Genomic DNA, 143,481 nt, shown 5'->3' on the forward strand with positions numbered 1-143,481 from the left:
TCATCTTCTAACATACCCCCCTTGCTAATTCAGCTCCAGCCACAAGGGGTTCCTTCCTGTCCCTGATTATGCCAACCACTTTACCTGATTAGCATTACCCCACTGTCACTCGTCACCAGCCCTGCTTTATTTTCTAAACAGCGCCTACCATTACCTGACATTTGTTGTCTTATCCCACTAGAAACTCCTTGACAGCTGAATATTCTGTTCACTGCTTTTCCTCAACACCTAGAACAGTGCTCCTGTATGCAGCAGTAATAATTTCTAGGTATGAAATTCAAAGGGCTTTTCACTTCATTAAAAACAAGCAAGCAAACAAAAGCCTATTTTGGTTGCTCAGACAATCTTAAAATAATCAAAATGCTTCTAGAATGAAGCTAGATTCCACAGCATCCATCAGGAATTACAACTATAGGAAATGGTGAATGACAATATTCACACATGCAATCCTTTCAGATGCATCAGAATCATAAGCACATGGCAAGGATCATGTGCCCAATTAAATGAATATTCTTGTTACATATTCACCAGCTAGTAAACAGATGTTGACCCAGAGCAGACTGTCTTGATGACTCTGCTAGGAAGAAAGAGGTGACATCACTGGAGAACTCAAGGCATATGCTCAGGCAGGTGACACACATACGCACAGCCTAGACTGTGATTGCTGAACTCCGTGCTGACTGCCAAAGAAATTTGTCTCATGACCAACTCTCAGGGGAATTCTCTCAGCCTGACAGTCACCTCTAAGTCCTCTGTAGTTAAGGTTAAGGGGTCTCTTTGTGATCAGTGAGATGTTATGCTCCTCAAATGCCTATTTGTGATACATTTGCTTACATATTTAGTCAAACGTTTATTTATTCATGAAAAAAGGAAGGAAATAGGGTTTTGTTTAAATTCCATTTCTAGGTCCAAGGCCACCTATTTTGGCTGTCTCCAATACTGAACCCCCGGCTTGTCATCAGAACTTCTCCCCACACAGGCCCCTCAAATTAGCCACACCCTCCAACCTGTTACCACTCCAAACAATACTCCCCAAACTGTCAATGCGCTAAACAGATCTCCCCCACCCCGCCATTATCGACCATCAGAGAGACCCCTCGTCTGTCACTCATGCTCCAAAATTCCCGACACCGAGACTTCCCTCATGAAAAGCCCTCTGAGAGCCCTATCCTATCAGCCAGACCCCCAAACTCCTCTTCCCGTTACCAACGTCCGCCGAGACCCCGTTCCTGTTAGCAGTTCCCGACAGCATCCCCTTCCCCGTCACCGAAACCCCTCCAGGACTGCCGGGTGGCCAACGTCATCAGCCCCACTTCCCCGTAGCCCCGCCCCGCCCCGCCGCCCGCCCCGCCCCTTTGAGTGTGGCCACGCCCCCCTGGCGCGGCGTCCCGGCGAACTGCGCCGGAAGCCCCGCCCCCTGCCGGTTGCTAGGCTCCGGCAGCCGGAAGTCCCGCCTGCCGTGTAGTCGCCGCCGCCGCTGCTGCCGTCGTTGTTGTTGTGGTTGGTTCGCTGAGCTCCGCGGCTCCGAGAGCCGGCTGCATCCCTTCCCCGCCGTCGCCATGAAGTGGATGTTCAAAGAGGACCACTCGCTGGGTAAGGGCTCCGTCAAGAGGCCGGGTGGTGGGGGTCGCGGCGGCGGGTGGGCCCCCTCCCCCACTCGGGCCGCCCTGGGCTGGGCCGGGCGGGGCGGATGCCGAGCTGTGGCCTCGGGTCGCGGAGGCCCCGGCGCCCCCGCCGGCTGCCCACGGACGCTGTGCCGCCTTCTGCCCTCCTGCCGGGAGCCGGGGGCCGAGGACCGAGGCCGCCGAGACGCCGTAACAAGCACCCGGGGCGTGCGCAGGTCGCTGGGGGAGGTGGGTCGGGGGCGCGGGAAGCGGCGGACGAGCAGGCGCGACGGTCAGCCCCGTCTGTTTCCCCCAGAACACAGATGCGTGGAATCCGCGAAGATCCGAGCGAAATACCCCGACCGCGTTCCGGTGAGTGCACTCCCCGCCCCCTCACCTCGTCGTCACCCCGTCGTCTAGGACTCGCGATAGGGCCCCGGGCCACTCAACAGTTGATAAGTTGAGGTTCCAGTCCCAGTTATAGGAGCAGACAAGCCAGACGGGGCTCGGGGCCTTCGGGGCCGTGGCGTGAGGGGCTTGAGCAGGTGCTGTTCAGGGTGCCTCAGTGCTGAATCTCCCGATCTAGGCCAGCGAGCTGTCTGCAGCCTCTGGGCTCCCTCGCCAATTATGTAAGGAACGATGTTCTAGGACAGGGCAACAGGTCACTGCCACTTTTGGGAACACTGGTGGAGGGAGACTGTCACTTTGGTCTTAGAAGTGGTACTTTAGTCTCAGGACACTCATCTTTAACTTTGAGCCTCTGTCTTTACTTGATTTCTAGCTCCCTTTCCTCACTCTGACCCTATCATCCTTTGCTGACCAAAAAAAATCTGAGAAGCCTCTGAGAACTCCCTTCTTTCGTGGTTCCTCCTTAATCAGTAATAAAGATCCTGTTTCTTCCGTGGTAGGGGTAAAGTTTCTATAATTCTTACTGATTTTTAGAGGACATCTGTGTCTGTTATTGTAGCTCTTTGTTTGAACAAGCAAAACTCTGAGGAGGGGTTAGGAGGGACACATTTGAAACCTAGTTCAGGGAGAAGCAACAGGCCAAATGAGGAGCTTGGTTTACTCATTCCCATTAGTCCATCCACTCCTCTCCCCTTTGTTCCTTGGGATCTTACTTCCTCTGTAGTGTGAAGGCAGATTCATTCTGGAGTCTTGGAGTAACTGGCTGTAGATGAAACCAGGTATCTCAGGTCTGCCCAGACAAAATGTCGAAGAGCTTTGTAGTAAGGGCGTGTGTTTCTCTTATGCTCACTGAGATGCAGGATGATAAACATAATTGACCACAGAAAAGCACTTTCTGTTTCCGTATCATACATTTATGTCAGTTCTTAACCTCCAGAGTTAAGAGTTTGTGGTTATTAAATCAGGGGCATATTTTCCAGTGTTGTGCAGTTTCCCACCCACCTCCTTGCCCACATAGTATTCATCAGCTCCCTGGCAATGCAAGGCCATAGCCTCACTTTAGAAACCCAGTCCTGATCTCTCTTTGCTTTCCCAGGTGATTGTGGAAAAAGTCTCAGGCTCTCAGATTGTCGACATTGACAAACGGAAGTATTTGGTTCCATCTGACATCACTGTGGCTCAGTTCATGTGGATCATCAGGAAAAGGATCCAGCTTCCTTCTGAAAAGGCAATCTTCCTGTTTGTGGATAAGACAGTCCCACAGTCCAGGTGAGAAGTGTTTACTGGCATTGGCCACCTTCTTGGCTGCTTACAGAACTCTAAACTTTGGAGGTGAGAAAACTCTTAGAGGTCCTGACTGGAAATCTGGACGTTGTGCTCCCTGACATGAGGAGCTCAAGGAAAATAAGAAAGGGCTACAGTATCTGGGAATATACTTTGGGTTAAGAAAATAGAACAAGATTGGACTTAAAAAAAAAAAATCTAGCCTCAGACCCTGATGAATACTTTAAAACAGTTCAGGATTTACTTAGGCTTAAGCCATCACTAGAACCTAAATGAGCCTAAAATTAGGTTTTCTTTAAATGACCCATGAAATAAGTCCTGTAGTTCTCCACTAGGGGCTTGTGGGCCCTGCTGAGGCTCAGCTTCAGTTAATCACCCTCCTGCTTGCTCTCCAAACTTAGTTCTGTGCCACTGTGAGTGTGTAGCCGTCTGATCCTCAGGTATGCTGGAATGGCTGCTGTCCAGCAAAAGGCTCTGAGGTCTCTTTACAGACTTACACCCCCCCTCGTAGCACCTGCTCCGACTGTCAGAGTAACCGCCCCCCTTGCTCTAGCTGTTGTGCTGCCTAGAAGCATTCTTTGGCATAACTTGGGGCCCGAGTCTTATGGGGCATTATAATTCTCTTCTTCTGTGTAATTGACAGCCCAGCTTTAGTCCCTGGTGGAAAAAAGAAAATGGACTGGCTCCTTCAAAATTCCTGGTCAGTCCTTTGCCATTACTGGTTGAGTACTAGCCCTTGAGCCAGATGCTAGTCCCTCTCCCCTGAGTGTGAGTTCCTGGCTACATCTCATCTTGGAGACTCCAAGTAAGTCTCATTGGTTACTCCCCTAAAGGTAGTACTTCTACAAGCTTAGGCTTTCAGAATCCCTGGAACTATCCCAGTTTGGCCAAAATATGTTCCCTTTGAAAATCCTTGAAAGCTCCAGAAAAGGCCTAAGCCAAAATCTAGTCCCTTTCCTATGACAGATAGCTCTTGCTATTTTTTTTATCTGATTTTGCTTTCCTAATCACCACCACCTCCATTTCCTGTGTTTGGCAGAGAGGTTGGGGAACAATGAAAGGTTCTTCAGTAAGGTCAGTGTCCAGCCTGAGGAGATCCGCCTGGCCTGCCTGCTAGGTGCTGTTGGTCTCCTATAGCTGTTGTTCAGGAAGCTGTAGTGTTGGCAGAGGTGGACTTGACACCTGGTGGGGCTCTTCCAGCCTTCCTTCCCCGGCCTCTAGGCAGCATGGTGCTGGGTGCACTTTTCATCAGGTTAGGAAGCCCTGGGCATCTGTAGTCGTAACTCAGTTTCTCTTAAGGTGGTGGAGAGGTGAATCTTCAGTCATCACACCTGCAGCTTCTGCAGAGTCTGGGTAACTCTGTGTTTCCTCCTTCTTGGCAGTGGCTTCTTAGGGAAGGAAGCAGGTGACTAAGACCTGTGGCTTTGAATTTATTTGATCAATTCTTCTGATTTTTCTATTCTTTTTTTTTTTAAGATTTTATTGATTTATTTATGAGACACACAGAGAAGGTGGAGACATAGGCAGAGGGAGAAGCAGGCTCCTCACAGGGAGCCTGGTGTGGGACTCCATCCCAGAACTCTGGGATCATGGCCTCAGCCGAAGGCAGACGCTCAACCACTGAGCCACCTAGGCATCCCACTTTTGATGTTTCTTAAAGGAAATGTGCAGGCTTCTGGAGACACTGTTACTCTGATGGCCTCATGTTAATCTAGCAATTAAAATGGCTGCAGATTAGCAACTGCCTCCTCCCTCCATTATCCCTGAGATATAAATAGAATTGGAAATCAAAAGTAATTCTCAGGGCAGCAGAGGCTGCTTCCTTTTCTCTCCCAGTCCCATTTGCCTTTCCAGCCTGGTAAGAATCTGCCCTAAAGCAGATGACACCAGTGACCCCCATCAGGATTTTAGAGAATCGCTAACCAGGCTTCCTCTGCCCGGGCCTTCGGCCCCAGTTAATGACTTTCTGTCCCCACACTTAATGCAGCAGTTTGTTTTTTTTTAAGAAAATTTGTTTCTAAACAAAAGTGGTATATGACATCACTGGGCCTTATGCAAATACTGATCACTTGACAGTAGCACACACAGAACTGCCACAGGGTCTCCTGCTAAAGCTAATGTGTGACTCAGTCCTGCCATCTCCTCCCCAAGGCATGTTAACAGTAGCCTCTTCCTCAGCTCCTTCCAGCCTCCTTAGGAAGTGCGGGGCCTCAACCTTCCACCAGTGCTTGCAGCCTTCAGAAAGTGGCTGGGGAAATCAGAGTTGGAACGGATGAGTCCAGGCCTAAGGAGCCTTCTCCCATCCTATGACAGATTTGCGTGAGGATCACTTGAGAGGTGGGAGGTGGAGCTGAAGTAACTTCAGTTATTCTTGCCTTGCAGTGGGACTTTCGGAGTATTCTGGAACACAAGCGATCATGTAAAATGTGGTTATTGTTTAGACTAGTGAGTATTAAATACTGATTCTAGAAATAGAGACCAAGGCAAGTCCCGGAGTTTTACTTCCTAAATTCTAAGTTCTGTTTTTGTTTTTAAAGCAGGGCAGAGGGGGTAGGATCTCAACTCCCCTTTCCCATTTAGCATTGGAAAGTTGAATTCTCAGCCTAGGATCCTGCATCCAGAATCAGGCCAAAAATAAAAGAATTGTCTCTTGGTGCAGACAGAACTCAAGAAAAAAATACCAGTGTACAGACTTCCAGTCATGGCATTAGCAGGGAACCCAGACCTGGCCATGGTATCTACCTTTTGATCTTTGTTTAGAACACAGAAGAATCTTGTTAATCCCTGCTTAAAATAGAAACAGTAATATATTTTTAAAGTACCTCTAAGGTGTGATAATTTGGGAATGTTACACTTGGAAACGTTTTTTAAGATTGTGGTGCTTAGTTGCTCCTTTGATTTTGAAGAGAAACTAAGTAAAAGGAAGTTGTGAGATCTTACAGTCCCTTTATCCTTTATTTAGAAATGTACTTAAACACTTTTGATCATTTCTAGGTAAATACCTCTCCAAGGGTTTATTCCAGCAGTAATGCAATAGGGTTTTATTTATATCAGAGAAAAAAATCCGACAAAAGGGATAGCCAGTAGTTAATTTTTATTTTTTAGAACATCGAGAGCCTTCATTAAGTTGACTTTCACTCTGAGGTGGTTGCCTTTCCAGGGTCCACGCAGTGGCCCCCGCCCACAGCCCTGCTGGGCAAGAGAGAAATCCAGGTCCAGGGGAAGCATGTGGGCTCTGAAGCAGATGGGTGACCAGGTGTGCCTGTCGGTCCAGCCAATTCGTGAGTCAGGCTGGAGCCCACAGCCTTCAGGACCTGACCTTGGTCGAGAGCCATGGGAAGGTTCTGCAGGGATTAGGTGCCTGCTCAATGCTCAGTTCTAGGCCGGCCTCCCCCAGCACATGTGCTCTCAAGGAGCTTCAGGCTCATGTCACCCTTGGCAGCACTGCTGTTCCCAAATTTGGGCCCTTTTTGAAAGGTGCTGTTATTATTGGCTAGTTTGTCTGGATCTGTGTGACCCTGAATGGAGGGGTGAGTAACAGAGTTTTAGGGGTCACTTTAGGTTCATGAGAGTCAGTACATCGGGGTCCCACCAACACCTTAGATGGGCTCTGTGGCTTGAATCTGCCTGCCCTTGGCTTTTCCCATTTCTTTCCTTGTCAGGCTCAAGCATTTGGAAGGCGGCAGGGCTCCTGGTGCTTAGCAGCACCCTTCTGGGGTGAGCGCATGTAATAGTTGATGCCACCGCCATGTGTCTTAGTTCTAGGGGCCGGAGGTCGTCTCTGAGTGTCTTCCTTAGCAGTACCTGCAGCAGGAAGGCTTAGAATTACAGCGCTGTTCGCAGGTTGTCAGGCCATCCAGCGAGCCTGTGCAGCTCAGCCTGACAGGCACCTCCGAGCCACCTGTGTGTGTGAGGATCCTTGGGCATTTTGGCTGTGGCCTGCCCAGTGCTGTGTGGCTCAGGTAACCTCTTGAGAGGGAAACTTATCTTCTCAGAGGCTTGTGGAACATGTCCTAAACTGACATGCCAGCTTCCTCCTGGAGACTGCCCACTGACTAGGGTCGCCTTTTAACTCATTTCTTTTTTTTAATGGGAGTTAATAAATTTAAGCTGTGATTGGGGCCCAGCTCTTTTTGGCTCCAGACCAAATCATTCTGGCTTTGAATGTGTGTGGCCTGATCCTATAAGTCCTATTTTGAAATCATACTGTACAGATGTTTCAGTCTTGTTTCATGGCACTCAGTGTCACATCAGAATTGGGCATTCGGTCACAGGCTGCTGAATGGAGTGTTCTCCCAGTGTTGAATATCATCAGTTTCCAAGTTCGCCCAAGGGGTGTCCTGAGTTTAAGGACCCAGTGTGGCTGCCAACTGAGTAAAGTTTCCACACGAGGCTGTGTGACGGAAAAGAACAGCAAGAGGACTCTTAGAGTCACAGGCACAACCATCCAGTTGTTACATTGCAGGATCTGAAGAGAGAGCTCTGTGTGACACAGAGGCTGGCAGTGGTGGCCTTACTTAGGCACCTGTTACAAATATAGAATCTCAGGCCCCACTCTGACCTACTGAATCCAGAGAGACTCAAACTAGGCAGGCATGTGTGTGATTTCGGACGCACATGCGTATGTGTGACAAGCGCTAGTCTTGGGAGATGTGTGCAGAAGGCACAAGATGCTGACATTAGGGCAGTAGAACAGATCTGTGTATTCACTTGGAGGGAGCACAGCTTAGTGCTAAGGATGTGTCTTAGCTTTGTGATGTGTCTCACTTTATTATTGCCTTACTTTTATTATCTATAAACTGGATTGTGATCCTTTTGAGGATTATTCTGCCTCCGAAGATTGCTCTGAGGATAAAAATATGAACACACTTAGAATAGTGCTTGGCACATAAGTGCTTTTGTAATTAGGATTTTTATGATCACGCTCTATAGCTGCTGGGGGCATGGATTAAACAGATTTATAAACCCAAGTTTTACTTAAAAGATAATACAATCAGAAGGAACGAGAGCCACATGATTATGGGTCTCTGCTTACAGTCTCAGAGCCTGCCTCAGGCAGCAGGGGCTCCAGTGGTCATTGTTTACTATAGGCAGAGTCTGGAGTGGGCCACCAGTATTTATGTAGCTCCTCAAGTATTTTTTTTTCAAAGATACTATTTATTTATTAGAGAGAGAGATAGTGACTGGCGAGAGAGAAGGAGAGAGACTTTAAAGCAGACTCCCCACTGAATCAGAGCCTGATGCAGGGCTCAATTCCATGACTGAGATCACACCTGAGCCAAAACCAAGAGTCGGGTGCCCAACCCAGGTCCCCCTCCTCAAGTATTTCTAATTCAGCAGTGGGATTTGGAGTCATTGAACTAGGGCTTCATATTTGCTAGGAACAGAGTGCACTTAGCCTGTCAGATGGAACCAGACTTGACAGTGGCTGCCTTTGAAATATACAGTGTCTTTTACTTCTGCCTCTAAATCCCTCTAGTAATGGTCATGGGGAGATGGTAGGCCAGGTGCTCACCAAGGTGCTCACCTGGATTTTTGGAAGAAGTGGGACTAAGAGAGTTGTGACAATAGCTGTAGCTATTTTCCCTGTCGCTCCTTTGGAGGTGTGTCAGAGAAAAGCAAGGTTCCTTGGGGCATTCCCGTCCACCAGGGTAAAAGTCTTCTTGAGAGAGACAGTTACGTGTCAAGCTTTTGGCTGGTTGCTGGCTCCTCACTCCACTTCCTAATCATATGGTTCTTAAAGATAAGCATCTCAAACAAACAAAGAAGACAGATGGGATGCGTGGCTCAGTTGGTAAGAGCATGCAACTCTTGATCTCAGGGTCCTGAATTGAGGACAACCACCTCCTGTTGCCTTCTTAAAATAAGAAAAGACACTAAAAAAAAAAAACATAAGTACCTCTCTCCCTCTGGCAGAGAGACTGTTTCTCCACTCAGCTGCACCTGGAATCATCTTGGGCATTTGAAACATACTGATGCCTGGATCCTACCTCCTGAGATTCTGATTTAATTGGTCTGGGGTGGGGCTTGGGCATGGAGATGTTTTAAAGCTCACCTGTGATTCTGTTGTATAGTGGAGGTTGAGGCTTACTGCTCTAGGGGGCTTTACTACGGGGTTTCTCCCTCTGCCCATGTCCCTCAAGTCCCTCCATGTTCCAGGGCAGTACAGTTGAGAAATGGCATGTGAGCCACATTTGTAATTTAAAATGTTCTAGTACGTTAAAAAAGAAACAAGTGAAATTAATTTTAATACATTTTAAGTATCCAAAATGTCTTTTCAACATGTAATAAAAATGGAGATTTTTACATCCTTTTTTTCATACCAGGTCTTGAAATCTTGTATATGTTTGACACTTACAGCATGTCTCAATTCAGATGAGCCGCATTTCGAGTGCTGCACGTAGGCAGTGGCTACTGTATTGGACAGCAGGAATACAGGACATTTCTATCATAGCAGAAATGGCCTAGTAGTGGACAGTGCTCTTCCAGGGAGTCCTTATTTTACAGATTTCAGGTTAAGAGATCGGGAGCGCTGTGTTATTTACCAGATGCTGATGACCGGTCATTTGTATTCCTACTCATCCACCCCCATGTTGTTACTTAAGAATTCTCATCTGCCCACACAGCCAACTGGGCTAAGCTGGCAGTTGGGCAGGAAGAATAGGAAAGGAAAAACTCCCCTTGTAGATGCGGCCTGTACCCCTGTTTATGTGGAGGTCCCACGCAGCCCTCCAGGAGCACACCAGCAGAGGGGCGCAGGCCCTGTTTCAGCAGCCTGCGGCCCCAGACTCCCATAGAAACCCAAACCCTGGCCCTTGTTTTACTGAGTCCTGCATGTAGGCATCTAAGTGGCCTGTCCGCTGTAGTCCGAGCTGGCTCTCAGACTACTGTCTGACGGCTGGTTCTGGTTGACCCCACGTGTGGTCACCCTGATGTTTAGCACGTGTCTGTGCCTGCTGTGTCTCTCTCATAGTACAGTCACGTGGCCAGAGCTCGCCCAGGGTTCCCTGTGTTACTAGTCTTACTCTGGAGCCGCTTCAGCTCAGTTCCATGGCAGGGAGCTAGATTAGGTCTCCTGTACTGCAGTCTGTTTTATGGCTTAGGGAAAAGCAGCTTTCCCGCCCACACATGTTTAGTTTGAGCAACATCTATTTCTGGAGGGTTCTTAGGAGGGTTGGGCAGGGTTTCTTTGGATCCCAGATACAATCTTATTCTGCCTTACATGTGAGGAAAATAACTTCTCTTTGATGGCACTGATGCCAGTCACTGGAGCATGGGTTTTTTTTGGTGGGGGAGTTTCCACAAGAATGAACCCACTTATACTTATCATGTTAGGTACAAATTATAAACCTTCACAAAAGCCTGAAGGAGAAGCAAGTCCCATGTAGTCATCTTTACCTTGGTTCTCCACCCACATGGGGATGGGCCTCTTAGGCCCTTAATTTTGCTTAGGTTTTTTTCCTCTTGCCCTTGGCATCCAGAAAGCATTCAGGTATTAACCAGGCAAGCCCACTCAAGGAGCTAGCGCTGGCCTCTGCACTGGCCTCTGAAGGGATAATTTAGTGTGAAGGTGCAGCAAATGGCCTTGCCTCGAGGCAAGAGGATGGAAATTTGATTCTAGTCTAATTTACTGATTGTCCAGGCAGCCCTGGAATTACTTTTATTGTCTACCAAAGTATGGTAGAGTAGCTGGTTTACACAGTCAAGTCCCTTTTCCTCAAACCAACTTTCTTCAAACACCTAGACTCAGGGCACCTGGGTGGCTCAGTTGGTTAAGTGTCTGCCTTCGGGTCAGGTCATGATCCCGGGGTGCTGGGATCAAGCCCTGTGTTGGGCTCCCTGCTCAGTGGAGGAGACTGCTCTCACATAAATAAGTAAAATCTTTATAAAAACAAAAAAGCAAAAACCTAGACTCAGTGACCAAAATCAGTTTCTCACTGTTTCTTTCTTTCTTTTCTCTTTCAAGCCTAACTATGGGACAGCTTTATGAGAAGGAAAAAGATGAAGATGGATTCTTGTATGTGGCCTACAGTGGAGAGAACACTTTTGGCTTCTGAGGGCCAGCGCTGGGCTAGGTGCACCGTTCCTGCTTGTGTATCTTGTAAATAGCCGGCCATTTTCAGTTTCCAGACCTCTTCACATAGACCTATTAGTGCATTTGTAACTGGATTTATTTCTTAATATATTGGAAGGTTTTGTTTCCTTAGATTAGTAAATTATCATACAGAGTTTTATTTTCAGTTTTCCTTTTGTGCACTGTCCTCATGGCTGTACTCTCCAGGGGACATGTTCCTCTGGGGATCATATTTAATGAAGATATTTCCATATTAAAGTGAGGTAGGTGGGGTATTAAAGTGAAAGGGAGGGAGATGATGCATTTCTTCTGGATTATGTTTGAAGTGTTAAAGATGGCTAAGTATTAAAAGCACCAAAATTAAATCCTTAGCAATCAGAACACTTGCTTCACTAGATTTTGCCAACTGCCAATCATGTTGGACTGAGCTAATCTGTTCCTCTTTCTGAAACTATTAAGGTAAATAATTAACAATAAAACTTCCTCTTATAAAGGCATTGCAGTGTGACCATGTCCTTTATTTACTTTCTTCCAGACAGGCCTGACAGGTAGCTCTGCGTCTGCTAGGTCAAGCAAGACGGTTTGTGGGGCCCATGGCAGTGTGGCCTGGGATAGGAAGCAGTGGTCTGTGTCATAAGAGGGGTGCTTTATTAATTTTTTTAAATGGTTAATATATCCACATGGTTCAGATATAAAGACTATAAAAAAGTAGACATTGAGAAGTCAGGCTCCCACTACTGGTTCCTGATTCCCTGACCTCCCACCTTATAGGAAACTACTTTTTAATTTTTTTTTTTTTTTTTTTATGATAGTCACAGACAGAGAGAGGCAGAGACATAGGCAGAGGGAGAAGCAGGCTCCATGCACCGGGAGCCCGATGTGGGATTCGATCCCGGGTCTCCAGGATCGTGCCCTGGGGCCAAAGGCAGGCGCCAAACCGCTGCGCCACCCAGGGATCCTATAGGAAACTACTTTAATTTTGTTTCTTTCCAGTAAGTATATGTCCTTATTTTCTTCTTTCTCTTCCACAGAAGAAAACATTATATATATTTACATACACATTGCTCTTTTCCATTTAATAGTATATCCTGGTGATCTTTCCATATCAATTCATAGGGAGACTTTCCTTTTTTTCTTTTTTTTTAAATTTTTTTTTTTAAAGATTTATTTATTTATTCAGAGAGAGCGAGAGAGAGGCAGAGACACAGGCAGAGGGAGAAGCAGGCCCCATGCAGGAAGCCCGATGTGGGACTCGATCCCAGGTCTCCAGGATCACACCCCGGGCCACAGGCAGTGCTAAACCACTGCGCCACTGGGGCTGCCCCATAGGGAGCCTTTTCATTCATTTTTACAGTCATATTCATCACACTGTGAATATGTCATTATTATGTACCTGATACCTAGGCCCCTGTTAATGGCATTTGGGTTGTTTGCAAGTCTTTCACTATTACACTGTGGTGGGATGATAACTGAATACACAATGGCCTCTTAAAAGTATCTGTATGCTTCCTGGTGCTACTTTTCAAGCCCCCTTCCTAAAAATCACAGATTTTCCCATGCACACGTGTTTCATTATTTCTCACAAATTGGTATAAATGTGTAGGCTTGCCAAAACACAAATGCATCTAAGAGGAAAGCTTACTTTCCCAGATCCTCCTCAGACAGTCTGTGTTGGAGGCTAGAGCCCTACAGAGATAATGAGGGTAAAGAAACCTAGGAACATGCAGTTAAAATGACTGCCTTGCACTTTCTACTGGGGAAGAAACACAGATCCTTATCTTTATCTTTACCAGGTTGTATAAGCAGCTCGTCACAGCTGTCTACTGAGGTCAGCCTCCCAGCTGGGATCAGAGGAAATGCTTATCATTTTTTTTTTAATTTTTTTAAATTTATTTATGATAGTCACAGAGAGAGAGAGAGAGAGGCAGAGACATAGGCAGAGGGAGAAGCAGGCTCCATGCACCAGGAGCCCAACGTGGGATTCGATTCCGGATCTCCAGGATCGCGCCCTGGGCCAAAGGCAGGTGCCAAACCGCTGCGCCACCCAGGGATCCCAGAAATGCTTATCATTAAGTATCATGGTGGTCTTTCCTCAACCTGACCCCATAAAATCTGCGGTCTCTGCTGGTTGTTTCAAACTGGAAATAGGTACAAACTGACCTCTGAGTGAGCAAGGGAGAGGGAAGGAACAATTTCTGTGTTGAAGGAAATCTTGTTTGCAGTGACAGCCACCTAATTCAAACTGGCTTAAACTCTAAAAAGGATGCTTGAACTAGAGATGGAATGATACCATCAAAGCCCTTTGCTCCTGGTTTTGTTTCCCTCTGTCTTGATTTCATTCTCAGGCAGATTCCTTTCCTGCGAAGGCAACATGGCCCCATCAGCTTGGCAAGTCCAGTGGAGCATTTCTTCTGAGGGCAATGTTAAAAGTCTCCAGGAAGACTGTGGCCTCACTTGAGACAGGGACTGGCGGGAAGGAATGCTAAAACCCTCCTTAACCTTATGAACAGAACAGGATTATAGAGAAATGGGAGAGGGATAGCTTTCAAAAGGAATTTTGATCTGTTTCTTTTTTACAACCACAAATCCACAAAGGTAACTGAACAAAAATAGAGGGAAGAAGAAAACCAAAAAGCAAGGGCCACCAAAACGAGCTGTGTTTTTCTTTCTCTTAAAAATAATTTATAGAGGTTCCTGAGGGGCTTAGTTGGTTAAGTGTCTGCCTTCAGCTCAGGTCATGAAATCAGGGTTCTGGGATTGAGCCCCGAGATGAGCTCCTTGCTTCTCCCTCTGCTCGTGTGCTCTTGCTCACTCTCTCAAATAAATAGAATAATAAAAAAAAAATTTAGAAGGGTGCCTGGCTGGTTCAGTTGGTAGAACATGTGACTTTTTTTTTTTTTTAAGATTGTATTTATTTATTCATGACAGATATAGAGAGAGGCAGAGACACAGCTGCCTGTGGGAGAAGTAGGCTCCTTGCAGGGAACCCAATGTGGGACTCAATCCCAGGACCCCAGGATCACAACCTGAATCAAAGGCAGATACTCAACCACTGAGCCACTCAGGTGTCCCGAACACGTGGCTCTTGATCTTGGAGTTGTGAGTTTGAGCCCCATGTTGGGTGGTGAGATTAAAACTTTTTTTTTAAGTAAAAAATAAAAAAAAAGTAACACTGGCTGGATACCAGATGATTTATATATATTATCACGACTCATCTTCAAAAGGAACTCATGAGATAGGTAGTATAATTCTTACAGCTATACTGCTACCAAGTGACCACTGAGAGACACCGCGCTTGAGATTTAAGAGGAAAGACAAGAGTTGCAGTGTGAAATCATGTCATGATGTTTGTTTTTTTTTCTATTTACAATGTGCTTCACATTGCTGGACGCTGAGGCACAGACAGGAATATAACATTACCCCATCTTCCAGGCACTTAGGGGTGAACTACACAGAAACACATAATTACAAAGCAATATTTTAGAAAGTATTCTTGGAACAGAGGAGGGAGTAGTTGTTATCTATAAAAACAAATGGCTGAGGAAAGTAGCCTAATTTGTAATACCAATAAAAATGGATTTCTCAATTTTGCCTTTAAAATGTAGCTTCTGAATGAAAGTTTGAAAAGTTAAAAAAAGAGAAAGTAGTATCTAGTTTCCCCCAGCTCTGGTCCTTAAAAGATACTAGCATGTCCTCCTTGTGCAGGAGCCATGCTAATCTTCTCTGTATCGTTCCAATTTTAGTATATGTGCTTCTGAAGCGAGCACTAAAAGATACTAGCAAGATGAATTTTACTACATTATGTAAGGAATCCTTAACCCTGTCTTAAACTTTCAGAGATTAGAAAAAAGGTTAATTACAAATTCATTTTGATACCTAAAATGTCAATGCCAAAACTTTATGAGAGAAAATTTTCAGATTATTTATTATTATTATTATTATTATTAATCGACAGAAAAATCCTGAATAAAATACTAGTAAATAAAATTTAGTAGTAAACTAAAACAATCATGACCAGGTAGAGCTTAGCTCAGCAGCGAGTCATTTAGTCCATCATTATGTTTATTAGTAAAATATACCAAGCTAATAAGGGAGAAAAACTATATAATTACCTCATAGATGAAGAAAAAACACCTAAAATAATTCAAGATCCATTCATAATTTTTAAAAACCCTCTTAGCAAATTAAGAGTAGAAGGGCACTCCTTTAACTTGATAAAGGGAATTCATAAAAAAATCTAGAGCAAATATTTAAAGCTGTGGTAAATAAAGCACAGTGATGCTGATACTGGGAATAGACAAATACAAATAATGGAACAGAACCCAGAATGAGATGTGTATAAAAAACGTATGTCTGAGGTAACATGACAAATCAGTAGGAAAATGAAAAGCCAAGCAACAAATATAAATGGTACTGTAAGGTCTGAAGTGTGAGCTTTGTGATTTGTGAACTATATCTCAATATTCTCAAAGCTGTTAAAAAAAATGTCTATCCTTGCTTCTACTCAACAGGGTCCTGGCATAAAACTGGTACAGTAAGAGAGGAAAAGTAAATGAGAGGCATAAAAATGAGACAGGAGGATTAAACTGTTCTTTTATGTAGATAGCGATAGTCTACACAGAAAAATCCAAGAGGATCTGTAAAATTCAAAATAAGAAAGTTCAGCACGGTTGTGGATACGAGGGGAGTTACAAATATGGATGTTGTTTCTACATACCAGCTGTATGCAATTAGAGGATGAAAAAAGATCTCATTCTCAAAAGGAGCAAAAATCTGTAAGTGCATAGGAATAAATTTAATATGATATGCAAGATCTTCATGGAGAAAAGGACAAAACATTCAAAGAAATGGAAGAAGACCTAAATAAAAGGAGAGATACACTAATATACCATATTTCAGGATGAGAACATTCAATATTGTAAAGCTGCATATTGCCCCAGATTAATTTATAATGCAATTCCAATAAAAATCCAAACCAGTTTTTTGTTTTCTGTCATGTGGAATCTGACAACTGATGCTAAATCCATCTAGAAGAGCAAAAGGCCAAGAATAACCAGGAAGTGTTAAGAAAAACAAGCTGGGAGACTTATCTTAGCAGTAGTTAAGTAATTAAGACTGCACCATATGGTGTACAGACAGACAAACCAGGAAACACAACAGAAACCCAGAAACAGACCAATGTTTAAAATACAACAGTGATGGCGTGAAAATCAAAAGAAAAATGATGGGCTAGTTAACGAATCATTCTATAATTGGATATATATATAGAAAAACCAGATCACAGAGCACCTGGCTGCTTCAGTCAGAAGAGCGTGTGACTCTTGATCTCAGGGTTGTGGGTTCAAGCCCTGCACTGGGCTCCACACTGGGAAGGGAGGCTACTTAAAAAAAATGGGGGGGGGGGTAGGGAAAATGTGAAATATGTGGAATTCTCATAAACTGCTTCTGTGAGTATAAACTGCTACTATCACATTGGAAAGCAATTTCAACAATAGCCAGTAAATTAAAAATGCAGATAACCCATGACCTAGCAAATTCTGCATCTAGGTATATCTAGGAATATCCCCACTTGTGTACAAGAGACATGTCCAAAGATGATCACTGCAGCCTTATTTGCCTGAACAAAAAAATGGAAACCAGCTAAATAAATGTTCACCAGCGGGAGAATGGAAGGGTAAGATTTGGTATATTTGTACAAAGGAATACTATACAGCAGTTAGAATGAAAGCACTAGAGCTACATGGGTCAACATAAATCTCCAAAATGGTGCTGAGGAAGAAAAAAACCAAGATGCAGAAATACATTCAGCAGAAATATATCATCTCTGTAAAGTCTAAAAACATGTGGGGCACCTGGCTGGCTCTTGGAGACTGGAGACTCTTGATCTCGTGGAGAGTGGGACTCTTGATCTCGTGATCATGAGTTCGAGCCCCATGTTGGGTGTAATTTACTTAAAAAACTAAAATCTTATAAAAATGTAAAAATATGCAGAATAATTGTATGCATTCCTTAAGGATACAAACTTATGTAATAAAAGTATAAACCATGCAATTGAGGATGGTGGTTACCTAACAGAGGGATTGTATCAGGGAGGTGGGCTGTGTGTTCGGGTAAATGTGGGATTTCAAAAACAGCAAGTCCTGTTTTATTTTTCCAAAAAATAAAGACATGAAGGAATTACAGCAAGACATTTACTGCCAATTGTGTGGTGGGTGTTAATTCTTTTTATTGTCATGTTTGAAATGTTTCATAACTTTTTGTTTCTAAGTTACATCAGCGAGAACAGAGACTGGGTCTCCCCCAAGGAAAAGCACACACAGGCACTTCCATCTCTCACTTCCTCTTCCCTCCTCAGCCCAGGAGAAGCTGGCTCCTACTTCCCTGACCCTGTGCTTGCTGAGGTGGCCAAAAATAACCTGTCCCTCAGTGGGGGATGAGGAGGGGACAAAGTTTAGTTCCTACCTTCCTTGTCTCTTTAATATATTCTACTCTTTAGATTACCTGCCCCTGCCTCGAAGCTCCTGTCTATTCCCTCTGGCCTTCTCGGTCACACTCCTTCCTGTGCTTTCCACTTGTTCCTGAGCTCTCTGTGGCCTCCAGGGCTCAGTCTACTGTCCCCTTTTTTTCTCATTCTACCCACATTCTCTCTAGATGGCACCAGTCCCAAAGGTGGCTCGAGGATCTCCCAGGAGAATTTGAAGGAGCCTGTATCAATTTCTTTTTTGAGAGTGAGAGAGAGAATCTCAAGCAGGCTCCACACCCAACGTGGAGCCTGATGCAGGATCTGATCTCATGATCCTGAGATTATGACCTGAGCTGAAATCAAGAGTCAGATGCTTAACCGACTGAGTCACTTAGGTGCCCTGGCAGTATCACTTTTCTCCATCTCAAAAGACTTCCTCTTCATTAGACTGAAAAAGTGCAATTGGTCCCCCTTTTCATCTTTATTTCCTTAGGGAGGAAAAAAACAATCCTGGTGGTTGACATCAGAGAGGCAAAGCCACAAGAATTAGGTGGGAGTGTCCATATACACACCTCTGTGATCAGCGGCTTTGCTTCCTTGCCCCCTTCGCAGCTAGAGAGGCTGTGTGCCAAGAATGCGGCAGGAGGCTCTGCAAACCCTTGCCCAGTAGGCTTCTGCTAAGGCCAGTCTCTCCTGTTGATTAGCAGAAGCTCTGGGAATCTGGATCAGCAAACTGAAGAGTCACTTAGAAGCTGAAATACCAAGGCTGGTGTTTCCTGTGTGGCCACATAGCTAGCCCCCCTCACATCCGTGTTATCCATTATCTCCTCTCATCCCTGTGACCCTGCTGCTGGGGGGAGGGAGGGGGCTCATTTCAGAGGCAAGGACACTGACACTCTGCGAACGAACTGACCTATCCATGATCACACAACCAGTACATCCTGGAGCCATAGTTCTGACTCAGCCCTGTGGCCAGAATCGATCCTTGTTCTGCTAGACCAGAGGATTCGAACTGAAGACCCATGTCTCTACGCGGCCTTGAGACACAGATGTAAAAATCTACCTTTCTGGCTTCTGAAAAAATTATTAAGACCTGACAACAATCAGTTGGAACAAAATAATGGTTCTTCACTGGACAAGGAATACACTTCTCAGTTCACTCTGCCTACTTTCTTTAAATTTCCTACTCCTGGAAATACTTGGATTTACAACCACCACACCATAGTTTATGCACCACCCTTTTATTTTAGAACAGAATTCCTCTATAAAGTGTAAGCAAGCAAAATACTCACCCAAGAGTATGAGGTTGGCCTTCCTCTTTCACGAAGGAGGCAAAGAGGTGGGCTGGATGGTCTGATCTGCCCATGTCAGCACAGGTAAGTGGATGCTGGCGTCCAGGGCTGGCGGAGACTGCTGCCACTATATGGCCCTGGAACCTTGTTTCTCCCATTGCCAGCTGCCGTCTCGCCCTGGCAGCTACGGATGAGCTAGGACAGAGGGTGTTTTATAATGGCACTGGATAAACGAAGAACAAAAAGTAAGGCATGAAAATACCAGCTGAGGGGCACCTGGCTGGCTGTCGGTGGAACATGGGTCTCTTGAAATTGGGGTTGCGAGTTCAAGCCCCATGTTGGTCTTAGAGATTACTCTAAAAAAAAAAATATGAAGAAAAGAAAAGAAAAAAGAAAAGAAAAGAAAAGAAAAAAGAAAAGAAAAGAAAAGAAAAGAAAGAAAAGAAAAGAAAAGAAAAGAAAAGAAAAGAAAAGAAAAGAAAAGAAAAGAAAAGAAAAGAAAAAAGAACCAGCTGGGGATGCCTGAGTGGCTCAGCAGTTGAGCGCCTGCCTCTGGCCCAGGGCCTGATCCTGGAGACCCAGGACCGAGTCCCCACGTCGGGCTCCCTGCACGGAGCCTGCTTCTCCCTCTGCCTGTGTCTCTGCCCCCCCCCCCCCACTGTGTCTCTCATGAATAAATAAAATCTTAAAAAAAAAATAAACAGCTGAAAAGGTATACTCACTGGAAGTCAAAATAGGCCATAAGTAGTAGCAATAAAAAAAGGAATTGGGTGAAATCTTGACGGGGATGAGGGAATACACTGCAAGAAGAGCTCTTTTCTCTCAACAGAATCTAATTCAACCAAGACAGGGTGAACTGGATTGAGAGTACACCTATTGTTGAGCAAAGCTTGCAGTGGCCAAAGTACAACTTCTCTGAGATTTCTTGGGGCTGCACAGAAAGGTCTTGTTGAACTGAAGATGCTGGGAATGGGCTCTGTAATCCTACTCTGTTGACAGGTTGGTTTCACCACTAAGGGGCCCACCGTACCTCTCCCCGTGGAGACACTGCTGGGTTTCAATGCACTTTTCATTCTCCTGGCTGCCTGAGCAAACAGCCATCACTGTTTCCATTGTGAGCTCTTCTCCTCTTGGAGCCAAGCCCAAGTTCAGGGAACATGTGCTCGAGACCAACATTTGGCAGCCTGGGTCCCCACGTGGAGTGACGCTCTGTCTTTGCCTTTTTCCTATTAAGACACTTTGCTGAATTTGGAAATTGAAACGCGGTGCTGAACACGCTTAGTGCTAAAAGCTGGTTCCTACCCCTGCTGGCTCATTAGTATAAGGGACAAAAAAATCCACACCCAAATTCAGAACCCAAGTTACCAGGCGAAGACAAGAATTATTTCCAGCCCTTTCTTGCCACCAATGTGACTGAGGCCATCTGTATTTCAAAGTGTCAATGGACTCAGTGTCTTAGAGAAAATTTCTCTTTGCATCATTTACCCAATTAAGAACTTTTATGAGAGAGTGGCTCAGCGGTTGAGCATCTGCTCAGGTCGTGATCCTGGGGTCCTGGGATTGAGTCCCACATTGGGCTCTGTGCAGGGAGCCTGCTTCTCCCTCTGCCAGTGTCTCTACCTCTGTGTGTGTGTCTCTCATGAATAAATAAAATCTTAAAAAAAAAAAAAGAACTTTTATGAAAAATCCTACCTTATAGTTGAAAACCCGAGCATCCTAATTGCTGGGACCTCATTTGGTAGAACAGGTTGAGAGGTTAGAAGTCAGAAAAATACTTCCCCCCACATTCACATAGGAAGCAGTTGCAGAGTTGGTACTAAAATATAATTACTTGAATATCCTGATTGAAGTTTATTCTACTAAACCAAATAATAGGACTAGGGGTTTGTTTTTTGCATTTTTAAGTTGAGGTATAATTACAATAAAAAGCACAGGTCTTCAGTGTAGAGCTTAACAAATTTTGACAAGTGCTCACACCCATGTAATCAACATTTCAATCAAAACAAGAGTATTTCCATAATTCTAAAAAGTCCCTTTAGGCTTTTTTCCACTAAACCCCGATCCCCATCCCCCACTGTCCTCTACCAGGCAACAACCACTCTGATTTCTATCCCCCTGGATTAGTTTTGGGGCCTTTTTTGTTGTTTTTTAAATATTTTATTTTATTCATGACAGAGAGAGAGAGAGAGACAGGCAGAGGGAGAAGCAGGCTCCATGCAGGTTGCCCAACACAGGACTCGATCCAGGGTCTCCAGGATCACGCTCTGGCGCCCCGGCCGAAGGCGGCGCTAAACTGCTGGGCCACCAGGGCTGCCCTTGGGGCCTCAGTTTTAAGAATAAAAAATTGAATGCATGTAATTTTGCCTGCAGCCCTGAAGTGTGTCTCTGCAAATTTTCCTCCCCTTTTTGGACTGCAAGCACTACTTAAATTTGTTCTGGATGCATCTAGATAGCCTTCCAAGAAGTCAGTCTTAACCCCAGTACAGACACATTTGGCTTTAAAGGGATTCATGTTTATGAGATATGATGGCCAACTATGATTCCCCAGCACATGGTACAAAAAGAATGCTTCTTTCTGGGAAATAAAGTTTTCTTCAAAAGCATCTTTCTTGGCTCTGTGTCTCACCCCTCCTTCAAGATAGCTGCCTTTGTATCTATGGGAAGAACTGCCTGAGCCCTTGCAAGCGAGCACATATGCTCGATCTTTCTACTAAGAAGCCGTTGCCTAGTTCCATAACCTTCCTGCTGTGCTGGGCCTCCTCTCCCCAGCTCATCTGGCCTCCCCACACAGCGTCACAAGAGGACAGTAGTAGTTGAAAATGTAACGTTGTCCTAAGCCACTTAACTAGCTTGCAAAGGAACCTGGTTTTAGAAACTGGAAAATTCTGGCTAAAGCTTGCTCAGAACCCGGTCTCAAAGCCAACACATTCTGCCAAGGTCCAGGTGGAGGCAGCTTTCCACCAGCCACAGACACGACCAAGTGAGACAAGGCCTGCTTCTCTTCCAAGCAGAGGGCTGGCAGCCAGGGCGGGTCATTTTCTCCGTAGTAGCTTCGTTTCCCTAGACAGTGAGCTAATGTTTGGCACTGGCAAACTCCATGAAACACGGCATCTAGCCCATGCTCTCAGGCAGGAATGACTGCATGGAATATATATACACACAATGACTTAAATCAAGCCACATTTAAAAATTCAAGATTTTTGAAAAAATTCAAAATTCATTTAAAAAGACAAAAATTATGCACGCATAGATGTAATGTTAGAATTCACTTGTGAATGAACAAAGAAACAAGGCTGGAAGTGTAGACGTCCATCAAGAGCCAAATTTCAGAAGATGTTTTGTTAGACGATTCTGTGGAATTATAAGCAGAGCTGCCTAAAATATGTCGGGGAGTCCCTCTTCCCTATACAATGTCACTTCTGAGTATTTTCTGGGGTTTTGACAGTTTTGAAATACAGAGATGTTTTTCCATTTTTGAAAATTAAAAAAAAATATTTTATTCACGAGAGACACAGAGAAAGGCAGAGACATAGGCAGAGGGAAAAGCAGGTTCCCCTCAGGGAGCCCAATGTGGGGCTCAATCCTGGGACCCTGGGATCATGCTCTCAGCAGAAAGCAGATGCTCAATCACTGAGCCACCCAGGTGTCCCCCATTTTTGAAATTTCTAAAATAGGCACGATGTTAGCACGGTTCAAAATTTTAAAATAACAAAATAAACCGGGGATTCAATGCAAAGTCTCCCTCCCACTCATGGCCCCAGGCATTCCCCTGCCCACCCCGTGGGCCCTGCATCAGTGGTTTCTTGCATCTAGTCAGAGATAGATAGTTTGGCATATACAAGTAAAACACAAAAAGTTCTCACTCTTCTTTTTTATAGAAATGGAATGTACTAATGCTGTCCTGCTTTTTATTTTTTGTGCTCGCTGTATTTAGAAACGGAAACTTGAAGATGGATTTCAATAAAGAAAAACTATGTTCATTTACCCACTGACCCAGCAAATCCCACTTCTAAGAATCTATCCAAAAGATATCCTGGCAAAAATACAAAGCATTTCAAAAAGAAAATGAAATGTCTACTAACAACTAATAAAAATGGTTAGTGCTGGGCCAAGGGACAAACACAGGGGAGGAGGAGGATGGGAGACCTCTGTGAATGTAGCTTGTTTTGCTCCCCTTATTTTTTACTGGTTTTAATTTTGGAATCATATAAACATTTTACATAATTTTTTGAAAAGCCACACTCTCCCTTCCCCCCACCCCAAAAGAAAAGCAAAATGAAACAAAGTTAACTGTGTATAGATTTGGAGCGATAACTCAGAGGAATGATTTCAAGTGATTTATTTATTTTTAAAGATTTTATTTATTTATTTGGAGAGAGAGTGTGTGCTTGCAGAGAGGGAGAGGGAGAAGTAGGCACCCGCTGAGCAGGGAGCCTGACATAAGGCTCCATCCCAGGACCCCAAGATTGTGGCCTGAGCAAAAGGCAGATGCTTAACCAACTGAGCCACCCAGGTGCCCCTCAAGTGACTTGAAAACACTAGATTAGGGTTTCTCAACCTCAGCACCACTGACATTTTGGGCCAGACAATACTTTGTTATGGGGGGGGGGGGCATGTCCTGTGCATGCAGCATGTCAGCAGCACCCACGGCTCAAGCAGGCAACACTCTGCCTGGACTGTCACGCATCATTGCTGGGAGAACCAAGTGTGTGCAAGTCCACTGGCAGGGAGTTTTTTGTAGGAGAGGACTTGGGAGGCCAGAAGGAGCCCTTCCTTCTTACGGAGAAGCAAGCACCAAGGTTGGTCAGGAGGCGTTACTGTAAAGGAGGAGGGATGGGACAGAAGGGTCGGCAGACTTGGGATGGGTTGGTTTGACTCATTTCTGTGGTCTCTGAGGCACAAGGGCTGTCCCTGGTTTTTAGTACCTGGTCTCGGGGTGATGAGGGCAGGTGGAGAGTAGCCCAGAGCACGAGAGCACCATACAGTAGGTGGCTGGGGCATGAGCTCTCGAGTGCGTGGTTTGAACTATCCCTAGGAGTTCGCTAGCCTCCTACGGGCAGTCTCTCCAGGGTAAGCAAGGCCCCAGATGTCAAAGCACCCGGAGCACATGGTTAATGCAAGGAGGACAAGTGGACTCTTGAACCTGTTTTCTCCTGGACTTAGCCTGTATGCCTTTTCTCTTTGCCAACTTTAGTCTGTACCCTTTCACTGAAATAAACAGTAATTACAACAGCTTTGCTGCATTCTGGGAGTATATTCTGTGAACCATCAAACCTGAGGGTGGTCTTGGGGATCCCTGACACAGCTGCTAAAACCATTAGGTGAAAGGACAATAGGGAACTTCATGATGGAATAGAAAGGCTGATGCCACTAAATCCACTGCTCACTGAGTGGGGCAACCAGATGTTCCTCTTCATATTACGCAAAAGAAGTATGCAGAATCAACTAAGAAGTGTTCATGTCAAATCAGCTGAACCTGAATCTGATGAAGCCTCTATGTGGAACTGCAAATCTGGAGGAAATGTGGGGACAGAGGAACCTGTTAAACAGCACTGGGAGGGAACAGGTAGCCAGACGCAGCATGTGAGCTTTTCCACAGGACAAATGACCCATCTGTCAAACTTAAGAAGGAAGTGAACTGTTACAGATTTAGTGAGACCAAAGACGTATAAATTACGTGCATTGTGTGGAATTTTTTGGGTGGGTTCTAATTTGAACCAATCAGTAGCCAAAAGACATTTTTGAAACAACAGGGGAAAAGCAAACACAGAATACATATTAGATACTAAGGAACTCCTGTTCATTTTATTGGATGAAATACAATGGTTAGTACTGGCTTTAGAAAGCTCCAAGAAGGGGGGCTCCTGGGTGGCTCAGTTGATTGAGCATCTGCCTTTGGCTTAGGTCATGATTCCAGGGTCCTGGGATGGAGCCTCGGGTTGGGCTTCCTGTTCAGTGGGGACTCTGCTTCTCTCCCTCTGCCCCTCTGCCCTGCTTGTTCACATACACTATCTCACATAAATAAATACAATCTTTAAAGAAAAGAAAAGAAAGCTCCAAGAAAGCCCCAGGAGAGGGGCAGGGGAGAATAGATTAGGTAACAGCAGCATAAGGCCGGTGGCTGTTAAGTCCTGGGGATGTGTACGTGGGGGTCTGCTGCATTGTTCTATTTTTTGTATCCATTTAAAGTTTTCTACATGTTTTAAAAGGGTTAGAAAAAAAATGAACTTAAAAATCAGAAACAGTTATCAAATATGGGTTAAATATGGGTTAAGAAACACAAGTAAAAACACATGCTCTAATAAAATGTGTGAAATGTGAGAACCTGCCAGTATTTCAAAATGTAATTTTAAGGCACAGGTGAGATTATAAGGGTTTTATAAGAGATTTAAGGGTTTTATGAAAGACTGAAGTAAAATGTAGGAAGTTGGATGTCTAAGCACCACTTTTAGGTCTTGAGAAAACAGAGCCTGAAATTGCCTTTTGTCTGAAGCCTTCAGGGTTTTCCCAGTTTTTGCTTTGAAGTCTAAATGGAGGGGTGGTTTTTACATTTAGGTGTTTTTTTGTTTGTTTTTTGGTATTGATTTGACGAATTTACCATAAAATTTGGAATAAAAAGATATTACCTCCTTACATTCTCATACAAATCTTTATCCTTTAAATAGCATCTCTTGAGAGAGAGAGAGCTGCATAATCTTCTGTGGACTAAAAAGCTCCTGCTAGTTGTTACCCTAACTGCTAGAATTTGGGGTCAAAGAATCTCCCTGATTAAAGCAGCATATGGGAAGGCCTGGTCTCCAGAGAATGATACTTTTGCCTTTTTTCCTGCTACCTAAAAAGACTTTTTAAAAAAAGATTTTATTTATTTATTCATGAGAAAGACACAGAGAAAGAGAGAGAGAGACAGAGACACAGGCAGAGGGAGAAGCAGTCTCCATGCAGGGAGCCTAACGTGGGACTCAATCCCAGGACTCCAGGATCATGCCCTGGGCTGAAGGCAGACACTCAACTGCTGAGCCATCTGGGCATCCCCTCCTAAAAAGACTTCTTATGTAAAAAAAATCAAGGATAATTTGTTAGGACAAACGTGTATCACTTCTGTCATTTAAAAAAAAAAATTTAAGAACATATGTTCTCACACAAACTGGTACAGGAATGTTCATAATGGCACTATTCACAAAAGCCAAACAGTGGAAACCACCCAAGTGCCCATCAACTTATGACTAGATAAATAAGATGTGGTACATCCATACAACTGAATGTTATTTTTATTTCATAGAAAGGAATATAGTACTGATTTGTGCTGATTCACGCTATAACATCATGAATCTTGAAAACATTATATTCAGTGAAAGAAGCCAGTCACGAAAGACCACATATTATATGATTTCGTTTATGTGAAATGTTCAGAATAGACAAATCTCTAGAGAGAGAAAGGAGACTACCGGCTGCCCTAGGGCTGGGGTTGAGGGACAATAGGGAGTGGCTACAAATGGGTACCATGCTGGGTTGATGTGTCCCCTCCCCACCAAATTTAGAACAAAAAAAATGTTCTAAAATTGATTGTGGTGAAGTTGTACAACTCTGTGGATATACTAAAAGCCACTAAGTTGTATACTTTAGGTGGGTAAATTTTGTGGAATGTAAATTATATTCCAATAAAGCTGTTATTAAAAAAAAAAATTTAAAGCTACACAAAAATGACGAAGTGCCTGGCTGGCTTAGTTAGTGGAGCATGTGACTCTTGATCTCGGGTGGTTAAGTTCGAGCCACATGCTGGGTGCAGAGAGTACTTAAAATTTTAGGGATCCCTGGGTGGTGCAGTGGTTTGGCGCCTGCCTTTGGCCCAGGGCGCGATCCTGGAGACCCGGGATCGAATCCCACGTTGGGCTCCTTGTGCATGGAGCCTGCTTCTCCCTCTGCCTGTGTCTCTGCCTCTCTCTCTCTCTCTGTGTGACAAAATAAAATAAAAAAATAAAAAAAATAAAAAAATAAAAAAATAAAAAAATAAAATAAAATAAAATAAAATAAAATAAAATAAAATAAAATAAAATAAAATAAAATAAAATAAAATAAAAATAAAATAAAATAAAATAAAATAAAATAAAATAAAATAAAATAAAATAAAATAAAATTTTAAGGGCGCCTGAGTGGTTCAGGTGGTTAAGCGTCTGCCTCTGGCTCAGGTCATGGTCTCAGGATTAAGTCTGGAATCAAGCTCTCTGCTCAGCAGGGACTCTGCTTCTCCTTTTCCCTCTGCCCCTGCTCTCTCTCTTGCTCTAATAAATAAATAAAATCGTTAAAAAAAAAATCTTAAGGAGGGGCATTGGGGGATGGGCATTAAGGAGAGCATGTGATGTAATGAGCATTGGGTGTTATATGCAACTGCTGAATCGCTAAATTCTACCTCTGAAACGAGTAGTACAGTATATGCTAACTACATTGAATTTAAATAAAAAATTAAAAAAAATACAATCTTTAAAAAAAGCTATACAAAAATGCTGAAAAACTTTGAGAAGAACCTGGAATAGTCCCCACATGGAGAACTTCTCTTTCCGTCAATAATTTAAGGTGTGGAGAGGCTGAGAGTTAGACATTCGATGTTGATTGAAACAGGACTGGTTGCTAGGTCTGCTGATTTGCTGTACAGACTTCTGGCCTTTTACACAGAACTCTTTCAGTTGAAAGCCACAGAAAATCTACTCAAACAGGCTCGACCAAAACAATACAAATTTATCTCACATACACGCAGTCCAGGGTGGGCACTGGCATCCAAACAAGGTCACGCGAGTGGATTTCAGTTTCCTTCTTTATTGCCTTCATTCTCAATGTGTGGCGGCAAAGGCAGCCACAGGCAGTCCTATGGTTATGTGGCCCTTACAGTTCCTGGTGCGAGAGGAGAGAGAATCTTCCTTGCTGGCTCTCGCAGTAGTTCCGGGACTCTACAGGGCTGGCTCACAGACTCACAGCCACAGAGCAAGGTTTGCTTCAACCAAGTCCCATGGATAAAGCCGGAAAGGGTGGCTCTCCTGAGGAAGAACAGATGGATATAGAAACCTGTCCACAATGTGAAAGGAAGCTCTAAAACTTGCAGAGATTTGAACATCATCTCAGCCCAATAAATACTTGCCAAATCAATGTAGGAACATGCAAAATAGAGCCACTGCAGAGTACTTTTAAAGCATCATATTCCAAATTCTTATTCCATATTTTAGAGAAGCAGTAACATACAACTTAGGACAGATGCCAAGGTCATCAGCGAGCTGCCATTTTAGCAGAGAGGGATTTCAGTCAAGTATGGATTTTTCCGTGCTCCAGAATCCTGTCGACATTACAAAGAAGAGATATGCTGCTCTGGTAGATGGCAGACTTTGATTTTCCTGACTCAGCCACAAGAAAGGCTAAGGCTTGTCTGGCACAAAGGAATAAACAGTCCAGTCTGGATGCTAGAAACTACTCTGCTACCGGTAAGCTTTCCGTAGTCTGCCCTTCTTATTTAAACTGGTGATAATCTGAAGGGTTTCTGATCCAGGATCCAAAGGCCTGCTTCCGGAGCACACTCCAGGCTTCCTGATAAGCAGATGCGGCCTCCTTGTACTCATGGTACGTCTCAAGCTTCTGTACCCTAATGCACACACATCAGCAAGCACACAGATACTCAATGATCGGCTCAACATGGTGGCCAATTGAGCAGTCAGCTGGACAGCTTTCTAACCAGAGACCTACGGACAGGAGGATTTGGGTATGTTTTCCTATAGCAGCTCTTTCTCTGTCGTAGGAAATTCACTAGAAAGCAGCATGGATGAAAGCAGGTGAGAATGAACAATGCTAGTCTTGCTGGTCCTAGTGAAATCAGATAAAACAAGAATAACTATCTACTTTTGGTTTAAAGTGTTCTGGGAAATGGTTTCCTGCAAAGCAGTCCCTCTCGCTGTAAGACTCAGATAAGACTCATGGATGTGCCCTAGGTCTACCCATGATGGACCCTCCAAACTCCCATTCTCTTCTGTCTCAATGATGAGCTGAACTGTTTGTACCCACATGCCAATATCAACAAAATTCTTGCTTCCTTGACCAGCATTAGTTATGCTTCTGTCCTTCTCCTAGGCCCTGAACTTTGACCCACTGCACCCTGAGCCAGCATCAAAATGTGGGGTGACGCCTTAACAGCCCTCATCCCCAACCCCCGAGAATCCACTGATCTCCAGAAAAGATATTTCCTGTCTGGCTGTCCCATCACACTAACTGCAGATCCCATGCCCTCCTCCTCCTGGTTCTTTCTAGCCTTGCTCACTGCTCCTTCCCGTGGGCCCTAGAGGCTGACGAACTGTTAGGGCTGCGGTGTCCTCGCTTTGGCGCCAATCCTGCTGCTGTGATTCCTTTACTCTCTTACTCTTACTGCCATGATTCCTTTAAATAAAGTCTTCCCTGACCTTGGTTTAGATTTGTTTTCACTGCCATACAAAATCTATGGACCCACCCCCAACCCCCCGCTATCAGTTTGATTCATTCATCTGACAAAAAATGAACAAAGTGACCACAGGACAACATTACTGACTGCAGTGTGCATGGTGGTGCTAACAAGCAGCTGCCTCTTCACATAGATGGTTCTAGTAACGCCTTCACTTCCCCACTGCTGTATGATAAAGACTTTGGCTGGTCTTGTTGCCAGTTCCTGGAAGGGAACCTCCAAACCTTCGTATTTTCCCTGGGGGCAGGAATGTCCTTGTTCTGCACGGTGGACCCCTCTGATCACACCTGAGCTTCCACGCAACGAGGTGGCTTCTGGTGGGCCCTGGATAGATCAGGACAGGGCTGGCCATGCCAGGGAGATTAACCATAGAGCAGAGTGTGGTCTGTTGTCCTCCAGAGGCGGACAACGGGTTCAGTCATGCCACATGGCCAACGGTTCAAGCAGGCTGACATAATAAAACCACAAAGAAAACTCTGGACACTGAAGCTTGGGTCCCCCTTCTGGCTGGGGACACACAGTGGTGTGCTGGGAGGGTGACACATCTTGAGGACACAGACGCATTGTGTTTGGGACCCTCTCAGACCTTGCTCTATGTGTCTCTTCTTTTAGCTGGTCCTGATTTACATTCTTTACAATATAAAGTCATTACTTTCTATTTTCTACTTTACTATACTTTTTTAAGTATAGTGCTTTCCTGAACTTGTGAGTTATCCCGTGAATTTCTGAACCTAAGGAGGCAGCGGGGACCCCTGAATTTGTAGTCAGTGGTCAGAAGTGTGGGTGGCTTGCGTCTGGTGCGTATGAAGTGATGGCACTAACCACAGGTAGTTAATGTCTGAACTGCCCTCGCCCACCTGCCCCTGGAGCAGTTTTATAGCTCTCTGCATTCCTATTTGGGAGCAATTTCAATCCTTAGGCTGCAGCTCACAACCACTAATGTGAACAAAAGAGAGAAGAGAGTGGCATTCCTAACAGACTCTACTGCTCCCCAAACACTCACATATGTCTGCCTTGCTCTCCATTCAGAGGGTGGTGAAAGAAGAGCCTGGAACAGGCCAAGCCCTGATTCCCCTCCAGTCTTCTGTAACTTTGCACCACTAACCCACCCATCGTGCACACTTCGGATCTGAGTTTGCAATCAGGACCCTGGGGAGAGAGGAGCGCACGAGCGGTAATGAAGTGCTCACAGACTCCTGCCAAAGCTTCCTGACATTTGTAAGCCAGAATTAAACCACAAATCTTCCTAATTATGAAAAAAAACATGGGTCAACAGCATCACCTGAGGGAGTCTGGCCACTTGTCCTCTGAAATACTGCTTAGCAGTTTCTGAAATGATCTAAAGAGTTCCACTTTGCTGATTCGGGATCTGTTTGGAAAAAGAAGACGAAGAAGATTTATTTTGTGTTTAACACGTGGCAGCCCCTATGAGAGACACTGGCTTCGCACAGTAGCTTTCTTAGGTTTGAAAGCACAGAGCTCCCCTATTTTCACCTGTTCTTCACGTGAAGAACACCAAGGCCTGAATTGGGGTGAGGAAAAAAATGAACCTCATCTTAAGAAGTGTCATCAGCAGTTAAATCATCAAGGTGACAGGCTCAAATGGGGTCAAGATAGAGGTGGGAATACTGAACTCCCGGAGTACCTCTTCTCAAGGCAGCTGGCCCTGTGGGTAGTACTGCTTACAAAACACTGAAACAGTTTCAGACTTGAGTGTCACTCCCTGTGTGAACTACGCTCATAAAGTCCACTTGGATAAGCACGGGACAGTCCCATGGGCACTTTAGGTCCCTAAGGCCAATCCTTTGCTTCTAACATGAAGCTTTGTACACGCCATCGTTTGGAACAGTGAAGGACATGAGTGTCTTGCAAGCCCACGTGGGCCTCTCCAGTTTTGCCCATCCATGCTGCTAGGATGTGAACTGCATGTGCCTCCTTCCTTCCTTCCCATACACCATGCATGAGCCAATTCAGAAAAGGGAAGTGTGTGCGCCAACAAAGTACAGTCTTATCTTTACACACCACAGCCTTCCCCATCCTCACAGACTGTACCATCAGCTTGGACATCCTGGCCAAACTGAGATATGTGAAATAGGGAAGTGTACAGTCTGTCAAGAAGTTCCCTCCCCTGGCTGGCACCCAGGCTACTTCATGAGGGGTCCTGAGCCCTCACACGGCATTCTCCCTGGGCCTTAAATGAGCTTGAGTGGTGGCTAGCACTTGGGAATATAAAGTTCCTTTAAATTAAAAATAAATAAATAAAACAGATGCCTGGGTGGCTCAGCGGTTGAGCATCCGCCTTTGGCTCAGGGCATGATCCTGGAGTCCTGGGATCGAGTCCCACATCAGGCTCCTTGCACGGAGCCTGCTTCTCCCTCTGCCTATGTTTCTGCCTCTCTCTGAGTCTCTCACGAATAAATAAATAAATCTTCAAAACAAAACAAAACACAAAGTCAAAAAACTAATGAAAATTTTGTTGTTAATGGATTGAAGGAGAAATGTGATACAATGATGAGAAAAAATATACAGAGAAGCATTTCTTATTTCTTAGAATTCAACATCCACAGAATGATTTAAAACCTTTTAGCAAACGAGGACTAGGAAAGATAGTATTTATATCCATAAAAGGGGATCTATAAAAACCTGCAGCAAATTCACATCCTTAAAATCAAGAGTAAGACAAAGGCACTGCTTTTATCCAATGTTACACAGAAGGCTCTGGCCAGTAAGACAAGAAATAAAAGGAGTAAGGATTAAAACCCAAAAACCAAAATCATTATTTGTTGATGACTGTGATATCGTCAGTTCTAGCTAGGACAGGAAGTAAAGAAAAACAAACAAATAAATAAAAGGAATGAAGGATTAAAAAGGAAATACTATTTGCAAAAGACTGTTTACATTAGAATTCCCAGATAAACTAGGAGAATATTAAGAGTTAACAAGGCTGGGATCCCTGGGTGGCGCAGCAGTTTGGCGCCTGCCTTTGGCCCAGGGCGCGATCCTGGAGACCCGGGATCGAATCCCATATCGGGCTCCCGGTGCATGGAGCCTGCTTCTCCCTCTGCCTATGTCTCTGCCTCTCTCTCTCTCTCTCTCTCTCTGTGACTATCATAAATAAATAAATTAAAAAAAAAAGAGTTAACAAGGCTGTTGGATACAAACATTAACTGCAACAAGGAAAAACAAAAAAACTGATTGTAACAGCAGTGACCAGAAAATGAAATAAATTACTTAATACAGCATTGTGGCAGCCAACCTCCAATAAGGTGATTTTTAAAAACAGGGTTTATTTAATTATTTGAGAGAGAAAGAGAGAGGGAGAGAGTACACACATGTGTGCAGGCCCACATGGCCAAACAGCTCAATCCCAGGAACCTGAGATCATGACCTGAGCCGAAATCAAGAGTTGGCTGCTCAACTGAGACACCCAGCTGTGATTTTTATTTTAACTGATGTATAGTTGATTTACAATATTTTATTAGTTTCAGGTGTATAACAGTTATTTGATAATTATATACATCACAAAATGCTCATCACAGTAAGTGCAGTTACTGTTTGTCACCACGCGAAGCTATTACAATATTACTGACGGTATCCCCCAAGTGTACTCTTCATGTCCCTGACTTATTTATTTTATAACTGGAAGTATTTCTTAATCTCCTTCACCTATTCTCGCCCATCCCTATCCTTCCCTCCCCTCTTCCAACCACTAGTTTATTCTCTGTATTTCTTTTTTTTTTTTTAATATTTTATTTATTCATGAGAGACACAGAGAGAGAGAGAGAGGCAGAGACACAGGCAGAGAAAGAAGCAGGCTCCATGCAGGGAGCCCGATGTGGGACTCGATCCCGGGTCTCCAGGATCAGGCCCTGGGCTGCAGGCAGATGCTCAACCGCTGAGCCACCCAGGCGTCCCTTTCTTTGTATTTCTGAGTCTGTTTGATCATTTTGGGGAACGGGGCCATGAACGTTTTTTTTTTTTTTTTAATTTTTATTTATTTATGATAGGCACACAGTGAGAGAGAGAGAGGCAGAGACACAGGCAGAGGGAGAAGCAGGCTCCATGCACCGGGAGCCCGACGTGGGATTCGATCCCGGGTCTCCAGGATCGCGCCCTGGGCCAAAGGCAGGCGCCAAACCGCTGCGCCACCCAGGGATCCCGCCATGAACGTTTTTGTTCAAAAGTCTAGAGTCTTACAGAGTCAACGTTTCCACTGCCTGCATCACCCAGAATCAGCAAAGGGAAAACATCAAAAATAAACTAAGTATCTTGCCCAGATAGTCATGCTTTCTTTTGAAATACTGACAGGTGAGCCCATGAAACTTTTGCTACAGCCCAGTGGCCACTGATGTGCAACTATGAGAGAACATCTGGCTTTATTATTACATTATGATTATCATCACATTATTGCATTAATGAAGCATATCAAGGCATTTCATTCACCAAAACATGAAGCCCTAGGGCAACCCTCTCAGATTCCCCTCTCTCTTTGGGAGCTTTGCACTATTACTTTGCTATTGCTCAATAAACTTTGCTTTGCTGCAAAACGAAAAATAAAAACAAAACAAGAAGACTTAGCAATCAACCATGCCTATCTGGACCTGGAGAAGGGTCCACATAAAGGTTTGTTAAAGAAACACATCACTTAAGGAGCCCTAATGGATTCTATCTACCACCAACACTGTGGTGAAATGTCAAGGCCTCAAGCGTCACTCTAAGAAGACATCCGTGTTAGTGAGCTAACTTGACACCTGCTCTGTAACTGGTCCTAGCATTCTTCCCTCTGGAGGAACAACAGCATTTTCTTTTGTGAATGTTTTCAGCTGAATGAGTAATGTTAAGGTATTATAGCTATTAAGCTAGAAGGGGGATACTGGGACCCTCTCCTCTGCTAAACAAGGGCTCCCTCCAGAGAAGCACGACCTTTCTCAAGACCTATTAAACAGCAGAACAGAGTGACCACACTAGTAATTTCTCTGTCTACAAGACCTACTCAATAGTAACCGCTCATGTGATCTGTGAAGCACAGAATTCTCCTGGTGGCTGCTGGCCACCACTTTCCCAGGGAGCCTTGGTTCCTTTTAGCAGCAAGAATTGCTCTCTCTCTTTTTAAGACTTTATTTACATCACAGGGAGAGCAAGAGAGCACAAGCAGGGGGAGCTGCAGGAGTAGAGGGAGAAGTAGGCTCCCTGCTGAGCAGGGATCCTGATGTGGGGCTCTATCCCAGGACCCTGGGATCATGATCTGAGCCAAAAGGCAGACACCCAACCGACTGAGCTGTCCAGGTGCCCTGGATTACACTCTTGGATGTTAGGTTCTTCCTGGTGAGTTGGTTAACAACGCTGGTTGGTGGATCAAAGAGCCAGGAAAGCTATACACATGTGTAATTTTTCTTTCTTTTTTCTTTCTTTTTTAAAAGATTTTATTTGAGAGAGAGGGAGAGGGAGAGATGGGGAGGGAGAGGAGGGGGAGGCAGGGGGAAAAGGAGAGAATCCCAAGCAGACTGTACACTGAGTGCAAAGCCCAACTTAGGGCTGGATCTCACGACCTCAATATCATGACCAGAGCTGAAATCAAGAGTGGACACTTGGGGATCCCTGGGTGGCTCAGCGGTTTGGCACCTGCCTTTGGTCCAGGGTACGATCCTGGAGTCCTGGGATTGAGTCCCACGTCGGGCTCCCTGCATGGAGCCTGCTTCTCCCTCTGCCTGTGTCTCTGTCTCTGTCTCTCTCTCTGTCTATCATGAATAAATAAATAAAATCTTAAAAAAAAAAAAAGAGTGGACACTTAACTGACTGAGCCACCCAGGTGCCTCAATAAGTATAATTTCTTAAAGATTACATATTTACATTGGTATTCTTAATCTCACCGTATCTTTAACAAACTTAGACACACTTAGGTTTTTTGTTTGTTTTTGTTTTTTAATCCCTCACTCTTCTTTTACAATCCAATGAAGTATGTCATGATCTCTCCAGGATGCTCTGGGATGGGAAAAGGATTTGCCACTTAAGGGAAAAAAGTAAAAACGAAGCTTCTTGAAAAGGAGGGTCCTTTACTTGGTGTTTGTTATTAATGCATTGTGTATAAAAGAACACAAAGACTTAAGTATTTTCTTCTCGTATTGCATTAGAATATAAATGTTTCTAACATCCCACTCTGCATTCATATTCCCCATAATTCTAAAGGTGGTTCCAGGATGCCAGCACTTGGGAATGAAAAGTGAGAAAAACCTGTTTTCTCTCCAGCAGAAGAAACTCTGACTCTTTCACACATACTATGAAGCTTCACTGGACAAGTGAAGGGAAAATCAATCTGAACAAGGTGCTTGTGGCAAGTACCCAGCACCACATTTGCCAGCACTTCTCATCACATTCCTGGGGGAAACACACTTAGTTACCCTTGCTCTACAGTTGGGGAAATGGAGGCTCAGAGAGATAAAGGAATTTTCCCAAGGTCACACACTAGGGAGAAAGGGAACCAGGGATGAAACATCAGTCTCCTGAACTGTAAAGCGGCTGCTCTCTTCCCCCATACGCTTCCTCCCTGTACGAGTCTGCTTCTCATCAGAGAGACTTCAAATCATCTATTTCAATATCCTCATTTTACAGATACGAAGGGACAAAGGCCCGGACAGCAACTGGACTTGTCCCAAGTCATGTGGATAACTGGAGACAGAGCGAGCATGGGGACAGGAGGCGCTCCCAAGCAACAGAAAGCACCAGCATACTGGGACCAGCAGGAGAACAGTACTACCGGAATTGGAAAAGAGGATGGTGATTGTGAGCCAGAAAGCAGAGGCAGCTGACCTTTTAAGGTAAAAGAGGGTGTAGATTCCCAGAGAAGAAGAGCATTTAGATCTGAGCAAAGCACAAACTGCAGCTTCAATCAGGTGGGAGGAGCCAGAACGGCTGCTGCTGGCCTGTCACTGCAGGTGGAGCGGGAACTCTGCAGGAAATCTGGTCCTGGTGAAGGCACAACCTGCTCTGTTAACACATTCTGGTCTGTGGCTGAGCTGGTCCCTGAGAGATGCAAACAGTGGTCTGAAGCTAGAAGGCCCTTGGGGAAAAACTGATCCAAAAACCTCTACCCCTAATTTTGTAAATACCACTCAATTCAACAGCCTAGGGCACCATAAGAAATTGTCTGAGTCCACAGACTAGGCTATTGGAACCCAGGTTAGTGGTTGCAAAGAATAAAATTTTAAAGTCTAAGAACATGTAAGCTGTTACTGTTGTCTGTGTTGAGGCTGGCAAATAAGCATCAAAAAGAAAGAAATCCACCTGTTAATTTTAGTTACAACTTTTTGTGAGGAAATAGTAATGAAATGGAAAAACAACTCAGAGTGAAAAGAACTATAGTTGACCCTTGAATGACATGGGTTTGAATTGCACAGGGTCCACTTACACAAGGGTTTTTTTTTTTTTTCCAATAAATACAGCATTGTCATTGTTATTTTCCTTATAGTTTTCTTAACACTTTCTTTTCTCTAGTTTACTTTACGGTAAGAATACAGCACATAAGCAGGCAACTGGGTAGCTCAGTTGGTTAAGTATCCGACTCTTGATTTACTCTCAGGTCACGATCCAGGGTTGTGAGATGGAGTCCCGTGATGGGCTCCGCACTGGGTGTGGAGCCTGCTTAAGATGCTCTCTCCCTCTCCCTTTCTCCCTCCCTCCACTCATGCACATGCATGCCCTCTCTCTTTAAAAAACAAAAAAAAGGGATCCCTGGGTGGCGCAGCGGTTTGGCGCTTGCCTTTGGCCCAGGGCGCGATCCTGGAGACCCGGGATCGAATCCCACGTCAGGCTCCGGGTGCATGGAGCCTGCTTCTCCCTCTGCCTATGTCTTTGCCCCTCTCTCTCTCTCTCTCTGTATGACTATCATAAATAAATAAAAAAAATAAAAAAAAAAAAACAAAAAAAAGAAGACAGTATGAAATACATGTTTTTGAACCGTTTATGTTACCAGTAAGGCCTCTAGTCAGCAACAGGCTATTAGTGGTTAAGTTTTTGAGAAATCAAAAGTCATACATGGATTTTCAAATGCAAGGGGTGTCAGTGCCCCTAAACTCCCCCATTGTTCAAGGGTTAACTGTGGCTGTAAATGATGGGATCCTACAACAGTCACTCAGTGGCAGCTCAATTCACCTGAGATGTAAATACCTTTGGTGGAGAGGTCATTCCCCTGCAGCCCCTCCCACCCTCAGGCTATTGAAGACTACTAAGAGAAAAAAGCAGAGTGGCATCTCTGAACATTCAGGAAAAAAAAAGATCAGTAAGGCAGATGCATGAACCTTCAAACACACAGGGAGTCTCATGTCCAGCAGACTATATGCTCTACATTTCAGTAAAAGCCAATTTGAAGATGACAAGTCTTGCTTTCATGGTTCCCCTTTTGCCAGTCCAATCACTGTCAAGCTTCATAAATGATTCTTGGATTCCAACCTTGACCCATGAAACCAGAATTCCTAATGGTAAAGCCCAAGAAAGTGTTCTTTTCAAAATCTTCCAGGGGAAAGAACAGTCTTTCCAAAAAAATGGTGGCAGGGCAGCTGGGTATCTCCATGCAAAAGAATGAAATTGGACGCCTACCTCACACCTTACAGAAAAATTAATTCAATTGGGTCAAAATCATAAACCTGAGAGCTAAAACTATAAAACTGGAGGCACCTGGGTGGCTCAGTCAGTTAAGCGTCTGCCTTTGGCTCAGGTCATGATCCTGAGATCCTGCAACAGAGTGCAATATCAGGCTCCCTATCAGCAGTTAAGTCTGCTTCTCCCACTCCCTCTGCTCATGCTCTCTGTCTTGAATAAATAAGATCTTAAGAAAAAAAAAACTATAAAACTATGAGAAGAAAACAAAGCAAATCTATGTGATGTTGAATCAGGCAATGGTTTTTTACCTGTGACACTAAAAGCACAAACCACCAAAGAAAAATATAGATAAAACAGACTTCAACAAAATTTAAAACTTTTGTGCCGTAAAGGATACTTTCAAAAAGTGAAAAGACAACCCACAGAACTGCAGGAAATATGTTTAAATACATATGTGATAAAAGACTATCCATTTTATATAAAGAAATCCTTCAGCTCAACAATAAAGGTAAATACACCAAGTTTAAAAATGGGCAAAGGATAAGAATAGATACTTCTCCGAAGAAGACAAATGGCTAATAAGTATATGAAAAAATGCCCAACATCAAAAGAAGCTTGAACAGTTATTAGGGAAAAGCACATCAAAACTACAATGAGGGATGCCTGGGTGGCTCAGCAGTTGAGTGTTTGCCTTCAGCTCAGGGTGTGATCCGGGGGTCCTGGGATTGAGTCCTGCATCAGGCTCCCCTCAGGGAGCCTGTTTCTGCTTCTGCCTGTCAGTAACTCTCATGAATAAATAAAATCTTAAAAAATGAGATAGCACTTCATACCCACTAGAATGGCTACAATAAAAAAGACAGACAATAACGAGTGTGGTAAAAAATGTAGGGTAACTGAGTCTCATAAATCCCTAGTAGGAGTTTAAAATGGTGCAGCTGCTATAGAAAACTGTTTTGGCAGTTCCTCAAAAAAGCAAAAAACCCCCAAGGTCATTATATGACTCAGCAATTCCACACTAAGGTATACCCAAGAGAATTTAAAACATGTCCACCTGATATGTCATGATAAAATGTTTGCAGCAGCAGCATTCCTAATAGCACAAAAGTGAAATAACCCAAATGCCCATTGAGGGAAGAATGGATAAACAGAAAGTGGTTAGATCGATACAACGGTATACAGGTTATCATTACGTGTTACAACATGGATGAGCCTTGAAAACCTTATGCTAAGTAAGCATACTTTATGCTAAGTAAATTAAGCCATATATTGTATGATTTCATGCAGTGAAATGTCTAGAATGGATAAATACAATGACAGAAAGTAAATTCGTGGACGTCAGGGGCTGAAGTCAGGCATGGAACTGACTGCTCACAGGTGCAGGGTTTCTTTCTGGGGTGATGAAGATGTTCCGGAATTACATAGTGGTAAAAGGTGCCTGCACAACCACTATCTCCCTTCTGCCCCAGTATGCTGTACCTGGCCTGAAGGCACCGGATTCCTTTCTTTGTTGTTCCCTGCGGAAAACCATTGGCAGTGACATCCAGTGGCTGCTCAGGAACTGCACTCCAACTGATGGCTATGAAAAGACAAGATTCTGAGGTTAAAACTGTTCAGTTTCTTGTGAATGTCAGAAGTGTTTCCCCAAAAATATTTCCCTCTTTGCAGACCAATGGGAGCTAGATAGGACATCGGAGTCAATGGCTGCCACTCTGATGCTTGGCCTCCATAGTACAGTAATATAAAGAAGAGGTTCATGATGTTTGGCCTCCATAGTACAGTAATATAAAGAAGAGGTTCATTATTCATCATTATTCATTCTTAACAACTCATAAATTCTTAACAACTCAGAATTTATTATATGGTGGACACACAGTCAATGCATGAAATAGGATTTGTCATTTAATCCTCATAAGAAAATATTTTTTTCATCATAAGTCTACTCTTATAAACCCAATCTATTTCATCCCTCCCCCCTGGTAGCCATCAGTTTGTTCTCTAGAGTTAAGAGTCTGTTTTTTTGGTTTGTGTCTATTTTTTTCCCCTTTGTTCATTTGTTTTGTTTCTAAATTCCATATGAGTGAGATCATATGTTGTTTCTTTGACTTATTTTGCTTAGCATAATACACTCTAGCTGCATCCATATTATTCCAAATGGCAAGATTTCATTTTCTTTTATGGCTGAGTAATATTTCATTTTATCTGTTGATCAATCTGTATATCTATCTCACATCTTCTTTATCCACTCATCACTTGATGGACACTGGGGCTGCTTCCATAGCTCGGCTATTGCAAATAATACTGCAAAAAACACAGTAGTGCATGTAACTCTGAATTAATGTTTTTGTACTTTTAGTGTAAATACCTCGTAGTGTGAATACTGGAGCATAGAGTAGTTTTAATTTTTTGAGGAACTTCCATACTGTTTTCCACAGTGGCTATACCAGTTTGCATTCCCACCAACAACAGTATAAGGAGGTTCCTTTTTCTCCACCTCCTTGCCAACAGTTGTTTCTTGTGTTAAATGTAGCCATTCTGATAGGTGAGGAGATATGTCATTATGGTTTTGATTTGCAATTGCCCTGATGATGAGTGATGTTGAGACTCTTCATGTGTCTGTTGGCCATCTGGATGTCTTCTTTGAAGAAACATTTATTCATGTCTTCTGTCCATTTTATTAATTGGATTTTTAAAAAATAGCCTATAATTTACCAAGAAAGCTAGAGATTTTTTTTTAATATTTTGTTTATTCATTTATTCATGAGAGACAGAGAGGCAGAGACATAGGCAGAAGGAGAAGCAGGCTTCCTGCAGGGAGCCTGATGCGGGACTCAATCCCAGGACCCCGGATCATGATCTGAGCCAAAGGCAGATGTTCAACCACTGAGCCACCCAGGTGCCCCTATTAATCAGATTAGTTGTTAAGAAATGATATTTCTTCTGTATCTTCTCTGAAGATAAAGAACCCGAGGCTAAGATAGGATAAGTAGGTTGCCCAGGGTCAGGCACAGCATGAACTGGATCCAGTATAGGTGTGTCCCAAGCTGGCACTACTGACCACTCGGGTAATAGGTGGCCTTCCCAAGCTGCATGGATGTAGCCCCTCCCAGGCCACCCCACAGCCTGGGGCAAAGTTATTCTGGGGCAAGTGGAACGCGGATACCTTACCTGCGCCACAAGGAACAAGTCTGCCTGGGCCGTCAGCTCTTTTCGCCTGCACGGCACAGCGGCTGTGTTCAAATAGTAAGCCTGATTGCTGTATTTTCACTTCTTGAACTCCAAAGCCTTTGGGGAGAGCTGAGACGTTCTGACACCTAAATGTGAAGGAAAATGCACTACTTTTGGGATGCTCCTGGAGAAAGTGTCTAGGCCCATGGGCCACTTCAAGCACCCCTGTGTCTCGGTGACAGTATGTGACCAAACAGTATCTAGAGCACATGAACCTTCTGGCTGGAGGGAGATCCCTTCCTATCACTCTGAAGTGAAAACAAGCTGAGTCCCCACCCTCAGTGACAACAGGGACACTAAACTCCAGCCCTGGCACTGGCTTTCAAAGATTTCAAACCCTTAAACAGAAATATTAATTTGTTGGCATCTGCTTCCTAGGGCATCCTCCAAACACACTAGAAACCAAAACTGTCCTATAATATAAAAGCTTTGTTTTCCCCGCTTGATTCTTTCACACAATCTAGATGCCAACATGAGGCTGCTCTGGAACTAAGCAGACAGCAGCTTTAAAGTCTCAGAATAGATAAAGTATGGAAAACACAGAGACTGTCTCAAGCATAGTGCCTAGGATGCTTTTGTTTAAAACATTATATAAGACATAGTTTGTATACCATAAAACTCATCCATTTTAAACATAGAATTCATGGGTTTTTTGTTTTTAGTATATTCACGGAATTGTGCCACTGTCACCACAACCTAAGTTTCTAACATTTCATTCCCAACAGGAAACCCCACACCCATCAGCGGTCACTCCCCATGCCCTTCTCCAGCACTTACTAATTAATCTACTTCCGGATTTGCCCATTTTGGACATTTCACTTCATGAAATCATACACTCTGTGGCCCCTCTCACTTAGCATAAAGCTTTCAAGGCTCATCCATGTCATAGCGTGTAACTGGCCTTCACTCTGTTTCGTGGCTGACGATCCACTGTAACAGTCTACTACCTTTTGTTTATCTGTGCACATCTGGGCTCTTTCAGTTTGTGGCTATTATGACTGGTACCGCTATGAACATTCATGTCCAAGTTTTTTTTTTTAAATAAAGATTTTATTTATTTATTCATGAGACAGAGAAAGAGAGAGAGAGAGAGAGAGAGAGAGAGAGAGAGAGGCAGAGACACAGGCAGAGAGAGAAGCAGGCTCCATGCAGGGAGCCTGACATGGGACTCAATCCTAGGTCTCCAGGATCAGGCCCTGGGCTGAAGGCAGCACTAAACCGCTGAGCCACCTGGGCTGCTTTCATGTCCAAGTTCTGATATGGATGTGTGTTTTTATTTCTCCTGGGTATGTACCCACCTAGGAGTGGAATGAGTGCGTCTGTTCCCAGGACTCGGCCTCGGGAGCAGCACATCTGACATGACAGGCCTCTCCTGGCCATGGCCTCACCCTGCCCTCAGTTACCTAGCCTTAACTTGGCCTGGCTGCCCTTCTTGAGGGAGACCACACTTGAATGATCATCTTTTTTGTCTTTTATCTTTTAAAAGATTAACATTGCTGTTCATGTTCTAGCATTGCCTTCAGCCAGGGGTGTGATCCTGGAGACCCAGGATCGAGTCCCACGTCAGGCTCCCTGCATGGAGCCTGCTTCTCCCTCTGCCTTTGTCTCTGCCTCTCTCTCTCTCTCTCTCTGTCTCTCATGAATAAATAAATAAAACCTTAAAAAAAAAAAAGAGTAAACACAGAAAAAAAACACTCAGAGAAGTGATCATATTAATACTGTGGTGTATATCCTCCCACAACTTTTTTTTCATCTGCATATGTGATTTTTCAATTAGCAATAATCGTGCCTCGGATAACCCTCACTGGCTACGATACTGCCACTGCGCAGAGCTTCATCTGCATATGTACTTTAAGACCAAAATGAACTCATTGTATCTTTTAACTTGCTCTTTAAAATTATGAGCCTCGGGCAGCCCGGGTGGCTCAGTGGTTTGGCGCCGCCTTCAGCCCAGGGCCTGATCTTGGAGATCCAGGATCGAGTCCCATGTCAGGCTTCCTGCATGGAACCTACTTCTCCCTGTGCCTGTGTCTCTGCCTCTCTCTGTGTCTCTCATGAATAAATAAATAAAATCTTTAAAAATAAAAAAATAAAATTATGAGCCTCTTTCCCGATCAAATATTCATCAGTAGTAGTTTTAACAAAAATCACTTAATCTATGGCTGGCCATTTCACTGGTTTCCTTTTCTTTCTTAAAAATGACTACACGCAAAGCTAAATGTTTGGGGACTTTCTTAATCATTTCCTTAGGACGAATTCCTAGCAATGGAACCGCTGGATCAAGACGTATGGACATTTTAAAGGCTCTTTGGACATACTCTCACACTGCTTCTTGGAAAGACCATTCCAGCTGACACCTCCTTCCCTGCTCACCTCCCAGTCAGAGCTCTCTGAATGGCTTCCTGGCTATATGGGCATCTCCCAATCACTACGGCTGACAGGTAGACAGGCTTTTCCAGAAGGTGCATCAACAGTGCCCCTTGGCATCCGAGGACATTCCACCGTGCCAGCTTGTCACTGCAGGACATGGAGCAAGTCCTGTCTCCCCGGCCAGGCTTCACCCGGAGCAGTCCCACCTGGTGATACGCAGCACCAGGCTTTCCCGAGTCTCCTGCTTCTCCAGGCACGCACTTAGCTCCAGTTCTATAAACATCTACCACTTTGGCACCACTGGGGGCCATTCCGGTGACAGTGGCCAGTTCCTGTGTGGTGAGATTAGAGCCACTGATACTTGGTGGGATTGGGCCACTCTCCTGATTGCCAAAACTCTGATGGTGACCCACACCATCAGGAATTCCAGGCTCAAGCCTCATCTTTTTGGTCACAGGACTACCCAGATCTTCACATTTCTTTTTATTTTCAGGAGCTTCCAGGTTACCATCGGCTTCTACTGATGGGTTATTGGCCCAATCTCTACTGACAGGACAACAGGGCTGATCTTCAAACTCAAGCATTGGAATGATGGAGGCATCCCCACCTGCAGGAGAAGGAAGCCCTTAAAAACCAGTGGTTCTCAAAACCTCTCTCTCCACAACACCAGTGGACCAGCCATATCAATGTCCCTTGGGAACTTGTTAGAAATGCAAACTCTTAGAACCCACAGTGAAATCTGCTGAATCAGAAACTCTAGAGGTGGTACCAAGCAGTGTGTTTTAACAAGCTCTCCAGGTCATTCTGATGAGAGGAGAACCACTGTCTTAACCAGAATTTAATTATATTTTCCCAGATGACCTGAGATGAATTAGGAAGACTTGCCCAAATTTCCCAAGTAAGAATCCTTTGCAGCTCTGTCCTACCTAGACCCAGTGAGTTAGAAATTCTGGGGTGGAGGGATCTGGAAAACAAGAATACTTTAATAAGATCCCAGGTAATTCTCATCACAGGAAGTTTTGGAAATACTAATTTAGACCAGGATTTGTCAACTTTCATAGTATTGACATTTTGGGGCAGATAATTCTTTGCTGTTGGGGCTATCCTTTACGTTACAGGATGGCTAGCAGCTTCTCAGTCTCTACCTACTAGATACCAATAGCAACCCTCAGTCTGACCATCAGAGTGTCCCCAGAGGTTGCTAAATTTCCCCCGAGAAGCAAAACTCTCCTGAGTTGAGAACCCTTGGTTTATAAAGAGCATGGTTTCCCAAGAACATTTTGTGGAATGTTACCCCATAAAATGCTTTGGAAACAAAAGTGGGAGGTTGATTTCATGGTTAAATATGTTTGGTGGGACGCCCGGATGGCTCAGTGGTTGGGCATCTGCCTTTGGCCTGGGGCGTGATCCTGGAGTCCCGGGATCGAGTCCCGCGTCAGGCTCCCTGTATGGAGCCTGCTTCTCCCTCTGCCTGTGTCTCTGCCTCTCTCTCTCTCATGAATAAATTTTTAAAAAAAAAAGTTAAAAAAATATGTTTGGCAAAAACGTTCATAATTCCCCCATCCTGGAGATTTATGTGCATATCCTCACAGTACAGACTCTGCAGTGAATTACACAAATGGTATTTCCCTGTGCTGGGTTAGAGATTTCTGACCTTTGTCCTTAAACAGAATCAAAGAAAACCAGAGATTGCTAAAAAGCACAGCCTCCCTTGAGAAGAGCTACTTCTTCAAACACTAACCTAATGTGTGTTTTTTCTAAAGTGTGTAAATAATACATCTGTAGGCTTTATAACCTGAGAGTGGGAAAGGCAGGAGATGCAGAAGTGGGCGTGTTGCCAGAGAGGCTAGCTGGCGGGCTTCCAGAGACCTCACAAGGAGACTTTGGAGAATTGACTGGGGCCCACCTCCCATTCTGAAAGGCTTGGAGATTTGATCTAGACAGTGTGATGCCTAAACTCGAGAGGCTGACTCATGCTAATAAAACTCACAAGTAAGAGTCTGAAATAGCTAACTCAGGCACCAAGTTATCAATTAGCAATGACAAATAAATGCAAAGGGAGCCAGACAGTCACATTTTCCAGGTAGTGTTCTTTCATCCTGAGACAAACCATGGGTGGACATCATGTTTTAAAAGATTATCCATTAGCCCAGGGCAGTTAGATCAGTGGTTCTAGATTTTGATTTCACATATCACTAAAATTTCCAGAAGATTTTAAGATCAACAGAGGGTGGTCAATTTTGTATTCCATCAAGGAAGATCGTTAAAAATCCTAATTACCACCATTTCTTTCTTTTTTCCTAGTTACCACTACTTAAAATAAAAAGATAAAAATCTCATATTCTTTACATGGAAAGAAATTAGCTTTCTGAAAAACTTACTACAGTCCTGATTTTCCCCATCTGGCTATATAGACCAGCCTGTGGACCACTGATTTATGTGGTCTCATTAGGCCATCGGGCTAGCTGTGATCTGCAGATGCCTCTCTCTCCATAATCAGGCTACGCCTGCCACCTGATCAGCCAAGCCCTGGTTACTCAAAGTGTGGTCCACAGGCCAACACCACTGGCACCAGGGGGACTTGGTTAGAAACGCAGAATGTTAGCCTTCATCCCAGACCCAATGAATTTGAATCTACATTTTATTAAGATCTGTGGGTGATTCATATGCAAATTATAGTTTGAGAAGCACCAAAATAGGAAACATCCTTTAGTTCTTGGACCAGGGCATCCGCTATTAGCACGGATGAGCCCCATCTACCTCTGTATGTCATTTTTCTGGCCTTTAACTCAACCAGTTCTTTTCTGATGGACTCATTTTTCCTTAAGCTGTATTATATTTCTAATTTGAATTATGACCAAGTCTTGACAGCTATTGTCTCTTTAGAGTGAGTATGTATACCTGCTCTTGTGTTAGTTGCATGTGTTTTAGAGTTTGATGTTTAGAGGTATTATATTCTTACTTCAAATGTTTTAGGGTGATGAAAATTTACTGCCATCCTTGAGTTGCTGTCTATGAAGAGTAGAAATTATTCTCAATTTTCAAGACAAAAACCAGTGATCACCCTTAGGCTATCCTGCCTAACACAACCACAGCACCTGAACATCCCCACATAATTCACTGAAATTTAACTTAACTAATCATAACTGTCTACATTCCCTAAGGGCTCTACGAGGCTAAACAAGGAACTGGTCTTACTCACTGTTACATATCCGGTATGTCATACTGTGTCTGACACGTAGTGGAAAATAACTGTTGAATGAAGCATGAATAGAATGACTTTCAGGATAAATCACTACAGAACTTGGGGCTTTGGACTTCTCAGCCCTACAGCTGGTTTCAGACCTTATGGGGTTTCAGCTTGAAGCTTCCCAATCCTGACTGGGAACTGAGAACCACAGTCTTTTCTTGGTAGAGAAGTGATCAGGAACAGTGGCCTGTTCAGTCCCCTGCTTATAGCTACACTGTAGCCAGAAGAGCTTTTCGAGAAATGTATCTACGGATAAGAGGACACAAGGAAGTAGACAATACAACATTAATTCTAAGACTGAAATATACTTACAGGGTGTATGGCTGGAGAAAAACACAAACAAGAGGTCTGGTCTGAGTTTCCACAGCCCTCTCTGAGTGCCAGGGACAAAGATGCTATCCTCCTTCAGGGCGGCTGCCAAGTGGAGCTGGTAGTGAAGGTATCTATTGAGGAGCAAGATGTTATCAGAATGAACAACCAGTCTCTGTGGTGGGGGGAAAGACTCTGGCTGGTTGATTACTAACAAAGAAAGAGTTGCCGTGGATAGATGGGACTGGCAGTGATTTGGAATTATGACAATGATCTAGACTAGTGATTCTCAAAGTGTGGCCCCTGAACCAGCAGCACCAGCATCATCTGGAATTCATCAGAAATGCTTCTTAGGTCCCACCCCAGACCTGCTGAGGCGGAAACTCTAGGGGTGGGCCCAGAAATCTGGGTTTTCACAAACGTAGGTAATTCTGCCACACACCAGGCATGAGAACCACTGTCTAGACAAGTGCTGTTCAAAGTGTAGCTCACAGACTGACATTATCAGTATTACTTGAGAGCTTATTAGGAATGCAAGTTCTGGGGCCCCCACGACTAGCTAAGTCAGATTCTCTGGGGATGTGCCTTTACCTTTGGAAACTCCTTCTGGCTATGACCTCGGCATGGCTATCATTGAGGATGTCTCCTGCGGCAAAGACAGGACACTAGTGAAGACATACAGAACCTAGAGAGGCCCTGTTTCCTAGAAGTAGAACATGGTGGACTCCCCCAGCAGCCAGAATGGGCATGTAGCTCCCGGAGGACTCTGTTAGGAAGTACTACAATCAATGATGACAATGCAGGGTTTCTTCAAATCAGCACTACTAACATTTTGGGTTAAAAAAGTTCTTTGTTGTGAGGCTCTGTCCTGTGGAAGGTAGGATGTTTAGTAGCATTCCTGGCCTCTACCACCAGAGGCAGGTAGCATAGTGTCCCCTTCCCCTGAGCTATGACAACTAAAAATGTCTCCCACCACTGCTGAATGTTTCCTGGGGGACAAAATCTCCCCATTAGCTGAGAACTACTCATTTATAGGAACATATCTGAAGAAGAGGGGTCCATGTCTTTTGTACCCTGATATCACCCTTGAGCTCGTGGTGATATGATTCCATCAAATTCAACCCATAGAGGTCCTGGAATGCAGGAGGCAAGGCTAAGAAAACGGGGAAAGCAAATCTGAGAAAGAATCTAACTAGAAGCAGAAGGTGAAGATACCAGATCTCTAGGGGATTTCCGTATTCTTTTCGGTGCCCAAATCTCCATCTAATTAAAGATTGCTTTCTGGGGGACGTCAGACATAATGAGGAACAGCCACGTCCAGGGAACTTTTGGTTTGAGCATGAAAATACTGGCCAACTTTCAAACTATGCAGAAGGCATGTTCCTGGCAGCCTCTGCTTCCACAGTTTATTCTGATTCTTAAAATGAGTTCTGTCCTTCCAACTAGACTGTGACAATCAGTGGGAATGGAAATGTCAGCCACTTCAGTGATGTGGCCCCTTTACTGGGGACAGGAGAGGACAAAATGCAGGGTGGTTTCCAAAGCTCCCTCAACAGGTATTGTTTAGACCCCACCTGAGCTTACCGCTCTTCCTCATTTTGGACTGGCCTATGCATTTCGTTCCTGTTCCCATTGAGACAACTTCCTTTGTCACTGAGAGGAAAAGAAATGAATCATTAAGCGAGCTCTCCTAACGTGAATGGTCCCCCGCCCTCAGGTTTCATGTGTGCACACCCCTCCAGAGCATTCCTATAGGATGACGGATCCAGGCCTGTGGTTCCACAGTGCCACCTCCCACGAGTACTGCGCCACCTGGTGGAGAGCAGGGGAACATGCCACTGCTGCAGTGGACACCAGCCAGGACTGTTGCCTGGACAGCCACGGATAATTCTATCATCTCTGATGTGGACAGGGAGTGTTCAGAGGTGAAGAGGCCTCACCTTGTTTTGGTCTGTTACTGCCACCACAGGCCCGGTCAGCTACGAGTTGTACCTTCACCACTGCGGCCAGTAACGTCCACTCACGGTTGGGCTCGGGCTTCCCCTTCTTGGGCAGCCTGGTCCCATAGTGTTCGTAACACAGCCGTGCAATCTCATCTGCGGTCCACATGGTCTGAGTCAGTGCTGGGCCTGATCAAAACCCACAACTATCAGAAGTACAGAAAGGAGAACCAGAGCAAGATGCTACAACTTGCCTAGGTGCTTTGACAGGCTTTCAGGGTAACCCAACCGCATATACTGAAGTTTCTCCATCTGGAACTCTATGGGCCATTTTCTTCTATTACTTCCCTGTTCACCCCTGCACCTTTTAAAGTAGGCTCCACACTGCGTGTGGAGGCCCTGAACTCCCGGCCCTGAGATCAAGACCTGAACTGAGATCAAGAGTCAGATTTTTAACCCACTGAGCCACCCAGGTGCCCCTTTTCATTTTTGATTTTTTTTTAAGATTTTATTTATTTATTCATGAAAGACAAACATAGGCAAGGGAGAAGCAGGCTGCCTGCAGGGAGCTTGATGTGGAACTCGATCCCAGGACTTGGGATCATGACCTGAAGCGAAGGTGGACTTAACCACTGAGCCACCTAGGCATCCCATGCCTCATCAAACACTATAGAAGAAATTAAAGAGTTGTTTTCTTGACAGGGGCCTCTGAAGATTTCTTAGAGAGAGACTGAGTCAATCTGGGAGGTGAGGAGGAAGTCAGAAGAGAAAAACAACTCTTTAATTATGGGATTAATAATTAGTATTGGGATTAATATTCCAAAAAGGAACATTTTATGTTCCTGATTGTCTTGAGGTCCTTGGGGAGCAAGGGGTGGGGTGGGGCGGGTTGCAATGGCAATGTAAAGCCATGAATTAAGAAACCATTAAGCAGGTCAGACCTGAGAAGATGCTTGCTAGAAACTCTTCTACTCTTGACTCTATGCTCCCTCAATGATTTCATTTGGACTCAAATGTATGAGAAGCTTCTTAACAGAAAATGAGATCCTATGGTGACAGATACAGCTAAGGATTAAAACAAAACAAAAAGGCATTACTGAGTCCCAATGCATGTAGCTTCTGAAAACTATTTCTACAATGAGCCTTCAGCACCGGGTTAAATGAATTAAACCAGGAGGCCATTAGACTGATGTGGCTCTAATGCTGTGGTGGCCTCTGTAAGCAAACCATGATCTAGGTCTGTATGTGTCTCTAGGTTAGAAAGGACAACACTAAGCATAACCAAGCACAAAGCACCACCTAGGCTTTAAACTATTGCCAATCAAGTAGTTCCCTTTCTTGCGGCACTTTATATAAAGTCTCTCCCCTAGCTCTGATCTGCAGAGTGTTCCTATTCACTTTTGGTTTGGTGCTGCCTAACTGGAATTGATTTTTGCCCCCTCCCCCCAACTCCCAACCTTCAAAATTTTAATGTGCCTCAGTTTATCTTTTAAGAATTCCAATGTGGAGGCCTGTTGCTGCAATACACGGTAATGGTAAAATGAGACCATAGTGACTGAAAACCAGAATCTGGCAGGACCTGACACAAACTGTGACTTTAAAGTCAGAGAACCAGCGGGTCACCTTATCTTTTGGGCCAAAGAAAGGCATATGGGAGATCCTAGAATCCGGTCTCTGGAAGGGATTTTCCCCCCTCACTCTGGGGTTGGGGGGACCCGGGCATCACAAGGCATCCACGTGAAATTGAACCAGAGGCACATACCGCGAACCGCAGCAGCCAGGCCAGAAGTCACTCAGACGCCCTAAGACGATGCGGCCTGAACGGTTCCATCACCTCATTCACGTAGGTGTCTGGGGGAGCGTGCACAGCGGCTGAAATGAATCAATGTTTTGCAAATCCAAATCCAACTCTCTCTTAGATCTTGAGTAACTTCCTATGAAACAGCTTAAACGGGCATTTCTCTGCCCACAAGACGGCCTGAAGCGTTAAAACGCACTTTCTTTTCAAGGGAAAGTTACGGCAGGTCGGCCGCCAGGGGAGACCAGGCCTTCGCCTTAGCCCCCGCTCCTTCATATCCTGCGTCGCAGCCCCTTCTCGCCCCCACCGGAGCCGGGGTGGGGCCCACTCGGCCAGTCCCCGAGAGGCTCCGGGTCCATGACGCAGCGATGACCCGCGCGCCTGCCTCCGCGCCGCACGCCTCGCGCCCGCCCGCACCGGCCACTGGCACTTCCGGGAAACGCGCGCGCGCCGCGGGAGGCACGGTCCTCACCACCGCTTCACACACAAAATGGGCTCAGGAAGTCAGGAACGAGGGCAACTCACCCGCACCCAAGGGCAGCCCCTGCGCAACTGGGCGCCCTCGGCCCCACCACACCACCGCGTCCCTCCCGCCTCCGAGGTGCGCGCCCCTCGTGGGAGCGCAGGAACGTAGCGGACGTTACGTCACGAAGAGGCTGCTCTTTCAGGCCCCGCCCCCAAGGGCGCGCAGTGCACCCTGGCCCTTGTAGTCCTTCTGGGTGGGAGCCGGGGGCCGTGGAGCTGTTCAGGAGTCCCGCGAGTTGGAGCGCGGGTACCGGCGAAATGGCCCAAAGGAAGCTGGTAAAATGGTTCAAATAGTAGAACGATGTATCTTGGAACGCTAGGCTGAATTTCTGTCTAAAACATTGCTGTCCCACACATATAATTTGAGCCAGATAATGTAAAATTTTCTAGTAGCTACATTTTAAAAAGTTAAGAGATATTAATTCATAATTAACTGTATTCATGTATTTAGCCCAGTATGCCCAAAGTAGTATCATTTCAGCGTGTAATCAATATCTTAAAAAATAGATATTTACATTGTTTTTTCATACTTGAGTTTTTCATACATACTTTGTCATACTTACATTTAAGAAATCGAGTGTGTATTCTACACTTACATTTCATGTTTCTTTTTTTTTTTTAGGATTTTATTTATTTATTCATGAGAGACACAGAAAGAGAGAGGCAGAGACACAGGCAGAGGGAGCAGCAGGCTCCACGCAGGGAGACCGACGTGGGACTCGATCCTGTATCCTGGCATCACACCTTGAGCCGAAAGCAGATGCTCAGCTCAGCTGCTGAGCCTTACATTTCAATATGGACCAGCCACATTTCAAACGCTCAATAGCCACACGTGGCTAGTGGCAGCTGTATTGGATGGCACCAGTCTAAAACCTTCTGGTTGCCAGGAATAGGTAGTATAGCTTGTCTGGATAATTCAGGAGCCTGTACCATCCAGCAATTATACCTCAGTTCTGAAAGATGGGAGAATTCACTTTTCTTCCTGGTACTCCTTAGGGGAGACAGGAGTGCAACTTACTTGACCCCATCCTTCTCTCTGGTTCAGAGTAAAAGGGCCACAGACCTCCTTCAAGGCTAAGCACCCTGGCTCCTCATGCCTCTCTCTCTAACATTTTAAATCTGCACCTGCCTCCCTCTTCTGCCATTTTTTTAAAAGATTTTATTTATTTATTCATGAGAGAGAGAGAGAGAGAGAGAGAGGCAGAGACACAGGCAGAGGGAGAAGCAGGCTCCATGCAGGGAGCCCCATGTGGGACTCAATCCCAGAACTCCGGGATCACTCCCTGAGCCAAAGCCAGTCACTCAACCACTAAGCCATCTGGATGTCCTCCTCTTCTGCCTTTAAAAAAGCCCCGATCATCACTCTCAGAGATCGGTACCAGCATCAGTCTAGTTGTATAAACTGAAAAGTCACTCTTCTTGTCATTTTCTTTCCAGTAACCCTGACAATATATTATATTGCTGAGTCCTGTTGATCTTACTTCCTGTGTCTTGAATCCATCCACTTCTGTCCATTTCCACGGCAATAGTCCATTCTGTCTTCCTCTTGGATTGTTATGCTAACCTCTAGATTTGTACCTTTCCTTGCCCAATTCCAATTCTTTCTTTTTTTAATTTTTTTTTTTATTTATGATAGTCAGAGAGAGAGAGAGAGAGAGAGAGAGAGGCAGAGACACAGGCAGAGGGAGAAGCAGGCTCCATGCACCGGGAGCCTGATGTGGGATTCGATCCCGGGTCTCCAGGATCGCGCCCTGGGCCAAAGGCAGGCGCCAAACCGCTGCGCCACCCAGGGATCCCCAGATTGAGGTTTTCAAAACACAAATGTGATGTCACTGCCCTACTTAAAGACTTTAGTGTTTCAGCACTCTCAAAATACAAAATCCCATAGTAGGACTCAGAGAATACACAAAATCCCATAATAGGGTTCCTACCCCTGTATGGCCAGCCTCCTTCTGCTTCATCTGGTAGCATATATTTTCATGGGCTTTTGTACTCCATCTAGTGTCATTCACCTTTCCTGTGCTTTCCCTATCTCTGGGCCTTTGCGCTTGCTACTACACCATGGAAAACCCTCTCCTTCTTTAACTACTTAATGCTCTACCTTCCTTCAAATCTCAGATTCTAATGTCCTTTGGTAAACCTTAACTAGGTCTGTTAGTTTCTCAATACCCCATGGAACTCTCCTTCAAAGCATTTATTAGAACTTCCATTTTACAGTTAAAAAAATGACTTATTGTATGTCTGTTTTCCTTAGAAGTCTGGAAGCTTGAGGATGCTCGGGACTGTGCCTGTTTACCCCTGTATAGTAGTTAGCAAATTGTGAGCCTTCAACTGTTTCAAGAGGCAGTGAAGACTTATAAGCCTGTTCCTTCTAAGCATTCTTCCTGCCAAATCCCACAAGTTGTCTATTGCTTCAGTTCATCTGTCTCCAGACTTGAGGCCAGACAGCTAGCTTCTGTCCCCAGATTACTACTAAACAGTTTTTTTTTTTTTTTTTTTTTAAGATGTACTTATGTGAGGGAGAGAGCGAGTGAGCGAGCAAGCTCAAGTGGGAGGGGCAGAAGGAAGGAGAATCTCCAGCAGACTCTCAGCTAAGTGCGGAGCCCAACTTGGGGCTACATCCCACAACCCTGAGCCAAAGCCAAGAGTCAGACGCTCAACTGACTGCACCACCCAGGTACCCCTAAACAGCTCCTTAAAGGTCACTTGTGACCTTATTGATTCTTGTTGCCTTTTACAGTGGTGGTGCTGCCTGAAGTCCAGTACCATATCTCGAATCTGTACCCTTTCCTTTGGGGAAATGGTTTTCATTTTAACACCATCTTGCCAAAGGATGTAGCATCTGGAAGGGTTTCTTCTGAAATACTTCCTGGTTATCTCTCACCGCTGCCAAGTGCTCTTGGAACCTGTGCTGAAACACCAGCAACGGGGTGGAGATGCTCAACACTCTCTGAAGTTAATTCCCAGTGAGGAGATTCTGCGCACCCACATCATTGTAACGGCTACAGAAATGACAACTTGCTGGGACACTTGCAGGTTTTGCTGAGATGCAAAAGACAAGTCCTTCCTGGTAGGACTCCTCCCTGGTTTCCCCCAGCTGCTTCATGTGTTCACTGCTGTCCCCAATCCATTAGCACAATGCCTGGTACAGGGCAGACATTAATATGAATTTGTTGAATGAATAAAGTAGTATAATCCTAAACATTCACTAGACCAGCTGTCTGAGTAAAAGCTGACATTCCACAGTAAACACAGTCATGAGACGAGAGTAGAGACAAATGGTTTATTTGGGAACAAGAAGTAAAAAGGAATTTTTAATTCCTCTTCTCTATTCTCGTAGCTGAACTGAACTGTGATCGTCAAATGGACAGCAACACGTGAGAACTCCCCTGCAGTCCTTGAACTTGTGCAAGATGCAGAGAGGCCTGAGTTACAGGACTTGCAGTGATCCTTTTCTAGACAGAAGTGCCAGCTGTCGTGCTCTGTAATGTTTCAGGGGTAGCTCCACTGTCTTTCTTGTCTTCGGGTTTCATGGCAGGAAACAGAAGTACTTCCTGCAGGAGAGAAAACACACTTTGAGGTGAGAAGCACGCTCTTTTTCATAGCTATTCACTCATTCGTTTTGCTTTTGGTTATTGTTGCCACTCAAATCCAGAGATCTAGGTTTCTATTTCAACTCAGTCCCTTCCTATTATAGAGGATGGAAAAGAATGAGTGAGAACAGAGATTCTCTTAGTGTAGCATTTCCCCATCTATAACAATGGGAGTAACAACAGTTTCTACATCTCATAGAGCTAACTTAAGTAAGGAAATAACACATAGAGATAACACATGGAGAGGACTTAGCGTGTTCCTCGGATCATCAAGAAATGCAAAAAATGAGTATTCTTTCTGCCTCAGGTAGAAAACCCCCAAATCCCATCAGATCAGATGCCCTGACTGTCCTGTGGAGTCGTGTATTGCTCTCTGCCTGGTCCTCCTTTCATCCCAAAGCCCCTTCTTCCTTCTCCTGGCCTGCCATCTCCTGCCTCCAAGAATGGAGCTCTCCAGGGCAGTGTGTGCCAGAGGACCACCACGTACCTTGATGTTATTGGAGTCTGTGAGAAACATGGTGACACGGTCGATGCCCATGCCCCAGCCAGCGGTGGGGGGTAGCCCGTATTCCAGAGCAGTGCAGAAGTTCTCATCTATGAACATGGCTTCATCGTCGCCAGCAGCTTTGGCCTAAAGAGAACCAAACGGTGACACTAGTCCAGGCTATGCTGTCTCTCCGTGTCTGAGTGAGCATGTCAGCACGTTCACAGGGATGACCATTCTGGGGATGCTATGGACACCCATAGCAGTACTTCTTGGGAATTGGTTTCCCAGTAACTTCAGGATGGAGCTATTTCTTTCAAATTCAAGGTCAGGGCTGGTGAGCCCCACTTGGGAACACATGCGAATTTCTCTGTGAAATGAAAACACCTCCAGTGCCCCAGGCTCTATAAGTCCAGCGAGACAGATTTTTTGGAGACTGAGGATTCCCAAGAGTCTTTTCCTCATTTCCTGAAACTACACATCCGTGGCAGTGCTGGTGCGGGCAGGTTTGTCTTCACTAATCTCCCTGCCTCTCACCCCCAAGCCACCTTAATAAATGTACCATTTAAGAAAAATGATGTTCTCGTTATGCAGATATACTTTTAATGCAAGCATCACACTCCCCACACAGAAAAAAATCATGCCTAACTCCTCTATGTGGAAATTCTAGGGCCCAAACCAGCCAAGTTCTCCATCTGGAAAGGTGACTTCCTCCAGTGAAGCTCATGGCTTTAACCTTCATCTCTGCTGAAGTCACCAAGAGATGCAGACAATGACAGAGACCTGGGTTCAGGCTACACTGTCTAAGGAGTAGGTACATGAGGCAACACAATGCCTTTGCTTCCCACCCTACACTTCCTTACCTTAGCCTGTTCTTCAAATAGCTGCCGCTGCCGCACAGGGTCGTTGAGCTCGGTGTAGGCGTTGCAGATTTCCTTCTTCATGACAAACAGCTCAAAGCGCTCAGTCAGACCCTCTTTAGAGCGGTGCCTGGGGACAGGAGCCCAAAGGGGAGGGCTGAATATACAGGTTCACCATAACATCTGTTACAAATGCAAGAGTTCCTGAATTCTAGCTGACTCATATGTGTTGTACATTGAGACCCGAGGCCCGTGATGCATTCTGGCACCAAATCATTTGGTACGGTAGTGAGGAGGGTGAGAGCCACAGAAGCTTTGATCATCTTCACAGCACACCTGTGTGGCAAACGGTTGTACTGAACCATACCTCCTATACTCATGCTCTTCTGTGCCCCGTCACACTGACTCCGGGCTGCCCATATGACTTGCTTTGGCCAACTGGACCTCAGCAGAGGCTTGATATATGTTTGCACATTGGGGTTTGTTCTTTTGGACTCCTTCCTCTTGGAACCTAGCTACTATGTAAGGAAGCCCAGGCTACACTGCCAGAGAGAGGCTACATGAGGAAGCTGTGGAGCACGAGAACCCCTGTGGAGAAGAAACAAGGTGCCTGAGTTCCTAGTTACAACCACTTGAGTTACCTTAGCTACCTGGCTATCACTCTGTAGAGCAGAAAGACTACCCGATGAACCCATAAACTCTTGAGAGTTGTTTCACACCACTAAATTATAAAGTTGTTACACAGCAATAGGTAACTGAAATACCATGTTTTATCTTACCATTTAGCCAAAGGGCTCATTATCTGCGGGTGATCACAGATGAATGTAGGATTGATGCATGTCGTTTCCAGGAACTCCCCGACAAGCTTAAGGAGAAAGCAGAGCTGGAGATCCTTTCTGAATGGCATTTTGATTGTCCCAGTCTTGGAGGAGGACTCCACTCCTACCTACTACCTGATGCTATAGGGGTTTATCCTAAGCTTCTCCATGGCTGGTAAGCTTTAACTGAGATTACATAACTACTTGGCACAGAGCTTAGTAGAATAAGAATTTAAAACTTGTTAATTCTCTTATTTCTCTCATTAGGGCTTTCCTGAGAGGCTGCAGAAGTTGGTGCTCCACAGTGGAGTTCACCTTCATAGGGAACAGGGGTCTGATTACCACCAGAGAGGGCATGTACTTAAAGAGCATGGTCTGGGGACACCTGGGTGGCTTCGCGGTTGAGCGTCTGCCTTTGGCTCAGGGCGTGATCCTGGGATCTAGGATGGAGTCCCGCATCAGGCTCCCTGTGAGGAGCCTGCTTCTCCCTCTGTGTGTCTCATGAATAAATAATCTTTAAGAAAAAAAAAAAAGGCATAGTCCCCACCTTATCAAGAAGCCTGGCCGTGGTCCGAGGTGGAGGGCATTCAACAGCTCTTGCTAGACAGATGTCATCAAGAATTTTGCGAGTTTCTGTAATACAAATGTACAAGTTAGAACAGAAGACATCATACTATCGCAGCAAGAAAGTATAATTCAAAAAGAATACTGTGGGAAATCCTAGCCCTGACCTCAGCTAATTCAGGGTTGAAAAGGATGAAGGGCTGTTCCGTGGAGGAATGCATCACTTTACCTTCAGTTTCAAAGAGCTTAGTTTCTGGCAGCTTCACCCCCAAGGCCTTCTCCAGCTCTTCTACCATGCTGATTCTCCGGAAGGGTGGGGTGAAGTCAATCTCATAGGCTTCACCCTCTGGGCCATCTGGATGGTATGTGACCTTGTAATTGCCCGTAATGTGCTTCACCATCCCTGGGGAAGAAATCTGTCATTTAAAGAGGACCCAAAAGCAGCACACCAGTCCTTCAGACATATGTGAAAGACAAAGGAAAACAGAAGATATTACCTGAAATCATCTTCTCTGTGATTTCCATGAGATCATGATAGTCTGCGTAGGCCATGTAGAACTCACAGGTGGTGAACTCAGGATTGTGAGTCAAATCAATTCCTTCATTCCGGAACTGGCGTCCAATTTCATAAACCCGGTCAATGCCACCAACCACCAGTATCTAATAACACACAGCCAAGGTCATGACAGCTAATTTTAATGGCTCTGGAAAGTTTGTCTACAAAAGCTAATTTGGTTTTCATAGCTCAGGCATGTTTTCAGATCTCCAACCAAATGCTGAATACCCTACTCCCTTTAGACCTTTGTAGTGGATAGTCCTCATTCATTCTGGTTGCCCAGGACCTCTGTTTATTGGGATAGCACTTCATCTTGTGAGTATGAGCCTCCCCAAGAAATAAGCCTCTTTTGGGGTTAGGATACAGGCATGTAACCCAAGCTCCCCACTAGTCAGACATGCCCACGCAACCTTTGAAAGCCGTTGACAGAAGGCGTAACTATTGCAGAATTCCTTCTGGTGAAGGGAGCCAGAGACATCTAGCTTTTAAGAAGTTAACTGCAAAGGTCCTAATGGCAATGACCTGTGCCTAGAGCCAGGGTTACGAGGCTGTTTTAGCTGTCCCTAGTGGAAAAGATCCGAGTTTTCCATGGGAACAGCCCAGATAGGCATGAAAATCATTCCTAATCTCATGGTCTCCAACCATGATTCTCTGATCCTCCTGGGAATTGTTAAGCTTCCTTATATATTTGAATACATCATTCTTGTGCTTAAACTAGTTATAACAGGTTCTGTTGTCTGCAATTAAGAACCATGAATGACATTCTTCAGTATTTACTCTGGTCACTTACAGATGTTTATTGCCAACTTCTAGACAGAGATCAACCTTTTTCATAAAAGACTAAAATCAGATCTAATCCAAGAAGTACTCTAAACATACAATGTAAGAGCCACAGGAGGACTCACGGGCCTGACAGATTAGAATACTCTCCTGGCTGTTCTTCCCTTTCTGTTCCTCTTATTTCTAACTGCAGCTCTTTAGGCAGTGCATTTTCAGACTTCTGCTTCTATAAGGAACAGGGTATCCACTTACTGATTACCTTATGGTAGAGTTCTGGAGCAATCCTCATGTATAAATTCATGTCCAGCTCATTGTGGTAGGTGATGAAAGGCTTGGCCACAGCTCCCCCGGGGATGATGTTCATCATGGGAGTTTCAATCTAAATGACAGGGAGAAACATTTAGTCTTCAGATAAGAGGTTGTAAAACCAGAGGCCTTGGGGCTGGCTCAGGTTTTGTATGGATAAATGGTCTAAGCCTGTTATAGCACCAAATGAAAGTTAAGTCTAACTGTCATGTGTAGGTGCTTGACAGAAAAGTATAGACGGCCTGATTTTCCAGAAGCATCTCAATTTCTATTAATACCAAACACTATTAACATAGTACCAATAAACTTTCACATTATAAATTAAAATTTCAATAAATACTGTAAATTGAACTTATATTTTTTGACTTAGTTATTATAGACATGCAAAAGGCTTCAGAATACAGTAAGAGGAAAGAAAAAAAAGTCCCATCAGAATACACATAATGGGAATTTATGTTGAAAGCAAAAAACCCTTCCAAAACATTTACACATGTACCTCATCTGCAACATGCTTAGGTATGTATATATATTTTCATACAAAATGGTGTAGAAGAAATACATATCAAACTTAAGTTCGGGGAATGAAGTTGGGAAATATGAAAGGAGACTTTCAGTTTCTTTGAATTTGTTTTACAATAGCATGCATTTACCGTTCTTATAGAATTATTTTTTTTTTAGTGCTACAAAAAAGCAAAATGAGTTGCTCACACACACTGAATGGGGCACCATTAGTGCGCAGACAGCCCTACATTTTGTCCATTATCTCAGAATTCAGGTCTTGCCTTCTTAATCAGGGCACTGAAAAAATAAGATGGAACAAAAACACTGGCCAGAAAGGGACTTTTTGTTGGGCATGAATGACACAGGGCATGGGAAAGGGAAAAAAAGTAGTGAGAGGTAGGCATAACAGGGCTACTAGCTCATCATGTTAGGTAGGGACTCTCCCTCACCTCTAGGAATCCCAACTCATCCAAGAAACTCCTTATGTATGTGATGATCTTAGAGCGGATAATAAATTTCTGCCTCACAAAGTCATTCAGGATCAAGTCCAAGTATCTCTGACGATACCGTGTTTCCTAAACCAAAAGCAATAGACAGAAATTACTGGTAAGTCTGATTCAATGCCATGATAACAGCAAGGATGCCACAAGAACTTACCTTGTCTTTGAGGCCAAAGTGGAGATGAGGTAACATATGCAAGCAAGGAGACAGCAGTGTGATCTCGTAGGGAATGATGCTCAGCTCACCCTTCTTGGTTTTCCCAGGATTTCCCTTAACTCCAATTATGTCTCCCCGACGTAGTTTGTTATTGATGTGAATAAATTCTTCTTCTGATTTATAATTCCTTAGTGAAAATAAAATGTATTTCAGTATACAATATTCCAAATTAAAACTGACCAGTTTTTTTTAAATCTGATCGATTGATTCATTTATTTATAGAGAGGGAAGGGAAGGGGGAGAGAGAGTTTTAAGTAGGCTCATGCTGAGCCCCACATGGGGTTCAATCTCATAACCCTGAGATCGGACCTGAGCTGAAATCAAGAGATGGATGCTTAACTGACTGCAACCCAGGCACCTCCCACTGGTTTAGTTTTTAAAACTGACCTCTGGAATCCTTACCAAACTGCTGATGCCTATTTAGTGTGTGCCTGGGAAGAATCTCAGATTCTTCTGTCAACTACTGAAGGGTTATATCCACCTGTAATGGCTGCACAACCTGAGAGCTGTTATTTTCTAGGTGACCAGATGGGTTGTTTTATTCTTTTCAGCTATACTCAACATAGCCTACATTTACTTTAAATACCAACAGGAAAGGGAGACCACATGGGCCTTTGTCCCCAGTCATGTTGCTCTGGGCCAATCTGGAAAGGCCTGCAACAAGGCACTTCTACATACCTGGAATTGGCCATGACTTGCAACTTGACCCCTTCTCCTCGAAGGTCATAGAAGATGAGCTTTCCCCCAGAAGCTCTTTTGGCATGTATCCTACCTAGAAAAAGAACAAAAATACCAGAAGCCATTTCACGGTATCAGTGTTAGAAGAAGTTCCTTCTGCATTGTTTATGTCTGGGTAGAATGTCCTATGAACACAGGCCAGAACAATTTGATTTTATCCTGAGAGTTAAGCCCAATCTTTGTCTTCATGACAACGATCCTCATTAAATCTCTTAAAGATGTGCAGGAAGACTCGGCTTTAAATACCCTAGAAGATGACTGTGTTGGTGGCAGCATAGTTTTTGGATCTACCTCCATCCTCACGTAAAAACAGAAAACAGAACTAGACGGACAAGGCCAAAAAGTTACGGACGAAATATACAACAAAATTACATGGGAAGATATTCCTAGGAATCCCAATACAAGCAATGGGGGCAAACCAGGAAGAACCCTCAGGCCTCCATATGGGAAAAAGCTTTAGGGAGCAATGGGGTGTCTGAGGGTTCTGAGAACTGAAAATTTCCAAAAGAGCCATAGGTAGTCACTGGAAAATATGGCAGCTAATTGGAGGATGGCAGCTGAACCCAGAAGGGGATCTGTCCACTGCCAGTATAGGGAGCTGGGGCTGCACGAGGTCTAATGGGCTGAAGCCCTTCAAGGCAGCCCCAGAAACATGCTAAATGTAACAGCCAGGGCTTCCTTGTAGGACAAGGCCCACAAAACTGAAAAAAATCAGGAAAACATAGATGAAGGAAAGAGAAGGTCCAACAAAAGTGAGGAAGAGAAAGAGAACCTGGAAATCTCAGAAAGCAAGGTGCTGTAATTCTGAACACTGCAGAAAACTAAAGAAGAGGAAGCTCAGCAAAGCTGGAAAAGCTAAGCTAAGCTTCCATTTAACATTCAGGAAAACTAATTTCACATAAAAATAAAAGGCCAAATACTAGTTATTAAATAAAAAAGCACTTGGGACAGACAAGCTCAGAATAAACAAACAATTCTATTTCACAATGAGCTGAAAGATATTAAGAAAATGACAGAAAACAGGGATCCCTGGGTGGCGCAGCGGTTTGGCGCCTGCCTTTGGCCCAGGGCGCGATCCTGGAGACCCGGGATCGAATCCCACGTCGGGCTCCCGGTGCATGGAGCCTGCTCCTCTGCCTGTGTCTCTGCCCCTCTCTCTCGCTCTCTCTCTGTGACTTTCATAAAAAAAAAAAAAAAAAAACTTAAAAAAAAAAAAAGAAAATGACAGAAAACAAAAACCCCCGCAAATAAGAACCACTGAAAAACTAAGAAATGATATGACACACATAAAAAAAAAATTAGAAATAAAAAGTCATTTCAGAAAGACTTAAACTAGAAGAAAATAAGAGTAAATACAATAATGCCTTAAGAAAAACCAAGCTGGGAAGAATAAAATTTAAATATTAAAGTACAAAGAAAGAAAAAAGGGTTTGAGAAAAAGTGAAAAATACTAAAAAGAAGGAAAGATCCAACATACAGATATAAGGAGTCCCAAAAGAAAACCAAAGCAAAAAGAGAATTCTAAAAAATTTTATATAAGAAAAACTTCCTGAAAGACTTGAAAATACCTATTAGAAGGGCACACTGTGTACTGAGAATACTGAGTCAGAATGACTAACACCAAGACACATTTTGCTAAAAGTACTAGGCTTGAACCTTTGGGCATTTAGATATTGGCAGAGGTTCTTTTTGGGTAGTTGGAGTCATGGGTAATTAAACTTTTCTCTCGTTTTTTTTTTTTTTTTAAAGATTTTATTATGTATTTATTCATGAGGGAGAGAGAGATAGACATACAGACACACACACACACATGCGGAGGGAGAAGCAGGCTCCATGCAGGGAGCCTGACATGGGACTCGATCCCGGGTCTCCAGGATCACACCCTGGGCTGAAGGCAGAACTAAATCACTGAGCCACTCGGGCTGCCCTCTATCTGTTTTTTTTAATGTTCTAAATTTTATATAATTAATAGTTCCATTATTTTTTGGAGAAGAGGCAAATAAAGGATTTTTTTTTTGAAGATTTTATCTAGAGAGAGAGAACGCCCCTGAGTAAGGGAAGGAGTAGAGGGAGACTCTCCAGCAGATTAAGTGCTGAGTGCAGAGCCTGACACAGGGCTTGATCCCAGGACCCTGAGATCATGACCTGAGCCAAAAGTAAGAGTTGGATGCTTATCTGAGTCACCCAGGTGCCACAAGACACCCCAAAGATGTTTTTAGAGTAACCTCTATGCCCAAAGTGGGGCCTGAACCCACAACCCTGAGATCAAGAGTTGCATGCTCTATGGACTGAGCCAGGCACCCCAGACTTTTTTTTTTTAATCAAGGAAAAGATCCCATGCAACTCCAAATAACTACAACTCCAAAATAACCGCGCTCTAGAAATATAGTCTCAAGGCAAAACATTCCTAGGCCACAGGTGGAAATTTTTAGGAGCATGGCGCCATGGCTCCCACTGGTAAGGGAAGTCTTCAAAAAGGACTATGAATTAGCAGCATCAGGTCAGGAGCTCCCCCTCAGAGAAGGCCCCTTCCTCTGCCGCATCACCTTATCTAGAAGGCAATCTCCTATCTTAGGGCTGCTCATCTTTCTGTGAATGGGTGTACTTGCACTATCCCTCGTGAAGTAGCCTCAGACACAGACTACTTGAAAGCAAGACCACCACAGACCTTCCTTTGTGCTACTGGAGAGGCCTGTCTGCTGTGGGAGCTCAGCAAACTGCCAGGGAGTCCTCCTACCTGCCACATTTAAGGTGATGTCAGTCAGGTGGTCCCCAGGCTGCAGGTGACCATACTCTTCGATGAAATGAGTGAGTGAGATGTCAACATGGAACTTGTGCGGGTATGGGTCTTCCCCATTGATTTTCAGTTGGTGAATTGCTTGGCTGCGTATCTTGAAGTATTGCTATTTAAAGAAAAAAAAGAAAAAAAAAAAAAGGCCTTTCAGAAGTTGACCCTGGTCAGACCAGCAGCCCATCTAGCAGAGTACTGTATTTTGCCCTAGAATGGCCCCAAAACATTGAGGTTTGCTTAACTGGGCCCTCCACAACTTTGAAATCTCAGGATTTGGTATCGAGTGAGATTTGCGTGTAAACTATGCAGTGGCCAAATCCATAGGTGGAAATGAAGGCCGAATTCTGAAATGCATGATTCAATGAAAAGAAAAGATTGGAATTCTGCCTAAAACGTTAAGTTTAATTTATACAGGTGGCCTTGGTTACCATTTTTGAGGATGCATCTACATGGTGAGTTATCTTTTTTCCTACTTTCCTACCCCTGGCTACACATAAGACCTTTCCCCAAGACAGGCCTCTGGGGCTTGTAGGATGTAAAAAAAGGAATAGTCTAAACACACTTTTTCTGATGCAACCACTCAACTCTGCTGTTGTAGCATGAAAGCATCCTTAAACATATGTAAGCAAATGGACATGGCTGTGCTCCAACACAATTTTATTTTCAAAATCAGGGAGGACAGATAAGAAGAAAGGCAAGGAAAGAAAGATGAATCTGGCCTATGGAATGCAGTTTGCTAATCTCTGGTCCAGAGTAAATTCTAGCTAGCCAATCTTTAGGGAGACAACTTCTCTGGATTTGCTAAGGGCCAGCTAGTTTCAAGGAAGATTTATCAGTCACTTAGAAGTCCAGGATTCACTTAGAAGTCCAGGATTCTCCCAGCCTGTTAAGAAAATGTTAATGCCTTGTGTCTTTAACAAGATGGAGTAGCAGCACCCCCCTCAGCTCCCCCTCACCCAGGGCTCACTGCTTATTCCAGCTCCTCTGTATCTTCTTAGTCACTGGCCCCAAGGAATTGGCCTAAGTCTCATCAGACACTTTCCCATGCCCAGCCAGAGGGGTGGTCCAGGGGACTTACATTTGGGTCTAGACTCTCCTCCTCAGCACCCACATCATTATCAGTGGTGTGGTTGGTGGCAGCAGCAGTGGCCTGGCTTAGCTGTTTTTCACTGAGCTCCTTCTGCTTGGCTTCCTTCTCTGCAATTTTCTTCTCAGCTTTTAGGCGCCTCTTTAGCTCACTGTTGGGAAGATACAAACGTTCAATGTGAGAGTCCTCTACTATGTTCTGCCCCATAACCACTTATCAAAAATATGAACAGCCTCGGGGTGGGGGGGTGGGGATGCTCTTGCCTGGTTCCACCCCTGCTAGTCTCTTAGTCAACTTAGTCAGTATAGGTGACTGAGACAAAGGAAAAGTAAGCTTAAATTAAAGATGTGAAAGATCTTTCTCAGCCTCTGCTTTCCAGAGTGAGATCCCAAATGAAATCAAGATACCTTAGGGCAAAGAAAAACCAAATCAGGCAACATCTCCAGCTGTGTCTGCCACCCTTCTCTACAACTCTCCAAGGAATAGGTTAGTTTGGGTAGGGCAGGTAGGGGAGAGGTGGCTTCCCAGAGTTCAAGGAGACACATCACTGACAACCTCTCGCTCAGCACTGGTCAATGCATTGACAATGGCTCTCCGTATTGGTCTCTCTCTATGGGAGCTTGACTTTGACAACAAATTGGGTAGAATAGTGTATAAACCAGCAGAGAGTAGGGAATAATATAACATCTCTGGAGTCAGACTGCCTAGGACTAAATCCTGACATATCTGCCTAGTAATTATATGACCTTGGACAAGTGACTTCTCATCTGTAAAATGGAAATAACAGAAAACACTCTCCTCTCCGAATGTTGTGAGGACTGAGAAAATGTATGTAGAGATGACCCTGCCCTTAGCATTTAATAAACTCACAAATGTGAGTTATTCTAAGTATCCTTCAGTATTTTAAACACTTGATTCTCTATACCCAGGACAGAAATCTTTGATACATTTCTGGCCAAATCCTTCACTATCCACACACTGATCTGAAATCTTGCTATCTGAACCCAGAAACCAAAGAGATTTGCATAGAGTATCCTCAGTATTCAAATAGAATTGATCATTCTTTCAAACTACCAATGCTAATTTAATCAAATATTCTATCATAATGAACCATGGCAAATGATACCAAGTCATCCTCACACATTATCTGCCTTTGGGGCACATTCTTAATTCTCAGTATGAATTTAGAGTAACTCAATTAAAAAAGTAAATTGGTGATTTGAAATAATCATTTTTAAGTAAGAAGACTGATCGCGAGGGCTTCAAAGTAGGTGTCTCTGGATGTAATCTGTCTTGTAACAATTGTGAAAACAATCATTCCAGAACATGTTAGGCCTACTGTGCTGTGATTCAGTCTGTAGGCATCAGAGCCTACTTCGTTCTTCCTAGTATTAACATAAAAAAACAACTAGGTGTTGCTCTTTAAATTGACTTAATCCTAAGGAAAATCCAAAAAGGTCCTAGAGATAGAACGAAGACTAGAAACCAAATTAACCTCAGGAGAAACCAAGTCCAGAAAGACAGGAAAGGAAGATAATGTTTGTTCTCAGCACTGGTCTAATAAAGGATCCACAAGTCATCTCAAGGATCTAGAGTGAGAAACTGAATTTATTAAAGAGAAAATGAGAAACAACTACTGGTTTTGGTAGTAGGGCTCTGTTTCCTTAGGAACAAGTCCAAAGACTTAGCCAGAGGCTTAACAGGTAAGGACATAGTAAGGGAAGGATTCTTGCTCCCAGAGCAACAACGAACGTAAGGGCACCAACCTTCTTTTATCAGAAAGTGGCTTGTCCTTGTGAAGCGCTGTGAAAGGAGCAAGTTGACACAGTCGCAGCTCCCTCTGCCCCCACTGTGCCCAGGAGGTTTGGCGCAGGGCCCCCCTAACAAGCCTTATGGCAGCTTGCGTCAACATGGCAGAACACCCCGGAACTAATGATCACCACCACCTAACAGGAAACAGAGATGTGGTGTCAGATGGGACGAGACAGTATATATACACCAACCAGCACTCCGACTCTTATGGGTGAGGGGCGGGGGCAGGCTGCACAATCTTTCAGGGTTCCTTCAAGAACCTCTTAACTGACAACAACCCTATAACACTCACTGTGCTGCAACTCTGACAACGTTCTGTCCTCGCTATAATAAAAAAGTGGACATCTGGGTCAAAACTCAAAAGCAAGATGATCAATGATTTATAGGTAGAGTTGATCACAACAATCTAGAAAATAGGGAGACGGGCCCCAAGGCAGTGTTTCTGAAGCCCCTGACATATGGCTTCTATCTTGGAGATGAAATACCTGGCCACCAAGATGGCAATGGGAAACATGTGAAATGTCACTGTCAATTGCAAACTCTAGATGAAGGGAAAAGCCAGCCACACAAGAGCACACCTGAGACAAAGATAAGCCTTGTTTGAGCTCTAGGAACAAGGAGGAAAGAACTTCAGGAATGGTCCTGGACTACATTAATTTGACCTTTCATTTGGGAATGAGTCATCTGGCAGGAAGCCCATCTGTTTTTAAACTTGGGAGAAAATAACTGGCATCCTATGGTTAGATGCAGGAAGTCCCAAGAACAATTACGATACAGAAGGAAACATTAATCATTCAAAAATTATTTTACTTCCTGGTCACTAGAGGAATATAGATTAAGAGCAGATTCTTTTAGACAATGTGAGGAAGTAAGGTGCAGGCTGTGCAAAGAGCATGAGGTGTTGAGTTCTGGACTTGGTTTTAGATCTCTGCTCCAGAGCTAAATCAGCAACAAATTCACTTTCACTATGCATGCTTCAGCAATGCATTTAGTCACCTAGAGCCTAAATGGACATTAATACTTTCCTTGCAAGGAAAGGATACCTATGCCTATGTCTCTGCCTGTCTCTGGGTGTCTCTTGTGAATAAATAAAATCTTAAAAAAATAATATAAAATTCGATTACAGTTGACACCTGCACCTTACTTTGCAAGGTCCATTTAAACGCAGATTTTTTTTTTGGGGGGGGGGATAAATACAGTATAGAAGCGTAAATCCATTTTCTCTTGATTTTGTTAAACATTCTTTTCTTTAGCTTAATTGTAAGAATACAGTTTGTCTGTAACATACAAACCACATGTTAATTGACTATTTATGTTATTGATAAGGCTTCCAGTCAACGGTTGGCTATTAAATTAAGTCTATATGGGGGTTGGTGTCCCTAACTCGAGTCGTTCAAAGGTCAACTATACTGATGTGACAGATCAAAGTCCAAACAATTTTCCCAAAGGCATAAGTCCAAGACCAGGTTCCAAACATTTAGATACTCTCAGAAGGACAACATAGTGGGTACTATCAAACCATAAATTTAGATGTTTCCTTTCTCATTTTCCTAGAATATCTGAAGCATAAATCCAGAGACCCAAAGGAAAAAACAATTTGACTGGTTAAGTGTGTATTCCATCAGGGTTCAGCAAAAGAGCTGAGCCCCAATGTGCTAAGGCAGCCATTATTTGTAAAGAACGAACTTTTCTCCTATGTCTCTGGAATGGTACTAGTTATTAACCATCATTGGGAATGCTAAGAAAACAAAACATTGCCTGGATTCTGTGCTTCAATTGAAGAACCCTGATTGAGAGGGAATGTGTGTATATAGGTACACGTGTACACACACACACCACACACACACACACTCAGGAATACAGGACATAGCCGTTTAAAGGGAAGCTAGGGATCCCTGGGTGGCTCAGCGGTTTAGCGCCTGCCTTTGGCCTAGAGCGGGATCCTGGAGTCCCAGGATGGAGTCCCCTGTCAGGCTCCCGGCATGAAGCCTGCTTCTCCCTCCTCCTGTGTCTCTGCCTCTCTCTTTCTCTCTGCCTGTGTCTATCATAAATAAATAAATAAACAAATCTTAAATAAAGGGAAGCTTTTTTTTTTTTTTTAAAGATTGTATTTGGGACGCCTGGGTGGCTCAGCGGTTAGGCGCCTGCCTTTGGCTCAGGGCGTGATTCTGAGATCGGGGATCGAGTCCCGCATTCGGCTCCAGGAGGGGAGCCTGCTTCTCCCTCTGCCTGTTCAACCGCTGAGCCACCCAGGCGTTCCAGGAGGCTAATCTTGACATATTTCCCTTCACACTCCAAGGACCCTACCGCCAGACATCGGTCACTTACTTAATACTCAGAGATCCTTGCAATAACCCATAATGACAGGTGCACAACACAGTTTTAGAAAGGATCTACTTAATACATAAGATTCAGAATAGCCAAAGGTGAGGATAAGGAAAATCTGAAGGTCTTTAGGAAAAGCGCAGGTATTTCGCATCTAACATTTCTTCAAATGGTAGCGAGGCGTGGCTCGATAATGAAAGAACTTTTTTTTTTCCCTCAGAGAAGAAAGGGAGTAAATTTCGCTTTTCTCTAGTCAATTTTCATTCCTCCTAACTCCAGGAAGAGACGACAGGACCCCGCCAGAGCCGGACCCCAGGGCAACCTGGGGGATGTAGTTTCGGGGTGCAGCGGCTACGTCCCGGCGTGGCCGGACCCACGAGAGCCGGTAGGAAGGCCTCAGGCATGGCCCCCTCAGTCGGAGCCTCCAGGCGCTTCCTAGTCCGGACTGTCCGGCCGCAAAGCCCTTAATGACTCGCGGCGACACTTACTTTTTGCTCAGTTTTGGCTCGCCGGCGTCCACTTTCACCTCAGCGCCCTGCACCGCAGCCATCTTTCCCGAGGGCCCGACCTGAAAGGGATGAGGGTCGCGCAGTAATTTCCAGGTCACGGCCGGAAGCCCCGCCTCTTCCGAGGAGGGGGCGGGCACTCTTCGCGCGCTGCGGCTGCGCAGGCGCAGGGCGGGGCTCCGCGGCCGCGGCGTCGGGAGCCGAACTTGGTTCTGTTTTGCTCTGTGCGTCAGAACCGCGTTGGGGTGCCGCTCTCCTGGTGCCTGGCGTTAGCTATGGCGGAGGCGATGGATTTGGGCAAAGACCCCAACGGGCCCACCCATTCCTCGACTCTGTTCGTGAGGGAAGATGGCAGTTCCATGTCCTTCTACGTGCGGCCCAGCCCGGCCAAGCGCCGGCTCTCGACGCTCATCCTGCACGGCGGCGGCACCCTGTGCCGGGTGCAGGAGCCCGGGGCCGTGCTGCTGGCCCAGCCCGGGGAGGCGGCGGCCGAGGCCTCGGGCGACTTCATCTCCACGCAGTACATCCTGGACTGTGTGGAGCGCAACGAGAGGCTCGACCTGGAGGCCTATCGGCTGGGCTCGGCGGCCGGCCAGGCCCCGGAGACGAAGCCCGGGGCCCAGGCCGAGGGGAGCGCCGCGCCGCCGCCGCCGCCGCCGCCGCCGCGCCGCGCAGCCCGAGCCGCCGCCGCTCGCGGGTCGCATCGCCTTCACGGACGCAGACGACGTGGCCATCTTGACGTACGTGAAGGAAAATGCCCGCTCGCCCAGCTCCGTCACCGGCACCGCCTTGTGGAAGGCGATGGAGAAAAGCTCTCTCACCGAGCACTCCTGGCAGTCTCTGAAGGACCGCTACCTCAAGCACTTGCGGGGCCAGGAGCATAAGTACCTGCTGGGGGACGCCCCCGTGAGCCCCTCCTCCCAGAAACTCAAGCGGAAAGCTGAGCAGGATCCCGAGGCCGCCGATAGCGGGGGTGAGGCCTCGGCCGCGAACGCGGGACTTCCGCTGCACCTGTGCGGGTGGGGGCGGGGCGCCTTCCCCTCGGTCGGGCGTCCTTGTTGGCGCGTCTGGGAGCGTCGCCCGGACCTCCCCTCCCCTTTAGACATCCGGGTAAAATCGCACCATTTTCTACTCGCACTTTGGTTGTATTTTTCCACTAACTAGGGGATTGACATGGCTTGATACTCAAAAGATACAAAAGGCTATATAGAGATCCCCACCCCGCCCCCAACCCTACCTACCAGCTACCCAGTTTTCTTCCCCAGGGACACTGTGTCGTTCACCAGCTTCTAGGGTGTCTTTTCCAGAGACTCGTTTAAAAAAATAAAGATTTCTGTGCAGATAGATGGAGTATAAGCCTTGTGAAAGGCGAAAGGCAGGCCAGACCAGTTCATATTTTCACGTTTCGGCGTCTATGCGTATTCACAGAAGGTTTCGTCAGTTGGAATGGTTTTCCAGGTCTTGCTCAGGTGAAGTGAGTCTTTAATGCAGTTGACTTGAACGTGGGGGTCACGTGTGGTTAGGACTTAGCAGATGCTTCACTTTTGATGTAACCGCTATTGAGAGCTTAAGCTGGTAGGCCCTTTTGTTTAAAGAAGCCTATCACCCTCCCTCATCCCCTTCCCCTTTCCCTGTGTGGCTGGCTATTCCATATAAGAGTTCAAGTCTGGGGAGTTCAGTCTGTTTTTCCTGTTCAGCATGCTTAGTGGGAATTTTGTTTTTGGTAAAAGTGACATTTCAGATTCATTCATTCAACAGATATTTGAGTGCCAGACACTGTTATCCTGCTGGGATATAACAATAAATAAAAGTCCCTGCGGTCATGGAGCTTAACATGCTAGCTGGGCAGTGGTAAGTGCTATAGGGAAAAATACAATCAAGGTAAGGGCTGGGGTGGAGGTTGTTTTTTTTTTACAGCGTGACAAAGGAACATCACTACCTAAGCTGATATTTGAGCAGAGACCACAGGAAAGAGCATGCCAGGTGGTTACCTGAGGAAGTGTTTCAGGCAGAGGGAATATTAAATGCAAAGACCTGGAGGTGGGAAAATAGCTGGTGTGTTCTTGGAGCAACAAAGACCAGTGTGGCTAGAATGGAGTAATAAGCAAGAGGGAGAATTTTGGGAGAGAAGACAAGGCTATGTGTAGGGTAAAGTAGATCATGTAGAGCTTTGCTTTTAAATTGATAGTGTTGGGACTACAGGCAGGCCAGTTGGAACTTTGGAGAAAATTAAGCTGGATTCACCCTACTCTTAATATTTTGATAATCAGATATTTAATTGTAAAAATTAACATCCTAAAATGACTAAGAAAATATGGATAAGGGGTGCCTGGCTGGCTCAGCCATAGAGCATTTGAGTCTTGATCTCAGGGTTGTAGATTTGAGCTCTATCTTGGGCATAGATATTACTTAAAAAAAATTAAAGGAAATATGGATGAGTACATTTTTTAATTGTTATTGTTTATTGATCTTTTTAAAAAATTGAATTACAATTGGCATACAATTTTAGTTTCAAGTATGCAACCTAGGGATTCTACATTTGCATACATTGCAAACTGATTACCACAGAAAGTCAGGTTACTCTCACCAAACAAGTTAATACGATATCATTGATTGTATTCCTTGTACTGTGTACATTATAACTCCGTGATTTATTTATATTATGCCTGGAAGTTTGTACCTCTTTACCCCTTTCACCCATTTAGCTGCCCTGCATCCCCCATGCCAACTGTCTTCATCCCTGTTCTCTGTATCTGTGAGGTCAGGTTTTGTTTTGTTTGGTTGGTTTTTCAAATCCACTTATGAGTGAAATCACATGGTATTTGTCTCTCTCTGACATACTTCACTAGTATGATATCCTCTGGGTCCATCTGTGTTGTTGTAAGTGGCAAAATTTCGTTTTGGGGTTTTTTTGTTTCATGGCTGAGTAGTATTCCAGGGTGTGTGTGTGTGTGTGTGTGTGTGTACGTACGTGTGTACACAACACATTTGAATCCATTCATCCATCGACGGACACTTGGGTTGTTGCCATATCTTGGTTTTTATGAATAATGGTGCTTTGGACATAAGGTTGCATGTATCTTTTCACATTAGTGTTTTTTTTTTTTTTAAGATTTTATTTATTTATTCATGAGAGGCAGAGAGAGAGGCAGAGACATAGGCAGAGAGAGAAGCAGGCTCCATGCAGGGAGCCCAATGTGGGACTTGATTCCGGAACTCCAGGACTATACACGAGGCCGAAGGCAGGCACTAAACCACTGAGCCATCCAGGGATCCCCTGTTTTTCATTTTCTTCAGACACCTTAAAGTGATATTACTAGGTCATATGGTAGTTCTATTTTTAATTTTTTATAAGAGCCTCAGTACTGTTTTCTGTAGTGGCTGCACCAGTTTACACTCTCACCAACAGTGCACAAGGGTTCGTTTTCTTCACATCTTGTCCAATACTTGTCATTTCTTGTCTTTTTGATAATGGCCATTCTGACAGGTGTGAGGTGATACTTCATTGTGGTTTACATTGCATTTCACTGATGATTAGTGATGTTGAGCATCTTCTGTGTGCTTCTTGGCCATTTGTATGCTTTCTCTGGAAAAATCTTCAGATCTTCTTCTTCTTTTTTTTTTAATTTTTTTTAAATTTTTTTTAATTCTTATTTATTTATGATAGAGAGAGAGAGAGAGAGGCAGAGACATAGGCAGAGGGAGAAGCAGGTTCCATGCACCGGGAGCCCGATGTGGGATTGGATCCCAGGTCTCCAGGATCGCGCCCTGGGCCAAAGGCAGGCGCCAAACCGCTGCGCCACCCAGGGATCCCCTGCTTATTCTTTAATTGGAACTTTTTAATTGAGTTGGATCCATTCTTTATTGTGGATATTAACCTCTTATTGGATGTATGATTTGGAGGTGTTTTCTCCCATTCAATAGGTTGCCTTGAATATACTATTTAATATTTGCATGGTCCCAAAAGCAAAAAGATTAACAAAGAATTTTACATATTCGATTACTTGAAATTAAAAACTTCTCATGATAAAGTCAGCAAACTGGAAAAATATTTTCAATATACTGCAACACAGTTTCCTTAATGTTCAGAGACCTAGGAGAAGTCCTTGAAAATAAAAACTAGTAGAACAGTGAACAAAAGAGATGGAACAAGAAGTTTTCAGAAAAGGAAATAAATGGCCAATAAGCAAATGCAGAATATTGTTATTAAGTAAAAGTAAATTGGACCCTGATTAGAGGATGCTATAAACCATGCTTGGACTTCTGACATGTGGAAACTTAAGTAACAAATGTGTGTGGTAGTATTTTTCAGGAAAGTAAATCAGAACAAGGGAATGTATTTTGTTAATCAGATTGACAAAAATTGAAATGGGTAATATCTAGAGATACTGGGTAAAATACACGTTACATAAAATTTGCCATTTTAACTTTTTAAGTTTTCAGCTTGGTGACATTAAGTACATTGACATTGTCATGTAGCCATCACCACCATCAATCTCCAGAACTTTTTCTTTTTCTAAAACTAAAACTCTGTACCCATTAAACACTGACTCCCTTTGTTCTTCCCTAGCCTCTGACAACCACCATTCTACTTTTTGTCTTTATGAATTTGGTCTGTCTACCTCATGTAAGTGGAATCATGTATTTGTCTTTTTATGATTGGCTTATTTCATTTAGTAGAGTGTCTTCAGGGTTCATCCATGTTGTAGCATGTGTCTGAATTTCCTTCCTTTTTAAAGCTGAATAATATTCCAGTGCATGTATAGACCATGTTTTGTTTATCTGGTTTTCCATTAATGGACACTTAGGTTGTTTCCGTATCTTGGCTGTTGTGAAGAATGCTACTATGAATATGGGTGTGGTAATACCTGTTTGAGACCCTAGTTTTATTTTTTGTGAGTATATATTCAGAAGTGGAATTGCTGGATTATATGGTAATTTTATGTTTAGTATTTTGAGGGACCACCATACTATTTTCCAGTTATGTATTTTAGTACATATGCAAGTAGTGTAACCACCACCTAAATCAGGATACAGAACAGTTCCATCACAAACATCTTTCTCCTGCCCCTTACTAGTTTTTTTTTTTTTTAAGTGGAAAAGAACAGAATTAAATCTTCCCAGAACAAAGAGAAACAAGAGGATGCTTAGTTTCAGGAGGTCCCCCTTTCTGTAGATGGTAGTGGATTGTGGTGTGCCCTCTACATCTGTTTTCAGCAGCCGGGAGAGCTGTCCCAAAGTCTTGTCATCTTAGGACAGCTAGCATTTAGAGGCTAATCTATGGGGAGTTCTGTCTTGGTTCCCTCACCCCAACTTGGTCAGTTCTGAAGGGCTCCTAGATCCACACTTCCCCATGGTTTCAGCTGAGGCTTTGATGGAGCTTTTTCACAGCTCAGCTTCTCTCTCTCCCCACTCCCACTTTGTTTTCAACAGGAATTTTCCCAGGAGTGCACCCTACCAAGCACCTTAATCTCCATTTCACAGTCTGCTTCCCAGAGAACCCAATTTATGGCACAATTTTGTTAATTTGAATAATTTATAAATACAAAGCAAAATTGAATGACACTTGAAGAGTTTATTTTATATATTAGAACCTAGAAAAAATAGCACTATTTGGATAGTACAACCTTTTAGAAGCAAGAGTAGAAATTTTTGAGCATGCATGTCACATGTTTTTTGTATCCTTCTGATCAAAAACCAATGTCTTATAATAGGAAAAAAAAAACCCAGACTCACTTCTGGCTCAGAGCTCACACTGAGCATGTACTTTATTTTCAGTTTCTGCCAAAGAGGCTAATTCTAAACTGATGTTGTTCTTCTCTTTAATAGAACCACAGAATAAGAGAACTCCAGACTTACCTGAAGAAGAATATGTAAAGGAAGAGATCAAGGAGAATGATGAAGCAGTCAAAAAGATGCTTGTAGAAGCTACTCGGGAGTTTGAGGAGATTGTGGTATGTTGACTAGATTTAACTTATTTTCCCTACTTCCATTCTTCTTTAAAATTGGTTGTCACATTTATTCTTTTATTCATCTAAGGCCTAGCAAGGTAGGAGGTGGGGGAGAAGGAGAATAGAAAGTGGACTAATTTTGGTTTCAGGCTTTTAGGTTTTGGTAGGAAAACTTAAGGGGAGAGGGAGAAAAATTGGGGAGAATTGTTTTTAACAGTATAAGCATCCCATTTCAAGTACTCTGTTCTCAGTTTAAGGTTTTCAAAGTAAGATTGTGAATTTATCTTTTAAAAATATTTTAAGCTTCTCAGGAAAAACGCAGTTGTTTTTTTTTTTTTTAATTTATTTATTTATTTACTTATGAGAGAGAGAGGCAGAGACACAGGAGGAGGGAGAAGCAGGCTCCATTCCGGGAGCCCGACGTGGGACTCGATCCCGGGACTCCAGGATTGCACCCTGGGCCAAAGGCAGGCACCAAACCGCCGAGCCACCCAGGGATCCCCCCGAAAAACGCAATTTTTAAAAGAGATTGATTTTTTTTTGTAACAAGTTTAGCCTTTTGTGTACTTAGGGTGGTTTTGGGATTTTTTTTTTTTAATGCTTCCATATTTGACCTTCTGACACTGTTGGGATCTCATATTTAGTCATAGTTACAGAGAAAGGTAGGAGCTGTAAGATAGGCTTAATTTAAAAGAAAGTCCAAAGTATATGTATATATCTTCTCCAAGGAAAAGGATCTTGTAAATTAATTTTTCTTATTAACATAAAGGAAAATGGTTAGGCCTCACGATAAAACAGTAACATAATTTAAAATGCTGTAATTGGTGAGTGAAGGAATGCATAAGTATTAGCAGAATTTCATGATTGTTGCTTTTTGTAATCCTTTATATTTTATATTTGGTCAATTACCCATAAACTTTCAAATGCAAACATGTTCCACATAGGTTTCTTCTCACATAACATGTTTTGTAATGTGCTTAAATGTAGTACAGCATGGAGGCTCTGGCATACTTGTACAGTTAAGTGTTTTGAGTACTTCTGGAAGGCATTGGTGTAGGCACAGGGGATGTAAGTGATGAGCAAAAGAGATAAAATTCCTGCCCCAATGAGAGTAGACGTCTCAGGAGTGTTTGGGAACTGATCATTAGGAACTGATCATAGAGGAGGAGGGGCAAGATGGCGGAAGAGTAGGGTCCCCAAATCACCTGTCCCCACCAAATTACCTAGATAACCTTCAAATCATCCTGAAAATCTACGAATTCGGCCTGAGATTTAAAGAGAGACCACCTGGAACGCTACAGTGAGAAGAGTTTGTGCTTTTATCAAGGTAGGAAGACGGGGAAAAAGAAATAAAGAAACAAAAGGCCTCCGAGGGGGAGGGGCCCCGCGAGGAGCCAGGCTGAGGCCGGGGCGAGTGTCCCCAGGACAGGAGAGCCCGGTCCTGGAGAAGCAGGAGCTGCACCAACCTTCCCTGCGGGAAGGGGCCCGCAGGAAGTTAGAGCAGGACCCAGGAGGGCGGGGATGCCCTCGGGCTCCCTGGGAAACTAACAGACACCTGCGCCCCGGGGAGTGCGCCGAGCTCCCTAAGGGCTGCAGCACGCACGGCGGGACCCGGAGCAGCTCGGAGGGGCTCGGGCGGCGGCTCCGCGGAAGGGGCTGCGCGGCTCCGGGAGCAGCTCGTGGCGGCGGCGGCTCCCACAGAGGAAGAGGCTCCGTGCGGAGGGGGCTGCGCGGCCGGGAGCAGCTCGAGGGGCTCGAGAGGCTCCGCAGAGTGGCGGCTGCGCGACCGGGAGCGCGAATCCAACAGCGCAGGCCCCGGAGCACAGGGCTCCGGCACGCAGCCCAGGGGCCTGGAGGGCCCAGGACAGCAAGGACGCTCCTGCCTGGAGCTGAGCAGATCAGCGGCCCCGCCCGGAGCCTCCAGGCCCTGCGGACGGAGAGCCCCGTAGTTCCTGCGGGGGCTGAATCCAGGCTTCCAGAGCTGCCATAGCCACTGTGGCTGTTCCTCCTGGGGCCTCACGGGGTAAAACGACCTGGCAGGGGCAGAGCAGCTCCCCCAAGTGCTAACACCTGAAAATCAGCACCGCAGGCCCCTCCCCCAGAAGACCAGCTGGACGGACCAGTTCCAGGGGAAGTCAAGGGACTTAAAGTCTACAGATTCAGAAGATACTCCCCCGTGTTTTTTGTTTTTTTTTTCTTTTTTCTTTCTTTTTGATTTCTGATTGCTTCCCCCACCCACCCCTTTTTTTTCACCTTTCTTTCTTTTTCTTTCTCTTTTTCTTATCTTTTTTTCATTTTTTTTTCTTTTTTCTTTTTTCTCTTTCTCTTTTCTTTCCTTCTCTGTCTTTCTCTCCTTTTCCCAATACAACTTGTTTTTGGCCACTCTGCACTGAGCAAAATGACTAGAAGGAAAACCTCACCTCAAAAGAAAGAATCAGAAACAGCCCTCTCTCCCACAGAGTTACAAAATCAGGATTACAATTCAATGTCAGAAAGCCAATTCAGAAGCACTATTATACAGCTACTGGTGGCTCTAGAAAAAAGCATTAAGGACTCACGAGACTTCATGACTGCAGAATTTAGATCCAATCAGGCAGAAATTAAAAATCAGTTGAATGAGATGCAATCCAAACTAGAAGTCCTAACAAGGAGGGTTAACGAGGTGGAAGAACGAGTGAGTGACATAGAAGACAAGTTAATGGCAAAGAGGGAAACTGAGGAAAAAAGAGACAGACAATTAAAAGACCATGAAGACAGATTAAGGGAAATAAATGACAGCCTAAGGAAGAAAAACCTATGTTTAATTGGGGTTCCCGAGGGCACCGAAAGGGCCAGAGGGCCAGAATATGTATTTGAACAAATCCTAGCTGAAAACTTTCCCAATCTGGGAAGGGAAACAGGCATTCAGATCCAGGAAATAGATCCCCCCTAAAATCAATAAAAACCGTTCAACACCTCGACATTTAATAGTGAAGCTTGCAAATTCCAAAGATAAAGAGAAGATCCTTAAAGCAGCAAGAGACAAGAAGTCCCTGACTTTCATGGGGAGGAATATTAGGGTAACAGCAGACCTCTCCACAGAGACATGGCAGGCCAGAAAGGGCTGGCAGGATATATTCAGGGTCCTAAATGAGAAGAACATGCAACCAAGAATACTTTATCCAGCAAGCCTCTCATTCAAAATGGAAGGGAGATAAAGAGCTTCCAAGACAGGCAGGAACTGAAAGAATATGTGACCTCCAAACCAGCTCTGCAAGAAATTTTAAGGGGGACTCTTAAAATTCCCCTTTAAGAAGAAGTTCAGTGGAACAATCCACAAAAACAAGGACTAAATAGATATCATGATGACACTAAACTCATATCTGTCAATAGTAACTCTGAACGTGAACAGGCTTAATGACCCCATCAAAAGGCGCAGGGTTTCAGACTGGATAAAAAAGCAGGACCCATCTATTTGCTGTCTACAAGAGACTCATTTTAGACAGAAGGACACCTACAACCTGAAAATAAAAGATTGGAGAACCATTTACCATTCAAATGGTTCTCAAAAGAAAGCAGGGGTAGCCATCCTTATATCAGATAAGCTAAAATTTACCCCGAAGACTGTAGTGAGAGACGAAGAGGGACACTATATCATACTTAAAGGATCTATCCAGCAAGAGGACTTAACAATCTTCAATATATATGCCCCGAATGTGGGAGCTGCCAAATACTTAAACGAATTATTAACCAAAGTGAAGAAATACTTAGATAATAATACACTTATACTTGGTGACTTCAATCTAGCTCTTTCTACCCTCGATAGGTCTTCTAAGCACAACATCTCCAAAGAAACGAGAGCTTTAAATGATACACTGGACCAGATAGATTTCACAGATACCTACAGAACTTTACATCCAAACTCAACTGAATACACATTCTTCTCAAGTGCACATGGAACTTTCTCCAGAATAGACCACATACTGGGTCACAAATTGGGTCTGAACCGATACCAAAAGATTGGGATCGTCCCCTGCATATTCTCAGACCATAACGCCTTGAAATTAGAACTCAATCACAAGAAGAAGTTTGGAAGGACCTCAAACACGTGGAGGTTAAGGACCATCCTGCTAAAAGATAAAAGGGTCAACCAGAAAATTAAGGAAGAATTAAAAAGATTCATGGAAACTAATGAGAATGAAGATACAACCGTTCAAAATCTTTGGGATGCAGCAAAAGCAGTCCTGAGGGGGAAATACATCGCAATACAAGCATCCATTCAAAAACTGGAAAGAACTCAAATACAAAAGCTAACCTTACACATAAAGGAGCTAGAGAAAAAGCAGCAAATCGACCCGACACCCAGCAGAAGAAGAGAGTTAATTAAAATTCGAGCAGAACTCAACGAAATTGAGACCAGAAGAACTGTGGAACAGATCAGTAGAACCAGGAGTTGGTTCTTTGAAAGAATTAATAAGATAGATAAACCATTAGCCAACCTTATTAAAAAGAAGAGAGAGAAGACTCAATAAAAATCATGAATGAGAAAGGAGAGATCACTACCAACACCAAGGAAATACAAACGATTTTAAAAACATATTATGAACAGCTCTACGCCAATAAATTAGGCAATCTAGAAGAAATGGACGCATTCCTGGAAAGCCACAAACTCCCAAAACTGGAACAGGAAGAAATAGAAAACCTGAACAGGCCAATAACCAGGGAGGAAATTGAAGCAGTCATCAAAAACCTCCCAAGACACAAGAGTCCAGGGCCAGATGGCTTCCCAGGGGAATTCTATCAAACGTTTAAAGAAGAAATCATACCTATTCTACTAAAGCTGTTTGGAAAGATAGAAAGAGATGGAGTACTTCCAAATTCATTCTATGAGGCCAGCATCACCTTAATTCCAAAACCAGACAAAGACCCCACCAAAAAGGAGAATTACAGACCAATATCCCTGATGAACATGGATGCAAACATTCTCAACAAGATACTAGCCAATAGGATCCAACAACACATTAAGAAAATTATTCACCATGACCAAGTAGGATTTATCCCCGGGACACAAGGCTGGTTCAACACTCGTAAAACAATCGATGTGATTCATCATATCAGCAAGAGAAAAACCAAGAACCATATGATCCTCTCATTAGATGCAGAGAAAGCATTTGACAAAATACAGCATCCATTCCTGATCAAAACTCTTCAGAGTGTAGGGATAGAGGGAACTTTCCTCGACATCTTAAAAGCCATCTACGAAAAGCCCACAGCAAATATCATTCTCAATGGGGAAGCACTGGGAGCCTTTCCCCTAAGATCAGGAACAAGACAGGGATGTCCACTCTCACCACTGCTATTCAACATAGTACTGGAAGTCCTAGCCTCAGCAATCAGACAACAAAAAGACATTAAAGGCATTCAAATTGGCAAAGAAGAAGTCAAACTCTCCCTCTTCGCCGATGACATGATACTCTACATAGAAAACCCAAACGCCTCCACCCCAAGATTGCTACAACTCATACAGCAATTTGGTAGCGTGGCAGGATACAAAATCAATGCCCAGAAATCAATGGCATTCCTATACACTAGCAATGAGACTGAAGAAAGAGAAATTAAGGAGTCAATCCCATTTACAATTGCACCCAAAAGCATAAGATACCTAGGAATAAACCTAACCAAAGAGGTAAAGGATCTATACCCTAAAAACTATAGAACACTTCTGAAAGAAATTGAGGAAGACACAAAGAGATGGAAAAATATTCCATGCTCATGGATTGGCAGAATTAATATTGTGAAAATGTCAATGTTACCCAGGGCAATTTACACGTTTAATGCAATCCCTATCAAAATACCATGGACTTTCTTCAGAGAGTTAGAACAAATTATTTTAAGATTTGTGTGGAATCAGAAAAGACCCCGAATAGCCAGGGGAATTTTAAAAAAGAAAACCATATCTGGGGGCATCACAATGCCAGATTTCAGGTTGTACTACAAAGCTGTGGTCATCAAGACAGTGTGGTACTGGCACAAAAACAGACACATAGATCAATGGAACAGAATAGAGAACCCAGAAGTGGGCCCTGAACTTTATGGTCAACTAATATTCGATAAAGGAGGAAAGACGATCCACTGGAAGAAAGACAGTCTCTTCAATAAATGGTGCTGGGAAAATTGGACATCCACATGCAGAAGAATGAAACTAGACCACTCTCTTGCACCATACACAAAGAGAAACTCAAAATGGATGAAAGATCTAAATGTGAGACAAGATTCCATCAAAATCCTAGAGGAGAACACAGGCAATACCCTTTTTGAACTTGGCCACAGTAACTTCTTGCAAGATACATCCACGAAAGCAAAAGAAACAAAAGCAAAAATGAACTATTGGGACTTCATCAAGATAAGATGCTTTTGCACAGCAAAGGATTCAGTCAACAAAACTCAAAGACAACCTACAGAATGGGAGAAGATATTTGCAAATAACATATCAGATAAAGGACTAGTTTCCAAGATCTATAAAGAACTTATTAAACTCAACAGCAAAGAAACAAACAATCCAATCATGAAATGGGCAAAAGACATCAACAGAAATCTCACAGAGGAAGACATAGACATGGCCAACATGCACATGAGAAAATGCTCTGCCTCACTTGCCATCAGGGAAATACAAATCAAAACCACAATGAGATACCACCTCACACCAGTGAGAATGGGGAAAATTAACAAGGCAGGAAACCACAAATGTTGGAGAGGATGCGGAGAAAAGGTTACACTGTTGGTGGGAATGTGAACTGGTGCAGCCACTCTGGAAAACTGTGTGGAGGTTCCTCAAAGAGTTAAAAATAGACCTGCCCTACGACCCAGCAATTGCACTGTTAGGGATTTACCCCAAAGATTCAGATGCAATGAAATGCCGGGACACCTGCACCCCGATGTTTCTAGCAGCCATGTCCACAATAGCCAAACTGTGGAAGGAGCCTCGGTGTCCATCGAAAGATGAATGGATAAAGAAGATGTAGTTTATGTATATAATGGAATATTCCTCAGCCATTAGAAACGACAAATACCCCCCCTTTTGCTTCAACGTGGATGGAACTGGAGGGTATTATGCTGAGTGAAGTAAGTCAATCGGAGAAGGACAAACAGTGTATGTTTTCATTCATTTGGGGAATATGAATAATAGTGAAAGGGAATATAAGGGAAGGGAGAAGAAATGTGTGGGAAATATCAGAAAGGGAGACAGAACATAAAGACTCCTAACTCTGGGAAACGAACTAGGGGTGGTGGAAGGGGAGGAGGGCGGGGGTGGGGGTGAATGGGTGACGGGCACTGAGGGGGACACTTGACGGGATGAGCACTGGGTGTTATTCTGTATGTTGGTAAATTGAACACCAATAAAAATTGATTTATTAAAAAAAAAAGGAACTGATCATATTCATCACTGTCTCTAGGTTGACGAGAGCCCTGATTTTGAAATACACATAACAATGTGTGATGATGATCCACCCACACCTGAGGAAGACTCTGAGACACAGCCTGATGAGGATGAGGAAGAAGAAGAAGAAGAAAAAGTTTCTCCACCAGAGGTTGGAGCTGCTATTAAGATCATCCGGCAGTTAATGGAAAAGTTTAACTTGGATCTGTCAACAGTAACACAGGCTTTCCTAAAAAATAGTGGTGAGCTGGAGGCTACCTCCTCCTTTTTAGAGTCTGGTCAGAGGGCTGATGGGTATCCCATTTGGTCACGACAGGATGACTTAGATTTGCAAAAAGATGATGAGGATGCTCGAGATGCATTGGTCAAAAAATTTGGTGCTCAGAATGTAGCTCGGAGGATTGAATTCCGAAAGAAATAATTGGCAAAATAATGAGAAAAGAAAAACGGTGTAGAGATTTGTACATTGGAACTGACGCTTGTCTTCTGACCAATGCTGCCATTGCTTTGTGAGTCTTAGATTTTATAGCCAAGCAGAGTTGCATTTGAGGCTAAAAATAAAAGATACTGGATATATTTAGAGTTATCCCTGGCAGTTATCAGTGTTTATGAAAGGGAAATCTAAACCAGAAGGAGGTTGGTTTATGTAGTGGTAATCCTTTTCTGAATGGAACCATTGCTATATCGTTTCAGGAGCTAGTGACAAAGTCAAAGGAGGAAGATTAAGAGATCAGTCTTTTCAGGCAGTATACGTAAAGAGCTTCCTGTTCTTTGGTAGAAGCTCCTCTAGATTGGGTAGATTCCAAATAAAGAATTTAGAAATGTGGAAAGTTTTAATTACAAGGCCTTGAACACAGACTTCCCTAAACCCTTGCAACCCCTAGTGAATTCTGATTTCTAGACTGCTTGGAAAATCCCGTATTCCCTTTGCTAACTTAATATTTGGGGACCCTGCTCCTTGGCTGTTCTTTTCTTCCAGTCTTTGTCAGTCGTACTTGTGGCACGTGTTTCTTTACCTACGACCCAGTTTTGTTTAAAACACAAAATCGTAGAGAAACTTAAGTCTTACTCAGTTACTAGTAATGTGTTTTTATTTATTGAAAATTGTTTGTGCTAAGGATTGTGTTAGATTTACAAATTAGTGGATTGATTCCTCTTTGTTGTGTTGCTTTCATTGTTGAAAATAAATAGAACTTTGAGTCTCTAAGTGTTTTTCTTTGACTGGATTCCAAAACCTTGATTAAAGGGAAAAAAAAAAACCATGGAGGAGGAACTGATATCTTTGGGCTCTCAATTGGGTCAATAATGAACAAAGTGGTTTCATTTTAGAAGTAGTAGCTACTAGAAAGATGCTAGTTCTTCTGGATGGAGCAGAGAGATCTGCATCAAAGATCTTTTACCACGAGAGATGGTAAAACACTAAACTGCTGAGTGCCAAAGAGAGAAACCAATCAGGAACCATCAGGTGTATAACAGAAGGTGTTGGTGCTCCACCTATATTCTCTGGGCACTCAATGTCCAGCAAGTGCCGACAGGAGTCCTACTGCAAGTGCCTGCTTCAAGCTTTCCATCTGCTTGGAGTACTGTGGAGTCAATGCCTCTGGCAATGGTTTTTGGCTCATGGCAGATGAGAATTAGAGGGTGCAGACCCACTTTCCTTGCTGTCCAGAAAAATGACACAACTGTAGCCTCCCGAGTGGGATAATGGCATCCATGCCTTCTTTTTGCGGTCCCCAGTAGAAACAAGCATAATGACCCATAGTGGTAATCTGTGTGCACAAGTGCCCTACATAAGCTTCCTTTCCTTGTTTCACATCTGTACTTCCCTAATAAGTACATCCTGAAATTGTCAGTTACACACAAATTCTTAGAGTCTGATTCTGGGGGAACCCAGCCTAAATCACTTTGCCCTTTTCTTTAGTATGTTGAAAGCACACAACTGCTCCCAGTACCTAGCTCACTCCAGGAGTAATTGTTAAGTAGGTTTTGGGAAGAACTGGGTAGTGGGCTTTTGTTTAAAATGTGTTCTCCAGGGATGCCTGGGTGGCTCAGTTAAGTGTCTGACTCTTGATTTCTGCCCAGGTCATGATCTCAGGGTTGTGAGATCATATACCATGTTGGACCCTGTGCTCAGCACAGAGTCTGCTTAAAATTTTCCTCTCCCTCTGGCCTTCTCTCCCTCCTGACTTGTGCTTTCATGTGCACACACTTGCTGTCTCTCAAAAATAAATAAAATGTGTTCTCCAGTCAGATCTGACTCTAGGATAGTTGAAAATCAGTACTTTAGGTCTGAAATGGAGGTATCATTTAGGATATTTATACCTTAGCAAAGTTAATACCCCTTTTATAGGGCTAGAAATTTCAGTTTTGTCAAAGCATGTGCAAAAGGGTCTGATTCATTCAACCTAGACTCCCAAAAGATGTGTAAACCAAAGCACTCCTTATAAACCAGTAACTTTTCAAATACCTGTTTTAGGCTGGGAGGTATATGTTGGGAAACTATCAGAAGTATTTTGGGGAGCACAAATCTAAGCCAGGAAGATGGGTTGAGTTTTGATAGTTAATGCCTTTGAGCTTATGGCTGCATCTGCTCCAAATCAAGTCCTAAAGTCAGGATACCTCTCCCTTGAGCTGCCAAATTCTTTATGAGATGTGTGCTCTGGGAAACCTTATTTCTTAATCTAAATTTTAGCTCCTGAATTTTGGACCTTCCTTACTATTTCCTCTATATCCTTGCAGTTCAGCTTTTGAAATTTTCTAAGCCTTAAATGACTTGTATACCTTCATTAGTGTCAGAAACATTTCTCTTTGTAAACTGCAACAGTGGGCTATGCTCTTGGTATTCAGTTTTCCTTTGTTCCCTGTCCCTTTTAAGCAGAAATGGTTGCATCTTAAAAGTTTAAGCTGCTGCTTGAATCGTTGAGATCTCTTGTTTTTGGTCTAATGCTGTTTGCTGGATCATGTGTTCCCTCTGCCTGTATCCATAAGATGTATTTAATTGCTTGTAACAGAAAACCTAAAGGACTTCAAATAATAAGGAAATTGGGATTATATATTATATGTATAACCAGAAGTCCTAAGGTAGGTAGCCTCAGGGTTCTTTTTATTTTTTTCTGCTCTGCTATCCCTAGCTTGTCTTTTAGGCTGCTTCCTTCAGGGTCAGAAGTTGGCTGTTACAGTTATAACAGCAGGAGTGGGACAGTTTCCTTCTCTGTGTCTCCTTTATTGCCAGGCAACCGTTCTCAGAAGCCCCTAGGCTTCTCATTGGCCAGATCTTTTTTTTTTTTTTAAAGATTGTATTTATTCATGAGAGACAGGCAGAGACACAGGCAGAGGGAGAATCAGGCTCCGTGGAAGGAACCCGATGCGGGACTTGATCCCAGGACTCTAGGTAGGAACATGCCTTGAGCTGAAGGCAGCTGCTCGCCTGCTGAACCCCCTAGGTGTCCCTCATTGGCCACAATTTTGACACATGCCCTTCCTAACTTCCTAAATGACTAGATTGACTTAAATTAATCAAGGTCTTTCTTTCTTGGGCTGCAGCTTGTGTAACCTTCTCTGGGAATGTGGTGTGAAAGGGAAGGTGAAAACCCAAATAAAAGTTTGCTAAAATTGGGCAGCCTGGATGGCTCAGCGGTTTAGCCCCACCTTCAGCTCAGGGCCTGATCCTGGAGTCCTAGGATAGTTCCATGTCGGGCTCCCTACATGGAGCCTGCTTCTCCCTCTGCCCATGTCTCTGCCTCTCTCTCTCTGTATCTCTCATTAATAAATTTTTAAAAATTAAAAAAAAAAGAGTTTGCTAACATCATTGTACAGATAAATCCTAGTGACTCTCTAGGAACAAGAATATCTACCCAGGGGTGGGTTATTATCACCATTATCGTCAACCTGGACTTAACCTTTTGAGTTCTTATTTTTCCTATAACTTAACCTTAGGGTTTTTTAATATGTTTCTTAAAGCAAGTGCTATTTATGCTTCTCTGTCAATAATAAACATTACCCTGAGAGTCATCCTGCATATCTTTTTGCTCTTTAGCTCTTGGATTCTGTAGCTTTCAGTGTAGTTGGGCCTGTCAACGAGAAGGGCTTCCCCAATTGTTCATTTTTAAAAATTTTCTCCCTGCAGCTTTCAGCTTTGATAGTTTATTGGCTTTGGGGTATTTCTGGGGGAAGTATCAGGTCATTTTATGAGTTTGGCTCCTTGGCATCATGGGCTGCCTCAGGTCATAAATTTGTGTCCAAAGACTTGAAGAGCTCAACTGGGCTCTTCAAAGAAGCTTGCTGATGACTGTTCTGCTTGATGTTTTATGTATTTAGTTGGTAGCTGTTGCCTACACTACAGATTGAAGTAAATCATATTATTTTTTTTCTAACATTTTTAAAGCAGGCGGTGAAAACATTGTACAAATAGATTCTTGTATGTGTTAAAATTGTTAAACATGCAAGTTAATTAGCTCTAGTGCCTTTGGCAAGCAAATCAAAACCTAAGCCAGAGACCATACACTGAAATCTAAGAAAACCAAACTCAAGAAGAGGGAATTTGGATACATGGAGATGCACAATGGGAGTACGCACACAGAGGGAAGACCATTTAAGTACACAGGGGGAAGCTGGCCATTAGCATAGCAAAGAAACAGGCCTCAGAAGAAACCATACTGGCAAGTACTTTTAGAACTGTGAGAAAATGAATTTCTGTTGTTCAAGCCTCATCTGTTCATAGCATAAACGCTATCAAATATATTAGATTCTTCTTGGTTTTTTTGTGGGTTTTTTTTTTTTGGTAGATGCCACAGTAATTAAGGTGTCCTCTGTGTGTGTACATAAGTGAGTTAATTCATTAGGTGATAAAGTATAACTAAGGAAAAATAATTTCTACTTAGTGTAATTTGACTATAAATACTGATGTTGGAATATTCTGGTACTTGAGCATTAGTATAGTGTATGAACATCTAGAGAAACTCTTGCACATACTGCACCTAGATACCAGTTATGATATATACTTCATACCTGTTTGTGTTAGTGTAAAACTGGTATCTTTGTAGTACTAGCTGTATGTGTATGGACCTTATTCTGACATCTTCCATATGGAAATGAAGCAAAGCAAAGCAATATGACAAAATGCAAACTGATAAAGTGAACAAAAAGTATTTTTCAAAGATACTTTTATTATGTACACCTTTATACACCAAAATCTACTTTGAAAATTTACCATTTCAGAAGAAGAAAGACTGGAAATAAGAATGGTTATCTTAGATTTTAGATTAATACATAATTTATTTACAATAAGGAATTTTCTGGATATGCGTGTATATATATATATAAAAATATATGTGAAAAACCTAAAAATGTAGAAATATTAATATTAGACTAAGTGGTTGTATGGTGTGACTATTTTCATTGTAATTTTTTTTGTATGTTTTAAATAGGAAAAAAATACAAGTGAAGAATGCTCAGTATCGTGGATTTATCCTAATTCATTTAATCATTCCTGTATTGGTAGATACTGAGATAATTTCTAGTTCCAATTAAAATCCTCAGAGCTTTAGGCAAAAGCTCGTTTTTCTGAACTCACATCATCAGGAAATACACTATCCTTTCATTTTCTACATGATAAACTAATTTTAAGTTTGCTTTCCCATCTTGCTAGGGGAGAAAGGAGTGCTGATATGTCCCTTGTAGACCTATTCTCGTTTGGGTTTGGTTACAGTTCATAGATGTTTCAGGTTGGTGGACATCATGATTAGAGAGGAGGTCACGTGTTTCAGAAAAATGCTTTTGTTTGGAAGGATTCAGTGGACCTGTCTGCTGGTTAATGCCCATGGTGCTTCCAAAGGCTACATGCAGCTTAGAAACAATCCTTTACTTAGTGAAGTGAGTACAGAAGATGATAACCACTGCCCACGAAAAAGTTAAAACCTCCATTTGAGTTTCCAGTTGTTTTCTCCTTCCTCTTGGATTAATTTTGTCCCAAACAGGATGACTTCATTATTCACTGTCCTTTAAGTTGCACTGATTCTGCATCAAAAGAAGAGAGGCCTGGACCAGGTTCTGAGAATGACCTCTTCCTTCTCCTGAACTGAGGCCCTGGTGAGCTTTGTAACATACAGAATACAGCCTGAAATTATCTTCACTGAAACGCAGTTGGGTCCTAGAGGGCCCTCTTTCTGTGGATTAGGACTCAGAAAAGGTACTGTTTCCTGAAAACCTGTGGATAATAGGAACTAACATAAAGGCTTGAGGTTTCTACACATCACTGGTATAGTAGGCCAAGGGGACAGGATGATTCTCCAGTTGGCCGAGTACTGCAGCCATGTGTGTCTCAGTGTGTCCCTTCTCCAGGATCCCATTTTGCAATCAGAGCCTGGCACACATTATCCCACCGTTGCAGAATGTAAGATATGTTCACCTGCTCCAGGTCCTGCAGCTGGTGTTTTTGGTCCTCAGGATGAGGCTGAGAATAGTCCTTCCAACTGCAAGATTCCTATCCCACTCTGTTCTTTGTGATTCTGGCATTTTTCTTGGTTTGGGGACCAGAAAAGAGTCTGAGTATCTGAGAGGTCTCCTCCCAAAGTCGAGGGCATTGGCAGGTAATTCCTAAGGCTCAGAATAGAGACAGAATTTTCTCTCTGTGTGGGCAGCACCATCATGACACTTGGTCTTTGGCTCAGACAAGGGACAGAGGAGTCATGGGATGGGAGAGAAGCAGGTAGAAATGTTTGGTTCCTGCTGAAAGAATTGGAGGAAGAAAAATGATGAGACCTGCCCAGGAGAGTGGGTTGATTAATTTGGTGCTGCTGAGCTGTCAGACCTGATCTTCCATTTGGGCCATCTGCCAAGGAATTCATGGACTCACTTCTGCTCTGCCCTGGGTATAGGGATCTTTGGTTCTGAAACCACATCTATGTAAAGAAAAGAAGAGGAATCATAAGTGATTGTACCTCTGTTTCTCATACTGCATAAAGTGAAGTGGCTATTAATACAGGCTCCAATATCAGAATGGTTGTGTGTATGTGCATGTGCATATAAATTTCAAATGAAATAGAAATATTCCATGTATGTGAAATTAATTACTCTGGCTCATGTGTTTAGTATGTATATGTGTGTATTTATAAATGTCTATGTACTAATGTGTGTGAATACACATCCAAACAAATTGAGGTCATAACATACTCAGCAATCAGCTACTGATGAATTGAGACTGGCTGAAAAGGCATGTGCTCTAGATTTCTCTCTTTGATTTCAACCTTGGATCAGCAAACAAGTTTTCTTGACTAGGTTGATATTTTCTTTTTGCCAACATGTGCCTAAGAATCCCTATCTTATATACGTCGTGTGTATAAATCTGATGAAGGATTAATGAGTATAAGTCTTTTGAGGGTTTCTGTGCTGATGAACCTATGAATGTGCTTAGTCATGAGCATTTGACATATACTAAACCACTGTCCCAATAACTTTAAAAGGTACCCAACGGGAATAACTTTGTTCTCCCAACTGGAGGGCATTTGATTAAGTATATAGATTTCTGAGGGTGTCACAAATTGGGGGAGAGGGGGTGGGGGTATCTAGTTGGTAGAGACCAGGAGTGCTGAGAAATACCTACTAGGCACAGGACAGCCTCACAAGAAGGGAATTACCTGGACGAAAATGACAGCAGTGCCAGGCTGTAGAAAATCTGTCAGAGTGTTCTCAGAACAGGCATTAACTCTCACATTTCCCCACAGTTCACAGTTTCACTGCTGCTGATTCTAAATGTGTATACCACTCACAGCATTCTTCATTTTACACTAGCAAGCTAGATGTTTACCATCCCATACCTTTACCCTTGATGATTGTGATAATCCAAGATAGGTCAAAGTTTTTCAGCAACTCTGGGAGAAATATCACTTATGGGTAGAACATACTTGGTGTCACAGAACTTACTTGAATTCTTGGTTCCTGAATGCCCATTTTTTTAGCCAGTTTTTTCCTGGTTGTAATATCAGGGAATTGGTTCCTCTCGAAGGCCTGAACTAGGGTGTGTGATTGAGACCTTGTGATGGGTGTCCAGTCTTGTCTGGCTGCTTTTGGTAAGTATTCTAAAGGAGAACACAGGAACAGAAGGGGTCTTTTAGAACAGTTTTCATCTTTGAACTGGGAACTTGAACTTGGGGAGATTACACTCAGTCCACCTGAGTCCCTCAGGGTGACAGAAGAGGATGCCACCCTGCCCAGAGCCACAGGACCAAAAGGTCCAAAGCCTTGCTTGCTAAGAACCTGCCTATGCTAGCCAGCTGTGGGACCATGCTTCTATTTCTGACACTAGGGTGCTCAGAACAAGCTGTAAGTGCCTCCCAAAGGCGATGGTTTTTTGTCAAGAATATGGGTGCGACATGCCGAGTCATTTCCACTTTCACAGGGACCCACTGAAGAAATGCGTTTGGACCAGTAGTTTCTTTTTTATTTTCTTTTTAATTTTTAAAAAAGATTTTATTTATTTAAATGATTTAGGGCATCCCTGGACCAATGGTTTTTTACCTTGAGTCCAAGGCTGATACTGGTGTTGTCCTTGGGTTTTGTTTTTTCCGAAGGAGCATCCAAATTCCAATGGTCTCTGTTTCGCTCTATGGTTTTTAAACCAAATCTAAGCAGGAGAAGATGTGAAAGCCCTGTAACTCAATCGCTGTTATTCCAAATATCAATGCAATAGATTTTGATCAACTGCCATTGGGGTAATACCCATAAGGAAAAGGTGATGTATTATCCTAGGAGTTATATTACTATCAGCATACAGTTCAGGACAGCATATCTTTTATGGTCGTCATCATGGTATCCCAAGAAAAATTGAAGAGACACTGTCAGTTCTATCAAAGGAGATCAATATTTTTCTTTCTCCTTTTCCCACTTCTCATAACAGGATTTCAATGCGTGAATGCCTTTTCTTGCCCCCACCCCACCCCTTATCTCTTTATAAGAAATACCAAGGGGCACCTGGGTGGCTCTGGTTGAGCATCTGCCTTTCGCTTAGGTCGTGATCCTGGGGTCCTGGGATCGAGTCCCACATTGGGCTCCTCGTAGGGACCCTGCTTCTCCCTCTGCCTATGTCTCTGTTTCTCATGAATAAGGAAATAAACTCTTAATACCATCTTATTTTAACATGTGGTTTAGCATTTTCTTCAAATTTGAGTTACTTTTACAAGTTGTAAACAATTACATACGCCAGCTCTCTAATGTCTTGAAATAGAAGCATTTTTAGCTTCTCCATTTACTAATTTTTAAATAGAGTGAACATGTTGAATTTAAAAAATGAGTAATTAGGGCAGCCTGGGTGGCTCAGCAGTTTAGTTTTGCCTTTGGCCCAGAGCGTGATCCTGGGGTTCCGGGATCGAGTCCCGCGTCAGGCTCCCTGTGTGGAGCCTGCTTCTCCCTATGCCTGTGTCTCTGCCTCTCTGTCTCTCATGAATAAATAAGTAAAATGTTTAAAAAAATATGAGTAATTACAACTGTTTTCAGTTTGTGTTTTGCTTTGGTCAGACTTGGTGTGTGTTCATTACCCATCAGTTATTTGTGAGGGTGTTTCTTCTGTATGAATATCATTTCATGTTTGTATGAGAAAATTGTAGCTAAGCATTTTATTGTCTCCAGTCTGCAAAAGAAGCACAATTCTATTGCTTGGTCTTACTTACAGTCATTAAATAATTACTTTTACATTAAAAAATACCATTTTATAATGTATAATACACATAGAATTGATTGTGGAAAATAATTTCCTTTTTTCTGCCCCCCCTTTTTTAGAGTGCATGAGCAGGATGGGAGGGGCAGAAGGAGAGAGAATCTTTTTTTAAAGATTTATTTTAGAGAATGTGAATCTTTTAAGAAAGATTTATTTATTTTAGAGAATGTGAATCTTTTTTAAAAGATTTATTTAGGGGCACCTGGATGGCTTAGTGGTTGGGCACCTGCCTTTGGCTCAGGTCATGATCCTGGGGTCCTGGGATCGAGTCCTGCATCTGGCTCCCCGCAGGGAGCCTGCTTCTCTCTCTGCCTGTGTCTCTGCTTCTCTATGTGTGTCTCTCATGGATACATAAAATCTTTTTTTAAAAAGATTTTTTTTATTTTAGAGAGTGTACGAGAGGGGGTAGGGAGAGAATGAGAAGCAGACTTCCAGCTCAGTGTGGAGCATGGGTTTCAGTCTCACAACCCTGAGATCATGACCTGAGCCGAAATCAAGAGTTGGATGCTTGACCAACTGAGCCATCCCGGGACCCCAAGAATTTCTTTAAATAGGGAGTAAATTAGCCACAATCAACAGCGGTACTCATCAATATTCCCTCATCCTATAATCAACAATAGGTAAGGCAACTCCTGGGACCCTGTATACCTTGCTGTGAAACTCTTGTCACAAATATAACCCATTGAAGTCTGTTCCTCATTATTGGAGTCAGATTTGCAATGTACTTTCTAATTATTTGAATGTTTTATTTTGATAATTTGTGATAAGATTTAGGGTGTTAATGACAACCAATATTTAATGAACCACTCTTTTATCCAGGCATTGTGCTAAATAGTTATCTGTGCTCTAAATTAATTAATCAAAATATTTTCAGGTAAGTCTTAAGCACATCATCAGATATTCCCACAGGATGGGCTTTTATTACTAGGATTTGAATAAACTCTTTACACCCAGATCAAATGGATGAAGAGTAAAGAAAAATTTCTCTCCAGCATTCTTCAGGCTAAGGGCCTTAGAGCCAGTGGCTTACTGGAGACTCTATATAGACACAAAAATCTGAACTCATTATTTTCTTCTAAAAGCACATTTTTACTGATCTTCGTTGTTTTAGATGCTGTTTCACCTGGTATAATTGTATTGTTTACAACTCTCACCCTGTTAACTGAAGAAATCCAACATGGTTTCATTTTCACACCAGTAGCTCTATTCAAATAATACAATATGGGGTATTACTTTATATACTTCTGTGTGTAAATCACATTTCAGGTATTTAAAAAAAATTAGCCTGAAAATTGGGAACTTACATGAGTTCTTGCCTCACAGTTTCCTCATAATTACATATTAATCCTCATTCTGCTGCATATATCAACATATTTTTAAAAAGATTTTTATTTTTATTTTTATTTAACCTTTACACCCAACTTGGGACTTGATCTCATGACCCTGTAATCAAGCATTTCACACTCTATTGACTGAGCCAGCCAGGAGCTCCAGTATATACCAATATATATCAATATATATTTTTTTAAATTTTATTCATTTATTCATGAGAGAGAGAGAGGCAGAGGCAGAGGGAGAAGCAGGGTATTTGAGGAGAGCCTGATGCAGGGCTCAGTCCCAGGACCCTGGGTTCACCATCTGAGCTAAAGGCAGGTGCTCAACGACTGAGCCACCCAGGTGCCCTATATCAACACTTAATGATACCATATCATTAACATAGTGTTATAATTTCCTAAGTTACCTAAATCTCAAAAATTGATTTATCTCCTATTGGGAGATAGAGGAGTATATGCTCCTCCCATCAGTGAATATACCCAGCCAATATTTCCACAATTGATAAAAGACACAAACACAGTTCTTGTTTTTAATATACAACAATAAAATCCTTTTGAGCAACATACCTAAGAATTGCTTGAAAGTCCTAAGCCCAGCCTTTCTCTTTACCTTGAATCTGACAGATAATGAAATAGAAACCTGATGCTTACCTGAATTTTAGACTGGAATGCCAATTTCCTTGGCCCATTGTTTTCTGGCAGCTTTATCAGGGTATGGGTTTTGTTTAAACCATTCTTGGAGGATATCCTTTTGACTCTGGTTGTAAACAATCCTCCCTTGCCAGGTTTCTTTTTGTAGTATGCCCGATGAAGAGAAAATGGGAAAAGGAGTATGAAGGTTATGTTTGTGGATTAAAAATTCTCTGTAAACATGTCTTTTTTTTTTTTTTTTCAGGCTGAAAGCCTGTAAGTTCAACAATGGTTCTATATTTTTACTTTAGGGGTACATCTAAAGTCATGCTAAATTGGAGACATGTAAATAAAATATGAATATATAATATAAAAAATGACAATGTGATCTGAGTTACCGAAGGAAAAAGTTACTGAAAAATCCAGAAAATTACATACAGAGAAAATAGGAAGCAATAGGAGCTAGGAAAATTAATGGAAATAAACAAGTAAAACCTTAAAGAATTAAGATAAAATACACTGGTACTTTGAGATAAAATTCATTATAATAAAACTAAATATATTAGGTATTCCATAATATATTTTTCTCCATTTACAGTGTCAGCTTTAGATCTTTTGCCAACCCACTTGTGGGACTTATGGCTGTTATCTTAAGTTTGAAATTCCAGTCTCCAACTTTAAAGCACCCATCAGTGCAAAAATCTCCTGCTCCAATAATTTGGCCCTCTAACATGATTGTGAATTTTAACTTTTATAAACTCTGGAAAATAAAGTAGGTGGCATTATCAAAGAGAACAAAATGCAGATGAAAACTTACCACTTGCAGCGCTATTCAAATCCATCTTGGGAAGAGGTACTCACAAAGGTGAGTGGGCAACTCAGCAGCACTCTAAGACACCAGTCTTATCAACACCAGGGTGATGCACTCTTTTCTTAAATAGCCTTCTATTTAATTCCTTCATTAAATGTTTAACACTTTTAGAAAGAAACAAGTAATCAAATGAAGAAGTACAGACTCTACTAGGCAATTTTGCATCTATCCTAATACCTTTAGACTTAGAATCCGTGCTCTCTAATTTACATACACACGCACACAGACATACATTATAGATGTTTTGTTCTCCATGTTTTTGTAGTTTTGCTTTTTAATTATTTTGGCTTGATGATATTCTAATATTGTCTGGATATAGATCACTTTATATTTTTCCTGTTTTCTTCAATTCTTACTGAAACACATTTTTTTAAATAAATATTTTATTATTTGAGAGAACATAAGCATGAGGGAGAGGGAGAAGCAGGCTCCCTGCTGAGCAAGGAGCCTGACAGAGGGACACCCAGGACACCAGGTCTCGTGACCTGAGCCAAAGAAAAATGCTGAACCAACTGAGCCACCGAGGCACCCCTGAAACACATTTCTTTCCATCATCGGTACTAAGGTTTACATGTTATCTTGACTAATCTATACTAGACTATACTAGTCTATACTCCATAGTTATTTAAAAAAATTCAAATTCAAAAAAAATATGAATCTAGGTTTTTGGGTGGTTGCTGCCCTGAAGGTATTTTGTAGATTGATTGAATTATATAATTAATCGGATTTAAGTAAAGGAGATTATCTTTGATAATCTGGGTGGGGCTGATATAATCATGGAAGTCTTAAGAGCAAAGCTGGGCATTCATGGAGGAAAAGAAATCACAGCTGTGGACAGCAGCTTCATTGCCTGTGAGAGTTTCAGCCTCACCTTCTACAGGGTCTGCCCCAGAAATCTCATTCTTGACTATCCAGGTGCTACAACTGTATAAGCCAATTATTTATAACAAATGTCTTTATGTGCGTATATGTGTATATACATGTGCACACGTGTATGTATAAGTTCACTAGTTTCCTATGAGGTCGGAATGCTACTGAACCTATTTCTCTAGTTGAGATTAAACGATATAGATGTTAGCACTGGAGATATTTTTATAAGAACAGACTTATAGATACATATTTGTATATATTACACATAATTTAAATATATCTATAAATAGAAATAAGTGGGTCACCTGACCAGAATCAAAACCATGTGAGGTGGTTGCTGAGGTCAAAGGAAATATGAAGTTGTCGTGGAAGAAAACTGTTAATAATACCAGGTACTACTTTATGACCATTTTCAGAAACAAGGACATGCTAGTTATGAAAATTTTGCTATGAATCTGTATACATATTAAAATATTTTTTGTTTTCTTCCCACAGCTATCCCCTAATGACCCAATATAAGGTGCATTAATTATAGTTGGCTTTATTATTATCTTAAGTAGGCTCCATGCCCAGCATGGGAGCCTGAAATCATGACCCTGAGATCAAGAGTCACATGCTTTACTGGCTGAGCCAGCAGGCATCCCAATAGTAGCTCACCTTATATATTTTTTATTTTATTTTTTTATTTTTGAGAGAAATAGCATGAGCAGGGGGAGGGGCAGAGGGACAGGGAGAATCTGAAGCAGACTCCACACTGAGCTCAGAGCCCCATATGGCGCTCTATCCCAGGATCCTGAAATCATGACCTGAGCCGAGATCAACAGCCAGATGCCTAAACAACTGAGCCACCCTGGCACCCCGATAGTTCACTTTAGATCACTGTATTTAAGGAGTATCAAAGGAGAAGTATGCACATCATCCAAGGATGTTGCATCTTCTTTTGGGGAAAGGAGTTGTGTGTTTCTATTATAGGCAGGATACTCGGACCATATTAGGCAGAAATATCACATTGTTATTTTTTTAATTTGGAAGTCATTTATGGTTTCAGGAGAGGTGTATGGCTTACAGCTCAACAAGGTGTAGACAGAAATGGTTAGTCTCAGTATGGCTAAGCTACAGAACTTATTCACTTATCACAGGTGTTTCTGTGAAGATATTTTGTAGACGTGATTAAAGTCCACGATCACTTGACTTTATCTATCTATCTATCTATTTAAAGATTTTATTTATTCATTCATGAGAGATAGAGAGAGAGAGAGAGAAGCAGAGACACAGGCAGAGGGAGAAGCAGGCAGGGAGCCCAACGCAGGACTCGATCCCAGGACTCTGGGATCATGCCCTGGACTGAAGGCGGCGCTAAACCATTGAGCCACCAAGGGATCCCCTCACTTGACTTTAAAGGAGATTATCCTATATAATCTGATTGGACCTAAGTCAATCAACTGAAAGGCCAGAAGGAAAGAGTGGAGTCCTTGCAAAGACATTCTTCCTGTTAATTGATGCTTCGGCTCATGCTCAAGGGTTCAGCCCATATTATGAGTTTTGGAATTGCCTAGTGAGTCTCTACAGTTACATAAGCCAATTCTCTGCAATTAATCACTAGGTATACAGATTCTATTTCTCTGGTTGAATTGTTGAACTCTGCCTGACACAATCATCAAACTGCTTATTTGGAAATGATGACATTTAACAGGAAAGATGTGTACATGCGGATTTGTCATGAAGATAACCATGGATGGTGGAAAACTTTATTGAATCCTAGAAAGATGGCTACTCATGTTATGCCTCCATAAATTATTTTGGTAAAGCTATGTTAGCTGTGAAAACCTGGAAGGCAGAAAATGGGTGAAACACAGATCAATGGAACAGAATAGAGAATCCAGAAGTGGACCCTCAACTTTATGGTCAACTAATATTCAATAAAGGAGGAAAGACTATCCACTGGAAGAAAGACAGCCTCTTCAATAAATGGTGCTGGGAAAATTGGACATCCACATGCAGAAGAATGAAACCAGACCACTCCCTTGCGCCATACACAAAGAGAAACTCAAAATGGATGAAAGATCTAAATGTGAGACAAGATTCCATCAAATCCTAGAGGAGAACACAGGCAACACCCTTTTTGAACTTGGCCACAGTAACTTCTTGCAAGATACATCCACAAAGGCAAAAGAAACAAAAGCAAGAATGAACTTTTGGGACTTCATCAAGATAAGAAGCTTTTGCACAGCAAAGGATACAGTCAACAAAACTCAAAGACAACCTACAGAATGGGAGAAGATATTTGCAAATAACATATCAGATAAAGGACTAGTTTCCAAGATCTATAAAGAACTTATTAAACTCAACAGCAAAGAAACAAACAATCCAATCATGAAATGGGCAAAAGACATCAACAGAAATCTCACAGAGGAAGACATAGACATGGCCAACACGCACATGAGAAAATGCTCCGCATCACTTGCCATCAGGGAAATACAAATCAAAACCACAATGAGATACCACCTCACACCAGTGAGAATGGGGAAAATTAACAAGGCAGGAAACCACAAATGTTGGAGAGGATGCGGAGAAAAGGGAACCCTCTTGCACTGTTGGTGGGAATGTGAACTGGTGCAGCCACTCTGGAAAACTGTGTGGAGGTTCCTCAAAGAGTTAAAAATAGACCTGCCCTACGACCCAGCAATTGCACTGCTTGGGGATTTACCCCAAAGATTCAGAAGCAGTGAAACGCCGGGACACCTGCACCCCGATGTTTTAGCAGCCATGTCCACAATAGCCAAACTGTGGAAGGAGCCTCGGTGTCCATCGAAAGATGAATGGATAAAGAAGATGTAGTTTATGTATACAATGGAATATTGCTCAGCCATTAGAAACGACAAATACCCACCATTTGCTTCAACGTGGATGGAACTGGAGGGTATTATACTGAGTGAAATAAGTCAGTTGGAGAAGGACAGACATTACATGTTCTCATTCATTTGGGGAATATAAATAATAGTGAAAGGGAATATAAGGGAAGGGAGAAGAAATGTGTGGGAAATATCAGAAAGGGAGACAGAACATAAAGACTCCTAACTCTGGGAAATGAACTAGGGGTGGTGGAAGGGGAGGAGGGCGGGGGGTGGGGGTGAATGGGTGATGGACACTGAGGGGGGCACTTGACGGGATGAGCACTGGGTGTTATTCTGTATGTTGGCAAATTGAACACCATTAAAAAATAAATTTATTATTAAAAAAAAAAGAAACCCTCTTATGCCCTGAATAATGGATCACAGAATATCTCTGTCATGATTCACATGCTCTTGGCCACTATTGCCTGGGAACATCTAAAAAGAAATGAGCTCAGGAATGTGTTAATAAAGGGATATTCTATTACTATTGAAAAAAAAGGAAAGTTGTTTAACAGGAAGAATGGTGAGGAAATAGAACTTCAGGGTAAGGGGTACAGGTAGACTTTATACTCATTAAATGAAGAAATAACTTGGAGACACTTTCTGAGAAAAAAATTTATACATAGTTAAGAAATGCAAAACTCAAACCTGGGTTGTGATTTAAAACCTTTGGTCTACAGCAATGATTACATTAAAACTTCTAGCAGTAAATCATTCCTCTATTATTTAGGCATTCCTGTAAACTGCCACAGAAAAAAAAATGAAGTGTGTTTTTGCCATAGACAACTGATAAGCTCAAGATACTTAAGGTGAGATGAGAGAAAAATTAGGAGTAATGACTTGGTTCGTATTTGTGTTTTCCTTTTTTTTTTTTTTTTCCTCCTCTGCAGTCTCTAGGGTCCCTACTAATGAGGCCAAGCAAGATAAGGGACATCCAAGAATCTGGTCTGGGGACTTCAGCCAGGAAGCAGAAATTGATAGGTGGGAAAGAGGGGGGAAAGCTTGTCCAGTTAAAGGTCTATCCCAAAACATCTCCCTAGCTGAATCTTGCTTTGTTCCAATGGATGCAGTCTCTCTCCTCTTCTTTATAGATGAGAGGATGTTTACTACATAGGTTCAGTCCTTATTCCAACTGGCTCATAGCATTGGCTTTTGTTCTTTGATATCTTGATGGAGGAGTGATACTGGGATCTTCTAGTTACTTTCAGCATGAATGGAGGTTTTAGGCTTGGAAAATCATATTGTGTCTGGTGGAAAAGGGTAAGATTACTTTGTGTACGTTAGGGATGGAAGCTAATAATTTTGACCAAATAGATGAACCACAATGTATTTTGTAGGGGCCACTTATTTCATGCCCACTCTCATGGCACTAGCCCAGTTAGGCCATGTCTTCCAAGAGGATTGTATTTCACAAATTATTGATTTCAGGTTTTCCCTGTGATTTCTTTCAGCCAGTGAGATATGAGTGGGATTGATGAAGCAGTCTGTACCATCCTTTTTTTTTGGGGGGGGGCATTGCTCTTTTCTCACTACCATGACCCTTCTCTGTCCTAGATGATGATGATCCCATTAACCTGAATCCCAGATGGATGAGAAATAGACTTTTGTTGAGGTAAGCCACCAGTGTTTTGAAGTCATTTATTACCAGGACATAACTGAGAATAAGGTGGATATACAAATTTGGTTTTTGTATCTTAAGCTCTATGGTCAGAGCTATCTTTATTGTTATTATTATTTTTTAAGATTTTATTTATTTATTCATGAGACAGAGAGAGGCAGAGACACAGGCAGAGGGAGAAGCAGGCTCGACATGGGACCTGATCCCAGGACTCCAGGATTACGCCCTGGGCTGAAGGCAGCACTAAACCGCTGAGCTGCCCTATTATTTTAAAGCCCCTGGCTGCCCTATTATTTTAAAGATTTGAGAGAGAGCATTAGAGAGAGCAAGAGAGAAAGCACAGCAGGAAGAGGGACAGAGGGAGAGACAGAAGACTCCCCACTGAGCAGGGAGGCCCCACTGGGTACTCAATCCCAGGACTCCAGGACCTGAGCCAAAGACAGATGCTTAACTGACTGAGCCACCCAGGTGCCTAAGTCTTTATTTTTAAGCAATTATCTAAATATTCCAAGAAACTCACTTGTTATGGTTTTTATAGCCCAGTTTCTTTTAATTGCAGTAAATTTTTGTGAAATTTAGAAGGGCATGAAACTTATTTTTTAAACAGAAAGTTCCAAGAGACTTACTCTTGGGTTTCACCTAAGAGAGTACTGGTAAGACAGGATCCATTCCCTTGAAGATCATGTGATGTTATTTACTCAGGTGGTCATGTGACATGCAGAAAATGAGGGAATCTCCTTGGACCTAAGACTCAAAATGTTGCCTACATGTGGAAGAAAGGAGGAAATCCAAGTGTTTCCTTTATCCCGGAAAAGAGGTTTACTTGTACTTTAGGAAGAAAGGACACAAAGAAGTCAAGTGAAGACATCCTTGGATTTAGTTATCCAATTATCCTGATCAGTTTATTAAAATGTGGAGACAAATCTGCAGTCTCAGGGCCAATGTAATGGGGGAATTTGATTCACAGAGTAACTGAGATAGCATAGATTTGGTCCTTGTCTGAGAGGAGTGAGGTCCTCCCACTCTGGTAGCAGATGGGTCAAAGGGATGTCAAGACAAACTTTCTTGGTTTTGGGTTCAGTGGGTAGAGCGTGTGACATACAAAGGCCATCTTTCCCAAGGCTGCACATGTGAACACAGAAGTGGTGCATTACACTTTTCTAGAACTACAACCTCTTCCAGTAGAGGCAGTGGCCCTATGTTTTACGTGTCAATCAAGGCCCTTCAGAATCTGACCCATCTGCAGTCTCCTCACCCATGTTCACTAAGACACCCTTTCAGTATGATGAGAGACTTCCAGCCATCCCACCAACACAGTGCATTTCTCCTACGACTGTTACTTTACTCAAGCAGCCTGATTGGGGTGAAATAATGACACACTTTCTGACACCCCAAAATTCTATTTCTTCTGTCCACACAATCCTCATGTCATTGATATTCACAGGCATAGCATTCAGGTGTTGTTACTTGGCCAGATTTGTTGTAGGAGCCTATTTCATTTCACTTCCCTAATGCTCATTTCACTACCTCATCTGCTCTCATTTCATGGCGGCGGTAGCCTGGAGGGTCTCAACCTTGAGTGGGGCTCCAGGTAAGAAGGAAGATCCACTTGTATGGATACTGTGGTCATACAAATCTTGGGTGGATAGGGGGAATGGAATCTAACCCTGCTCCCCCAATAGGGCGACAACAAGCCCACATGGCCCAGCCCCTAGAGAAGAGGAGGCTGGGGGAAGGCACCTTTCTTTCTTTTTTTTTTTTTAAAGATTTTATTTATTTATTCATGAGAGATACAGAGAGAGAGGCAGAGACACAGGCAGAGGGAGAAGCAGGCTCCATGCAGGGAACCTGACATGGGACTCAATCCCGGGTCTCCAGGATCACACCCCGGGCTGAAGGCGGCACTAAACCGCTGAGCCACCAGGGCTGCCCGGAGGGCACCTTTCCAGCCAGCATTTTCCTGATGGCCCCACCCCAGTCTACAGTGGCTGAAGGGATTGTTCTGATCCTTTTGAGGGGCCACCATCACTGTTCCCCATCCTGCTGCTAGTTCCTGGTTGATCCTCCTAATCCTCCATGGTCTGGGAGTAGTTGCTCTTGCAGAAGGGCCTTATACAGGATTTCCACTGATGCTGGGTGATTTCGGGGTGAGTTCACGGAAACAGGCATTTTTCTCTGGATTGCGTGTTGCCATGTACAGAGATGATTCTGTGATTGGAATTTTAATAAATCTTATCTTTAGAAAGGGAAACTTGAGGAAGGCTGGTGCCATAATTGTGAAGGAGCGACAGTCATTTGCGTTGGTCAGGAGAGAGAACAGTTGGTATTTTGTGGGTTAGACAATGTTCCCATTTGTCTGTGTTCAGACAGGATAACAAAGTGATCTTGTTTGTGTCTTGATCCATCACAGTCGCAGAGTGGATATCTTTGATGTCCATAGTGTATAAAAACATTTATATTCTGCAGAAGAACATCAAGACATAACTGAAGGTATTGGGCCTGGTCCTGACCATCAGGAACAGCTTTACTATTTCTCATACATTTCATTGAGAAGTGGGGGCAGGAGGTGAGCTGGATCCATGTCTGGTGTCTGCTCTCAAATACAGGTCTGGAGTAAAGACAGAAGGAAAAGAAAAGCATTGTCAGAAAATAAGGGAGTGACAAAGAGTCTGACTGGGGGAGGAGGGAAACCTGGGCTGGCAGCATCCAGGGCCTGTTGCAGAAGAAAGAGCCAGGGTGCCCTAGGGCATTCCCCTGAGAACCACTTCCTTTCCATCCTCTCCTGATGTCTGACACCCCTCTACCTTCCCCTCTCTTCAACTCTTTTCCATCTATTGCTTCCTCCTCCTAGTCCCGGAAAATGCTTAAAGGACAGCTTAGGTCTGGGAAGTGCTGAGCTTCGTCACTGCCACATGCCATCCTGGAGAGGGTGAGGGGGTAGAGGAGGCTGAGCAGTGACCCCCATTTGAACACCATGGCGTCTGTCCTGTAGTTCATCCAGCAATATTCCAAAGAGATAGTGGAACTGATACGAGACAGAAATTTCTATTATGGAAAGCATTTGTATAAAATATTCACGGCACTGAAAAAGTACTTCAATTCAGGAAAAAAAAATTGGCTTTTACCCTGAAAATAAATGTTTAAGCCATTCATGACTTAACAAAATAAAATGGCACTCTGTATACTGGACCCAATAGGAGTGTGTGTTCGTGTGTATGTGTGCACACGTATTCCTTGTATAAATGTTGGGTGCCAAGTTGGCTGAGTCATTCTTGCCTGTGCACAGTGAGCCGACTCTCTTAGAGACAGATTTCCTCAGGATTTATTTTTTTTAATTTTTATTTATTTATGATAGTCACAGAGAGAGAGAGAGGCAGAGACACAGGCAGAGGGAGAAACAGGCTCCATGCACCGGGAGCCCGACGTGGGATTCGATCTCGGGTCTCCAGGATCGCGCCCTGGGCCAAAGGCAGGCGCTAAACCGCTGCGCCACCCAGGGATCCCTCCTCAGAAGTTTAAATTGCATCTTCATAAAACAAGTCTTAGCCATTTTTGGGGGGGTGGGGGTGGGGTTGCATCTGAGGGTTTTTTTTCTCCTCCAGGAGGGCACACCTATTCCCCAGGTTTTATTCTCAAGCTCTTTACTTAAGATGAATGACAAGGAGGGGCACCTGGGTGGCTCAGTGGTTGAGCATCTGCCTTTGGCTCAGGGCATGATCCTGGGATCTGGGTTCGAGTCCCTCATTGGGCTCCCTGCATGGAGCCTGCTTCTCTCTCTGCCTCTCTCTCTCCCTCTCTCTGTGTGTGTCTTTCATGAATAAATAAATAAATAAAATCTTAAAAAAATTATTCTATCATTTAAATTGTAGTTCTTATTACATCATTTAAAGTTACCCTTTTATTTTAGATGCTTTCACATCATTCTGGTTTCCTAAGATATTCATGACACTTTTGACTCCCAGACTTCATAAAAATCAATGTATCACTGAATCCTGCTATTCTAAGATCTGAGGCCTCTTGCTGTCTGAGTGCTACAGGAAGTAATGTAAGTAAGTTTTAGTGTCAATCATATTTTATTTCTAGTATTCAAGCTAAGAAGTTCAAAATAAAAAGTGAAATTCCCAAGAATGTAAATTTTATTAAATGCAATAGAAATGGATATGTATGAAATGTATTTCTTCTCATTCAGTCCTGGGATCCTTTTCAGAACTCTTTCACGTGTGTATGATCATGAGGAGCCAGGGGTGTTTCTCCATGAATAAATTGGTGAAGCTATCATTGCTGGGATGCTAATGACATGCTTGGGAGACAGTGTGAGACTCTGGGAACTTGACATAAGTAGCCAGAAATTTCATAATGTATTCGCATCTTAAGATTTCCGTTACACCAACTTTACGTCCTATCACACCATCTTACCTCTTGTTTTGCATTCATCATAGTACATACCTCATTGTTTATTTCTAATAACCTAGGGTAGCACTATCTTCATATTCCTTAGAACAGGAATGCATGCTATGTATAAATACATATATGTGCATATTTATTTATAGAGCACTTATGCATTATAATATTCTTCTGTTATTATTTTTTAATTCTTCTGTTACTTTATCTGAGAAAAAGACCAGTTGCCTTTCTGAAATCCAAAGTGTCCCATATATTCTAACAACTCTATACCTTAGATATTCTAATTGATAATATTGTATCAGTTAGAAGAAATATAACATGAATAGTCTAGCCAAATAATCAGGCCTCAATTCTAAAATCTCTCCTCCTTTTTGTTTTCTTAATTATTTATATATCTCTCAGTCCACCGAGGAAGTACAAAGTATTGTTAAAGAAAATGCGTCTATCTGCTGAAACTCAGATTCCATCTTTTGTTTCAAGGCACCTTGGTTAATGCAATTATTTAACGGAAAAAAGATTTTTTGATTTTTAGGACAAACCATGAAATCATGTTGAATAGCTTTCAATTTACTATAGAATGTATATTCATTTGTTATGTGCCTTTCCCTCCAAATTCCAATTCTAAGACATCCTTAAGTTGTATCCAACATCATAATAAAAATTCATAAACTTATGCCTACATCAAAAGGAATAAAAACCAAAGTTATGAAGAAAGACGTAATTAGAAATATGATAACAAAGAGATTGGTAGGGGATCCCTGGGTGGCTCAGTGGTTTGGCGCCTGCCTTTGGCCCAGGATCGAGTCCCACGTCAGGCTCCCAGCATGGAGCCTGCTTCTCCCTCCTCCTGTGTCTCTGCCTCTCTTTCTCTCTCTCTCTCTCTCTCTCTCATAAATAAATAAATCTTTAAAACAAAACAAAACAAAAAAACAAAGAGATTGGTGGACACAGGGCCTAGCACAGTGCGCTAACACACAGATCTTTGCTGGGAAGTGACTTTTCTGGACCTGTGTTGGGCTTGTCCTGGACACCATTAGGTCACTTGGGCACAGTTGATACCGAGGAACACAAGTGAATCCGTGCTCAGTGATGCATCCAGGAGTCAGGTCTCATCTTGGGTCATGTCAGGGCTTCAGAGCATCAAGCCCAGCCTACACAGGCAAACTGTTTAGATGCAGGCTATCTCAGGAAGCCCCCAGGCAAAGACAGTTCTAGTTCTAGAGCATCACTTAGGATGAAAATACATCAACTGATGGAGACGCCATACACTTGCTTTAATTGGGGACAAATCTGCCAATCTCCAAAGCTTTGATAATTCAGTATGATCAAAGAAAAACCAGATTTATGTGGTCAAGCAAAATGTCATGCTACAGTGAAAAACTCACTATGCTTCTTTGGCTGTGGAAGGAGGGTGCTTTCTCTGGACTCCTGTTTCCATCCAAATAACAACTGGGTAATTTGTTTTTATTTTATTTATTTTTTTATTATTTACGATAGTCACAGAGAGAGAGAGAGAGGCAGAGAGAGGCAGAGACACAGGCAGAGGGAGAAGCAGGCTCCATGCACCAGGAGCCCAGCGTGGGATTCGATCCCGGGTCTCCAGGACCACGCCCTGGGCCAAAGGCAGGCGCTAAACCACTGTGCCACCCAGGGATCGGGTAATTTGTTTTTAGAAACTAGCCAAGTAAGAGACATTTGGGGAATATTTTACATAGTGTCTATAATAGTCTCATTCATCTGTCGCCATAGGTAGAAATGCGCACTTCTGCAGGCTTTATGCCTATCTCCATAAGCCTGAGAGCGGTCTGCATTTTGTTAACTTGAGCAGCAGATTACATTTACTCCTGAACCCCACCTCATTAAGATCACCGTTTTCAAAGACCTCAGGGTCATTGGGTAAATGACCTGCTGTTGCCCAGTTTGTTTGTAGATGGTCGTTTCTGCCTGTGACTTGCTACACCCTGTGTGCTGACAATACTGTGAGGGTTGGAGGGCAGCCACCTGCCCATAGCCTTATTTATGTGTCCTGGCAGTCCTGCAGTAGTGAGGGGAAAATGATCCCAGGAGAAGCAGGGCTTCTTTCGGTCCTGGTCCAACAAGGGCCAGTGCCTCTTGGGCCAGGTGTCCTTGCTCTGTCCTGGTGGAAGACAGAGTTCTAAACTGTCTGTGGACATCGGCTCCAGCTGTCACCATGTTGGCCAGGCCATGGCTGAGGATGGAGGTGGCAATCTGGGAGTCAGGGGAGGGTTGACACTCCACTGAGGTCCTTTCCATTCCCAAGATAAGCCTTGTGATGGGGAGGGAGAAGTGAAGGATAGGAGAACAGGGAAGACAATTAAGATTCCTAAAAAGTGTTTTCACCATCATTATTTGGTGTTGGGCTGGCCCTGGTAAAAGAACACTAGGCTGGAGTATCAGCCCAGGGAGGTTGCAGCGCCTTGTGACCTCGGGTTAAATCCCTTTCAAGCATCCCAGTGACTCCACTTTACCCACATTCTCATTCATTGAAGTGTGAGCCCTGAAAGGCTGGTTTGGAGGGATGTTAGTCAAGATCAGCAGGGTCAGCGGGGAGCAGGAGGCCTGGAGTAGGGTGCCATACAAAGAAAACTGTGAGATTGGGGTGCCTCTGAAGGGAAATCTCCCTCTCTGTGTTGGTCATCTTTGTGTAGAGCTGCATTTTGAGGCTGGAGGCAGAAGGGGTCTGAATCCCCCAGCAGGTATCCACGGAGCTGTTAATATACTTAAATACTAGGGGAATGTTGAAGGAAGTGAACCTTGGCCTATACAAATGTCATGGGCTACTTTCTTCCGAAAATAACTTCGTTAGCTATAACCGTCTCTATAGGTAGAGTCAATTTGGCTCTTAGTGCATAGAAGTGGAGTTTGTGTTTCAAATCTCTCTAGGTGTGAGATCCCTCATGATAAACTCTCATCATGGGACCTTAAGAAACAACCATCTCTGAAAGACTCTCCTCACACCGTCTAGGACAAAGAAACAAGGCAGTCACCAAATTTACTTCCAAACGAGACCCATGCATGAAGCACTATCTTAGAAATAATAATCCTATTGAACTTCAATTTGAGCAAAATTTGAGCAAATGTACAATTTTTTTAGCAGCAGTAGTGAAAACAATTGCAAGAAAGTCCAAAATTGCATCAGAAGAGAGAAAAAATATTCCTGTTTCTGGATTGAATATGAATGACAAAAAGTATAATTCATGTTTTGTGTAATGAACATTTATATAAAAAAAACTATCCTAAACAGCATAATCCTATTAATTCACCATATTGTGCAATCACTTATATAAAAGCAGGAAAACAATGAGAAAGAAATCAAAATTATTGCAGAAGAAAGAATGTGTTTCTGATTATTTTGGCGGACTTGTTAACAAGAATGAAGATACTGTCATTACACTACCTACAAACAGAATAACATGGAAACGCCGAATTTCGAGAGTCACTTTGAAAACACCTACAGTTCCAAAGCGTTACCTAAGAGTTACAGTCCTATCAAGTTCCCACACGGAGCTGTGAGTGGTCTGTGTAAAAGCTCGTCACCAATGGCCAAAAGGGAGGCAGACACCTTGCCACACTCTGAACTTGGTAAGAGGCTCAGACTCTAATGCCGGTGATATCAGACGGTGACACGTATTAGTGACTGTGCCCTGCTTAGACCAGGGCAGCTGGGGAGGAATCACTCACTGAGATGTATGTTCTTGTTTCAGAGAAGCCCCCAAGTGTTTCTTATTCTAATACTGCCTAAGGTACGTACTCACAAGTTTGTTTCAATGGGAGGCTCTAAAATCCTGTGTCCACCAAGTATCCCCTTAGGGCCTAACTGGGATCCCACCTGGTAGTGACTTTGGCATTTCCATCCCTCTCCCAGGGAGCCTGCGAGGCTCTACCTGTGGCAGTTCTTGCTGTCGAGGACTCAGAAGTTTTCTCCTGAGCCCCTCTCTCTACCACGTCCCCACTGATGGCCCAGTCTGTCCTCAGGAGGTGCATCATGTGCTTGCAGCCTGCACACCCCGACCCCCGCCGATGCTCGTCACGATCACAGTGTCCACCCTTCTGAGTACACCATGCTGAACATTGTCCTCCAGGAAAGGTCCTCGTACTGCCAACCGCTTGGAGCTGCCCGCAAGGCAAACACAGTTTACACACGGGCAGTTTTTCAGGATGGGAAATGAATGGGAATAGGCGGGATAGAGGTCCCAGATTCAACGCCAAGGGCGTCATTAGCTTCGTTCCCCTACGTGGAGGGTTTACACGTGCCAAGAGATTGGCAGAAATTCCTCTCAGGGACTAGTGATGGGGATAGGAAGTGAAGGGCACAGAACAGAGCAGAGGGTCAGGGTCCCCAAAACGTGTCTGTTAGAGTCATATTCCTGCTGGGGGCTGGCCTGGCTGGAGACTGCTGGGTTTGTCCCGGGAGCTCGGTGGGGGCCCACCTGGGGCAACTTTCAGAGTTAAGATTGTCTTAAGGATCATCCCAGTTTAGCTTGCAGATGGTAAGAAGCTCGTGGCCTTAGGGTTAAATATGAATTCAGTGTTTCTCTTACACATTCTGATGATTCCATTTCTTCTACGCCAAACCTAACTGAAGTGTGCTCACTTTGAAAGCCTAGTTCTGGCAGGTGTCAGTTAGGTTTGTGGTGGCAGAGAACACTGACTCATAAATGTGCGAAACGGGTTGCCTCTGGAGGAAAGCTCCCTCTCTGAGCTGCTAATCCAGGGCACCTGAGTGGCTCAGGGGTTGAGCGTCTGCCTTTGGCTCAGGTCGTGATCTCAGGGTCCTGGGCTGGAGCCTTACATTAGGCTCCCTGCAGGGAGTCTGCTTCCCCCTCTGCTTGTGTGTCTCTCATGGATAAATAAATCTTAAAAAAAAAAAAAAAAACCCACAAAACTCTGAGCTGCTAATGCGTGCCAAAGCTCTACTCTGAGGATGGATAAAGGTGGCAGGATTCACAGGGGCAGGTCTCTTTGGAGCCATTTTTATAGCTACACATGATGAACAGGGAAGAAAGGGATGCTTGGCCAGACAAAATGTTTCACAGCCTTACCTTTTCTTAAAAATTGATTTTGTGGAACATACCAGTGTTATAACTAGAGTAACTCAGCTCTTGTTACAACAGAAATAAACTTTGCATTCCCAATCTTTTGAGCCCACTCATGTAAAATTCCCTCTTAGTGTTCATGTCATGGGTCCTTGTTAATTAGAGCCAGCCAAAAGACTGTCCTTTTACATACCAGTAATGAAAGCAGAAGAGGGGAAAAAAAGTGTCATTTTAAGAAAAAAATAAAAGTCTGTGCTTCTGATTATTTTAGTGGACTAATAGCCACAAAATATCACCTACAAATAGAACAACATGGAAACACTGGAAACACCTACGGTTCTAGAGTGTTACCTTTACGGTCCTATCAAGTTCCCACACGGAGCCTGTGAGTGGTCTAAAAGCTCCGCAGGTCACCAATGGTCACAAGGGAGGCAGACACCTTGCCACACTCTGAACTTGGTAAGAGGCTCAGACTCAAATGCCGGTGATATCAGACGGTGACATGAATTATTATTATTATTTTTTTATTCATTTATCCCTGTCAGAGAGAGAGAGACAGAGAGAGGCAGAGACACAGAGGGAAAAGCAGGCTCCATGCTCCCGGGTCTCCAGGATCAGGCCCTGGGCTGAAGGCGGTGCTAAACCGCTGAGCCACCCGGGCTGCCCCGATGACACAAATTAGATGTGAGTGCTCAGGGCATGGGTGCATTCTCTGGGTTTCAGCTGTTACAGTAACAGAGAAGCACAATTTATTTCCAATGTTACTTAATAGACCCTCTCCCATTTGTTCCCATAGCTATCTCCAAAGTGTTTTTGCTGCTTCCAGAAAGAGCCCCTGGTTCTAATGAGGACTACATTTGCTAGTTAAGCTCCCATTGTTTCTTACCCACTCACAGTGAGCCTGGATTGACCAACCCCCTCTTCCCTTGGTCTTACTCAGCTCCAGGGGACTATTCCTGTGATCTGCATTCAAGGCTGATTGCCTTCCCCTCCTGCACCTGCTGCTGTTGGGCTCCGCCCCTGGAAGAGTGTGCTCCTATGCTTCCAGCCTGTGCACACCTGGCCCAAGCACATGTGCATTCGCAAGGTCTGGGGAAGCTCCTCCTCGGTAAATAACCTCCGCCTGAGGGTCCTCGTACTGCATTTTGGTGCAGTCTGCCAGCCGAAAAAAGCTGAAACAGAGGCCAAACAGCTTTTCAGAGAATGGAAAACGAATGGGATTTCGGAATGGATGTCCCAGATTCAATGCCAATAACTTAGAGGGTGATCATAAACACGGCAAATTATCTGACCGTGTGCTGAGAGCTTTCTGCAAATTCATCTCAATTAACCCGTGCACCTCTGTCAGAGGTGAGGAATTCGAGGGAGCAGGTTTAGGAGACATGCCCAAAGAAACCGGCTGGGAAGGTGCAGAGGTAAGCCTCATCCCTGTCCTTCAGAGCACAAACTGACAACCACCTCTGAACGTTTCATAACTTGGAGCTTGTTTGAACCTCTGTTTCCTCATCTCCGCATGTGACCCCTGCACTGGGGGGAGTCATGGGTGGGTTTTGGGAGGATGAAGTCAAGAACTATGAGTTCCTATGAAGGTCTACGCTTTGTTGAATTCTGCGCCTCACAAATACTAGGCATGGCTCCTAGGGAAGAGCTGAGTATTGAGAGCTGCTAAGTCCCTCCTTGCGAGGGACCATCCAAACCAGAGAAATACCTGAGCCTTGAGGTCCACTGGCTTTTCTTCTCAGGAACCACCTGAGTTCCTTCCTGCTCAACGCTCAGCATGGGAGGCAGTGGCCACCCTGCCATGTTTCTGCCTCTTTCCCCACAACCTTGAACTTTTCCTGACCTCTCCATGAACTGCATTCATGTGGGGTCTTTGGCCTGAAACCCACACCTGAGAGAGGAGCTGTTTCAAGGGCAAAGCCTGTGTTCTTCAGGAAACATTCAGCCACTGGGAGCGGTGGGGTCCAGGGAAGGCTTCAAGGAGGCATTGCAGGTATGTGGATCCAGCACTAGGTCCAGCACTAGGAGGCCCAGAATGGCTGTTTGTCAGACAGAAGGACGACGGTCAGTGGCTATGTAGGAGGGGCTCGGGCCTGTGCATGTCTGGACCAGGACATAGACAACCTCATGGGTCACTGGAGCATGGATTTGAATTTCAGTGTGATTAGAGGCATTGGTGGGCTTAAGGTTTTAAAGTATTTCCATTGTGCAGTTGTAAAGGCGAGACAGTTTAGGAGAGGTGAAGGTTGACTGCCGCTCTGAGGTCCTGTCCAGCCCCCAATCCAGGCTTCTGATGGGGCAGCATGGTACAGGACACAGAACAGGGAAGGGAGTTGGGGTCCTGGAAAGCCTTTGTCACCTTCATAATTTTGTCTGGGACAGGCCCTGGGTGAAGAGTGGCTGGGTTTGACCTATGAACCTGGGTCACCTTTCAGAGTCAAGGTTAAATCTGCCTCCCAGTCAACGCCCCAAGGAGTTCAGGCTGAGCAGAGCAGAGGCAGGTGGCCTCAGAGTTAAATCTGATTCACATTCACATCAGGCACAAAATAATCCACAATCCTCAATGTTGTAATTGTATCAGGTCTCCCACTGAGATGTTGTGTAATCACTTTATATCATGGCAATAAAACCAGAAGAGCAACATCAAAATTATTTTAAAAGAAAAGCAAAATGAAATACTGGCTTCCTGGATTATTTTAGAAGACTGCTAAAAACAACAAAAAGCTGTAATTATGCTGCTTGCAAATAGGATAAAATGAAGCAATTAACTTAGTGTCACATTGAAATAATCCACAACTATAGAATATTGTCAATGAAGTATAATCCCAAGTGGTTTTCATTGTAGACACTGCAAAATCACTTAATAGCAATAACACTAAAATGGTATTAGAAAATTATTTTAGTGGGGATCCCTGGGTGGCTCAGCGGTTTGGCGCCTGCCTTTGGCCCAGGGTGCGATCATCCTGGGGTCCTGGGATTGGGTCCCGCGTCGGGCTCCTGGCATGGAGCCTGCTTCACCCTCTGCCTGTGTCTCTGCCTCTCTCTCTCTCTCTCTCTCTCTCTCTCTCTCTATCATGAATGAATGAATGAATGAATAAAATCCTTTTTTTAAAAAAAGAAAGAAAATTATTTTAGTGAAGAGAAAACATCTTGCTGTGGTTCTGGTTCTATAGGATCAATGGAAGGTAGGGGTCAGCTCAGTGGTGACTCACTTGTGTTGTCAGGGGTGTGGACAGACTTTGATACAGAGACATTTCTGGCGGGTGATGGAGGTTGGGGAGGAAGTGTGGGGCCAGTGAAGCACCTTGGTGGAGAAGATTCTTAGGCAATTTCTTCTGAATTTCTGGAAAGGGGAAGACCAGAGAGTCCTTTGTCCCCTGAGCAATCCCCCTGAGTTTTTCTAAAACATCTGAAGGCTGGAAAGGGGTAAGGGGGAGGACCAGAGTCTAGGTCAATGGAATTCTGATCCTATGATTTGTTGAATCAAAGAGTTCCAAGCTGCTATGTGTGTCAGGAGCACCAGGATACCCTCGCTGTCTTGAGATTTTTTTTTTTTTCCTGTCTTGAGATCTTAAAGATCTGTTATGTCAGAATGGAGCTTACCTTCCAGAGGGATCTTTCCCCTGGGCTTCTGTTCCTTGGAGAGACCCTGGATCCTCAACCAACCACAGCCTAGTACTGTTCCTTCCTTGGGGATCTGGAAATGTCCAGAGGATGGCCTAGTGGTCTCTGCCCTCTCCAAAACATCCTGTTTGCTACATCAGGAACATAAGGATATTTTTTCAAAACCTTACATTCTTCCTTAGTTTTTGTCTCAGATATGCACTTTCTTTCTTAAGCTATGGAGGTGTCTCTCAGCCAACAGAGCTCCTAACTCATTGTCATGAGCTCTTCTTTCACTAGGACTCAATAATAACACACAATTCTTTAGAATTTTTCTGAAGGAATTTTGGCTTGTATTTTGTAGGTGTTCAGTTCTTTGCATTAATGGCTCGTCTTGTCATCTGCTTTTGAAGGATTCTCTTACATCTCTGTAGGGTACATTCTCTCTAAATCAGGTATTTGGTGAAAATGATTTTTATGCTGATACACTTAAGGAGGATGTGAAGTTTCCATTGGAGCTGTGATGTCTCCCTTTCTACTTTGCTTTTTATTTTCCTGATTGCAGTGACACTTTCCTAGTTTAGAGACATTTCAGAAGATCTTTCAAGGTGCTGATTATTTCACATACTTCAGTTAGTATGCAGCTGGTTTCTTTCTTCTTCAGGAGTTTTTAAATGAGTGTTTAAACTCACTTAAATCATTGTCTTACCTCCCATCCACCTTCCACGTGGTCTCACCTTCTGGTGAACCTATTTCACCAGAAGGTTCCAGGCTCCTGACATCCATGTCTTCTCCAGGAGCAGCAGCCCCATCCTTCATCTTCTGTAATGTTTGCATAGAAGCTTGATCTGATTTTTTTATTTAATTTTTATTTTTTTAAGATTTTATTTATTTATCCATGAGAGACACACAGAGAGAGAGAGAGAGAGAGGCAGAGACATAGGCAGAGGGAGAAGCAGGTTCCATGCAGGGAGCCTGACATGGGATTCAATCCTGGATCTCCAGGATCATGCCCTGGGCCAAAGGTGGCGCCGCTAAACCACCGAGCCACCCGGGCTGCCCATTATCTGATTTTTTAAAAAAGAATTTTGTAATATTCTCTTATTTTGTGTAACAAATGTCTCCACTCTCTTGTTTATTCACTTAACTTCTGTTGAAAACAGTGTCAGGCTTCCTTGAAGATGAGATTTTTTTTCTCCAGAGCACTCTGAGAGCTCCCTGAATTTTTCCTTCATTTTCTTGATGGATTTTGCAGACGTTAACAGAGGCAGTGACTTGATTTTGCTACTCTGCTGTAGCTTGTAGAGACTGAGTTTTTCTGGTATGTTGGCCATTAGCTTGACTTGTTTTATATCTTGACATTTGTACTCTTTTGGAATGTGTACTTCACACCCAAGTAAAAAGTCAGATGTTTCTAGGTGTTTTTTTTTTTTTTTAAGATTTTATTTATGTATTTGACAGCAGGTGTGCCCACAAAGAAGGGGAGCTGCAGAGGCAGGCTCTCCACTGAGCAAGGAGCCCAACACAGGGCTTGATCCCAGGACCTTAGGATTATGACCTGAGCCAAAGGCAGATGCTTAAGCAGCTGAGCCACCCAGGCACCCATGTTTCTAGGTCTTTATTCATGGTGTCCAACTTTCTTGTTGCTGATAGTGTGTCTTTGAGGTGGGTGCCCCTAATCTTGACTCAGACCCTTCAAATTCATTTTCAATTAGTCATAGCTTCTCAAAAATGTGGTGTCTTTCCTCCAGAGGGACAGAATCTCCAGTGTCCACTTTGTCTCTATATGAGGTCAGATCTTTTTTTTTTTCTAAGTCAGATCTTGATAATGAAAAATACGATCTTGACTATTACAGCTGCCACTGCACCCAGCAGTGAGTGGGGAGCTGGATCTAGTCCAAGGTACCCTGGAAGTGCTGTTGCTACCGAATGGCCCCAGGACCAGCAGGACACCCCCTGAGGCCTAGAGGCCACTGCAGAGTCACCTCACATTCAGAACATCATTACCTTCAGAGAACATTGAGAGAGCATTATGTCTGGAACCAAACCAGTGCAGGGCAGCCAGGCAGACTTCAGCTGAGGTGAGAGAGAGGGACAAATACAGTAACCCTGACCAATGTTCTTTTCTCTTTTATTTTATTTTTTATTTATTTTATTTTTAATTAAAAAAATTTTTTTTGTATATTTTTTTATTGGAGTTCAATTTGCCAACATAGAGTATGACACCCAGTGCTCATCCCATCACTAATGCTCTTTTCTCAAACAACTTTATTTAGGTGCCCCAGGACACCCCCAGAGCTCCAAACACCTTGCCCACACACACTATACAATTTTAGGTTTACAGAAAAAATGAACATAAAGTACAAAGAATTCTTATAAACACACAGTTTCTCCTGTAATTAACATCTGGCATTTGTGTGACACAGTTACAACTGATAAGCAAATCTTGACACATTATCACTAATGAGCCTATCTCCCCACCCCCACCGCCCTCCTTGCCTGTGGCCTAGGATCTCTTTCAAGGTGGCAATCTGGGGACAACTGTAGGGCTGACCTTGTTTGTTTCCTGTTTCATTGAACTACTGTCTTTTATAGCCCATTGTCCAGTGTCTTTCAAATAGTTGTGTGGTATATTTTATCCGCCCCCGACCCCCAGAAGGGCAAATTCATTTCATGTTATTCCACCATTGCCAGAAGCTAAGGTCTTATAGTGTATCTTTGATACCAAAACAGAATTGACTTACTGTGTTTTGAAGTCTACCACTAGGTGACAATGTTGTACAGCTGAGACGGTTTTCAGAAAAGGCCCGGTGCAAAGAATTTCTAAGTTCTTTTAAGAGATCTATGAAATTATATATTTGGTATTAATTTGGTTACATAAGTCTGTTTGGTTGAGCTCTACTTTATTCCTATATCTGTTATCACAGAATTTTTACTTCAGTGTAAAATTTATCACAATATTTTGCCTACAATCATACATGTCATAGATTGATTTATGACATTCTCCTCACTAGGATGCAGTAGTAGAAATCTTACAATTGTTAAGGGCAAATTTTCCACCTCTAAATGGATTTAGATATATTGACGAAGGCATTGATTAACATTCATTCCTGCCTGGTGTGTAAGGCATGCAGAGAGAAGAGTAAGATGTGTTTCCTGCCTCAGAGGACTCCTGTCCTCATGGGGGAAACACAGACACGGACCTCCAGTGACCAAGGTGGCATGCTTCACAGAGCAGGTGACCATCCGGGTGCAAAAGATGTGTTGAAATTTTCTACTTGAGAAGGGTGCAAATAACAGTCTGCCCCCAATAGTGGAAATATCACATGGAGGGAGATAGATACTCAAAAGATCATAACCAGATCAGAGAATATGGAGTGGGTCCATGCAGTTAGCAGGAATAAAAGAGTGGTGGGAAATAAGGATAAGAAAGGGGACGAGGACCACATCGTGAAGCATCAGATTTGCTACTATAAGGCTTTGGGCTATATCCTGTAGCCAGTGGAGAATAAATAATAGTTTTCAATTAAATAGTTGATATGATTAAAATGGTGTTTTATTTTTTTAAATTTAAATTCAATTTGTCAAGATATGGTATAAGATTCAGTGGTCATCTCATCACGTGCCCTCCTTAATGCCTGTCACCCAGTTACCCCACCCCACCCATCTCCCCTTCTGTAACCCTTTGTTTCCCAGAGTCAAGAGTCTCTTATGGTTTGTCTTCCTCTCTAATTTTTCCCCACTCAGTTTCCCCTCCTTCCCTTATGGTCCCTTTCACTATTTCTTATATTCCACATATGAGTGAAACCATATAATGATTGTCTTTCTCTGATTGACTTATTTCACTCAGCATAATACCCTCCTGTTCTATCCTCATCAATGTATATGGTACATATTCATTCTTTCTGATGGCTGAGTAATATTCCATTATATATATATTCAAATAGTATTTCTGACTAGAGTCTCTAAACTATTTTGGGTGAACAGCCTTTATGTTGTTTTAATAAACATCCAACATATTTATACATATATATAAACTATACATATGTAGCACTATGAAGACATTGATGCAGATTACAAAATATGCACAAAACTATGAAGCTAGACATAATAATGGTAATAATGACATAGACTTTGACAGTTTTGAATTTTTTGCAGATTATAAATCAGGTCCGATTAGATCCCTGTTTTATGTCATAATGGAGCTGGAGCTAATTTAAGTGGAACAGAAGACATTTGAGTCCTGATGTTCTCTTGATCAGTTCAGGAAATTTGAACATTGCAGTGAACTTCCACTGTTTCTTCAAGCCTGGCATATTGCATATTTCACACAGAAACAGTAGGATTGTTCTCCCAAGTCAGTATTAGAGGTCTAACTTCTTTCTTATTTATGAATATAAGACAAGTGCAAATTGGAGATTTACTGTTTTATTTGTCTCCCCATGGAACATTCTTTGCAGCCTGGGATACATGTGTTCACACACACCGAGGTTGGGTGGCTATGGCTGAAGCATGGAGAGATTGCAGAATGTGGGCAGGAGATCAACATGGACACCAACCAGAAGCTGCTTGTCTCTTGATAATTAGAGCAGAGATCAGCTAAAACTGAGATAAACCATTACAATCTAATTCAAATAATATGTTTCACCTCAGCCTCTTGTAAATTAACAAAGAAAAATATGAAAAGTAATCATTATATTCCCCAAAGTTCCAGTATTACAAGTGAACATGGGTTAGGATTATCTTGGAAAGAAAACTTTGGGACTGATCCTCTGGCCAATATCTTAGAGAGGACAAAACCCCTTAACTGGTGAGGAGACAGTGAGAATTCAACAGTCAATGACCTAAAAGAGGGGCTTTGCCAGAACCTGGCCATGCTGGCACCCTGGCTTCAGACTTCCAGCATCTAGAAAACTGTGAGAAGTAAATGTCTGTTAGTTACAAGTGGTGTTTTGTTACAGGAGCTCAAATAGATTAGGACCAAGAACAAAGATCAACTGGAATATTTGACCTGTGTTATCTGTCGTAGTATTTCAGAAGATGCCCAAGGAGGGACGCCAGTGTGGCTCAGTGGTTGAACATCTGCCAACGGCTCAGGGGTGTGATTCCGGAGTCCCACATCAGGCTCCCTGCATGGAGCCTGCTTCTCCTCCCTTTGCCTATGTCTCTGCCTCTCTCTATGTGTCTGTCATGAATAAATAAAATCTTAAAAAAATAAGATGCCCAAGGAGATTGAGTTGGCATCCATCTCTCTGTCTCTCTACCCAACCCGTAGTCCTTCAAAGGAATATGGCTACTTCACTGAACATGCTGAGCTTCTCACATAGCAGGGAGTATCATACCCCTGCTTCACTTCTGCAGTTACCTTTATTATACAAATCTATAAATTGCTGCTTATGAATTGCATCAAGTACAAGAAATATATTAATTAAGAGAAGGTTTGTTTCTTAATATCATGTGAAGTATTAAAAGAGCTGTCTTGGAAGAAATGTTTATAAATAATCTATACCTAGACCATTTGCAATGAATTTTGTGCTCTCCAATTGCATTTTGATCTCGTTAATTTGTTGATTGGAAAATCACATCCCTTTTCTTCTGAGTGTGATGGTGGTAGCAGTTCAGTGAGACATTTCAGGATTTATAGTTTTTGAATTCTGTCTTCCAGGCAATGTTGAAAGTAAGCTTTTTCTCATTGCTAAGTATCAGAATTGTGGCCAGTCTTTAGGCAAATACCTTTTTTTAAAACACACACACACACACACACACACACACACACACACAGGCAGACACTCAGGCAGAGGGAGAAGCAGGCTCCATGGAGGGAGCCCAACGTGGGACTCAATCCCGGGTTTCTAGGATCACGCCCAGGGCTGAAGGTGGCGCTAAACCGCTGAGCCACCCGGGCTGCCCTAGGCAAATACCTTTTGAAAGCTGAAACAGGATGAGGCACCTGGATGGCTCAGTCAGTTAAACGATTGGCTTTCTGGCTTTCGATTTGGGCTCAGGTCATGATCTTGGGGTCCTGAGATTGAGCCTTTGTCAGGCTCTGCTCTCAGCATGAAGTCTGCTTGTCCCTCTCCCTCTGCTCCTCCCCTCACTTGCACTCTCTCTCTCTCTAAATTAAATAAATAAAATCTTGAAGGCTGAAACAAGACGGAGCTACATGTGTATAAAGGTATACTCACCAAATCTTAGGGGAGGGTTTTTAAAGCAGACCCCAGGCATAAACCTGATGTGAGTTGGATGTTTTTATTACATCGATTCTTTACCTGGCCTTCAAACATCTGTTATTGGAATTTGTCATGTTTCCACAATATTCTCTATATAGGAGCTCCCTTGGTCTCTGGAGGTGGGATGAGCTGACCACTTTCTCTGTGCACTTTAGTGAACCTTTGTAAATTGTTTTGCTTGGTCATTTCCTATCTTACTATTCAACTGTATTTTCTTCATGGCACTTAGCTGTTATTTGAGATGATTTGTTCATGTACGCTGTGTTTGCTTTCTCCCTCCCTTCACTTAAATGTAAAACTGCATGAGGTCAGGGACCTTGTTTTCCTGTTCATCATCCTGTCACCAGTGCCAAGACAGGACCTGGTACAAATTGAATGATCAATACAAAGTCATTGATTATGTAAATAAATGAACTTCTATAATAGTACCTGATGTCATGTGCATTGTCATGAAGCATTTATTCAATGCAGTGCCCATAGTTAACAATATGGCATCGTGAAGGTTAAAATATGTTAAGAATATATATCTAATATTAAGTGTTCCAACCCTGCAAACCAGTAAGAAACAGACAAAAAACCCACAAAAGAACACAAGGAAATTTTGGGAGGTGATGGTTATGTTTAATATCTTATTGTAGTGATGGTATGACGGGAACATGCAAATGCACAGACTCATGAAGATATATGCATCAAAAGTGTGCAATTAAAAATTTTTTTAAAAAAATTATTTGCGAGATAGGGAGAGGGAGGAGAGAGCAAAAAAGAAGCAGACTCCTCATTGAGCAGGGACCCTGATGCTGGGATCATGACCTGAGCCAAAGGCAGATGCCCAACTGACCGAGCCACCCAGCCACCCCATGTGTGCAGTGCAATTTTTATATGTCAGTTATATCCTAATAATAAAGTTCTTTTTTTATTTTTATTTATTTTTTTTTTTTAATTTTTTTTTTTAAAGTTCTTTTTTTAAAAGAAGCATTTGTTAAGCAGGACTGTGGTGTGTTGCACAATCCCAGTGGGGTGTGTGTGTGTGTGTGTGTGTGTGTGTGTGTGAAGGACCATACCCTGCACAAAACAGACTGATACCAAGAAGACCTGACCAAATAGAAATTTGTGATCCAAGTTGCTCCTGAATAATGTGCCGGTCGATTCCTTTATATTTGGAATCATCTTGTAATAAGGATGTCTGGGTATTTCAGTAGATAAACCCTTTTGGGTGAAGATCCCCACAGAGCCCTCTGGGACTGAGTATCAACACTGCTCTGTGGTAAACTGCATTAGAGGCAGACAAACCACTCGTCATTCCCACATTTCATTCATAATCACAGCAAGACATTTGAAAAAATAGGCACAAGTATACAAAGTATTTAATTTTTTAAAAAGATTTTATTTATTCATGAGAGACACAGAGAGAGGCAGAGACATAGGCAGAGGGAGGAGCAGGGTCCCTGTGGGTGGCCCTATGCGGAACTCGATCCCAGGAACCCTAAGGATCATGACCTGAACCAAAGGCAGATGCTCAGCCAAGTCACTCAGGCGCACTATATATATATATTTTAAATCAAATTGGGATTCAGTGCTGTCTAATACTAATTTAGAGAGCTAAATTTAATTGATTTGGGTAGAGTAAAATGGTAATAATTGTTGGACACAGTATTTAAATTTTATTTCTTGAATTTATTACTGCTTTTTTCATGTGAGAATTACCTTTGCAAATACAACATCATAGAAAACTTTTCAAAGAGCCCTTCCTTGCATTTTTCTTTCTGAGGGTACTAGTGTCTCGTGTTCAGGGATTGGTGACTGAGAAAGGCATAACGAGGAGATGAATGTGCTTCAACCTTAGAAGTGTCTCCAGCTACTAACTTTGTTCTTTCCCTCAGGCTGAACGAGGTGCATATAGAATATCTTGCAGTTGAATAATTTGGATTGCTTTTAGGCAAGAATTTTTGTGATGTTATAAAAATTGAGATCTAAAAGGAAACTTAACCTTCAGTTCATTCTTTTGATGTATTTTGCCCGAAGCATGGTGCTAGGACCTGTTATCTTAAATAGGCAATATAAAAATATCTTTCTAATTCACTCCTACAGTTGAAAGTTCCTCATGGATTGAAATTACTGTGATCTATCAAAATTTACTATGTTGTGGAAATAAAATAAAATCACATGTCAGGCAAGGAATGATGACAACAATGGACCAGCTTATTATGAAGCTTAAAATGAAAATGCTTTACTGGCAACACTATTGGACTTTTGAAAGATTGAGAATATGTGTCAAAATAGGAGAAGCCATAGTGCTGGTGTTTTATTTATTCCTATTGATGTGGCTGGTTTGCTCCATGGTTAAGATCAATGTTTTGGAATCCATAACAATTTTTGGTTTAATTGTACGTTGTTGTTTTTGTTGAGATGAAATAAGATACCATAAGAGTCGTCATTTTCTAAAAGATTTTATTTATTTATTCATGAGAGATGCACACAGAGAGAAGCCGAGACATAGGCAGAGGGAGAAGCAGGCTCCCCATGAGGAGCCTGATGTGGAACTCGATCCTGGACCTGGGATCACACCCTGAGCCAAAGGCAGACGTTCAACTGCTAAGCCACCCAGGCATCCCAAGAGTCATCATTTTAAAGTGTACATTTCAGGAGTGGCTGGGTGGCTTAGTTGGTTGAGTGTCTGACTCTTGACTTTGGCTCCAGTTATGATCTCTGGGTCGTGAGATTAAACCCCGCATGGGGATCCCCACAGGGCATGGAGTCTGCTTAGGATTCTCTTTCTTCCTCCTCTTCTGCCCCCATCCCCCCATGTGTGCGCTTGCTCTCTCTCTCTCAAAAAAAAGTGCATTTCAGCAACTTTGAGTATGTGCACAAGGTTGTGCAACTTACAGAATATTTCATTAATCCAAAAAGATGAAACCACTAATATACTTTCTGTAGCTATAGATTTTCCTGTACTGGATATTCCATGTAAACTGAGTCATATAAGGTGCCTGATTACTTCCGCTTTACAAAAACATCAAGATTTATCCATGTGGCAGCAAGTGTCAATACTTCATTTCTTTTTGTGGATGGATCATATTCCATTTCACAGCTGGCTATACCATTTTATTATCCACTTATAAATTGATGAACACTTGCTTTGTTTCAATTTTTTGGCTATTATGAGTAATGCTGCTATGAACATTTGTGTACAAATTTTAGTGTCACATATGTTTACATTTCTCTTGAGTTTATACCTAGGAGTGGAGTGGCTGAATCACATGGTAACTCTGTTTTACCTTTTTAAAAAAAGATTTTATTTATTTGTTAGAGAGAGAGAGAGAGAGAGAGAGAGAGAGAGAGAAAGAGCATGAGCTGGAGGAGAGCTGAGAGAGGGGGAGAAGCAGACTCCCTGCTGAGCAGCCACCCCCACCCCCACCACCGACTTGGTGCTAGATCCCAGGACTCTGAGATCATGACCTGAGCCAAAGATGGATGCTTAACCCCCTGGGCTACTCGGGCGCCGTTATGTTTCACTTTTTGAGGGATCACCAAACTGTCTCCCACAGTGGTTGTGTAGTTTTTCATCCCCATCAGCAATGCATGAGGATTCTAATTTCTCCAAACCCTCATCAACACTTGTTATATTCCATTAAAATAAAATTATAGCCAGTCCCCATCCTCTGGGGGTATGTCCCTTGATAGTGCCCTTTGCTCTCTCTGGCACCAGGAATGCAGACTGTTGGTTTCCAAGGCTACTGGTGAGATGGGCAGGGGAGGATGGTACTAGAGAGTAGGTTAAACTACCACAAAGCCAGGCACCTGGGTGACTCAGTTGGTTGAGCATTGGACTCTTGGTTTTGGCATAGGTCATAATCTCAGGGTCATGAGATTGAGCCCTGTGCCAGGCTCTGTGTTCACTGGGCAGTCTGCTTGAAGATTTTCTCTCTCCCTCTGTCCCTCCCCATCTCCTCTCTCTCTAAAATAAATACATCTTTTTAAAAAAAACACCAGAAAACTTGCTGCTCTTATGACTATTTAGCTATTTTTTTCTTGAACAAATACTCCTTGGGTTACTTCAAGTCTTTGTTTAATATCCAGAGCTCTGAAAAAGTTGGTTCTGACAATCTTTGCCATTATTTTTTCATTGATTTTATGAGGGGATAAGTTTTCAGAGGTTTTATTCAGACATTTTCACTGATACCACTTCAATTGTATGACTTACACTGCAGTGAGATCACTGCTTTGCCTTTGGTTATTTTCATATAGACTTGTCCAAGTCATGTGGATGCCATAGAGAAATTGACTCAAGCTTCTTTTAAATCTGTCATCACAGATTTTTCTTACTGGATATTATCCTCTTCCACTTTTATTATTTATAAAGTTTGGGAGCTGTTAAAAGCCTCAGAGGTCGACTAATGGATTGATACTTCTGTTTCACACATGAGACAACTGGCACCTCTTGTAGAGTGAAGTGGATTGTCTGGCTTCTTCCTCTAGTTAGTAGTTGATCTTGTAGAAATACTCAGTACAACTCCTTCTTTGCAACTTTCCTGACTCTCATCACCCAGCCTTCTATATGTGATTTCCTTTTTCACTTGGGCATGTTGGCCAGTCCCTGTGAGACTTTGAAAATGATGAGATACCATAAGGCTATGTATAGTCCCACAACTATTCTCAGGGACTTGGTTTTGACCTTGGTATTATTTGGGGATTATAAAAATCCCCAGTGTCCAAGAAGCAGCCTGCAGTTTGAGCCATGTGAAATCTGTATGGTGGCAGATAAATTTCTGTCTAACTTTCTTTGCTTATAATTACTTCCCCTGTTTATTTCTACATAGCCAAAGAGAAAGAAAATGGTTTCAAAATAAAAATTTGGTGCTGGGGCAGCCCAGGTAGCTCAGCGGTTTAGCGCCACCTTCAGCCCAGGGTGTGATCTTGGAGACCTGGGATCGAGTCCCAAGACGGGCCTCCTGCATGGAGCCTGCTTTTCCCTCTGCTCTCTCTCTCTCTCTCTCTCTCTCTCTCTCTCTCTCTTCTCTCTCTCTGTGTCTCTCATGAATAAATAAATAAAATCTTTAAAAAAAATTTGCTGTACTGTAGTTATATGAATGTACATTGGAAAGACTTGTTTTTAGGGTCCTTGGGCATATCTTCTGATTGGTGTTTGTATTAGTTTGCTGGGGCTGCCATAAAAGTACTACAGACTGGGTGACTTACACAACAGAAATTTATTTTCTCACAATTTTGGGGGCTGAAAATCTGAGATCAATGTGTCTGCATGGTTGGTTTCTTCTAAGGCTTCTCTCCTTGGCTTGTACATGAATGCCTTCCCCCTTTGTCTTCACATTGCTTTCCCTCTGTAACTATGTCCTAATTTCTTCTTGTGAGGAACCAAACATATTGGATTAGGACCCACTATACTGACCTCATCGTAACTTAATTATCTCTTTAAAGATTCTGTCTCCAGGTACCTGGATGACTCAGTTGGTTGAGTGCCTGCCTTCAGCTCAGGTCATGATCCCAGGGTTCTGGGATCAAGTCCCACATCAGGCTCCTGCTCAGTGGGGAGTCTCCTTCTCCCTCCAGCCTTCCTCCTGCTTGTAGTCTCTCTCTCTCTCACTCACTCACTCCTTCTCTCAAATAAATAAATAAAATCTTTTTTAAAAAAAGATTCTGTCTCCAAATAGAGTTACATTCTGAGATACTGGGGGTTAGGACTATGAGTTTGAAATCTATGAATCAAATTTTCTTCATAAAAATGAATAGGATACTATCAAAGTAAACACCATACTCTCTCTTCCCAAACTGAAAAAAGAATGAAAAAATGGAGCAGAATATCCAAGGGCTGCGGGACAGTTACAAAAGGTGTAACATACACAGAATGGGAAAAACAGATGGAAAAACTGAAAAAGAAGCAGAAGAGATACTTGAAGGGATAATGCTGAGAATTTTCTAAATGAATGTCAGTCACCAAGTAACAGAACTAAGAAGCTCAGATAATACCAAACAGGATAAACACCAAAAAAACCACATCTGTGCATATTATACTCAAACTACAAAAAAACAAAGACAGAATTCAGGAGGCTGGGGGGGGGATTTCTCTCTAGAGGGACCCCTGTAAGAATTATATTGGACTCCTTGTCAGAAACCATGCAAACAAGGGAGTATAGTGAAATGTTTAAAGTATTTTTGTAAAGGATTTTATTTATTTGTTTATTCATTCATTTATTTACTTATTAGAGAGAGAGAGAGAGTGTGGGTCAGAGGAGGGGCAGAGGGGGAGGGAGAGGGACAAGCAGACTCCTTGCTGAGTGTAGAGCCTGACTGGGGGCTCCATCTCATGACCCTGAGATCATGATGTGAGCTGAAACCAAGAGTTGGTTGCTTAACCAACTGAGTCACCCAGATGGCCCTATTTTTTTTTTTTTTGAAAGACCCACCAGTCTGGAATTCTGTATCCAGGGAAATCATCCTTCAAAAATAAAAGAGAGGGCAGCCCAGGTGGCTCAGCGGTTTAGAGCCGCGGTCAGCCCAGGACCTGATCCTGGGGTCCCAGGATTGAGTCCGACATCAGGTTTCCTGCATGGAGCCTGTTTCTCCCTCTGCCTGTGTCTCTGTCTCTCTCTCTGTGTGTCTCTCATAAATAATAAAGTCTTTAAAAAAAAAGAAATAAAACTACTTTCTCAGACAAATAAAACTGAAGAAAATTGTTGATAGTAGACATGCCTTACAAGAAATGTCAAAAAATTCTTCACAGAAGGAAAATGATACATAAAAAACTCAGATATACATATATGAAGTGAAATAAGATATTTTATCGTTACTATTAATTGATATCATAGATAATTATTCAAGAATAGCAACAACATATTGGGTGATTTTTAGATAGAGACTTTTTTTTTTTTTTTTTTTAAGCAGGCTCCATGCAGGGAGCCCGACGTGGGACTTGATCCCGGGTCTCCAGGGTCACACCTGAGCCGAAGGTGGCGCTAAACCGCTGAGCCACTGGGCTGCCCTAGCTAGAGATTTTTAAAAAATTTAATTTATTTATCTGAGAGAGAGAATATGCAGGAACAAGTAGAGGCAGAGGGAGAAGTAGATACCCCACTGAGCAGGGAGCCTGACATGAGGCTTGATTCCAGGACCCTGAGATCATGACCTGAGCCAAAGACAGCTGCCCAACGGACTGAGCCATCTAGGCACTCCTAGGAAGAGATTTTAAGTGAAATCAGTGACATCAATCTTATCAAAGATGCAAGGAAGGAATTGAGGAATATTCTGTTATAAAATACCTGCAATACCTATGAAGAGAGTATGGTATTATTTGAAAGTAAATTTTGATTAGTTAATAAATACTACAAGTCTATACCAGCCAGGAAAATAATTTAAAAAAGAAATGTAATTGATATGTTAGAGGGCAAAGAAAGTGGAATCATATAAAGTGCTCAGTTAAAACTAGAGAGGCAGAAAAAGAGGGGAAGATTAAAGCAAAAGAATGAAAGAAAGGCAACAAATAGAAAGCAGTTATAAATATGTAGATTTTAATCCAAAGTATCAATCGTTACTTTAAATGTGAATGGTCTAAATACACCAATTAAAAGACAAGGACTGTCAAAGTGGATAAGGAAACGAGGCCCAACTATATTTTATCTGTAAAGAAGCTGTTTAAAATATAAGGACACAGATAGATAAAGAGGGAGGGGCTATAGAAAGTTCTACCATGCTAACATCAATATAAACAAAACTGGAGTAACTATGTTTCAGGCAAAGCAGACTTCAGAACAACGAAAATTATTAGGGTTAAAGAGAAGTATTACATAACAAAAACAGGGTCAATTCTCTAAGAAGTCAGAACAGTCCTTAAAATGCATGTCCCTAACAACACAGCATCAAAATGCATGAAGTAAAATATTGATAGGACTGATTATGACTCTGGGAAGCTTGGGTGGCTCAGTTGGTTAACTGTCTGACTCTTGATTTCTGCTCAGGTTGTGATCTCAGAGCAGCAGGATAGAGCCCTGCATCAGACTCCATGCTCAGTGGGGAGTCTGCTGGGGATTCTCTCTCTCCCTCTCCCCTTCCCGCCACTTATGCTCATGCACTCTCTCTCTCAAATGAAAAAAATAAATCATACAAAAAAATAACTGATCATTACTCATCCCATGGACAATAACAATAATAAAGGAGTTTTGTATGCAACTCTATGACAGAAGTTTGGTAACTTAGATAAAACGGACCGATTGGACAGAACCACCAAAACTCAAACAAGAAGAAATAGATAATCTGAACAGGGGGATATCTATTACTGATTTGGAATCACTATTTAATAAAATTCCCAAACTGAGAGCACCAGTTCTAGATGGTTTCATTGGTGAGTTTTACTAAACACTTAAGAAGAAATGACACCAATTCTCTACGACCTCTTACAGAAACTAGAAGCAGAGAACACTTTATAACACATCCTATGTGTTATACTAGCATTATACTAACCTCTCCCCACCCCAAACCAGTTAAAGACATCATTAAAGAAAAGGAAACGGGGCAGCCCCGGTGGCTCAGTGGTTTGGCGCCGCTGTCAGCCCAGGGCGCGATCCTGGAGACCAGGGATGGACTCCCATGTCAGGCTCCCTGCATGGAGCCTGCTTCTCTCTCTGCCTGTGTCTCTGCCTCTCTCGCTCTGTCTCTCATAAATAAATAATAAAAAAAACTTTAAAAAAACCGAAATAACAGGCTCACATCTCTTCTGAACATACATGTGAAAGTCCTCAACAGAATATTAGTAAATTGAATTTAACAGCGAATAGGAAATTACATATCATGACTAAGTAGGATACATCCCAAATATGCATGGCTAAAATCCAATAATATCAGAAGCTGGTGAAGATACGGAACGATAGGAACTCTTATTCATTGCTGGTGGGAATACAAAATGGTGCAGTCACTTTGGAAGATAGTTGGGGAGTTTCTAAGCATGGTTGTCTCAGGAAACTCCTTAGTATTTACCCAGATGAGTTGAAATCATACCTGTTAATGCACACAAAAACACTGCACATAGATGTTTATAGCAGTCTTATTCATAGTTGCCCAAAATGGAAGCAATCAAAAAGTTCCTCTATAGGGAATGGATAAACAAACATTGGAACATTCATACAATCGAATATTATTCAGTGACAAAAGGAAATGAACTATCAAACCACAAAAAGATATGAAAGACTCTTAAGTTCATATTAGTAAGTTAAGTAAGCCAGTCTGACAGAAATACATACATATGTGTGTTTGTGTGTGTGTGTGTGTGTGTGTGTGTATTAAGATTTATGTATTTATTTTAGAAAGAGAGTGGAGGGAAAGGGCAGAGGGAGAGGGAGAAAGAAACTCAAGCAGACTCTGTGCTGAGCACAGAGCCTGACTTGGGGCTTGATCACGACCTGAGCCAAAACCAAGAGTCAGACTCTTTTTTTCTTTAAAGATTTTATTTATTTATTCACGAGAGACACAGAAAGAGTGAGAGGCAGAGACATAGGCAGAGGGAGAAGCAGGCTCCATGCAGGGAGCCCAATGTGGGACTCAATCCTGGGACTCCAGGATCATGCCCTGGGCCAAAGGCAGACACTCAACCATTGAGCCACCCAGGCATCTCCGAGAGTCAGACTCTCATTCGTCTCTATCACCCACATGCCTGACAAACACATAGTTTATTATTTCAGTATATGTCATTCTGGAAAACTATAGAGACATAAAAAACCATAGATATAATAAAAGAGATCAATGTTTACAGGGGTTGGGGGGGAGAGAGGAAGGATGAAGATATGAAGCAGAAGGCAGTGAAACTATTCTCTAATACTATAATGGTGGATATATGAAATTGTACAACCTTACTAATTTACTAATAATATACTAATATTGTGTCATTAACAAATGTACTGTATTGAACGAAGTTGTTAACAATGGAGGAAACTATGGGGGAGAGGAGTGTATGGGAGCTTTGTATTATCTGCTTGATTTTTCTGCAAATGTAAAACTGCTCTAAAAGTAAAGCCTATCAATTATAGAAGACAAAAATATTAAAAATATCAATACAGGTTTAATTTCAGTTTGTCTATAACATTCTCAGAAATCCATTTCATTGAAACAAATTCCAGTTTTGAAATTATCTGATTGTCCAAAAGAGGGTGCCAAAGACTTACAAAGATGTCTTCTTTGGTTTTGCAAGAGGAAGTTAAAGAATAAAATAGAATTAATAGAATAAAAAAACAGAAGACTGTAACATAAGTCAACAGGTATTACACTTACTATATCTTGCCCATAACTTCTATCTTCCTTTGGACTCAGATCTATTACCTTTGTTCTTTGGTGCTGCTTCTTTGTTGTCTATGAAGGTGTAATGCACCCTGATGATGCACAGCTGTGACCTGGACTTCAAAGAGACCTGAAGGAAGTTGGGTTAGCACAATTGCATTTGGACGCTATTTTAAGCAACTATAGACGTACGCTTGTAAAAATTGAATTTAAATGGGATTTTTACAAATGTGTAAGTTGTTTCCAATTTATAATATTTGTAGTGATATAAATTTGGAGATTCTTTTCACTTTTTGACAATAGCCTTTAAGACTTCAATCTTGAATTTCTCTGTTTCTAGCACCTTAAGTTAAGGAGCCTATAAACTGGTGATGTATCAACCTGTATCAACACAATTCATTCTTCAAGATATCTTTTGATGAAGAATTTTGTTACTGATAGAATCTCCTTGTTAGGGCAACAATATTACAGGTAAACTCAGTTTCTTTTGTGTTATATTGCCTTTTTTATTTTTAAAACATCTTTACTTTTTGTTGGTTGCAGAAGTGTAAAAAGGTAGTATAGGGATACCTGGGTGGCTTAGTGATTGAGTACCTATCTGTCTTTAGCTGAGCTTGTGATCCTGGGGTCCTAGGAAGGAGTCCTGCATCGGGCTCCCCGCAGGAAGCCTGCTTCTCACTCTGCCTATGTCTCTGCCTTTTTCTCTCTGTCTCTCATGAATAAATAAACACAATCTTTAAAAAAAAAGTAGTATTAAAATACATTTTTATTTTTTAATTTTTTTAATACATTAATTTTTATTGTTCAATTTACCAACATACAGAATAACACCCAGTGCTCATCCCATCAAGTGTCCCCCTTAGTGCCCGTCACCCATTTACCCCCACCCCCCACCCTCCTCCCCTTCCACCACCCCTAGTTCATTTCCCAGAGTTAGGAGTCTTTATGTTCTGTCTCCCTTTCTGATATTTCCCACACATTTCTTCTCCCTTCCCTTATATTCCCTTTCACTATTATTCATATTCCCCAAATGAATGAGAACATACACTGTTTGTCCTTCTCCGATTGACTTACTTCACTCAGCATAATACCCTCCAGTTCCATCCACGTTGAAGCAAATGGTGGGTATTTGTCGTTTCTAATGGCTGAGGAATATTCCATCGTATACATAAACTACATCTTCTTTATCCATTCATCTTTCGATGGACACCGAGGCTCCTTCCACAGTTTGGCTATTGTGGACATGGCTGCTAGAAACATCGGGGTGCAGGTGTCCCGGCGTTTCATTGCATCTGAATCTTTGGGGTAAATCCCTAACAGTGCAATTGCTGGGTCGTAGGGCAGGTCTATTTTTAACTCTTTGAGGAACCTCCACACAGTTTTCCAGAGCGGCTGCACCAGTTCACATTCCCACCAACAGTGTAAGAGGGTTCCCTTTTCTCCGCATCCTCTCCAACATTTGTTGTTTCCTGCCTTGTTAGTTTTCCCCATTATCACTGGTGTGAGGTGGTATCTCATTGTGGTTTTGATTTGTATTTCCCTGATGGCAAGTGATGCAGAGCATTTTCTCATGTGCATGTTGGCCATGTCTATGTCTTCCTCTGTGAGATTTCTTTTTTTTTTTTAATTTTTATTTACTTATGATAGTCACAGAGAGAGAGAGAGAGAGGCAGAGACACAGGCAGAGGGAGAAGCAGGCTCCGTGCACCGGGAGCCCGACGTGGGATTCGATCCCGGGTCTCCAGGATCGCGCCCTGGGCCAAATGCAGGCGCCAAACCGCTGCGCCACCCAGGGATCCCTCTCTGTGAGATTTCTGTTGATGTCTTTTGCCCATTTCATGATTGGATTGTTTGTTTCTTTAGTGTTGAGTTTAATAAGTTCTTTATAGATCTTGGAAACTAGTCCTTTATCTGATACGTCATTTGCAAATATCTTCTTCCATTCTTTAGGTTGTCTTTGAGTTTTGTTGATTGAATCCTTTGCTGTGCAAAAGCTTCTTATCTTGATGAAGTCCCAATAGTTCATTTTTGCTTTTGTTTCTTTTGCTTCCGTGGATGTATCTTGCAAGAAGTTACTGTGGCCAAGTTCAAAAAGGGTGTTGCCTGTGTTCTCCTCTAGGATTTTGATGGAATCTTGTCTCACATTTAGATCTTTCATCCATTTTGAGTTTCTCTTTGTGGATGGTGCAAGAGAGTGGTCTAGTTTCATTCTTCTGCATGTGGATGTCCAATTTTCCCAGCACCATTTATTGAAGAGACTGTCTTTCTTCCAGTGGATCGTCTTTCCTCCTTTATCAAATATTAGTTGACCATAAAGTTCAGGGTCCACTTCTGGGTTCTCTATTCTGTTCCATTGATCTATGTGTCTGTTTTTGTGCCAGTACCACACTGGCTTGATGATCACAGCTTTGTAGTACAACCTGAAATCTGGCATTGTGATGCCCCCAGATATGGTTTTCTTTTTTAAAATTCCCCTGGCTGTTCGGGGTCTTTTCTGATTCCACACAAATCTTAAAATAATTTGTTCTAACTCTCTGAAGAAAGTCCATGGTATTTTGATAGGGATTGCATTAAACGTGTAAATTGCCCTGGGTAACATTGACATTTTCACAATATTAATTCTGCCAATCCATGAGCATGGAATATTTTTCCATCTCTTTGTGTCTTCCTCAATTTCTTTCAGAAGTGTTCTATAGTTTTTAGGGTATAGATCCTTTACCTCTTTGGTTAGGTTTATTCCTAGGTATCTTATGCTTTTGGGTGCAATTGTAAATGGGATTGACTCCTTAATTTCTCTTTCTTCAGTCTCATTGCTAGTGTATAGGAATGCCATTGATTTCTGGGCATTGATTTTGTATCCTGCCACGCTACCAAATTGCTGTATGAGTTGTAGCAATCTTGGGGTGGAGGCGTTTGGGTTTTCTATGTAGAGTATCATGTCATCGGCGAAGAGGGAGAGTTTGACTTCTTCTTTGCCAATTTGAATGCCTTTAATGTCTTTTTGTTGTCTGATTGCTGAGGCTAGGACTTCCAGTACTATGTTGAATAGCAGTGGTGAGAGTGGACATCCCTGTCTTGTTCCTGATCTTAGGGGAAAGGCTCCCAGTGCTTCCCCATTGAGAATGATATTTGCTGTGGGCTTTTCGTAGATGGCTTTTAAGATGTCGAGGAAAGTTCCCTCTATCCCTACACTCTGAAGAGTTTTGATCAGGAATGGATGCTGTATTTTGTCAAATGCTTTCTCTGCATCTAATGAGAGGATCATATGGTTCTTGGTTTTTCTCTTGCTGATATGATGAATCACATCGATTGTTTTACGAGTGTTGAACCAGCCTTATGTCCCGGGGATAAATCCTACTTGGTCATGGTGAATAATTTTCTTAATGTGTTGTTGGATCCTATTGGCTAGTATCTTGTTGAGAATGTTTGCATCCATGTTCATCAGGGATATTGGTCTGTAATTCTCCTTTTTGGTGGGGTCTTTGTCTGGTTTTGGAATTAAGGTGATGCTGGCCTCATAGAATGAATTTGGAAGTACTCCATCTCTTTCTATCTTTCCAAACAGCTTTAGTAGAATAGGTATGATTTCTTCTTTAAACGTTTGATAGAATTCCCCTGGGAAGCCATCTGGCCCTGGACTCTTGTGTCTTGGGAGGTTTTTGATGACTGCTTCAATTTCCTCCCTGGTTATTGGCCTGTTCAGGTTTTCTATTTCTTCCTGTTCCAGTTTTGGGAGTTTGTGGCTTTCCAGGAATGCGTCCATTTCTTCTAGATTGCCTAATTTATTGGCGTAGAGCTGTTCATAATATGTTTTTAAAATCGTTTGTATTTCCTTGGTGTTGGTAGTGATCTCTCCTTTCTCATTCATGATTTTATTGAGTCTTCTCTCTCTTCTTTTTAATAAGGTTGGCTAATGGTTTATCTATCTTATTAATTCTTTCAAAGAACCAACTCCTGGTTCTACTGATCTGTTCCACAGTTCTTCTGGTCTCAATTTCGTTGAGTTCTGCTCGAATTTTAATTAACTCTCTTCTTCTGCTGGGTGTCGGGTCGATTTGCTGTTTTTTCTCTAGCTCCTTTATGTGTAAGGTTAGCTTTTGTATTTGAGTTCTTTCCAGTTTTTGAATGGATGCTTGTATTGCGATGTATTTCCCCCTCAGGACTGCTTTTGCTGCATCCCAAAGATTTTGAACGGTTGTATCTTCATTCTCATTAGTTTCCATGAATCTTTTTAATTCTTCCTTAATTTTCTGGTTGACCCTTTTATCTTTTAGCAGGATGGTCCTTAACCTCCACGTGTTTGAGGTCCTTCCAAACTTCTTCTTGTGATTGAGTTCTAATTTCAAGGCGTTATGGTCTGAGAATATGCAGGGGACGATCCCAATCTTTTGGTATCGGTTCAGACCCAATTTGTGACCCAGTATGTGGTCTATTCTGGAGAAAGTTCCATGTGCACTTGAGAAGAATGTGTATTCAGTTGAATTTGGATGTAAAGTTCTGTAGAAATCTGTGAAATCTGTCTGGTCCAGTGTATCATTTAAAGCTCTCGTTTCTTTGGAGATGTTGTGCTTAGAAGACCTATCGAGGGTAGAAAGAGCTAGATTGAAGTCACCAAGTATAAGTGTATTATTATCTAAGTATTTCTTCACTTTGGTTAATAGTTCGTTTAAGTATTTGGCAGCTCCCACATTCGGGGCATATATATTGAAGATTGTTAAGTCCTCTTGTTGGATAGATCCTTTAAGTATGATATAGTGTCCCTCTTCGTCTCTCACTACAGTCTTCGGGGTAAATTTTAGCTTATCTGATATAAGGATGGCTACTCCTGCTTTCTTTTGAGAACCATTTGAATGGTAAATGGTTCTCCAATCTTTTATTTTCAGGTTGTAGGTGTCCTTCTGTCTAAAATGAGTCTCTTGTAGACAGCAAATAGATGGGTCCTGCTTTTTTATCCAGTCTGAAACCCTGCGCCTTTTGATGGGGTCATTAAGCCCGTTCACGTTCAGAGTTACTATTGACAGATATGAGTTTAGTGTCATCATGATATCTATTTAGTCCTTGTTTTTGTGGATTGTTCCACTGAACTTCTTCTTAAAGAGGAATTTTAAGAGTCCCCCTTAAAATTTCTTGCAGAGCTGGTTTGGAGGTCACATATTCTTTCAGTTCCTGCCTGTCTTGGAAGCTCTTTATCTCTCCTTCCATTTTGAATGAGAGGCTTGCTGGATAAAGTATTCTTGGTTGCATGTTCTTCTCATTTAGGACCCTGAATATATCCTGCCAGCCCTTTCTGGCCTGCCACGTCTCTGTGGAGAGGTCTGCTGTTACCCTAATATTCCTCCCCATGAAAGTCAGGGACTTCTTGTCTCTTGCTGCTTTAAGGATCTTCTCTTTATCTTTGGAATTTGCAAGCTTCACTATTAAATGTCGAGGTGTTGAACGGTTTTTATTGATTTTAGGGGGGATCTATTTCCTGGATCTGAATGCCTGTTTCCCTTCCCAGATTGGGAAAGTTTTCAGGTAGGATTTGTTCAAATACATATTCTGGCCCTCTGTCCCTTTCGGTGCCCTCGGGAACCCCAATTAAACGTAGGTTTTTCTTCCTTAGGCCGTCATTTATTTCCCTTAATCTGTCTTCATGGTCTTTTAATTGTCTGTCTCTTTTTTCCTCAGTTTCCCTCTTTGCCATTAACTTGTCTTCTATGTCACTCACTCGTTCTTCCACCTCGTTAACCCTCCTTGTTAGGATCTAGTTTGGGTTGCATCTCATTCAACTGATTTTTAATTTCTGCCTGATTGGATCTAAATTCTGCAGTCATGAAGTCTCGTGAGTCCTTAATGCTTTTTTCTAGAGCCACCAGTAGCTGTAGAATAGTGCTTCTGAATTGGCTTTCTGACATTGAATTGTAATCCAGATTTTGTAACTCTGTGGGAGAGAGGGCTGTTTCTGATTCTTTCTTTTGAGGTGAGGTTTTCCTTCTAGTCATTTTGCTCAGTGCAGAGTGGCCAAAAACAAGTTGTATTGGGAAAAGGAGAGAAAGACAGAGAAGGAAAGAAAAGAAAAAAAGAAAAAAAAAAGAAGAAAAAAAAAAGGAAAAAAAGAGAAGAGAGAAAGAAAAAGAAAGAAAGGTGAAAAAAAGGGGGGGTGGGGGAAGCAATCAGAAATCAAAAAGAAAAGAAAAAAGAAAAAAAAAACAAAAAACACGTGGGAGTATCTTCTGATTCTATAGACTTTAAGTCCCTTGACTTCCCCTGGAACTGGTCCATCTAGCTGGTCTTCTGGGGGAGGGGCCTGCTGTGCTGATTTTCAGGTGTGAGCACTTGGGGGAGCTGCTCTGCCCCTGCCTGCTGCAGGGCTCAGCGGGGGTTGTTTACCCGGTGAGGCCCCAGGAGGAACAGCCGCAGTTGCTATGGCAACTCTGGAAGCCTGGATTCAGCCCCCGCAGGAACTACGGGGCTCTCCGTCCGCAGGGCCTGGAGGCTCCGGGCGGGGCTGCTGATGTGCTCAGCTCGGGGCAGGAGCGTCCTTGCTGTCCTGGGCCCTCCCGGCCTCTGCCTGTCCCTGGGGAGGCCGGATCCTGGGCTGTGTCCCGGCGCCCTGTGCTCCGGGGCCTGCGCTGTTGGATTCGCGCTCCCGCCCCGCAGCCCCCTCCGCGGAGCCGCCGCCCGAGCCCCTCCGAGCTGCTCCGGTCCCACCGTGCGCGCTGCAGCCCTTAGGGAGCTCGGCGCACTCTCCCGGGCGCAGGTGCCTGTTAGTGTCCCCGGGAGTCCGAGGGCATCCCCGCCCTCCTGGGTCCTGCTCCAGCTCCCTGCGAGCCCCTTTCCGCCCGCCCGGGAAGGTTGGTGCAGCTCCTGCTTCTCCGGGACGGGGCTCTCCTGTCCTGGGGACACTCGCCCCGGCCTCAGCCCGGCTCCTCGCAGGGCCCCTCCCCCTCGGAGGCCTTTTGTTTCTTTATTTCTCTTTCCCCGTCTTCCTACCTTGATAGAAGCGCGAACTCTTCTCACTGTAGCGTTCCACCTGGTCTCTCTTTACATCTCAGGCCGAATTCGTAGATTTTCAGGATGATTTGAAGGTTATCTAGGTAATTTGGTGGGGACAGGTGATTTGGGGACCTTGCTCTTCCGCCATCTTGCCCCTCCTCCCAAAAATACATTTTTAAAATAATAAAATTTACAAAGTTTAAAGTAAAAGCTTACTAATCTCACTTGAAGAGATAAAGCATCCAGAATTTGTTATGCAACGTTCTAAACATTTCTACATATATTTAGGACATGAAGAGCCTCCACGAACCATATAATATATGGTTATATATGGCAACCATATATATATGGCTTCCATTATAATATATATATTATACTTTAGTCAATACAATATTCTATGCAGTTTAGTTCTTTTTGTTTTATGCTATTAAGAGTATTGATTTAGTAAAAAAATCTTATAGATACATACTTATATATTTGTTATCTCTGTTCAACTAGTTCCCAGGATTGAAATTCCAAGTCAAAATATTAGCAGATTACATTTTGATACATATTGCCAGCCAGTGCCTGATTAAGTTTTACAAATATAAAAATGCACTCACTTGAGTATTCCTCTGGGGTTTTTTTAAGGCAGAGAACAACTACATCTAAGAATGAATAATTTTATTTATTTATTTGCTTAAGTTTTTATTGAAGTATAGTTGACATACAATGTTATATTAGTTTCAGGTGTTCTACACAGTGATTCAACAATTCATTATATTATACAATGCTCACCACAATAAATGTAGTTGCCATCTGTCACCATACAATGTTATTATTGACTATATTCCCTATATTTCATCTCTGTGACTTTGTATTTTGTAACTGGAAGTCTGTTCTTCTTAATTCCCTTCACCTATTTCTCCCATCCTCCTCCCATTACCCCTGACAACCACCAGTTTGTTCTCTGTATTTTTAAATCTTTTTTTTGTGGATTTTTGTGTGTGTTTTTTTGTTGCTGTTTTGTTTTTTTTTTTGGTTCATTTGTTTTGTTTTTTAGATTCCACATATAAGTGAAATTATATGGCATATATTTTTCTCTGTCTGATTTATTTCACTTAACATAATACCCTCTAGGTCCACCTGTATTGTCACAAATGTAAAAGTCTTAAAATGGATCATTTTAGTTCATTCTGTCCATGATGAAGTTGTCCCAGGGTCAGACATCATTGGGAATAGCATTTACCTCTTTTGATATATGCTATAAAACAACTCCTCCAGTATCCCTGATCTTTTGCATTTGAGGTCTTTCTTTCTTTTTCTTTGCTTCTTTCTTTGTTTCTTTCTTTCTTTCGTGGAGATGTCCTTTGACTGACAGCTGGGCATACTTCCTGCAAATCTCAGAGCCAGCTACATATTGATGTTCAGCTCTGTTCTAGTGATGTGGTGATCTGAGTGATCTTTAGCTATCTTTGGTGCTCTGTTAGCGGCCACAGCTTTAATTTCAGGAAGGCTGTCTTCTTTGTATGAAGGAAAACTGAAGTGATGGAATTATCCTATTGGAGTACATTTCCTCTTCATTCTGTTTTCAAAATGTTTCTTTCCAGAAGGAAAAAATAGCATCATTATGATGGGGAGGGAGGTTTGGATGAAAGGACTACTCATTTATTTATATTCCTTCTCAGAAGATGTGGGTGGAGTAGTTTTTCCTACTCATTTTCATAATTATTTTAGTGAGAAGGACTTATAGTACCTATTTTATTTTGCCAAGTGACAATATTATAGCATACACACACTCCACCTCTAAACTCTCCCCAAAGCAACTAACAGTATCAACTTCATTTAATAACAAAATAGTAAGAATATTCTTATCAACTTTATCATTTATTAGCTGTAACAGTTTGGTCAGGTTAATATCTCTTTTTATGTACAAAATAAAAATCACTGTGAATATCAAGTGAGATAAATATATATAATATACATATATTTATTGTATAAATTATACATTATATAGATTTATTATATATACTACATAAACTATAACACCTATATTTATTATGTGTGTGTATATATGTATATGTATGATATGTGTATATATGTGTGTATATATATATATATATATATATATATATATATATCATGGTCTATGGTAAATAGTATGTGTTAGCATATCCAAGTTTTTGTCACTATTAGTTATCCCATGGTAATATTTTTAAATCAATTTATTTTTAATGCAAGCCCACTGCTTGTATTTATTTTTCTTAGTGTAGATTCTCCCCAAAGCAGACCCTGAGATGCAAAGTAAGGAAGCAAAGGGGACATTGGTAGGAAACTGGCAGGAAGAGAAGGATCAAAGGGAACCAAATGAAGGGGGAGTCCCTAGGCCAGTTGCCATAATGGGCCTACTGGAGCATTATGCCACAAAGAATCTCTAGGAGACATGCAAAGCACTTACATCAGAATTTATTGGTAAATGGGCTAGTTAAGCTATGTATAACAATTCCTGATAGTCATTTGTTGAGAACATTCCTTGGGTTGTTACTTCCTCAGTACTTCCAGCCCACCAATGCAAATGTGTAGGGGGTGGCCTTCAGGTACCATACTGCAGACAGGCAGTGGGAAGTCACCTGCGGCATCCTGAGAGGTAGGGCACTGGTGCTATCGGCTACAGCTATGGATTGTTGAAAGCCTGACCTTCAAGATTGCTTAGGAACTATTGGGGAAAGCTGAGTGTTTATCTTATTCCCTTTTTTCACGGGTGGGCAGGTAGATGAATTAGGTTGTATCAAATACTGCATTTTATATAAACCTCATTCCATTTTTTTTCAAGATTTTATTTACTTATTTTAGAGAGAGAAAGAGAGAGAGAGCACAAGCAGGGTGTGAGCAAGAGGGTGAAGCAGACTCCCTGCTGAGCAGAGAGATGATGTGAGGCTTGATCCCAGGACCCTGTGATTGTGACCCCAGCCAAAGGCAGACACTTAACCAACTGAGTCACCCAGGTGCCCCTAAACCACATTCCATTCTAAATAGAATCTACTTACCCATCAGAATAAAAAATACGTGACTCTGGACCACAAGCCAAATCATATGGTTTGTTGTTTTCAAGTTTTTTATTATGAAAATTTCAGACATATATGAAGATGGAATAGTATAGTGATCAGCCACATATTCATCACCGTGGTTCAAAAATTTTGTTTCAAAAATAAATCCACCCACATGTTAGTGTTTTGTTCATGAATAGTTCAGTGTTTATTTATAAAATATAAAAGGAATTTTATTGTTAGACTTAAATTGTTAACAGTAGTGGATCCCTGGGTGGCTCAGCGGTTTGGCGCCTGCCTTTGGCCCAGGGCGCGATCCTGGAGTCCCGAGATTGAGTCCCACGTTGGGCTCCCAGCGTGGAGCCTGCTTCTCCCTCTGCCTGTGTCTCTGCCTCTCTCTCTCTCTCTCTCTGTCTCTATGTCTATCATGAATAAATAAATCTTAAAAAAAGTTGTTAACAGTAGTTAGTACAGTCAAATGCCTGGTCCTTGTATAGATTTTCCTGTCTTCTTTTTCCCTTTCAGTCTCCCTTCCTTCCTTCCTTTCTTCTTACAGCTCAGGCAAAATAATAAGGACCTAAATGGGCCCATATTGCACTTGACTGATATGTTTTTTAAGTCTCTCTGAATCCGTAGATTCCACCCTTTTCTTTCTTCTTCTTTTTTTTTAATTTATTTATTAGTGTCATGCTTTCTTCTGGATGAACTTCATGCCTTGCCCTTGGTTTTCAGTGGAAGTCGACTAGAGAAAATAAGTATCTTCTCATCTCATTAGATTAGTGGCATATGTATTTCATGTGCCATTTCTTTAAGTGGTTTAATCATGTACTGGACACTGAGATGCCCAGGCCTGTGCTCTGAAGTGATAAGGTGAGATGTGGTGATGGAATGGATAGTGAAGTTGAAAATAGGAAAGGGAAAAAATGGATGAATTTGACTACTTGGCCTTGAAGAAAACAGTTGACTTTTCTCTATTATCAAAATTACCAGAGGTACCTGGGTGGCTCAGTCAGTTAAGCATCTGACTCAATTTCGGCTCAGGTCATGATCTCAGGGTCATGAGATTGAGCCCTGTGTCAGGCTCTGCACTGGTGTGGAGCCTACTTAGTATTCTCTCTCTCCCTCTGCCCTTCCCCCCTCCCTGCCTGCTTGTATATGCATGTTGGCATTCTCTCTCTCTCTCTCTAAAAAAAAAAAATCATCAGATACCAAATGTTGATAATATTGACATTATCAGAATACCACTAACAAAACTTCTTGACAGATCTTGGCTTTGTCCCCAGAGAGCTTATATCTGAGAGATTCCAAAACAGTCTAATTTAACTATTAGTAGACATTAAAAAATAATGTACTAATTGCATAAAATATTTTTAAATAAAAATTTAAATTATTATACTATAATTACTGGGCAGGAATGTTCACTGATCATCTATTAACACTAATTTAAAATCTTAATATAAAAACTTTGTTTTGTTGGTTCAAAAATGTAGCCAGAACTTACAGTCATTAATATATTACATGCATTAATATATTTACACACATTTTAAGAACAAGTCACAAATACTGTATGTTTTGAGAATTATTAGCGATCCTTTTAGATTGTTAGTGCCTGGTAACAGACACTAGCATGCTGATTGGTATAACAATCTGTTGTAACGCATTGTTAATAAATATATGTTTTCCTCAAGCTCTAACGGCTATCTTATACTCTCAGCCAATGTGAGCTAGCTCATATTTTTCTCTGTTTTATTTCTGTGACCATGAGTGGTGCAACACTCTTGGCTTAAGAGTGCCCAACTACTCTATATAGATGATGTGGTTTTTCAGCTGATGTGAAGAACTATTTACTACACAGTGACCTTCTTTCTACAATTTATTTTGTTTTCCCATGAACTTTTTACCCATAAAGGCTGGAAAAACTGTGGTAGAATGTAATGGTAGAAGTCAACTTGCCCCAGAGAACAGAGGATGTAATCATGCACATTCTGTAGAACGTAATGACCAAAGCAAAAATTAGGGACTCCTGGAAATCCTTATGCAGGTCCTAACAGACATCACTGCAACCTAGAGGGATTAGGTCACAGTTTGGACAGGCACCTGGAGTAATGTGTGGCAACAGGCATGATGTGATCCTAGGAAACCTGGGTCAATCGATCTTTGCTTATGGTTCACCCCAGGAAGGCAACTCAGTGGGAGCAAGTCAGTAGCATTATGGGGATGGGACTGGAGCTGGGCCGGGGGATAGCTTGGCACAGCCCAATGCCCATTCTGGCTTCTCCCCTTTAATCTTTATAAAATAGGAAACATGCTCCTCTGGGAGGACTGTAATGAGTGTGTTTACAGACTAGAATTGAGTGACAACAGTCCCCCCTCCCCAATAAGAAGAGTTGAGAGAGATGATTTTACAGTATTTCCTCTCATCAAAGTAACACAGGCTTGTCTCTCGCTTCCTGACACAGAAAATTGCATTTTGTCACCCATTTGTCAGTTCTTAGAGATTTTAAGATAATTAAAGAACATTATAGCAGGTGACAGCTGTTGCTGAATGCCATGTTGCTAGTTCTTCTG

At 42.8% G+C, this 143,481-nt stretch overlaps 5 protein-coding genes, 1 non-coding gene and 1 pseudogene across 15 annotated transcripts; 2 read left to right on the forward strand and 5 right to left on the reverse strand.

Annotated features, from left to right (window-relative positions):
• Window positions 1–1,435: 1,435 nt before the first annotated feature.
• Window positions 1,436–11,867, forward strand: GABARAPL2 (GABA type A receptor associated protein like 2). The gene is made up of 4 exons (XM_055306117.1): window positions 1,436–1,593; window positions 1,921–1,976; window positions 3,109–3,281; window positions 11,263–11,867. The coding sequence occupies exons 1-4, from the start codon at window positions 1,560–1,562 to the stop codon at window positions 11,351–11,353; spliced, it is 354 nt and encodes a 117-aa protein (XP_055162092.1). The 5' UTR covers window positions 1,436–1,559; the 3' UTR covers window positions 11,354–11,867.
• A 3,178-nt stretch (window positions 11,868–15,045) lies between these two features.
• Window positions 15,046–15,137, reverse strand: LOC129498033 (U6 spliceosomal RNA; annotated as a pseudogene).
• Window positions 15,138–27,916: 12,779 nt separating this feature from the next.
• ADAT1 (adenosine deaminase tRNA specific 1) lies at window positions 27,917–51,698 on the reverse strand. Of its 9 annotated transcripts, none has more exons than XM_055306105.1 (11): window positions 51,609–51,698; window positions 51,048–51,157; window positions 49,286–49,474; window positions 48,930–48,998; window positions 47,937–47,991; window positions 47,349–47,479; window positions 43,790–44,393; window positions 41,357–41,502; window positions 39,668–39,767; window positions 30,879–30,965; window positions 27,917–28,154 (listed from the first exon to the last, which is right to left on the reverse strand). In XM_055306105.1, exons 3-11 carry the CDS (start codon window positions 49,452–49,454, stop codon window positions 27,992–27,994), a joined length of 1,524 nt encoding a protein of 507 aa, XP_055162080.1. In that variant the 5' UTR covers window positions 49,455–49,474; window positions 51,048–51,157; window positions 51,609–51,698; the 3' UTR covers window positions 27,917–27,991. The 9 variants fall into 9 exon arrangements, with proteins under 9 accessions (XP_055162080.1, XP_055162083.1, XP_055162081.1 ...); XM_055306107.1 differs by having other exon boundaries at window positions 28,018–28,750; XM_055306108.1 differs by lacking the exon at window positions 30,879–30,965.
• On the reverse strand, window positions 43,110–43,250 carry LOC129498004 (U4 spliceosomal RNA). Its single transcript, XR_008662044.1, has one exon. It is a non-coding gene; the product is annotated as a U4 spliceosomal RNA (small nuclear RNA).
• Window positions 51,699–54,877: 3,179 nt separating the features above from the next.
• KARS1 (lysyl-tRNA synthetase 1) lies at window positions 54,878–70,172 on the reverse strand. Of its 2 annotated transcripts, XM_055306356.1 has the most exons (15): window positions 70,029–70,114; window positions 67,170–67,349; window positions 65,395–65,554; window positions 64,263–64,428; window positions 61,466–61,559; window positions 60,728–60,914; window positions 60,520–60,645; window positions 59,523–59,642; window positions 58,425–58,587; window positions 58,157–58,330; window positions 57,911–57,996; window positions 57,325–57,410; window positions 56,549–56,675; window positions 55,689–55,832; window positions 54,878–55,162 (listed from the first exon to the last, which is right to left on the reverse strand). In XM_055306356.1, exons 2-15 carry the CDS (start codon window positions 67,313–67,315, stop codon window positions 55,064–55,066), a joined length of 1,878 nt encoding a protein of 625 aa, XP_055162331.1. In that variant the 5' UTR covers window positions 67,316–67,349; window positions 70,029–70,114; the 3' UTR covers window positions 54,878–55,063. The 2 variants fall into 2 exon arrangements, with proteins under 2 accessions (XP_055162331.1, XP_055162332.1); XM_055306357.1 differs by lacking the exon at window positions 67,170–67,349 and having other exon boundaries at window positions 70,029–70,172.
• A 28-nt stretch (window positions 70,173–70,200) lies between these two features.
• On the forward strand, window positions 70,201–84,616 carry TERF2IP (TERF2 interacting protein). The gene is given in 4 exon segments (XM_055306358.1): window positions 70,201–70,684; window positions 70,686–71,019; window positions 75,876–76,000; window positions 83,431–84,616. Coding segments are annotated over 4 exon segments (1,227 nt in total). The 5' UTR covers window positions 70,201–70,321; the 3' UTR covers window positions 83,836–84,616.
• A 5,071-nt stretch (window positions 84,617–89,687) lies between these two features.
• Window positions 89,688–90,403, reverse strand: DUXB (double homeobox B). The gene is given in 2 exon segments (XM_055306761.1): window positions 89,688–89,880; window positions 89,882–90,403. Coding segments are annotated over 2 exon segments (579 nt in total). The 5' UTR covers window positions 90,314–90,403; the 3' UTR covers window positions 89,688–89,733.
• Between the last annotated feature and the right edge of the window lie 53,078 nt (window positions 90,404–143,481).

This window comes from Nyctereutes procyonoides, unplaced genomic scaffold (assembly GCF_905146905.1).
Source record: "Nyctereutes procyonoides isolate TBG_1078 unplaced genomic scaffold, NYPRO_anot_genome, whole genome shotgun sequence".
Taxonomy (NCBI): domain Eukaryota; kingdom Metazoa; phylum Chordata; class Mammalia; order Carnivora; family Canidae; genus Nyctereutes; species Nyctereutes procyonoides.

What these genes read in the sequence shown, in the direction of transcription:
- GABARAPL2 (XM_055306117.1), top strand. Translation starts at nt 1,560, where the DNA reads ATGAAGTGGATGTTCAAAGAGGACCACTCGCTGG. An exon ending in CAAAGAGGACCACTCGCTGG is followed by an intron (nt 1,594 to 1,920) that starts GTAAGGGCTCCG and finishes TGTTTCCCCCAG; the next exon opens with AACACAGATGCGTGGAATCC. An exon ending in AATACCCCGACCGCGTTCCG is followed by an intron (nt 1,977 to 3,108) that starts GTGAGTGCACTC and finishes TTGCTTTCCCAG; the next exon opens with GTGATTGTGGAAAAAGTCTC.
- KARS1 (XM_055306356.1), bottom strand. Translation starts at nt 67,315, where the DNA reads ATGTTGACGCAAGCTGCCATAAGGCTTGTTAGGGGGGCCCTGCGCCAA. An exon ending in AGGAGAGTCTAGACCCAAAT is followed by an intron (nt 64,429 to 65,394) that starts GTAAGTCCCCTG and finishes TTCTTTAAATAG; the next exon opens with CAATACTTCAAGATACGCAG. An exon ending in TATTTGAAGAACAGGCTAAG is followed by an intron (nt 55,833 to 56,548) that starts GTAAGGAAGTGT and finishes GGTTCTCTTTAG; the next exon opens with GCCAAAGCTGCTGGCGACGA.
- ADAT1 (XM_055306105.1), bottom strand. Translation starts at nt 49,454, where the DNA reads ATGTGGACCGCAGATGAGATTGCACGGCTGTGTTACGAACACTATGGG. An exon ending in GCCAGAAGGAGTTTCCAAAG is followed by an intron (nt 47,480 to 47,936) that starts GTAAAGGCACAT and finishes GCTCCTCAATAG; the next exon opens with ATACCTTCACTACCAGCTCC. An exon ending in ATCCGGTGCCTTCAGGCCAG is followed by an intron (nt 30,966 to 39,667) that starts GTACAGCATACT and finishes TTTTCCAAACAG; the next exon opens with ATCCCGAATCAGCAAAGTGG.